The sequence below is a fragment of the Dendrobates tinctorius genome, unplaced genomic scaffold (genome assembly GCF_039654945.1).
Source record: "Dendrobates tinctorius isolate UK_male_01 unplaced genomic scaffold, ASM3965494v1 ptg000064l, whole genome shotgun sequence".
Lineage (NCBI taxonomy): Eukaryota > Metazoa > Chordata > Amphibia > Anura > Dendrobatidae > Dendrobates > Dendrobates tinctorius.
In genome coordinates, this window is record NW_027361732.1 from 27,118,172 (window position 1) to 27,262,350 (window position 144,179).

Sequence of the window (144,179 nt, forward strand, 5' to 3'; positions counted from 1 at the left end):
ACCCATCCGCTCCAGAATCCAGTACAAACTTATTACCCTCACCCACAAAGCTCTTCATTGCTCAGCACCACCCTACATCTCCTCCCTTGTTTCAGTATACCATCCTACCCGCGCCCTCCGTTCTGCTGATGACCTGAGGTTAGCATCCTCATTAAACAGAACCTCCCACTCCCGTCTTCAAGACTATACACGTGCTGCGCCAATTCTTTGGAATGCACTTCCCAGGTCAATACGATTAGTCCCCAATCCCCACAATTTTAAGCGTGCCCTGAAAATGCATTTTATTCAGACTGGCCTACCGCCTCAACACATTAACCTAATCTATACCTATGTGGCACAGCCAAAAGTTTTTTACCATAACTAGGTTCCCCGCATCATGTTCCCACATGCTTTATGCATCCATTAGCCCTCTGCATCTGTACTGTTATACACTTAACATTATGGCTGGTCCATACAATCAGGGCAACTGTTACCACCCACCTTTCGTGTCTCCCCTTTTTTCCCTCATAGATTGTAAGCTTGCGAGCAGGGCCCTCATTCCTCTTGGTATCTTTTATGATCTATGTGATTATTGTTATGCTGTAATGTATATTGTCTGTACAAGTCCCCTCTGAAATGTAAAGTGCTGCGGAATATGTCAGCGCTATAGAAATGAAATGTATTATTATTATAAATGGATGGGAAATAGTTTAAACTAAATGGGAATAGCATGGAGAAGATGCCTGCATGCCTTTCTGACTCACAGATGGTATCTGGGAATAATGTTGTCAGTCTATTCCAACGGTATTATGGATTCTTAAAAAGACCTAACAAACCAAACCAATTTTTTTTTAAAGGGGAAAATGCTAAGAAACATTTTTGCTTCATAATTTCATATGCATTCATAATTACATATGTATATTGCAAAATAAAAGCAAAAAAATAAAAAATTATAATACCCCTTTAGCATATGTTCACACTGAGCGTTTTTATTTAGTTTTTCCTTTAACATTTGTGAGGGCTCTCTCTCCTACATTTGGATGGTACTTCCCTCATGCCAAATAGTTAGCAAGAAAGTGGAATACATATTTCCAATCCCTTTACAATGCCATTTCAAACATGCCCATTTGAATTTTGGGCTTTGCCCGCCATCACCACAATGCCCTCCGTCATGTCATTATGCAGCCCTTGCTTGCAATTTGCAGAGTGCCAGCAGATGCTGTGAAACCTGAATTTTGGAAGGGCCCTCAGGTGGCCCTGTATCATACATTTGGGAGAGCTCTCACTCCTATATTTGGGAGGTCTCTTCTTCATGCCAAATTGTTAGCAAAATAGTGGAATACATATTCAACATCCCTTTACAATGACATTTCAAACATGTCCATTTGAATTTTTAGCTTCGCCCGCCACTACCACCATGTCCACCACCATGCGATTATGCGACACTCGCTTACAATTTAAAGAGTGCCAGCAGGTGCCATGACACCTGAGTTTGGGAAGGGGACTTAGGTGGCCCAGTATCATACATTTAGGAGAGCTCTCATTCCTACATTTGGGAGGTCCTTCCCTCATGCCAAATAGCAAGATCATGGAAAACATATTCCCAATCACTTTACAATGCCAGCTAAAACATGTCCATTTGAATTTTGGGCATCGCCCGCCACCACTACTACCATGTCCACTGCCATCTCATTATGGGGCCCTCGCTTCACCTTTTTAAAGGGCCTGCAGGTGCTGTGAAACCTGCATTTTGTAAGCTCAACAGTTCATTTTTGCCACTGGATCCCAAAGGAACAACTGTCATAGCGGGTGAAGCTGCTGTAAAGTGAATATAACACAGGAGTTGTATGATCAATGTCAGGAAATTTGATTCTACCAGACACCAAAAGCATTAGAATTAAATTCTGAATACAGTGTATGCAAGAAAGGGCCTCTATCGTCAGTCTGTCAGGCCTGAAACCCATAGCAGCGTTTCTGCTGATCGACTGTTTTCTACAATTTTTGGATTATTCCGTTTCATCCAGCTCAGTAAAGGATGGGTGGTGCTGGCTGAACTGGAATAAAAATTTGTAAAAAACAGTCAATCTTCTGCATCCATATGAATACAAAAGAAAAATGTAATACTTGTGCAGAAAATTAAACTACAATGGTAATACAGGTCTCATAAACAAAGAAATCTGTTAAGTAGCATGTGACTTGAATTTCTGTTTATTATCTTGGATTATCTTAGTGCCTATACTGTTCTATGCATGTCACTATTTTATTGGTTTATACATCACCCTGATATATACCTTTATTTATTTGCCTTTTAGCGATATTTGAAAAAGAACTTGATGAGGTCGAAATGTCTCCCGCTACTTAACGGATTTCTTTGCTTATCAGACCTGTATTACCATTGTGGTTTAATTTTCTCCACGAGTATTAAATATTCCTTTTGCCTTCATATGAGGGCGGCTGATTGACTGTTTTCTACAAGGCCTGAAACCCATGTCAGGAAAATGCACAAGTCTCATTTTACTTGGAAGGAGCCTCCTCGAGGGAAACAGAGAGGAGAGCCATTGACCAATTTGCACAAGCCTATGCACTTCTTCTGGAAACTACCCAACCAGGCAGCATGCATCTTTTGCATGGTTTTCAGCAACAATGGAGTAATTACAGGAAATGTCCCAGAGTGTTGAGGCCTGTGTAGTGTATTACTCAGGTGACAGGCAGTGATGCAGAGCTCATGTAAAGGCCGTAATAATAATAATAATAATAAATTTTATTTTTATAGCGCCGACATATTCCGCAGCACTTTACATTTCAGAGGGGATTTGTACAGACAATAGACATTACAGCATAACAATAATCACATACAGTAGATTATAACAAATACCAAGAGGAATGAGGGCCCTGCTCGCAAGCTTACAGTCTATGAGGAAAGAAGTAGACACGAAAGGTGGGTGGTAACAATTGCCCTGATTGTATGGACCAGCCATAATGTTAAGTGTGTAACAGTACAGACACAGAGGGCTAATGGATGCATAAAGCATGTGGGAGCATGATGCGGGAAATCTGGTTATGGTAAAACTTTTGACTGTGCCACACAGGGATAGATTAGGTTAATGTGTTGAGGCGATAGGCCAGTCTGAATAAATGCGTTTTCAGGGCACGCTTAAAATTGTGGGGATTGGCGACTAATCGTATTGACCAGGGAAGTGCATTCCAAAGAATAGGCGCGGCACGTGTAAAGTCTTGGAGACGGGAGTGGGAGGTTCTGACTATTGAGGATGCTAACCTCAGGTCATCAGCAGAACGGAGGGCGCGGGTAGGGTGGTATACTGAAACAAGGGAGGAGATGTAGGGTGGTGCTGAGCCATGGAGGGCTTTGTGGGTGAGGGTAATAAGTTTATACTGAATTCTGGAGTGGATGGGTAACCAGTGTAATGACTGGCACAAGGTAGATGCATCGGTGTAGCGATTGGTGAGGAATATGATCCTGGCTGCAGCATTCAAGACAGATTGGAGAGGGGAGAGTTTGGTAAGAGGGAGACCGATTAGAAGAGAGTTACAATAGTCCAGACGAGAATGAATAAGAGAAACAGTAAGAGTTTTTGCAGAGTCAAAAGCAAGAAAAGGGCGAATTCTAGAAATGTTTTTGAGGTGCAGATGACAAGAGCGAGCCAGTGATCGAATGTGGGGGGCAAAGGAAAGCTCAGAATCAAGTATGACCCCAAGACAGCGGGCCTGTTGCTGGGGAGTAATAGTGGAGCCACACACAGAAATAGCAATGTCGGGTATAGGTACATTAGTAGAGGGAGGAAACACCAGGAGTTCAGTCTTTGACAGGTTCAGTTTCAGAAATAGTGAGGACATGATATTAGTCACAGCGTTTAGACAATCGCCGGTGTTTTCTAGAAAGGCTGGCGTAATGTCAGGAGAAGAAGCGTATAATTGGGTGTCATCAGCATAGAGATGGTACTGGAAACCAAATCTACTGATTGTTTGACCAATAGGGGCAGTGTACAAGGAGAAGAGGAGGGGGCCTAGAACCGATCCTTGGGGGACCCCAACAGTAAGGGGAAGGTGAGAGGTGGAGGAACCGGCAAAAGATACAGTAAAGGAGTGGTCGGAGAGATAGGAGGAGAACCAGGAGAGAACGGTATCCTTGAGGCCAATGCCTTAGCATCATTGCCTTAGCTTGGCAATGACCATGTTCCAATATGTGTAAGGCTGCAGCCTGAATAGGTCTGTGTAGCGTATTAACCCAGTCTCTTAGACCTGCTTAAAATATACAGAAACTGGCCAATACGTGAAAAGACCCAAATTTAGAAAATGTAAGGGAAGCAACAGTTTAATAAAGAGACAGAAGTCTCATTTAGGATCCTGGAAAACTCAGCAATGGTCTTTTTTCAGCACAAGACAATGTAAATTGCTAACGAATATATATGCCCTATCTAACTAACAATTTGTGAACAGATATATACATGCTAACAAGGGACAACTGAACCCTGTGCTGGATCAATGAACTGGACGTGGTTGCTGACTGATGTGTCTGTGCAACTGCAGGTTGTGGACAGAAAGCATCTGAGCCTGCTTCCTGGACAGCAGATTGGGAAGCAAGTAACACAGGGGAAGGGCCAGTGGTTTTACCATCAGACACAGATTTTGTACCCAGGTGTTCTGCCCTCCTACCTGGGTGTTGCATATATGAGGAGTATATGGCATATGCTAACAGAGGTATTATGTTGAATTTTCCTTTATAAAGTGATGTGTGGGTACGATTTTCGAACTAGCAGCATATATAGCGTGTGTTTTATTACTTATGTTATTATTCTGTATAAAGCTGAAAACATGAAGGATTATGTCGAGTAATTAATGCATTCGCGTTACAAAATGTCCAAGTGCAGACCAAAAAATCAACATCAGGCTACCAGATACACATGTAAAGAGACCGTGAGAAGGGCAACACAATACAAAAATTCTAATAATAGAATATATAGAGATTGAGAGTAGAAATGTGACCATTGCACAATGTGCAAAGGTTTCAAAAAATTACCCAAGGGGTCTCTCTCAGACCAGCTGACAGACTCCATGATGGAAACATCACAATACACTTTGGAGTTATTACAAGAGGTAGAGATTGAGAGTAGAAATTTGACCGTTGCACAATATAAAAAGATTTTCAAAAATTACTCCTAGGGGTCTGTATCAGACACCCTGAAAGAGACCGTGATGGGGTCCTCATAATACATTTAGCAGTTATACAGAACCTACAAAAGACAAACTGAGAAAAACCCTGCTGCAATCTAATATATAAAGCTCAATGTATGTGTGTGTGTATGTGTGTATGTCTGGGATTGACATCTGCACCGTCATAGCTACAGCCACAAAATTTTGCACAGTCACATGTCTGGACCCAGAGAGCATCATAGGCTATGTTGTGAGGTGAAATTTTAACCCCGCGCGTTCCAATTCACCAAACAATTTTGACTATTATTCTTATCATTTCTATGGTGTTATCGTCCTTCTGTAAAGCTGGAAATAACACAATTTATTACCGTGCCAACACAGACCACCCTCTGACACAGACTGCAGGGGGAGCCCAGTATCACACAGGATAGGATTAGATACACGGCTCAGCAGTCAGTACCACACAGGATAGGATTAGATACACAGCTCAGCAGTCAGTATCACATAGGATAGGATTAGATACACAGCTGAGCAGTCAGTATCACACAAGAGAGGATTAAACACATGGCTCAGCAGTCAGTATCACACAGGATAGGATTAGATACACAGCTCAGCAGTCAGTATCACACAAGAGAGGATTAAACACATGGCTCAGCAGTCAGTATCACACAGAATAAGATTAGATACACAGCTCAGCAGTCAGTATAACATAGGATAGGATTAGATACACAGCTCAGCAGTCAGTATCACACAAGAGAAGATTAAACACATGGCTCAGCAGTCAGTATCACACAGGATAGGATTAGATACACAGCTCAGCAGTCAGTATCACACAAGAGAGGATTAAACACATGGCTCAGCAGTCAGTATCACACAGGATAATATCAGATACACAGCTCAGCAGTCAGTATCACATAGGATAGGATTAGATACACAGCTCAGCAGTCAGTATCACACAGGATAGGAATAGATACACAGCTCAGCACACAGTATCACACAGAATAGTATTAGATACACAGCTCCACAGACAGTATCACACAGAAAAGAATTAGATACATAGCTCAGCAGTCAGTATCACACAGGATAGGATTAGGTACACGGCTCAGCAGTCAGTATCACACAAAATAGTATTAGGTACACAGCTCAGCAGTCAGTATCACACAGGATAGGGTTAGATACACGGCTCAGCAGACGGTATCACACAGAATAGGATTAGATACACGGCTCAGCAGTCAGTATCGCACAGGATAGGATTAGATACATGGCTCAAGAGTCAGTATCACACAGGATAGGATTAGATACACAGCTGAGCAGTCAGTAACACACAGGATAGGGTTAGATACATGGCTCAGCAGATGGAATCACACAGCATAGGATTAGATATACAGCTCATCAGTCAGTATCACAAAGTATAGGATTAGATACACAGCTCAGCACACAGTATCACACAGAATAGTATTAGATAAATGGCTCAGCAGACAGTATCACACAGAATAGGATTAGATACACGGCTCAGCAGTCAGTATCACACAGGATAGGATTAGATACACGGCGGAGCAGTCAGTAACACATATGATAGGATTAGGTACATGGCTCAGCAGTCAGTATCACACAGGATAGGGTTAGAAACACGGCTCAGCAGACGGTATCACACAGGATAGGATTAGATACACTGCTCAGCAGTCAGTTTCACACAGGATAGGATTAGATACACGGCTCAGCAGTCAGTATCACACAGGAGAGGATTAGATACACGGCTCAGCAGTCAGTATCACACAGGAGAGGATTATACACATGGCTCAGCAGTCAGTATCACACAGGAGAGGATTAGATACACAGCTCAGCAGTCAGTATCACACAGGATAGGATTAGATAAACAGCTCAGCAGTCAGATTCACACAGGATAGGAATAGATACATGGCTCAGCAGACAGTATCACACAGGATAGGATTAGATACACAGCTCAGCACACAGTATCACACAGAATAGTTTTAGATACACGGATCAGCAGACAGTATCACACAGAATAGAATTAGATACACAGCTCTGCCATCAGTATCACACAGGATAAGATTAGATACATGGCTGAGCAGTCAGTAACACACATGATAGGATTAGATACACAGCTCAGCAGAAAGTATCATACAGGAGAGGATTAGGTACACAGCTCAGCAGACATTATCACACAGGATAGGGTTAGATACACAGATTCATATGTTGCTTATCAAAAGGCTATTGAATGAGTTGAAAATAAAATACTACCAATACTTGGGTAATCGTTTAGTTAATTTGTGTTGCAAATCTGTAGTGTTGAATATATGATGTGAAATGTTTTTATGTGCAATATAATCATTATAAATTGTTTTAACTAACCACAGTTGGTTACTATGCCTAGGCAACGCTGGGCTCTTCAGCTGGTCTAATATATAAAAAGCAAAAGTGCATTTAAGTTATACAGAGTTCTTAGTAATACTGTATTTGATCAAATATAGCATAAAAGCCATCCCACCATCAAAAAGGTGACTCTGTGGCCGGGGCGGTCCTACACTGTCTAATATTAAAAACCTCACCCTGTGTCAAGTTGACCTCAGTGTATGAATAAGGGCAGACAAAGGACCGGGTTCCAATCAGTAGACACCAGTCAGGGGAAGCCTTTAAATACAATTTCCTGCTCGAGAGGGACACCACAACCCAGTTTGCACAGGATGCAAAAATACAAAGAAAAAAACACAAAAATTGAGCGTGGTTTGAGTTGGTATACATGCAGCATATAAACGCATGTTCACATTGGCCATAAAGCATACAAAACCTACAAAAGACAAAATGAGAAAAACCCTACTGTAATTAACTAAATAAAAATCAAAAGTTCATTTAAGTAAAACAGAGTTCTTAGTAATACTGTATCTGATCAAATATAGCACAAACGCAGTCCCACCATCGACAAGGTGACTCTGTGGTCGGGGTAGTTATTATAAGAAGCAGAGCTAGGGAGTGCAAGTTTCGCCATTGCAGAATGTGCAAAGGTTTCAAAAAATTACTCAAGTGGTCTCTATCAGACCAGCTGACAGACTCTGTGATGGGGACATCACAATACACTTTGCAGTTATTACAAGTGGTAGAGATAGAGAGTTGTGCAAGTTTCACTATTGCACAATATGCAAAGGTTTCATTAAGTACAAAACATTACCCACGTGGGGTATACATAGATGAACACTATATACTTGTTGCAGAACAAGGAGGAGGAGGTGATTTCCTGAACAGAAGTTTTTGGGTGGTAGGGGAAGGATGTTAAGACAACTTCCAAAAAAAAATTTGGCCTGCCTTTTGAAAACATTGCTATCATCCATAGGGCTAAGTTAGAGGAAATTCAGCCCTTCTTCAATTTTAGAAGAGTCAGCCTGTCTGCATTTTCTGTTGACAGGAGTGTGCAGCTATCCATTATGATTGCACCTACCAAACTAAAAACCCGCTCAGACAACACACTCGCGGCAAGGCATTGCTGCATCTCCAAGCCGTACAAGGAGAGGTCGGGCTGAGTGTGCAGCTTGGACAACCAATAGTTAAAGGGCAGTGAAGAATTATGAAGGACACTGTAATTCAGAGACTGCTCTCTGCTACTCACTAAGCATTGCCAACATATGGAAGGTTGAATTCCAGCGTGTGGGCAGGTCACAAATCAGTCAATGCCAAGGCAAATTAAGGAGCTGCTGCAGCGAAGCTAGACCGGCGAAAGCCTGAGATGACTTTCAGAAATGTGCGATGATGAGGCACACTTTTTGACAAGTAGGTCAGGCAAGTCAGGGTATGGGTTTAAAAACCTCTGTACAACTAAGTTCAGCACGTGGGCCATGCATGGAATGTGTACCAGCTTGCTGAGCTTTAAAGCCGACATCAAGTTACGCCCATTATCGCACACAACTAGACCTGGTTAAAGGTTTCGTGGGGAAAGCCACTGATAGGTCTGTATGATTTCCTGCTGGAATTTTGAAAGAAAACTGCTCCTACAGCAATAGCAGAGGAATCCACCACAAGGAAAAATTGACTGTTCACATAAGGATGCTTCAAAACAGGAGCAGTAGCGAAAGGGAGGTAAGAAAATTTCTAAAACAATCCACAGGGAGGAGCTTGGAACACAACAAAATCCTCTAAACTCCATGCTCGCAAATACCAGAAGCCTGACAAGAAAGAGGGAAGAAATAGAAGCAGAAATATCTACAGGTAACTATGACATAATGGGAATAAGCAAAACATGGTTAGATGAAAGCTATGACTGGGCAGTTAACTTACAGGGTTACAGTCTGTTTAGAAAGGATGGCAAGAGGGGTTTGTCTTTAAGTAAAGTCTTGTCTAAAGTCCACTTTAAGGGAAGATATTAGCAAAGGGAATGAGGATGCCGAGTCTATATGGGTGGAAATACTTGGAGGTAAAAATAGTAACAAAGTTCTCATTGAGGTCTGTTACAAACCCCCAAATGTAACAGAAATCATGGAAAGTTTACTACTAAGGCAAATAGATGAAGCTGCAACCCATAATGAGGTCCTTGTTATGGAGACTTTAACTACCTGGATAATAACAGGGAAACAGAGACCTGCGAAACCAATAAAGGCAACAGGTCTCTGGCAATAACCAAGGAAAATTATCTTTCATAATTGGTACATAAAAATTATCTTTCACAATTGGTGCAGAATTGGTACAGAACCTAACCAGAGGAGCAGCACTTTTAGACCTAATACAATCTATTAGACCTGACAGAATAACAAATCTTCAGGTTGTCGGGCATTTAGGAAATAGCGACCACAATATTGTACAGTTTCACTTGTCTTTCGCTAGGGAGACTTGTCAGGGAGTCACAAAAACATTGAATTTTAATCTGCTTGACTGGGACAACGTCCTCAGAAATAAGAATACAGATAAAAAATGGGAAATATTTAACCCTGCTGTTCTGTTTGTTTCCACTATACACTTGTACTGCTCCAGTCATTTTTGACCGGACCTATTAAAATGCTGTTTTAGCTACTTAAAAATATTTTTTTGAATACCTGTTGCATTGCTATACTGTATGTGAACATGGTTGGTCATTCTAAAACAAAAAATACGTAAAAAATTCCATTTGTGTTTAAAAAAATTCAATTTTTGTGTTTAAAAAGGTTACAAGGGCTTATTGAATTCTGCACGGAAATTACAAATTTGAGCTTAACTAACTAACTTAAACAACTACTACTACTACTATAACAACTATAACTAACTATAACTAAAATTAACTATAGTATAAAATTTAACTGCGTGCAAAAATTTTGAAAAAAATAGTAAAAATAATAAAAAAAAATAAAATATTCAGTTTTTTTCAGAAAATCTTTACATAATTCTATTGTTTACATTCAGGACAACAATAATACACATGTCTCTTGCACATATATTTTTCGCAACGAAATCAAGTCATGCTTGATTTGTGGTCATTCGAAGGAGGGCAAAAGCAGCATCTCTTTCCTTTTAGGCTGGCAGCTTTGTACGATGTAAAGAAGTTGTCACATGTCACATTATGCCCTTTCATTCCTTGTGTCAAGTCAAGAACAACTCGCATGCCCTGATTTTTTTCAGGTCTTTCTCCATGGTTTTTTTCCTGTATAAACTTGAACATTTACAGCATAGGAACTTTTACTGTCACAAACTGTCCATATTTTTATGCCATACTTTGCTGGCTTACTCGGGATATATTGGCAGAATGGGCACCTTCCTCTGAATGCAACCAGTTGTTCATCAACCGTTATATTTGTACCAAAATTATACAATTTTGGTAGAATATCTGCACCTAAAGCAACTGTTTACTTCATAAACAATAGTAGATGCAATAAGTAGTCTCAAAAGAAATTATAACTCATTTGTTTTACTCATAAAATTGCTGAAATTATCATAAAATGCTATTCGGTCATTTTTGACCGGGAACAGTACAAGTGTATAAAAAAATGTGGCGCAAAAACTAAACCAAAAAAAAAAAAGTATCCTTAGAAAGAACCCCTCAAATTAGGAAAATAGAAGTAACCACAAGTTTCAGAACCGCATAATGAATTTTTAAAAAAATATCAAAGTTCAAAAACGGTCAGCAGGAGCATCCTAAATAGGCACTGTAAGCTATTTTATACCTTGTGGGAATAAAAGGACAAGAAATAGGAAAAACCTAATCTGGCTAAAAAAAGAAGTATGAGGGGCAATTAACAGTAAAAAGAAAGCATTTAAACTACTCAAGCAGGAAGCTCTAAAAAACTATAGGGAGAAAAATAACTTTATCAAAAAAACTATTTAAAGCTGCTAAAAAGGAAACAGAGAAGCAAGGAGAGCAAAACTAATTCCAATCTGTTCTTCAACTATATCAATAATAAAAGAATCATAAGTGAAAGTGTAGGCCCCTTAAAAAATTGTGAGGAATGAATGGCTGTTGATGATGAGGAAAAAGCTGAAAAAAAAACCTTCTTCTCCACGGTATTCACGGTGGAAAAAGAAATGCTAGGTGAAATGCGAAGAGGCAAAGAAAACCCTATATTAAGGGTCGCCAATATAACCCAAGAAGAGGTGCGAAATCGGCTAAACAGGATTAAAATAAATAAATCTCCGGGTCTGGATGGCATACACCCACGAGTACTAAGAGAACTAAGTAATGTAATTGACAAGCCATTATTTCTTACATTTAGGGACTCTATAGGGATGGGGTCTGTTCCACTGGACTGGCGCATAGCAAATGTGGTACCAATATTCAAAAAAGGCTCGAAAAGTGAACCCGGAAATTATAGGCCAGTAAGTCAAACCTCTATTGTTGGTAAAATACTTGAAGGATTTCTGAGGGATGTTATTCTGGATTGTCTCAATGAAAATAACTGTTTAAATCCAAATCAGCATGAGTAAATGAGGAATCGCTCCTGTCAAACCAATCTAATCAGTTTTTATGAAGCGGTTAGGTATAGACTGGACCAAGGTGAGTCACACAAGAGGTTGGTACTAGTGTTGAGCATTCCGATACTGCAAATATCGGGTATCGGCCGATATTCGCTGTATTGGAATTCCGATGCCGAGTACCGATATTTTTTCAATATCGGATACCGGAATCGGAAGTCCCCATAATGCAATGAGCCACTGTTGTGGCTGTGATTGGCTGCTGAAATGATGTCATCATGATGCGCGGTCTGTGTGCATCATGATGCGTGGTCTGTGCTGACTGCGGGGGGTCTGTGCTGACTGTCGGGGGTTTGTGCTGGCTGCCGATGGTCTGTATGGGCCTCTCGGGGGTCTGTACAGGTCTGTCGGGGGCCTGTGCCGGCTGCAGGTGGTCTGTACGAGCCTCTCAGGGGTCTGTACAGGCCTGTTAAGGGCATGTGCCGGCTGCCGGTGGTCTGTACGGGCCTCTCGGGGGCCTTTGCCAGCTGTTGGTGGTCTGTGCCGGCTGCCGGGGGCCTGTGCCGGCTGCCGGTGGTCTGTGCGGGCCTGCCGGGGATCTTGTGTGTGTGCAGGCATCGTGCGATGGGACTACAAGTCCCATCAGGTGATGACTGCTACAATGACAGTGATTGACACATTAGCCAATGATGGGACAGTAGTAGTCCCATCATCCGGCTAATGTGTTGAATGTGTAAAAAAAAAAATACTACATACATACTACATATATACTACATTCATACAACATACATACATACTACATACATACTTCATATATACCACATTCATACAACATACATATATACAACATACTACATACATGCGACATATATACTACATTCATACAACATACATACTACATACATGCTACATATATACTACATTTATACAACATGCATACATACTACATACATACTACATTCATACAACATACATACATACTACATATATACTACATTCATACAACATACATATATACATACTACATACATGCTACATATATACTACATTCATACAACATACATACATACTACATACATGCTACATATATACTACATTCATACAACATAAATAAATACTACATGCTACATACATGCTACATATATACTACATTCATACAACATACATACATACTACATGCATACTACATACATGCTACATTCATACAACATACATACATACTACATACTACATACATGCTACATATATACTACATTCATACAACATACATAATACATACTACATACATGCTACATATATACTACATTCATACAACATACATGCGTACTGCATACTACATACATGCTACATATATACTACATTCATACAACATACATACATACTACATACTACATACATACTACATATATGCTACATTCATACAACATACATACATACATACTACATATATACTACATTCATACAACATACATACATACTACATACTACATACATGCTACATATATACTACATTCATACAACATACTTACATACTACATATGCTACATATATACTACATTCATACAACATACGTACATACTACATACTACATACATGCTACATATATACTACATTCATACAACATACATACATACTACATACTACATACATACTACATATATGCTACATTCATACAACATACATGCATACTACATATATACTACATTCATACAACATACCTACATACTACATACATGCTACCTATATACTACATTCATACAACATACATACTACATACTGCATACATACTACATGTATACTACATTCATACAACATACATACATACTACATACTACATACATGCTACTTATTTACTACATTCATACAACAAACATACATACTACATACTACATACATACTACATGTATACTACATTCATACAACATACATACATACTACATACATGCTACATATATACTACATTCATACAACATACATACTATATACTACATACATGCTTCATACATACTATATTCATACAAAATGCATGCATAGTACATACTACATACATACTACATACATACAACATGCTACAGACATACAACACACATACATACATACTACATACTGCATGCATACTACATACATACTGAATACAATACACTCATACAATACATACATAGACATACAGTATATATAACATAGAGAACATACTCACCATCACTTGTCACTTTGATCCCCGAAGCCAGTGTCATCTATGAAAAAATATGAAAATAACAATCAAGCCATATACTCCCTGATCTGCAGAAATCCACGAGGGTCCCATGCCGATCTCCCGTGGAGAACAGCAGCATCAGCTGATGCAACCACTCTCTAGGGGCTTCAATAATCCAATGACGGGAGGTAGGTATCCTTCCGCACTGTATTCCTCCGCCACTGTAAAAAAATAGTCCCTAGTCTCACTTTTGGCATTGCTGTGTGAGAAAGTTCCCACGCAGCTTTTGCCATAAAGTGAGACCAGGGACTATTTTTTTACAGTGGCAGAGGAATACAGTGCGGAAGGATACCTACCTCCCATCACTGGATACCTGGAGCCCCGTAGAGAGCGGTCGCATCAGCTGATGCTGCTGTTCTCCATGGGAGATCGGCGTGGGACATGCGTGGATTTCTGCGGATCAGGGAGTATATTGTTTGTTTGTTATTTTCATATTTTTCCACAGATGACACTGGCTTCGGGGATCAAAGTGACAAGTGATGGTGAGTATGTACTCTATTTTATATGTACTGTATGTCTATATGTATGTATTGTATGAATGTTTGAATGTATTGTATGCACTATGTATGTAGTATGTATGCAGTATGTAGTATGTATGTTGTATGTCTGTAGCATGTTGTATGTATGTATGTAGTATGTATGTACTATGTATGTATGTTGTATGAATGTAGTATATATGAAGCATGTATGTAGTATGTATGTGTGTTGTATGAATGTAGTATATATGTAGCATGTATGTAGCATGTAGTATGTATGTATGTTTTATGAATGTAGTATACATGTAGTATGTATGTAGTATATATGTATGTTGTATGAATGTAGTATATATGTAGCGTGTATGTAGTATGTAGTATGTAGTATGTATGTATGTACTTGTAGTCCCATCGAACGATGCCTGCACACACACAAGACCCCCGGCAGGCCCGCACAGACCACGGACAGCCGGCCAGCACAGGCCCCCGAGAGGCCCGTACAGACCACCGGCAGCCAGCACAGGCCCCCGGCAGCTGGCACAGACCACCGACAGCTGGCACAGGCCCCCGAGAGGCCCGTACAGACCACCGACAGCCGGCACAGGCCACCGAGAGGCCCGTACAGACCACCGGCAGCCAGCACAGGCCCCCGGCAGCTGGCACAGACCACCGACAGCTGACACAGGCCCCCGAGAGGCCCGTACAGACCACCGGCAGCCGGCACAGGCCCCTGACAGGCCTATACAGACCCCTGAGAGGCCCGTACAGACCACCGGCAGCCGGCACAGGCCCCCGGCAGTCGGCATAGACCCCCGAAAGGCAGCTACAGACCACCGGCAGCCGGCACAGGCCCCCGACTGTCGGCACAGACCCCCAAGAGGCCCGCACAGACCCCGCCCGCACACACAGACATGCACAGTGTCTGCCCACGCACCGCCCACACACTTCCCCCCTCCCAAACAGGATGTAGAAGGCAAGAAAGGTTTTTTTTAATTCCGATATTTCTGTCCCTTTGACTTGAATGGGACTTCCGGTATCGGAATCGGCGATACCCGATACTTTTTGTGTATCGGGCCGATCCAATCCGATCCGATATTTCTGAATATCGGATGGTATCGCTCAACACTAGTTGGTACACAAAATGAGAATGATGGGTCTGGGGGGAAAATGTGTGTAAATGGATAGGTAACTGGCTTAGTGATAGAAAGCAAAGGGTTTTTATATCGAATATATAAAGCTCAATGTGGGTGTGTATGTATGTATGTATGTCCAGGATTGGCATCCGCACCGTCGCAGCTACAGCCACAAAATTTGGCACAGTCACACGTCTTGACCCCGAGAGAGTCATAATGGGGAAAAAGTGAAAGGAAAAGTGTTGGAGGCAAATTGACAGCTGCCAGATGTGAACAAGGGGGACTTAAAGAATGAGAGCGATGGCGCCAAAGAGTATATACCATAAAGTTGCTAAGGTGGGGCCCTGACATGGGATACTCACCACACACGGGGATATGAACACACACTCAAAATGCGCCACACACTACCACGTGCTTCAACACATATACCACCCTCAGCACACATTTCACCACACATACACCAACCTCGCCACATAAAAGTCGAAACACAAAAGTCGCCACTCAAAACTCGCCACGCTGTCCCAGAGCTGTTTAAAAGATGAAAAATGAGCTGTGATTGGTTGCTATCAGCAACAGTTTTCTTTGTAGACAGTTGTGGTAACTGAGGCCTATTATTCTTATCATTTCTATGGTGTTATCGTCCTTCTGTAAAGCAGGAAATAACACAATTTATTACCATGCCAACACAGACCACCCTCTGACACAGACTGCAGGGGGAGCCGAGTATCACACAGGATAGGATTAGATACACGGCTCAGCAGTCAGTATCACACAGGATAGCATTAGATACACAGCTCAGCAGTCAGTATCACACGGGATAGGAATAGATACACGGCTCAGCAGTCAGTATCACACGGGATAGGAATAGATACACGGCTCAGCAGACAGTATCACTCAGGATAAGATTAGATACGCAGCTCAGCACACAGTATCACACAGAATAGTATTAGATACACGACTCAGCAGTCAGTATCACACAGGATAGGATTAGATGCACGGTTTTTATGTGCAATATAATCATTATAATTTGTTATAACTAATCACAGATTGTTACTATGCCCAGGCAACGCCGGGCTCTTCAGCTAGTATGGTATATTCTCTAACTTGGTCGCTGTGACCAGTGGGGTACTGCAGAGGTAGGTGTTGGGACATATTCTCTTTAACATATTTATTAACGATCAGGTAGAAGGTTTACACAGTAAAATATCGATATTTACAAATGTTACAAAACTATGTAAAGCAGTCAATACAAAAGAAGATAGTATTCTGCTACAGATGGATCTGGATAAGTTGGAAACTTGGGCCGAAAGGTGGTAGATGCGGTTTAACAATAATAAATGTAAGGTTATACACATGGGAAGAAAGAATCAATATCACCATTACACACTGAACGGTAAACCACTGGGTAAATTTGACATGGAGAAGGACTTGGGGATCCTAGTTAATGATAAACTTACCTGGAGCAGCCAGTGCCAGGCAGCGGCTGTTAAGGCAAACAGGATCATGGGGTGCATTAAAAGAAGTCTGGGTCTGGATACACATGATGAGAGCATTATACTGCCTGTACAAATCCTTGGATAGACCGCACATGGTGTACTGTGCACAGTTTAGGGCACCTGTGCTCAGGAAGGATATAATGGAACTAGAGCGGGTACAAAGGAGGGCAACAAAATTAATAAAGGGGATGGGGGAACTACAATACCCAGAGAGGTTAGCAAAATTAGGATTATTTAGTCTAGAAAAAAGACAACTGTGGGGTGATCTAATAACCATGTATAAGTATATAAGGGGACAATACAAATATCTCTCTGAGGATCTGAGTATTCCAAGGAAGGTGACGGTCACAAGGGGGCAATCTCTGCATCAGGAGGAGAGAAGGTTTTTCCACCAATATAGAAGAGGATTCTTTACTGTTAGGGAAGTGAGAATCTGGAATTCTTTGCCTGAGGAGGTGGTGAAGGCGAACTCAGTCGAGGAGTTTAAGAGAGGCCTGGATGTCTTCCTGGAGTGTAACAATATTGTATCTCACAGTTATTAGGTTCTTAAGAAGGACATAGATCTGGAGATTTATTCTGATGGAATATAGGCTGAACTGGATGGGCAAATGTCTTTTTTTGGCCTTGCTAACTATAACTATGACTATCTTTCAGCCAATGACAATCGCATCCAACTGATTTGCACAGGCTATGGTGTGACCAATCTGGGAGCTGATTTAACAGAGCAGGATGGAATTGGTTGCTGACTGAATGTGGCCTGGTTTATCCAGCACTCGGTGGAAAGCAGACAGTAAGGAGGCTAGTGACTGCATCATGGGGTTATCTTGTTCCCAAAATTGTTCAGCCCAAGCCAAAAGCATCACCAGACAATAAAGAAAAAATATATTGCTTCTTTAAACCTGTCCAAAATAAAAACCAGAGGCAAAATTCAAGAAGCATGGTGCATTGATTGCCAAAACCCCGACAGGCCTTAGGATCTCCATTAATTTGTGCAGGCGTGGGTAAATGTGGAGCCATTTCCCAAGCTGGATGTTATTGAGTAGGGAGTATCAGATGTTGAGAAGCTGATGGAAAGACTGAAAGAGCCTGAGGGAGAGTGTCAATGTGGGCTGTTTGGTCTTGCCCAGCCTGGAGAAGTTCACATTCCCTGACAGCCAGTTTTGCCACAAGTCCAGGCAATTCATCCTTATCCTATGGCAACGGTGTTATTTTTTCTGCCCTTTGGGATCTATTGTCTTGTAATTCTGGTAGAGTCACAAGGTTAGATGGATCCTACAAGTCCCATGTCTGGGTGGACACATGGATCATGCACATCATCACAGCAGATAGGAGGGGCACTTGGGATACAGACAGCCAAGAAACAGGAGACCACAGGCAGGTGCGCATAGTGTGAGAGACTGCAGGCAGGCAGAGTGAAGGAAACCGCAGGAAAGAGAAGGTCGTCAAGAAACTACATTCAAGTAGAGAACATCAGAACATCAGGAAACTGCAGGCAGGTGGAGGACATCAGAAAACTGCAGGAAGGCAGACAGAGTGCAGGAAACTGCAGGCAGGCAGAGAACATCATGAAACAGCAAAAAGGCAGGTGGAGTGCAAGAAAAGTTGAGTAGTAAGCCAATGTCCCAAAACACAAAAGCCTTACTGCAATACAAAGACACACAGGTGTGTCTCAATGAACCTTATTTAGGTCTTGCTGATGCTCAATTGAGATCATGCCAGATCATCTGCAAAGGCTGCCTTCACATCAGCCTTTGCCAATGACCTGACATGATTCCATGTGAGCAGTAAATAAGTGTTATACACCTGTCCTGGTTCGGTGTCTTGCTCCCACTGCCTGGTCCGCTGGACTCTGTTGAGCTTTACTTACAGCAGAGTCCAGCAGACCAGTTAGAGTGAGCATGGCACGGGATCAGTACAGATGCGTAACACATATTTAATTGCTGTAGAGTAAATCCTCAGTTTTGTCTGAGAAATGGCTAGAGTGTGAATGTGTTCTTACACTTTGCACATATATCAGCCTTATAGTCTGGCTCATTTGTTTGATTTTATTCTAGGAGAGGAATTAACTAATAATATATCAGCCACTTATCTCCAGCCCATTCATTTACAGTGCCTTGCGAATGTATTCGGCCCCCTGGAACTTTTCAACCTTTTTCCACTTATCATGCTTCAAACATAAAGATACCAAATGTAAATTTTTGGTGAAGAATCAACAAAAAGTGGGACACAATTATGCAGGTGAGCGAACTTTATTGGTTATTTTAAATTTTTGTGGAAATTCAAAAACTGAAAAGTGGGGCGTGCAATATTATTCGGCCCCTTTAACTTAATACTTTGCTGCGCTACTTTTTGCTGCGACTACAACTGCAAGTCACTTGGGGTATGTCTCTATCAGATTTGTACATTGAGAGACTGAAATTCTTGCCCATTCTTCCTTTGCAAACAGCTCGAGCTCAGTGAGGTTTGATGGAGATCGCTTGTGAACAGCAGTTTTCAGCTCTTTCCACAGATTCTTGATTGGATTCAGGTCTGGACTTTGACTTGGCCATTCTAACACCTGGATATGTTTATTTGTGAACTATTCCATTGTAGATTTGGCTTTATGTTTGGTATCATTGTCTTGTTGGAAGACAAATCTCCGTCCCAGTCTCACGTCTTTTGCAGACTCCAACAGGTTTTCTTCAAGAATGGTCCTGTATTTGGCTCCATCCATCTTCCCATCAATTTTAACCATCTTCCCTGTCCCTACTGAAGAAAAGCAGGCCCAAACCATGATGCTGCCACCACCATGTTTGACAGTGGGATGGTGTGTTCAGGGTGATGAGCTGTGTTGCCTTTACGCCAAACATATAGTTAGGCATTGTTGCCATAAAGTTCGATTTTGGTTTCATCTGACCAGAGCACCTTCCTCCACATGTTTGGTGTGTCTCCCAGGTGGCTTGCTGCAAACTTTAAATGACACTTTTTATGGATATCTTTGAGAAATGGCTTTCTTCTTGCCACTCTTCCATAAAGGCCAGATTTGTGCAGTGTATGACTGATTGTTGTCCTATGGACACACTGTCCTACCTCAGCTGTAGATCTCTCCAGTTAATCCAGAGTGATCATGGGCCTCTTAGCTGCATCTCTGATCAGTCTTCTCCTTGTTTGAGATGAAAGTTTAGAGGGACGGCCGGGTCTTGGTTGATTTGCAGTGGTATGATACTCCTTCCATTTCAATATGATCACTTGCACATTGCTCCTTGGGATGTTTAAAGTTTTGGAAATCATTTTGTATCCAAATAAGGCTTTAAACTTTTCCACAACAGTATTACGGACCTGCCTGTTGTGTTCCTTGGTCTTCATGATGCTCTCTGTGCTTCAAACAGAACCCTGAGACTATCACAGAGCAGATGCATTTATACGGAGACTTGATTACACACAGGTGGATTATATTTATCATCATTAGTCATTTAGGACAACATTGGATCATTCAGAGATCCACAATGAACTTCTGGAGTGAGTTTGCTGCACTGAATGTAAAGGGGTTGAATAACATTGCATGCCCTACTTTTCAGTTTTTGAATTTCCCCAAAAATTTAAAATAACCAATAAATTTCGTTCAACTTCACAATTGTGTCCCACTTGTTGCTGATTCTTCACCAAAAATTTACATTTGGTATCTTTATGTTTGAAGCATGAAATGTGGCAAAAGGTTGAAAAGTTCCAGGGGGCCGAATACTTTCACAAGGTACTGTAAATACAACAGTTAACTGATCACCTCTCTCCTTCTAATAATCCCTCTTAGCTCCTGATAAGATGCTGTTTTAAGCCTTGCAAAATTACCACTGGAATCCAAGGCTTCTCCATAGCTGGTCTCCTTATCATGGTTCTCATTTAACAGCTTGTTTTTTCAAAGTACCTGTTTTCTCTATGTGTAAATATAGTAATAGCAATGTACATTCCAGAATAAATCACTGTAGATGAATGTGTTATCGTAGATCTTGTGCTGAGCTCCGTACTTCTCCCAATGTTAAACAAAGAACAAACACAGTCATAAGGTCACAATAAAACTAAAGAATTTATTGATACATAAAATACATACAGACAGACAAATGCAAGTGGCCCTTGATAAAGGCATCCCGAAACGCGCGTCGGGGCGGGTGGGACGTTGAGGAAGGCGGCTACTCTATTTACAGGTACTTGAACTCTTGTGTTTTTTTAAGCACATCTACTTGTTCTTTATGCACCTGACTTTATGGCCATATTTAGGCCTTGTTGATTCTCATTCTTGTCAGGCTCTTCTGTGCTATTATGCACATATGGTTTCTGTGCCGGTTACTTGCACTGTTTGATGATGCCTTGTACCTGTGATTTATTTTCACTTTGCCACTGTGCGTATATGATTCTTATGCCATGATATTATTATTTTTCTGCCTTCCTACCAACCTACCCTGGGCCTCACACATGCGGTTTGAATAACCCTTTCATCTTCTAGCCCCCACTTGCATTTGTCTGTCTGTATGTATTTTATGTATCAATAAATTCTTTAGTTTTATTGTGACCTTATGACTGTGTTTGTTCTTTGTTTATTATTTCAATATTACAGTTGGTCTTCCCTGTCTGCACTTATTGTGGGTGTGAAATTCTAGTATTTTCTATTTATTATTATTATATACTCACTATGATCATTGGATTTTGCTTATATTCTCCCAATGTTACAGCTCCGCTAATCATCAGAACTGTCACTGTGAAGGAGTGCGCTTTGTGCGGATGGCGGGCGCGTCAAAACGACACATCCGCATGTCCTGCATACCCAATATTAGGTAAGCAGGACGCATGCAGAAGTATATGGAAGAAGGCAGAGCTTAACTGAGAAAGTACGCAGCCCTCCACAAAGCCCCTGAACGCTAATGTGAACCCGGTCTTAAAGAAGCAGTTACAGGTCTGTGAGGGACCGAAATCTTTCATGTTTTTTAGGTGACCAAATGCTTATTTTCCACCATAATTTGCAAAATAAATCTTGCCAAACCAGACAAGGTGATTTTCTGGATTTGTTTTCTCATTTTGACTCTCATAGTTGTGGTCTACCTATGATGTCAATTACAGGCATCTCTCATCTTTTTAAGTGGGAGAATTTGCTCAATTGGTGGCTGACTAAATCCTTTTTTCCCCACTGTATGTTTGTAGATTGCTTTTACTTACTTATTTTATACCTCATTAATGTGATGTATTGTATACTGAGTCAAGAGTTTCAGTAAGTACATTTAATATGGTATTATCAATATTTCTGCTGCCAGGGCCAGTAATTAAATTAGCTGCCCTATTTGCAATGGCAAAATGCTACTCTGTTTTTTTTGTTTTTATTGTCAAATGCTGAAGATTAAGTATTGTTTAACTGTATAATGTGCTGCTAAAAAATCAAAGACAGTTGCAATACACACTATTTTCATTACAAATGTATATGGTATAACACTGGTGCTTCCTCTACAAAGAATGGAGAGGTTGGAAATTTTTATTGCATGTACACTTCAGCTGTGAGAGAATCTTAAAAAAATCCAAAAAATAACATTGTATAGTTTTTACATAATTAATTTGTATTTTATTGCATGAAATAAGTATTTGATGCCATATGGAAAAAAAAACTAATATTTGGTACAGAAATCTTTGTTTGTAATTACAGAGGTCAGACGTTTCCTGTAGTTCTTGACCAAGTTTGCACACACTGCAGCAGGGACTTTGGTCCACGTCTCCATACAGATCTTCTCCAGATGTTTCAGGTTTCAGGCTGTCCCTGAGCAAAATTGAGTTTGCTCCCTCCAAAGATTTTCTATTGGGTTCAGGTCTGGAGACTGACTAGGCCACTCCTGGAGCTTAAAATGCTTCTTATAGAGACACTCCTTAGTTGTCATGGCTATGTGTTTGTTAATTATCATGCTTGAAGACCCAGCCATGACCCATCTTCAATGCTCTTATTGAGGGAAGGATGTCATTGGCCAAAATCTTGCAATACATGACCCCATCCATCCTCCCTTCAATATGGTGCAGTTATCTTGCCCCATTTCCAGAATCCCCCCAAAGTATGATGTTTAACCCCCATGTTTCACAGCTCCTGCGCAGGCGTACTATATCTGCCCTGTTGAGGGCAGAACAGAGTACTGCAGTGTGCAGGCACCAGGAAAGGTCAGAGAGGTCCAGGAGCCGCAGCAGAAGTAAGAAGGAGGACGACATCGGTAGAAGATGGGAGGGTCCGGACCGGAGCGAGACACCCACCGCACAGAATGCTGTAGATAAGCCCCTGATGGCGGTGGCTGCATCTCATAGGGCAAAAATGACAGATTCCCTTTAATCATTCCAATAGTAAAATAAAATGATGCAAAAGAATGAAGAATTATATTGTAAGGTCATTTTAACTGCATAATAAATTTGCTGTCTATGTCAACTGAAGAATAAAAAAGATATGACTCCTGAAAGAGGGTGAAGAAAAAGAGGAAAGTGCAAACTTGAAAAATGGTCTTGTCCTGAAGGGTTTTAACATTGCTAATTTCCTTTACAGGGAATCTGTCAGTAAGATGAACCCACCTAAGCTGTCTATTTAGGCATTCTGATCATAGAGAACTGAATAAAGTGATAACTTGGTATCTTCAAACTGAAGTCTTATTGCAGAGAAATCAAATTTTTCTTATATGTAAATGAGCAGTTAAAACTATGGACTGGGCACTGATCTCGATGTGAACCTCCAGATAATACCACACTGGGGACAGTGACAAACACCAAAGGGACGAGGAGAAAACGCAGCACTTAGCTGCCAGACACGGCTGCCAAGCTCCTCACCGCAGATAGCACAGCAACAGGACTCCAAACACCAGAGAGCTGCTCCTGCAAAGGCTGGTCTCCTGAGAGAAACTCTATCACCATAGTCAGCTGATGCATCAAGTGACCAATTAAAGGATGGTGGGAGTGGTCACCACCCACATCAGCTGACCCAACAGCACTGTAGTTACACCAAATTTCCAGTGGGGGAAAACTAAAATGAACCCCCGATGGTCCTGAAAGGAAAAAAGCGACATTTAAACAAAGTGGAACCACAGCTGCCACAAATCCATAAATGGATCGTGACAATATTACAAGTTTATATAGATGTTGCAGTTTCATTGAAATCCTCTTTTATTAAACCTGTTTTATTTTTACACACCATTTTCATAAATGAATGTTTTTTCAGCTGGTAAATGTTATATGATATTTGCTGTTTTTTATCATTAGTGTCTGGCAAGCTGTTAATTAGAGAATTATATTTCAGACCTAATGATTAGCTCATAGGTCACCTCTTTTAACACTTGAAAGGTTACATCTATAGCTGGAAAGGGAAGCTTTAATTAAAGAATGAATTATTGACTACTCTATTTAATTGATGTAGCTCTATGCTATTATCTTTACCTGCTGATAGATTTTGTGTGAATTTCTAATGACAATAATACACAAAATCGGCTCTTAGTGTCTCCGCAGTGGAAGCAGAGAGGTGTTTTATGAATGCGTTCAGCCACTGAAGTTCAAGAATCACATGAAGTGCCGTCTCTATGGCAACACAACAGTAAAGGCCAGGATAAAACAAAGCAAAATTAGTCTTGATTGAGCAAAATACATTCATGGAGGAAGATAAATCATAACAAAAAAATATCTGGCAGGGATATCTCGGTTGTTGGCTGTCTTCATTGGTGATTGTCTGTTTCAAAGACAGTAATTTAGATAAACAAAACTATAAACTCTGAGCGCTTACTTATCGAGAATGTCATGTAGCGCTTGATGGCCACTGGCCATCACACATGCAGTATACATACACATATATATATATATATATACATACATATATATAATTTTGTGAAAGCCACTTGTTATAAAAAAAGACATGAAAATAATAAGTTACATCTGGACAATAAGGCCTCTAACCATACCCGGTTTTTACCTTTTGTCCCTTGACATGTAAAATAAAAGCTCTCACACATGCTGTATCTGTTTGTAAGGCACAATGGCAAAATCTAAAATTGAATGGCTTACAAGCTGAAGCATATCATTTGTAAAAATTGCCTCAGTCTGCTTTCCTTTTCAGTAGCAATTGTGCTCACTGGGTCAATAAAAGAAAACAGAACAGTTTTGATACATTTTGTTTCCATGACAATGAATTAAGCAGTGACATAGAAAGTAGTGTGCAAGTGTCTGCCCCAGTGAAATCAACTTGCATTTTTTAGCTTCTCCTTTTAATTTTGCTGTTGACACATACAAGTCTTTTAAAGTGAAATCATTTGTTCTACCAACTGAGTAATTAATTGATACTAAAAATATTTATTATGATGCCATTTAATAGAAGGAGAGAAAATGCATAAATGAAAAAAAACACCATACCAGATTGAAAGAACTGGAGAAAAATGTAACTTTCTGTCATTTACACAACACTCTATATCAGTTTTGAATAGATTACCAAAGCAGTTATTATCCCTGAGCTGCAAGTTATATGGTCAAGGCACTTTCAGCTCCGCTCTACTAGCCCCCTCCCCACACCTACTGCTGTGAGAGCTGCAAAATGTGTTTGTAATAACAGGCATCTCTGCTCTACTTTAAACAGTAGATAACATCACTCAAATCAGTGAGGAGAGCAAGGATGTGTGCCAATACATTTGTCACACAGGAAAAGATGGATTTAACACTATCTAGGTTCATGTTTTTTCACATGCATGACATCTCCTGATTATTAAGGGTCAGTATCATACAGAGCAAAAAGTACATATCCCTGGAATTTCTGCTAACGTCCCCTTGAAGTTAACATAAATTAGAATCTAAACTTCACAATTTATTTTCTCTGTATGTCCACGTTCACACTTTCAGTATTTGGTCAGTATTTTACATTGATATTTGTAAACCAAAGCAAGGAGTGGGTGAAAAATGCAGAAGTGGGGCACGTGTTCCTATTTTACTTGTCCTTTCATTATTCCACTCCTTATCTGATTTTGGCTTATAAATAGAGATGAGTGAACCAGAACGGTAAAGCTTGGGTTCAGTACCAAACTCCTAGTGTCCGTGCATGGATGCTGAACACTGACTTTTTCCTGGAAGTCCTTCATAATGTTCAGGTTTGTGGTCAAATAAAGCTTGTTAAAAGACTGCTGTTCAGCCAATCAGCAAGCTTTTAGGCTGTGGGCACTTCTGGAGTCATCACAGACATGCCAAGTACTGGCACAGCAGTGATTGGCCAGTGCACCATGTGACTCTGCCTGTATAAAAGCAGGGTAGGGTTGTTATTCTGTTCCTTGCATTCTGTCTGTATGGTTCTCAGAGGACATCGTTGATCTGCGCCTGTCAAATGTCCAACTGCAGCGCCTTCCTCAGGCATACGTAAGCACCTGGAGGATTGGCGTTATTTAGTAGGCCCCAATACCGCAGAACAAATAGTGAGACCAGTAAGTGCAGACAGGGACATTACATCTCCCTAACTGCCCACTGGGTAAAAGTAGTGGTGGCTGAGACAGAGGAGGAAGGCATTCCAGCAAATGTCCAACGATTGCAGGATATTTCTTGGTACATGTTGCCTCCTCATCCTACTCCGTTTTGTCCACCACTTCCTCATTCATTCACAGTGAGCCCTGCACCACCAATTTCAGTAAAACCAACTTCAGCAACTTTTTTGTTTGTGGGACAGATCCAACACCTCACAGAAGCTATGGACAGGGATCATACAGCAGACAAATGAGTGGTTTATGTCTGTGAACCTCAAGCCCGATCTGGTGGTTGCGATAATGAGCGAAATCTGGTAGCAGCTATGGGCCTAACTGGTTTGACTCACATCCCTTGCCAGGCACATGTGCTGAACTTGGTGATGCATAGCTTTCTGAAGAACTATCCAAATATGTCTGATTTGCTGCTGAAAGTGTGTGCAGTGTGTACACGCTTTCAGCATTCTCACCCTACTGCTGCTCACCTGTCTGCACTGCAGTGTCACTCCTGACTTTCTGCTCAGACCTCACATGTGATGTTCAACAACTTGGAACTCCACCTTCTATATTTTGGAGAGACTGTGGGAGCAGCAAGCAATAGTGGAGTTTAGGCTGCAGCACGCACCCACCAGTTGCTCATCGGAAAACCATTTCACCACAAATGAGTGGGCCTCCAAGGGGGATGTGTGTAATGCGTTGCTTTGAATATAGCACTAACATGGCCAGCGCTGATGATGTCATCATCAGGATAACTATCCAACTTCTATGTTTGCTTGAAAAACCCTTCAGGTGATGAAAGATGAGGTGGTGGCACTGGAGAAGTAAGGGCAGGAGGATGAAGCAACATTCTTCCTTTTTCAGGCCGGTAATCCACACATGGCTCCGAGGGAGGGTTACTGTACCCACAGCTGCCTGTACACAAGGGTCCAACTAAGGGATAATTGAGAGGAACAGTGTTTTCCAGCAGGGTGGGACTCCAAGCTGCTCAAAGGCATCACTTGAGCATGGCTGGGGGAATACAGAGGACCTACTGTAGATCATACACCTCCCACCAAGGACAGCTTGTCGTTGACTACAGGCACCCTGGCACACATGTGCCAATACATGCTGATATGCCTATGCAATGACCACCGAGTTCACTGTATTACCAGTTCTGATTACTGGGTTGCCACCCTGCTGGATTCCAGCTACAAGGACAAGGTACCTTACTTCCGTCCTTGCACTGGGATAGCAAAATAAAAATAAGCACATGCTGGTAGAGAAACTACTGATGGCTTTAACACTTGACAGCAGGGAGCTCAGTGCAAGAACAAGGCACAGGTGGGGGAGAAAGTTGACAAAACAGTGAGGGCACCACCAGCATCTCAGAAAGCAGAGTTAGCATGGCCAAAATGTGGAAACAATTCCTCTACATGCCACAACAGCCGACACCACCATCTGATACGGTCCATATCAGCAGGAGGCAGCACTTCCACAACAGAGTGAAGAGGACCTCTCCACACATCTACACATTATAACTGATGGGTCTGCTACATTTCACTTTTGGGTCTCCAAATTGGACACCTGGCCTTAGCTTGACCTTTTCACCTAGGAGGTGCTGGTCTGCTCTGCGGCAAGTGTACTGTCTGTACCTGTGTTTAGCATGGAAGAGGGTGTCATCACAGACAGATGCATCTGCCTGTCCGCAGTCTTTGTGGGCAATCTCACATTCATTAAATTGAACCAGGCATGGATCACAAATGACTTGTTCATACCTTTGACTGACTAGACAACTGTACTAGCCGCACACAGCCATGGTTAGACTCTATTTGCCATTCTTTTAATTTTGTGTCCTACCCCACCAAAAAAATATATATTATTTGAAAAGGTGATGGCTACCCCCTTCTCTGCCTCTGCAATGTCCACCTCCACTTCCTTCTCATCCTCCACTTGGATCTCAGCCTCCTGGTTCAAGAAAATACTTTGTTTTTGTATTTAATTGATGTTATGTTCATTAGTTCCATTAATAATATATACGTACACTGCTCAAAAAAATGAAGGGAACACTAGACACCCTTGCTGAGCAGACACATGGATGTTAGTGACCTTCCTATCACTTCTACCTGTTGTTTATTCCATTGGCACAACATCAGGAGAAATTGAATCACAATCAGTGTTGATTTCACAGAAGTGTGACTGACATAGAGTTGCATTTTGTTGTTTAAGTGTTCCCTTTATTTTTTTGAGCAGTATGTAAATATATATATATATATATGTATGTATATATATATATATATATATACATTAAAAAATGTCTAAAAAAGTGTTGGCTAGCTCCTACTTGGACAGTTATACCTACATCACAACGTGTACCTCATCCTTGACTTCGACTTCGGCATCCTGGTTCAAGATAATTGTTTGATTTTGTATTTTATTTTATGTTGTTTCAATAAACTTCAGATTTCCATGATCTTAGGCTGATTTTTTTTTACTTTTTCTGTGTGAGTATTATGAGAGTTAAATTTTAAGGGCTCCCAAAAAAAAGTTTTCATAGTCATCTAATCAAGACTGATGATAAAGTCTCAAATTCAGGTGTGGTTGCCTGCTTTGAACAGTATTTTTTTTACTATGTTTTCCTTAGATGCATTTGCAGTACACAGAACCGTAACTTAAATTGTTGAACATTTTTGGGTATCCTGACCCAAAATCTGTGGCTAAAAATTAGTGAATTCTTTTGTGGGGGTATTGCTCCCCATGCTCTGAGGCTGAACATTTTAAACATGTTCTGTGGCGGTATTGTTCTTCAAGCTCTGAGGCTGAGAATTTTTCAAATATCTTCTGTGATAATATCATGCCCATGCTGTGTGGATGAAATTTAGTAGAATCTTCTGTGGGGTTTTGTTCCCCGTGCTCTGAGGCTGGCATCTTTAAAAATCTTCTGTGGGCCTATGATGTTCCATGATATGTGGCTGAAATTTAGTTTAATCTTCTGTGTGGGTACTGTTCCCCTTGCTCTGTGGCTGAAATGTAGTGTAATCTTATATGGGGGTATTGATCCCCATCCTCTGAGGCTAAACATTTTAAACATATTCTGTTGGGGTATTGTTCCCCATTCTCTGAGGCTGACATTTTTTAAAAATCTTTTGTGGGAGTGTCATACCCCATGTCCTGTGGCTGAAATTTAGTTTAATCTTTTGTAAGAAATTGTTCCTCATGCTCTGAGGCTGAAATTAAAAAAAAAAATCTGTGGTCTGTCACTGAAATTTATTGTAATCTTCGATGAGATATTGTTCCCCATGCTCTGAGGCTGAAATAAAAAAAATCTAAAAATCTTCTATGAGGGCATCATGGTCCATGCTCTGTGGCTGAAATTTAGTGTAATCTTCTGTGAGGGTGTTGTTCCCCATGCTCTCATGATGAAATTTAAAAAAAATCTTTTGTAGTGTGTGGTATATCGGCTCACTCGGCTGCACACAGAGGTACGGGAACACTGCAGTTTTAGGAATGCACTTGGTTTATTAGCTATAGCATATACCAAACTGAAGCACAAAATAAACTTGGCCCTCTGGGCAAAACAACAAAACAGACTGGTTACACTAGGTACAGCCCATTATGTAAATTAGATTAACCCCTCACCGCACTTAGTGTGCTGGAGGAAAAACTCTGGGTTTTATATCACTAACACCATTAAGCGTAGTGAAACATATTTCCCCTCAGGCATTTTACCAGTGACTTTGTCACAGGAGGTATCTTGCCCCATGCTCTGTGATTGAAATTTAGTGTAATCTTATGTGGGGGCATTGAATTCCATGCTCTGTGGGTGAAATTTGAATCAGCTTCTGTGGGGGTGCCATGCCCCATGGTCTGGGGTTGAAGTTTCTAAGCTGCTTCTGTGGGTATACTCTCACTCATACTTTGTAGGTGATTTTTTTTTTAACTGGAGTGGTGGTAAAAATCCTCAGTTTTTATGGGGTTACTTTTAACATTTTTATATTATTCATTTATATCCTATTTTACTACGATTGCTATGGTGAAATAACCACTTTAAGTAATTTTTCCATCCACATTTGTTTTAAGGGAATTGTCCTGCTCTTACCCCATTTTGCTTTCTTTTTTGCAGCCCCTTAGCCCTTGCTTACAACCATTTTATAGCTATTCTGGAGCTCTGAAGTGCAAATCCCCATTGACTTATAAGGGATTTGGTGATCCAGATCAAGTTCGGGTCAAGTTCACGACTTTAAAAAAAAAGTCCTCCCTAACACGGACATCCACAGGTCACTCATATCTACTTAATACTGAATTTGTGAATGTGGTCTTATGGAGATAAAAAAATGAAAAGTAAAGAGTCTGAGGATGGGTCTGAGAGGAAGGAGTGCTGCAGCTGCCTCAGTGATCTGAGCCAGCTGGCACGGGAAAGGAACAGAAGGAGAGAGACATAGAACTGCAACCTAAGCTTCCATAAGAGAGAGAAGGAACAGTGCGGAATGAAGGAGTAGGAGAACAGAGAGGAGACGTGGGTTGGAAGAGGAACCCTGCCTATAGGTTCTCAGCACAAGGCCGGGGCCCGATTCCCGAGGTTGTATGGACACTTATGGTTCTGCAGCAGACACCGGTGGAGTAGTTGGCTGTAAATGCACTACTCCCAACTAAGACTCGGGGCACAACAGCAACTGATTAGAGAGCCAGGACTCCAGAGAAGGGAGTCCCCGAGAGAGGCTACAGCTGTCTGCCATACGAGTAGAATTGTTAGGAACATCTGACAGGAGGAACTCCAGAGTACCACGGTACTGGGGATCTTCGCACCTTAAGGCGCAATAGAGGAGTCGTTCAGGAAAGGTACATGTTGGCGGAGTGTTGGAGAGGAGCTTTCCATCTGGCCTTTAGGTTGGCTGAGTCTCTGACCTGGAGGACACGGCCCGGAGGCAGGCACCCTTGTGTACTGCAGACTGTGAGTAAAGCTTTGGAACTGCAAGCTCCGGTGTCCTCCATTCATTCTTGCACCAACCCACTCAGCACCACTACATCTGGGTACCATCCTTTACACTGCCTGTGCCTTTCGACAACCCTTACAACTACACTGCCTTGGGACATCAGCCCTGCCTGTGGAGGGCTATACCATCACTGCTGCACCACACCATCTGTCCCGGAGGATCTGTCTGCAGCGTTGGCTTAACACCTCCCTTACCGAGCACCACAGGTGGCGTCACAAAATATTAACTACAAATACATTCCGCCATTGACTTGGGCTCCCAGGGCCACGGACGAGGTCAGCGCTGCTGTGACACATCCCACTGACACCGGCCCGGTACCGAGTACCCCACAGCCCTGGGAGGGCAACCCACATACGCATAACACCCATGGATGTCATCCATGTGACATGCATCGGCGCAGGAGAAGAAGCGTTACAGTAAGCTTTTCCTCAGCGAGGTGCTGAACACAGCTCTCATCATTCTGCTCTTTTGAAGATCGGCGCAAGCAGAGGAGAATGATGAGAGTTACATTTAAGAAATAAAGAGACAGCAGGCAGCTGATGGGACTATTACTCCCATCGCAGAAAAAATGTATGTGAAGTCCAACAGGAACAATAGAAACTAAAATTTCAATCTTTATTTGTTGTTACCACGGCTGGTCAGGTGAGGAAAATCTTCAGGAGTGGACCCTCTGGATCATGGCACTGAGGAGCCCCGGGCGAGCTGCCAGGTGGAGCCGACCCATATTCAGGGATCGTTAGGAGCAGGCCAAGGGGTTCGGGTACCACGATAGCCGGTACTGAGAGGGGCAGCTCAGAACAGACTGGAGTAGGAGCACGAGACTGCAGTAGGTCAGACCAGAGTAGGATTGCAGGGCCGGACCATGGATAGCAGGATGAAGCAGGATCTCTGTAGACAGCGCCGGAGTAGGACTGCAGGACTGGAGCATAGACAGCAGGACAGAGCAGGAATGCGGGAGGCTGGACTGGAGTAGGACTGCAGGACTGGAGTATAGATAGCAGGATAGAGCAGGATCACTGGAGGCAGAACTGGAGTAGGACTGCAGTATTGGAGCATAGACAGTGGGAACCACGGAATACAAGACTGCAAGAGACAAGAGAGTATGCAAAGAAGCAGAGGCCCAGTGTGCTAGCAAACACGACAATCAGGCACCTCCCTCAAAGGAGGACGGCCTGATATGCCCCTGTCTGGTCTGCCATTGGTCCGATGGTGCTTCCCGGTCAGGGCATTTCCGGAGCACAAGTGAAAGGAGGGAAGCGGCGGGGCCTACGGCGCATGCACATTGCATGCAGAGACGCCGTCAGCTGCGGATCTGTCAGAAATAACCGCCGTGGCTGTTGGGCAGCGGGGGGCTGCGGCGTGGGAGCGGAGGCCGAGTAAGTATACAGTGGCGGCTTGACATTTGTCCATAAAAAAGAAGATTATCCTTATGGTTAACCATACATGGAAAAATGTTCGTTAAATTACAGCATTGTGCACATATGGCAGCGTTTTACCAACGCATTTATTTTACTGGTGATGGAGCTGAATGGGGGCTTATTTTTTGTGGGACAAGGTGACGTTTTCAGTGGTACCATCTTTTTTTATATCCGTTTTTTTGATCACGTGTCATTCCACTTTTTGTTCGGCGGTATGATGATAAAGCATTGATTTTTGCCTTTTTTATGGTGTTCACTAAAGGAGTTAGCTAGTTGGACAGTTTTATAGGTCAGGTCATTACAGACGCATCGATACCAAATATGTGTGCTTTTCTTGCTTAGATTTTTTATCATTCAAATATTTATATATATTGGTTTTTATTATTATTATTATTATTTAAATATTCTTACAATTACTTTTTTTTTTTACTTTTTTCTAACTTTTTTACTTTGTCCCACTATGGGAGAATCGTTTTTTACAGGCTGAATGCTTCTATAGCATGCAGATGAAGCAGCATCTGCATGCTATAGAAGCTGTCAGCGCTGCATTCTGTGCACACTGACCTGAAAGACTTCTTGATATGCACTGCCCATGACAGGTAGTTTCTTAGCTCTGGTGACCTTGTGTCGTCATGACAACATCGGGTTAGCATGGCAGCGATCGGGACCACACGTCATGCCGCAGGGTTTCCGGTCCAAAGGAAGAGGGTCTGTCAGCCTTTTGCCTGCTCCCGGAATAGTGTTCGATCACAGCGGTCTGTGACCACTCCTGACACCTACTGCCTGGTGTCAGCTGTGAGAATCAGCTAACACCCTGTGACGATCGGCCACGCACCCCCTGTGTGTGGCTGTGCACGATGACGTACTATACCGTCCATGGTCAGACAGGCCAGGTCACATGGATGGTATAGTACGTCGGATGGCAGAGAGGCAATATTCTTACATAAATTATTTGATGAATCCGCCCTGATAGTCTTATATTTAGTAACAATTCTCACTACTCCATATTTTACAATAGTTGTTAATAAATCATTAATTACTCAGCTGACACTTCAAAATGAGGTATCTGAGCTATAGTAATATAATACTTATCCTTGTGAATCATTTTTTATTTTCAAACTGACTTTTTTAAATTTATTTGTATTTTTTATTAATAGAAAAAGAATAAATGTTGCTATAATCATTAAAATACATTAATATTAATCCTTCAACCCACAAAGCATAGAGAGTATGAGTTCAGAGGAGAAAATAAATGTTGATAAAATATATAATTAGGCTCAAATTTAGCCAGTATTGTTAATTTTGTAGGTAGAGTGCAGTAAAGAGTTTGTAATAATTACCATTGCAATACCATTTAATAGATTGCACTGAGAAAACATTGCTGCACTTCAAAATCTCACTGGTTAGTAGAATAAAACCAAGAAAAAAACAAAAATGAGAACATACCCTATAGTAAGCAAATAAATAGTAGTAGTACAGTACTTATAAATATCACACTGTAATTAGTTGACACTTTTTTAATCAAATAAGCATAAACACCTTCCCACCATGGCAATGTGTACCCAATTAGGACCTTCCTATCTCTAGTGTTAATACATAACCGTGTCAGCCAACCTCACTATTGACATGGGCAGAGCAGGATCCAAACCTGACTGTTGAAGCACCTACCCATGGGAAGCTATAAAATGAAATGTCTATCTCAAAAAGGAGAGCCACACCCCTGTTTGCACAAAGTACAAGAAACTACAGCAAAACCAAAGAAATGAGCTGGAATATAAGATGGTAAACATTTCATGGGTTGGGGCACCTTCAGACTGTGGCTATTTCACATGTAAAACCCAAGAAAAATAATGAGTATTTACACTGTAATAAGTAAATAAGCAGATAGTAGTATTACATGTAAAAAACATAGAGTACTTAGTTAACATTATTTTGATTTAAAAAAAAATTTAAAAGCCATCCCAATGTGACAAGGTGTACCCAGTCTGAACTGTCCTATCTTTAGTATTAAAACCTCACCTTGTGTCAGCCAATATCAGTATAGATAATAGCAGAGCAGGACCTAGGTCCAACTGTTCAAACACCTGCCCTTGGGAAGCTATATAAATGAAATGTCTAACTCAAAGAGGTTTGTTTGTACATAGTACAAGAAAGTACAGCAAAACCAAATAAATGAGCTGGAACATAAGTTGGTATACAGCACATGCAATGTGTAAAAGCAAGATCACACTGTGGCTATTTCACAGACAAAACCTAAGAAGAAAAACCTAATGAGCATATATCCTGTAGTGTGTAAACAAGCAAATACTAATAGTGCATGCAAATCAAATAGGGTACGTTTGTTAACACTATTTTGATGAAAAAAGTGTAAAAGTCAACCCACTGTAACTGTCCCAATTCGGTACAACTTGTTGCGGTGAGATGGATTTTTTGTCTGCGATTCTTCTGCCTTTCAAGAAATGATGGTGTGTGATCAACCTCACTGGAAGTTACTAAGTCACCAATATTTATTACAGAAAGGGATGCCTGATCTCTGTTCTAATGTACAGGAAAACGTAAGTCACTAATCTTCACTGCACTGTTGATGTATGGAACAGCAACTATGGTCAGGAATAATGCCTAAGTTTTACAGCTCTCTGGATGAATGTTTTCAGTGACAGTGTCATGGTCACGTGTGTCAGGACGCAGATGATGCCGCAAGGCGAACCCATAACACACGTGACCCTGGATACACCGCCTCCAGTGGGGCGCATTTAAATAATAAAAACGTGCAGGTGGATACGCTGCCTCCACCTGGCGAATTTAGGTATTACACGTTATACATACAATATCTGGAAACACCGCCTCCAGTAAGGTGCATTTAAATAATAAAGGGGGGAGCCTGGGTAACTTTAACAATGGTGGGCCCTGCAATAGGGAAAAGGGAATTGGAGACCTCCTGAGCTCCCCTGAGCCAGTGTCCCTGCACTCCTAACGTTCCCTATGCCGGTTTCGCACCGGGCGCCGCACGCGTACCTCAACGCCCTAGCTCGCCCTGACCCTAAACCCTCACTAGGGAATAGGTCGGTGCGGAAACTAATCCCACCACTGCACTAATAACACACACGAGGAAAGAGATAATACAGGGGAAACACCACTTAGCTTTGCTCTGTTGCGTGCGCTCCCAGCAACAGAGCCCTCCACCTGAGTGCATCTTCTCCTCCACCTGGATCCATCACCATAACAGGATCCTTCACCTTAGTGCAGCCTTGGAGCAGAGTCCAAAACCAGTTGCAGCTGCTTAGAACCAGAGTCCCAAGGATGAGTTCAGCTGCTGACACGAAGTCGAGCATGCTTGAGTCCAGCTCAGCGGCCAAGTCCCACATGGTGAGTGCCACTCTCCATAGTCGCCACTCCACCAGCCCATGCAGACACTTCCCGCTGACACCATCACTGCGACTCCACCACGCCATGCCAGCCCTTCGTCCAGACACCATAGCTGCAACAAGTCCCCCCTGGCTAAGCTGCGCAGGACTCCTCACCAGCTCCATCCTTCCTCCAGGCTCTCCAAAAACAGAGTGAACACAAACTCACAATATCACAGGCAGTGATTGCACACCTCTAGCACACCTTTATAGGGTGTAACACCTGATACATGATTAAGTGCACAAAACCTAAAGTGCAATATCAAAACACCACCGGGGACAGTCAAGACACCTTGGAACTTTCCAAAGTAAAAAAAGTTCACCCAGTGATTTAAAACTGTCAGATCACTTCAGATCATGACAGTACCCCCTCCTTAATGAGGGGCCTCTGGACCCTCAAGACCACCCCTCATTAGGGAAACACCCACAGCGGGGACGCCCAGACCCTGAGTTCACCCCACCATTACCTGACACTTCAGGTTTATGACAAACGCACTGCTGGTATTGGCAATAAAGTTCATTTTGGAGGCACCACTCATCTCCACAGCGCCAACCTGGGGAACGAGATTATGTATGTGTATGTATGCTAAGAGCTGATCAGACTCCACAACACATTTCCAAGATGTTTTTTGGTGGGACCCATACATGCTCGTTCACACACAGGTCCGGACCTGAACGTTTATTGCACACATACATTTGTCATTTTTTTGGTGAACTCACTCTGGACTTGACAACAAAGGCGTCCCCCTGTGTCACCACACTCACACCCCCACTATTCACCAAGGGATCACCACCCTCCAACCCTCTTCACCATGAGGTCTGCGCCCCCCAGGGTTGGTTTAATGGCGAGGGTTGAGATTTGTCCCTACTCCCCCGCAGCACTCTAGGGGGTTTTAGTACCATAGCCACAGGAATATGGAGGAAAATATATATACTCGCTGGTCGCCTCCACACGACCAGGAGGGGCGGCATCGAAGATTTGGCATGAGCCCCGCGGACTATTCACCAATCTGCTCACCACAGGGATGTACCCCTTCACCTCGGGGAATACCAGGCAACTCCGTGGGGCACCATTCCTCCCACCTGCCTGGGTGCGCCCGCCTGCATGAACCAGTCCCGCTCCCCAGCAGCGACTCTAGGGGCTTTTGCCAGACCTGCAATTTGCCAAAGCCGCCATTTTTTTTTTCTCTGGTTATCTGAGCAGAGGCCCCAGACCGTGATAACTGCTGCTGCAGCGGCTCTAACACCTTGCCGCTCCCCACTCACATCAGTGAGGCCCGGCAGCAATTACTCAACGGTCTCCACATGGACAAAGCTCACCAGAAAAAAAAAACTGTAGGGCCTGTGATAATGTCATGGTCACGTGTGTCAGGACGCAGATGATACCGCAAGGCAGACCCATAACACACGTGACCCTGGATACACCGCCTCCAGTGGGGCGCATTTAAATAATAAAAACGTGCAGGTGGATACGCCGCCTCCACCTGGCGAATTTAGGTATTACACGTTATACATACAATATCTGGAAACACCGCCTCCAGTAAGGCCCATTTAAATAATAAAGGGGGGAACCTGGGTAACTTTAACAATGGTGGGCCCTGCAATAGGGAAAAGGGAATTGGAGACCTCCTGAGCTCCCCTGAGCCAGTGTCCCTGCACTCCTAACGTTCCCTATGCCGGTTTCGCACCGGGCACCGCACGCGTACCTCAACGCCCTAGCTCGCCCTGACCCTAAACCCTCACTAGGGAATAGGTCGGTGCGGAAACTATTCCCACCACTGCACTAATAACACACACGAGGAAAGAGACAATACAGGGGAAACACCACTTAGCTTTGCTCTGTTGCGTGCGCTCCCAGCAACAGAGCCCTCCACCTGAGTGCATCTTCTCCTCCACCTGGATCCATCACCATAACAGGATCCTTCACCTTAGTGCAGCCTTGGAGCAGAGTCCAACACCAGTTGCAGCTGCTTAGAACCAGAGTCCCAAGGATGAGTTCAGCTGCTGACACGAAGTCGAGCATGCTTGAGTCCAGCTCAGCGGCCAAGTCCCACATGGTGAGTGCCACTCTCCATAGTCGCCACTCCACCAGCCCATGCAGACACTTCCCGCTGACACCATCGCTGCGACTCCACCACGCCATGCCAGCCCTTCGTCCAGACACCATAGCTGCAACAAGTCCCCCCTGGCTAAGCTGCGCAGGACTCCTCACCAGCTCCATCCTTCCTCCAGGCTCTCCAAAAACAGAGTGAACACAAACTCACAATATCACAGGCAGTGATTGCACACCTCTAGCACACCTTTATAGGGTGTAACACCTGATACATGATTAAGTGCACAAAACCTAAAGTGCAATATCAAAACCACCATCGGGGACAGTCAAGACACCTTGGAACTTTCCAAAGTAAAAAAAGTTCACCCAGTGATTTAAAACTGTCAGATCACTTCAGATCATGACAGACAGAAATGCACCACCACTTCTGGGACAGGTGTTAAGGCCGCTGCTCCTTGGAGTTATGTTTGTTTCCACCACCAGCTGGTAGTTATTTGTTTCCTCCTACACCTCCTCTGAATCCTGATTAAGTGACATGACTCCATCACGAAAAGCCACATGACACATTGTTAATTCTTAAGGCCAATGATCATTTTTTTTTTCTCATGCAAGGAATAACACTTTCAAGCTGTTTTACAGCTTTAAAGACTGGGGGGGGAAGCCAAGCCATTTGGCAAACAAATTGTTGCTGTGCATCAAGCGGCAACTCAACATCTGAATGGCTTCCTCTGAACTGCAACTCAAAATTGTTTATATATGTTTGGGGGCTATCTATTCCTTTGGGGTCTGCTCTGGGGAAGTTTAGATTTCCCCTTTCTTGCTTTAGGCTTATTTAGTTCTCCGGCTGTGTCGAGGCATCTAGAATCATCATAGTTACGCTCCACGGCTACTGATAGTTGTGTGGATAGGATCAGGAGTCTGCAATCCGCTTAGTTACCAACCTCTCTGGTTTTCTGTGCCTTAGCTTGGTCTTGCTTTCCTCCTCGGTGACCCAATCATAACAGGAAGCATTTTGCCTAGTGACAGGTAACAAATTTTCTCATTAGGGAAATGCAGAATCAACTACTAATAACATTTATCCTGGAAAAAGCTCTTGCCAGCATGTATTAAAGGATGGATGTAGAGCACCAATTTGAACCTGTTGAAATATATCTTTTTGGGACCCTCAAGCTCCATGTCACATACCTCAGGATTTGGAGGAGGAAGAGGGCAATCATCAGCCACTGGATATACTGTAGAAGGTGGTCATACAGTAGATTTGCCACAGACTGGGACCAAGGCAGATAATCAAAGTAGAAAAGATGATGACAATAACGCTAGCTATGACAACTAAGTATCACAGTAGGTTAATGACAGTGAAACAATGAACATTCAGTCATGCTGCTGAGCATGGAAATCATAGTAACATAGTTTACAAGGCCGAAAAAAGACATTTGTCCATCCAGTTCAGCCTATATTCCCTCAGAATAAATCCCCAGATCTACGCCCTTCTAAAGAACCTGATAACTGTAAAATACAACATTGTTAAGCTCCAGGAAGACATCCAGGCCTCTTTTGAATCCCTCGACTGACTTCGCCATCACCACCTCCTCAGGCAATGAATTCCAGATTCTCACTGCCCTAACAGTAAAGAATCCTCTTCTATGTTGGTGGAGAAACCTTCTCTCCTCCAGATGCAGAGAATGCCCCCTTATGACCGTCACATTCCTTGGTTTAAACAGATCCTCGGAGAGATATTTGTATTGTCCCTTATATACTTATACATGGATATTAGATCGCCCCTGAGTCATCTTTTTTCTAGACTAAATAATCCTAATTTTGGTCATCTCTCTGTGTATTGTAGCTCCCCATCCTCTTTATTTATTTTGTTGCCCTCCTTGGTAATCGCTCTAGTTCCCTTATATTCTTCCTGAGCACCAGTGCCCAAAACTGTACACAGTACTCCATGTATGGTCTAACCAGGGATTCATACAGAGGCAGTATAATGCTCTCATCATGTGTATCCAGACTTCTTTTAATGCACCCCATGATCCTGTTTGCCTTGGCAGCCGCTGCTTGGCTCTGGCTGCTCCAGGTAAGTTTATCATTAATTAGGATCCCCAAGTACTTCTCCATGTCATATTTACCCAGTGGTTTCCTGTTCAGTGTGTAATGGTAATATTGATTCCTTCTTCCCATGTGTATAACCTTACATTTATCATTGTTAAACCGCATCTGCCACCTTTCGGCCCAAGTTTCCAACTTATCCAGATCCATCTGTAGCAGAATACTATCTTCTCTTGAATTGACTGCTTTACATAGTTTTGTATAATCTACAAATATGAATATTTTATTGTGAAACCCTTCTACCTCACTGGTCACGGCGACTCAGTAAGAGAATATAGCATTTATAACCACCCTCTGCTTTCTATCACTAAGCCAGTTACTTACCCATTTACACACATTTTACCCAGACCCAGCATTCTCATTTTGTGTACCAACCTCTTGTGTGGCACGGTATCAAAAGCTTTGGAAAAATCAAGATATATCACGTCCAATGACTCACCTTGGTCCAGTCTACAGCTTACCTCATCATAAAAACTGATTAGATTGGTTTGACAAGAGTTATTCCTCATAAACCCATGCTGATATGGAGTTAAACAGTTGTTCTCATTGAGATAATCCAGAATAACATCCCTCAGAAACCCTTCAAATGTTTTGCCAATAATAGAGGTTAGGCTTACTAGCCTATAATTTCCAGGTTCACTTTTAGAGCTGTTTTTGAAAATTGGTACCACATTTGCTGTGCTCCAGTCCTGTGGAACAAACCCCATTGCTACAGAGTCCCTAAATATAAGAAATAATGGTTTGTCTATTACATTACTTAGTTCTCTTAGTACTCGTGGGTGTATGCCATCCGGACCCAGAGATTTATCTATTTTAATCTTATTTAGCCGGTTTTGCACCTCTTCTTGGGTTAGATTGGTGACCCTTAATATAGAGTTTTCTTTGTCTCTCGACATTTCACCTAGCATTTCATTTTCCGTGAATAACGTGGAGAAGAAGGTGCTTAATATGCAGTATTAGCTTCTTTCTTGTCATCTACAACCATTCTTTCCTCACAATTTTTTAAGGGGCCTACACTTTCCCTTTTGATTCTTTTACTATTGATATAGCTGAACAACAGTTTGGGATTAATTTTACTCTACTTAGCAATGTGCTTATCTGTTTCCTCTTTGGCAGCTTTAATTCGTTGTTTAGATAAAGTATTTTTCTCCCTATAGTTTTTTAGAGCTTCAATGGTGCCATCCTGCTTCAGTAGTTTAAATACTTTCTTTTTACTGTTAATTGCCCCTCTTACTTCTTTGTTTAGCCACACTTGGTTTTTCCTATTTCATGTCCTTTTATTCCCACAAGGTATAAACCACTTGCAGTGTCTATTTAGGATGCTCTTAAACATTTCCCACCTGTATGCTGTAATGCTTGTGGAAGAATAAGTTTATTGTTAGCATGAAGGAAAGTGATGAGCATTGAATAGATATGCTTCTGGACCTTTGTAATAAAGCTAATTGGTGAAATAATTTTCAGCTTCTCTAAGTAAGTCTAAATGGACTTATCACCAAGAGAAGCTCTGTATCCTACTCTGCAGGTGCATGACTGATCAGCAGGTTCCTCTGTTAGTCACACAGATGCAATGTTCTCCTGCATGTACAAGCATGAGGGCTTCAAGAATTAGCCAAGGCAGCATAAATGTAAAGTATATTTGACATGATGGAAAATATGTTTTATCTGCCATTGTGACGACTTGGTGCACTTGAGCAAATACAGGTGCACTGACTGAGCAGGCAGCTTCAGTGATACATAAACAGTGTCATTTCTCAGGTAGACATCCAGTTTGCTTTGGGTGTACTGTCATGTCCAGCCCCCAGTGTCATGTCAGAGAGGGTACTCAGTTTGATGGGGGATTTGTCAGACCACAGTCAACCAGTTTATGGAAAATGTAACATTTTTCAAAATAAATCAGGCAAGGATCTATGCAGACTTTCATGTACTGATGGATGATGGCAATGATTAAATTGGCCATACCATGTGTTAGCCTGACTGTCTATTAACTGTCTTCTATAATGTTCTGCGATAACCCTTGTTGATGCACAACCCTCAAGTTGGGAATCTTTTTTTTGTTCATCATGTCAACTATATTATAACACTGCTGCTCCTGTGGTTTCCATTTCTGGACCAAAACTATGACACATCTCCTTTCCTGCCCTGTCTTAATTGTCTACCGTGGTGTTCCAGCAACAGCCACTGTACAGTCATACCAGCCACATATCTCCTGACTGCCATGAAACAGTTCACAAAATAGGGTGAGTCTTTCTGAATGCTTGGTGAAAGAAAGCCTTAGCTTCTTTACTTTGAAAACAGTACTCCTGTTTTGTTTCCCAAAAAGGGGATACTTTTTTTGATGGCTTGATAACAAGCCTTTGAAATTGCCCAATCATTTTGTGATTGGAAAACCTAGTGAGGACCCCATAATTTTTCGATCCTAGTAGATAAATAACACAGGTCAACGAAAAAAATTTTTTTTTCTGGTGTCCAAAATATTTTAATGAATTTGGGGTATTTTTGGGGTGCTGATTCTGAATATGTCATCAGTTTTGCCAGATTGGCTCAAGTTTTTGAGATTTTTGGTATCTTATTTATAGCACTTGTTGGTAAATGCGACGCATCATCTCATTAATTTCTTTGGATTAGTACTTGAACTGAGCAGTTCTCAATATAGTTTTGTGTTAATTAGTGTTCTAAAAGTTTGTTCATAGCTTGATTTTTGCACTAACTTTATGTTGTTGTCTGTTTTCCAGTGAAAAGCATGAACTCATCATGAAGAAGTTGTCTTAACGATCCAGACTCATTCTGTTACATTTGTGGTGAATATACACTGCCAAAACATAGAAGAAACATAACAGACTTCGTAAAAAAAGTGTATTTTGCCTATTTTGGGGTTATGCTTGGGGACCAAGACAAGTTTTGGGCACCACACATAGTGTGCAAAGCATGTATCGAATTATTACGAAAATGGAGCAAAGGACAAAGAAAAAGCTTCAAATTTGGTGTTCCAATGGTGTGGAGAGAGCCAAAAAATCATCATGATGACTGTTATTTCTGTGCAGTGCAAGTGCAAGGATTCAATAAGCATAAGAAACGAAAATGGGAGTAACATGGAATCTGCAAGAAGGCCTGTCCCTCATTGTGAAGATGTGCCTGTACCTGTGTTTACCATAAATAACAGTCATCATGATGATTTTTTGGCTCTCTCCACACCATTGGAACACCAAATTTGAAGCTTTTTCTTTGTCCTTTGCTCCATTTTCGTAATAATTCGATACATGCTTTGCACACTATGTGTGGTGCCCAAAACTTGTCTTGGTCCCCAAGCATAACCCCAAAATAGGCAAAATACACTTTTTTTACGAAGTCTGTTATGTTTCTTCTATGTTTTGGCAGTGTGTATTCACCACAAATGTAACAGAATGAGTCTGGATCGTTAAGACAACTTCTTCTTGATGAGTTCATGCTTTTCACTGGAAAACAGACAACAACATAAAGTTAGTGCAAAAATCAAGCTATGAACAAACTTTTAGAACACTAATTAACACAAAACTATATTGAGAACTGCCCAGTTCAAGTACTAATCCAAAGAAATTAATGAGATGATGCGTCGCATTTACCAACAAGTGCTATAAATAAGATACCAAAAATCTCAAAAACTTGAGCCAATCTGGCAAAACTGATGACATATTCAGAATCAGCACCCCAAAAATACCCTAAATTCGATGAAATATCTTTGGCACCAAAAATGCTGTTGACCAGTGTAATAATTTCTTCACTATCAAAACAATACACCTGTTTTGTCTACAAAATTAAAGAAATAATTTTCAGAAGGCTTGTTTCAAAGCTTCTTTGTTTAGTAAAGTTCAAAGCTCTTCATACTTTTCAGTGTTAACTTTTGCAGCCAACTGTGTAAAAATGACACAGCTACTTTCAATTGAACTGCTTATGTATACACAACAGCAAACTAAGCACTTGCTTAAAATTCCCTAGCCAGAGCTGTGTGCACACGCTGCGGATTTTGCTGCGGTTCCGCAGCGGTTTTGGCCGCTGCGGACCCGCAGCAGTTTTTGCTACGGTGTACAGTACCATGATTCCCTATGGGAATCAAAAACCGCAGTGCAGACGGTGCGGAATTTTCCGCGCGGATTATCTGCGGTTTTCAATCCGCAGAAAGAATTGACATGTCAATTCTTTCTGCGGATTCCCCTGCGGTTTGCCATCTCCTCCATTTGAGGAGATGGAAAACCGCAGGGCAAAACCGCAGAGCAATCCGCAGGTAAAACCGCAGGTCTTCTGACCTGCGGTTTCACCTGCGGATTTTACAAAATCCGCGCGGATGAATCCGCACCTAATCCGCAGCGTGTGCACACAGCCTAAAATGGCTTTGTTTGCATTGCAAAACTTAAAATAGGTTAAATACACTGTGTTCCAAATTATTATGCAAATGATATTTTTCTATGATTTTCCTAAATAGTCGGTACAAATGACAGTCAGTCTAATAAAACTCATCACCCGTTAGAGTATACATCAAATTTTATTGAAAAAACCTCCCAATGATAACAGTATAATCTCCAAAATGAATAAAAACTCAAATTGCACTGTTCCAAATTATTAGTCACAGTAGAATTTCTAAACATTTGATATGTTTTAAAGAACTGAAAATGTTCATTTGTGGAATTTGCAGCATTAGGAGGTCACATTCACTGAACAAAAAAGATATTTAACTCCAAAACATCCTAACAGGCCAAGTTACATGTTAACATAGGAACCCTTCTTTGATATCACCTTCACAATTCTTGCATCCATTGAACTTGTGAGTTTTTGGAGAGTTTCTGCTTGGATTTCTTTGCATGAAGTCGGAATAGCCTCCCAGAGTTGCTGTTTTGATGTGAACTGCCTCCCTCATAGATCTTTTGCTTAATGATACTCCAAAGGTTCTCTATAGGGTTGAGGTCAGGGGAAGATGGTGGCCACATCATGAGTTTATCTCCTTTTATGCCCATAGCAGCCAATGACTCAGAGGTATTCTTTGCAGCATGAGATGGTGCATTGTCATGCATGAAGAGGATTTTGCTCCTGAAGGCACATTTCTGCTTTTTATACCATGGAAGACAGCTGTCAGTCAGAAGCTCGATATACTTTGCAGAGGTCATTTTCACACCTTCAGGAACCTTAAAGAGACCTACCAGCTGTTTCCCCATGATTCCGGCACAAAACATGACTCTTCCACCTCCTTGCTGATGTCGCAGCCTTGTTGGGACATAGTGGCCATCCACCAACCATCCACTACTCCATCCATCTGGACCATCCAGGGTTGCTCGACACTCATCAGTAAACAAGACTGTATGAAAATTAGTCTTCAGGTATGTCTGGGCCCACTGCTACCATTTCTGCTTGTGAACAATGTTTAGGGGTGGCTGAATAGTAGGTTTATGCACCACAGCAAGCCTTTGAAGGATCCTACACCTTGAGGTTCGAGGGACTCCAGAGGCACCAGCAGCTTTAAATATCTGTTTGCTGGTTTGTAATGGCTTTTTAGCAGCCGCTCTCTTAATCCGATGAACTTGCCTGGCAGAAACCTTCCTCATTCTGCCTTTATCAGCACAAGCATGTCTGTGCTCAGAATCAACCACAAATCTCTTACCAGTACGATGATCACGTTTAAATTTTTGGGAAATATCTAATGTTTTCATCTCTTGACCAAGGCATTGCACTATTTGATGCTTTTCAGCAGCAGAGAGATCCTTTTTCTTTCCTAAAATCCTTGAAACCTGTGCCCTGCTTAATAATGTGGAACATCATTCTTAAGTAGTTTTCCTTTAATTGGGCTCACCTGGTAAACTAATTATCACAGGCATTTGAGATTGATTTCAGTGATCCAAAGAGCCCTGATACACAATACCATCTATGAGTTTATTTGAAAAACAAAAAATTACATCTTTATGACACTTAAATCCAATTTGCATAATAATTTGGAACACAGTGTAGACTTCAATGGGAAATTTGAGTGTTACACACATATTTTCCAGGCTATTAGAAATTTTTTATTTATCCAATTCATAGCAAATATATTTTTGGGGGTAAAATTCAGCAAAGCTGGATGATTTGTATTTCAAAAGATCAGCTCATTTCTACTGCTTAGTGCTGCTCCTAGCCAGATGACTGTTACAGGGTGAAAGATAGAAGGAATATAGCGTTACTGCATGCTTTCAAAGCTTCCTACTGCCAATTATATGGATAAAGCAAGTGTCATTTCAAGCACTGTATCTTTTTTCTGACAGTTCTCATAAATTTTAATTTTGAGATCCAAAACAGAAAGCATATCTTTCCGAGGAGAATCTTAGTGCAAGTGAAAACCACGTGGGGAAGAACTGAATGTAAAGAATTTCACTTGTCCAATTACATCCACAATACACAACACAATACATAAAAAATGAAATGTGGCCACAGGTGGTTCAAGTTCTTCTGGCAGTCTAAGCTCTGGCTCTGATATCTATACAGCTCAATATGAGACTAAATATTCAACCCTGTATATATTCTGTCCCCCTGAACACCAACCATATAGCAGGAGAAAAGGGGATTACCTACAGACAAGCACACCTGTATGATCAAACATATAATTTTACTATGCTTTTCTTGTTCTGATGGCAAAGTCTTTAGTGCTTCAAGATGCGTTGACAAAATAAAGAAAAAATGCATGTACTCTCTGTCTGGATTTGGATTTATCATATGGGATCTCAGCAGCTCAGGTTTTCCACAAATCCTCTTTATCTGTTCTTTCAATCTCAAAACAGAAAAAAAGAAAAGATTTTCTGACTCATCTGAACTGAACCAACAACTGTTTTTCCAGTGTGAACAGTGGCTGGAAGAATTATAGCCTGCGGACTGTCACTACTTCTTTTGCAAGTGGACAATCATATGACCGCCTGTTTGCTATGTCATAGTTCAGTGTCACAATTCAATCGCAATATGTGACTGCAGACTTTTGTCATGAGCGTGGAAAACTTCATTTAAAACAGTATTCTTTATCTGCCTTCTCACATTTAAAGTTATATGCCACCCTAGGTAGATGCCTAGATTTGACAGCTTTTGTCCCAGTCCTGCATATGGCAAATGTAAAATTATGCAATTTTTTTATTACAGCATATTGTGCCATTTCTCATTAGCAAAAAAATATGATTCTTGTTCCCCTTTGCCTCAAATATTGAAATATTTTATTTAGGTGTATATCATAAAATTGTTCAGTTACATTAATGTTAAACCCAAAGTTTTCATTTTGGTGTTGTGTTTAAAAATAGTGCAGAAATTAACCCCTTCACTACCAAGGGTGGTTTGCACGTTAACTCCCGGGCCAATTTTTACAATTCTGACCACTGTCCCTTTATGAGGTAATAACTCTGAAACGCTTCCATGGATCCCAGTGATTCTGACAATATTTTCTCGTGACATATTGTACATCATGATAGTGGTAAAATTTCATTCAAATAACTTGCGTTTATTTGTGAAAAAAATGGAAATTTGGCAAAAATTTTTACAATTTTGCAATTTTCCAACTTTGAATTTTCATGCCCTTAAATCACAGAGATACAGCACACAAAAAACTTAATAAATAACATTTCCCACATGTTTACTTTACATCAGCACAATTTTGGAACCAAAATTTTTTTTTGTTAGGAAGTTATAAGGGTTAAAAGTTGACCAGCGATTTCTCATTTTTGCAACACCATTTTATTTTTACGGACCACATCACATTTGAAGCCACTTTGAGGGGTCTATATGATAGAAAATACCCAAAAGTTACACCATTCTAAAAACTGCACCCCTTAAGGTGCTCAAAACCATATTCAAGAAGTTTATTAACCCTTCAGGTGCGTCACAGGAATATTTTTGAATATTTAAAAAATAATGAACATTTAACTTTTTTTCACAAAAAAAATAATTCAGGTTCAATTTTTTTTATTTTACCAAGGGTAACAGGAGAAATTGGACTGGAAAAGTTATTGTGCAAATTGTCCTGAGTACGCTGATACCTGATATATGGGGGTAACCACTGTTTCCGCGCATGGCAAAGCTCAGAATGGAAGGAGCGCCATTTGACTTTTTCAATGCAAAATTGGCTGGAATTCAGATCGGACGCCATGTCACGTTTGGAGAGCCCCTGATGTACTTAAACAGTGGAAACCCCACACAAGTGACCCCATTTTGGAAACTAGACCCCCCAAGGAACTTATCTAGATATGTGGTGAGCACTTTGAACACACAAGGGCTTCACAGAAGTTTAGAATGTACAGCGGTACAATTAAAAAAATCATATTTTTTCCACAAAAATGATCTCTTCACCCCCAATTTTTATTTTCCCAAGGGTAACAGGACCCTAAAAGCTATTGTGCAAATTGTCCTGAGTACGCTGATACCCCATATGTGGGTGTAAACGAATATTTTGGCGCATGGCAGAGCTCAGAAGGGAAGCATCGCCATTTGACATTTTTGGCTTTAATTGAGATCGGACACCATGTCGCGATTGGAAAGCCCCTGATGTACCAAAACAGTAGAAACCCCCCACAAATGACACCATTTTGGAAACTAGACCCCGCAAGGAACTTATCTAGATGTGTGGTGAGAACTTTGAACCCCCAAGGGCTTCATAGAAGTTTATAACGTACAGCCGTACAATTAAAAAATCATATTTTTTCCACAAAAATGATCTTTTCACCCTCATTTTTTATTTTCCCAAGGGTAACACGACCCTAAAAGTTATTGTGTAATTTGTCCTGAGTACGCTGATACCCCACATGTGGGGGTAAACCACTATTTGGGCGCATGATATCACAGCAAGGGTAAAAACCAGCATATTATGAAAATTAACCATAAATATGTGCTGTTTTAAAAAAAAAATGGACCATAAAGACCCATGGTTACATGCCAAAGGAAACATAATTTGTTTTGATACATTTTTGACCTGGTTGTCGTATTTTGTGTGGTTTCCACACTGTTGTTTCCTTTTATTTGGGCACATGGCAGAGCTCGGAAGGGAAGCAGCACCATTTGACGTTTTTGGCTGGAATTGAGATCGGACACCATGTCGCGTTTGGAAAGCCCCTGATGTACCAAAACAGTGAAAAACCCCCACAAATGACACCATTTTGGAAATTAGACTCCCCGAGGAACTTATCTAGATGTGTGGTGAGCACTTTGAACCCCCCAGTGCTTCACAGAAGTTTATAACGCCCGGACGTGAAAATAAAAAAATCGTATTTTTTCCACAAACATGATCTTTTAGTCACCTATTTTTTTATTTTCCCAAGGGTACCAGGAGAAATTGGACCCCAAAAGTTGTTGTCCAATTTGTCCTGAGTACGCTGATACCCCATATGTGGGAGAAAACTACTGTATGGGCACATGTCAGGGCTCAGAAGCGAAGTAGTGACGTTTTGGAATGCAGACTTTGATGGAATGGTCTGCGGGTGTCATGTTGCCTTTGGAGAACCCCTGATGTACCTAAACAGTGGAAACCCCCCACAAATGACCCCATTTTGGAAACTAGACCCCCTAAGGAACTTATCTAGATGTGTGGTGAGCACTTTGAACCCCCAAGGGCTTCACAGAAGTTTATAATGTCCGGGCATGAAAATAAAAAAATCGTATTTTTTCCACAAACATGATCTTTAGTCACCAATTTTTTTATTTTCCCAAGGGTAACAGGAGAAATTGGACCCCAAAAGTTGTTTTCCAATTTGTCCTGAGTACGCTGATACCCCATATGTGGGAGAAAACTACTGTATGGGCACACGTCGGGTCTCGGAAGGGAAGTAGTGACGTTTTGGAATGCAGACTTTGATGGAATGGTCTGCGAGTGTCATGTGCGTTTGGAGAGCCCCTGATGTACCTAAACTATTGAAACTTCCCACAAGTGACCCCATTTTGGAAACTAGACCCCCCATGGAACTTATCTAGATGTGTGCTGAGCACTTTGAACCCCCAAGTGCTTCACAGAAGTTTATAACGCCCAGGCGTGAAAATAAAAAAATCATTTTTTTCCACAAAAATGATATTTTTGCCCCCAATTTTTTATTTTCCTAAGGGTAACAGGAGAAATTGGACCCCAAAAGTTGTTTTGTAATTTGTCCTGAGTAGGCTGATACCCTATATGTGGGGGTAAAACACTGGGCGCATGGCAGAGCTTGGAAGGGAAGGAGCACCATTTGACTTTTTCAACGCAGAATTGGCTGGAATTGAGATCAGACGCCATGTTGCATTTGGAGAGCACCTGATGTGCCCAAACAGTGGAAACCCCCCAATTATAACTCCAACCCTAACCCCAACACACCCCTAACCCTAATCTCACCCCTAACTCTAGCCCTAACCCTAGCCCTAACCCTAACCCTAACCCAAATGGGAAAATGTTAATAAATACATTTTCTTTTAATTTTATTCTTTTTCCCTAACTAAGGGGGTGATAACGGGGGGTTTGATTTACTATTTATGGCGGTTTTTATTTTTGGCAGCTGTCACACGCTAAAAGACACTTTTTATTGTAAAAATAGTTTTTACATCACCACATATTGAGAGCTATAAGTTTTCCATATTTTGACCCACCGAGTCATGTGAGGTCTTATTTTTTGCTGGACGAGTTGACGTTTTTATTTGTATCATTTTTGGGCACATGACATCTTTTGATTGCTTTTTATTCCGATTTTTGGGACGCAGAATGAATAAAAACCAGCGTTTCATGAATTTCCTTTGGGGGGTGCGTTTACATCGTTGCGCGTGCGGTAAAATTGATAAAGCGGTTTTATTCATCGGGTCAGTACGGTTACAGCGATACCTCATTTAGGTCTTTTTTTATGTTTTGGCTCTTTTATGCAATGAAAACAATTTTATATAAAAAAATAATTATTTTTGCATTGCTTTATTCTGCGAGCTATAACTTTATAATTTTTTTGCTGATGATGCTGTATGGCAGCTCGTTTTTTGCGGGACATTTTCAGTGGTACCATGGATATTTATATGCGTCTTTTTGATCACGCGTTATTTCACTTTTTGTTCGGCGGTATGATAATAAATCATTATTTTTTGCTTCGTTTTTTATTTTTTAAAGGGTTCACTAAAGGGGATAACTAATGGGACAGTTTTATAGGGCGGGTCGTTACGTTCATGGCGATACCAAAGATGTGTACTTTTATTGTTTTTTTTATTTCCAAAAAATGAATTTATTAGGGAATATTTTTTTTTTCAATTTATTTAGCGATTTTTTTTAAAATTATTTTTACACTTTTTTTTAACTTTATTACATAGTCTCAGGGGGGACATAACTGTCCTGTGACAGATCGCTGATCTGTCACATCACAGATCACTGTGACAGATCAGCGATCTGTCACAGGCATAGACGCAGACTTCCTCATGCCTGCGCTTTGCAGGCACTGAGGAAGCCAGCTCCCTGCAGGCCCCTGAAGGTCCCGTCGCCATCTTGGATCTGGGGACCTGCAGGGAAAGAGCTCCCCGCAGCAGCGCTGCACATTGCGCTGCTGTGGGGGGCTCAGGGTAGCACTGAGGGAGCCCCCTCCTTGCCGATGCTTCCCTTTAACCCCCAGTACACCGCGATCATGTTTGATCGCAGTGTGCAAGGGGTTAACGTGTCGGGGTGGTCCGTGACTGCCCCTGACACATTGTGTCGGGTGTCAGCTGTGTTAATCAGCTGACACCCGACCGCGATCAGCGGCGATCACCACGTGGGCGTTGCTGATCGCTATGATGTAATATTCCGTCCATGGGACTTAGGGCCCAGGTCACATGGACGGAATATTACATCCAATGTAGGAAAGGGGTTAAAACATCTCTTTTAGGGTAAATTCACAAGATCATATTTTCGGTTATCAATCAAACCAATCTTATTCAATGGGACAGTACGGAAGAACGATTTTGTTCAAGGAACATATCTGCATCTGAAAAAATTGCTGCTTGTATCAATTTCTTTTGTGTGTCACATGAGACTCAACCATTCAGATCTATGAATTTGCAAAACAATCTGATCCATATAAAGCCATCAAAAAGCATTCTATTTTTATGGGAACATAGAAATTCTTTAACAAAGGAAATTGTATTTAGTCTTTTTTAATAATTGCTGCTGTATAAAAAACAGACTGCACACAGATTGTACACATACTGCATTCAATTTGTAAACTAATTGCATAGAGATAACAAATAAGACATTTTTTTTGTTCAGTTTTCTGGTCCATACAATAGGAACATCACAATGACCAATGCAAGTCAAAGTGGTAGTTTTAAAGCAAATGGACAAAATATGTGGTATATGGATTGCACACATATGAAAAACAGTATTTTTATTTCTGGCTGTAAAATGGACAATTTTGCATATACTGTTCCTAACATTCACAGGTTAAACTTCCATTTACACTGTATGATTATTGTGAAATAATCCTATGTATCCTAACAGACTGCCGATCACCAAATCAACACTCATCAACAATCATACACTCGTTTGTCTGGTGAAATTATGTCTTGTTCTACAGAAGAGATCATTGTTCGAGGCAATGCATCTTGTGTTAACAGGACATACACACACTGAACAGTCTACTACTGAATGTTAAATGTGCATCTGAAGTGGGTTTCGCTTGTGCAAACAGATTATTAAATGACCGCCAATCAGCATATAAATACCTGGTCATCAGTCACTAAAGCCCCCGTCACACATAGCGATCTCGCTAGCAAGATTGCTGCTGTGTCACAAGTTTTGTGACGCAACAGCGATCTCACCAGCGAGATCGCTGTGTGTGACACTGACCAGCCACCGGCCCCCCGATCGTCCTGGAATGGCCAGGACATTTTTTTGATCGCTGGTCTCCCGCTGGCCAGCTCGCATCTCTGCGTGTGACAGGCGGGAGACCAGCGATCAGTGTGCTGGTAACTAAGGTAAGCGTCGGGTCTCTAAGTGGCGTGCAGCGCTTAGAAACCCGATGTGTACCTTAGTTACCAGCACGCTGGTGCAGGGAGCTGGTAACCAAGGTACACATCGGGTTTCTAAGCGCTGCACGCTGCTTAGACACCCGATGTGTACTTTGGTTACCAGCTCTCTGCACCAGTGCGCTGGTAACTAAGGTACACAGTGGGTAACTAAGCGACGTGCATCGCCTTGTTGCCCTCCTGTCGCTGGTGCTGATCTCTGGTGAAGCTGCCTGTTTGGCAACTCACCAGCGATCATGTAGCGACAAACCAGCAATACTGGCAAGGTCATATCGTTGTCGGGATCGCTGGTGCGTCGCTATGTGTGATGGAGCCCTTAGAGCCTACGGTCGACCAGTGTAAATGGAACTTTAAATATTTTGCCTAAGTACTGCAATGTATTAACTATGCAATCAAAGGATCATGCATTAAAGTTCCGTGTGTGGCTAATAAATAATGGAAAAAAAATGTAAACCCACCAAAGAAAATCCCAATCTAGAAAAAAAGGACACATTTTACATCATCGCATATGTATCGATACTTTAGTATATATCATTACTTATACTGTTTGGTGAGTGTTGTATAAACAAATCCTATCTCACGAAAAAAACAAATAAATGAAATAAAAGGTGCTTAAAAAGCTGTATAAATCCATCAATGGTACTGATATAAAGTGCAGTTCATTATTAGAGATGAACAAATATATTCAGAATCGGTCGCGAATCTGAATTTGACATATTCTTGCCATATTGGTCCTCTATTCACGCCAAAATTATGTTTGACGATCAGTTCCAAACAGATTTGGTAATTTCTACTCCCATTGACTCCAATGACATTCAACTGTGTTTGGCGAACATTGCAAAAACACGGCTTTTATTCTATCTTTTACTGAATGTTACCGACTTTTTCCGATTTTAAGAAAAATGCTCGTGCTGCCGATCATGAATCCGATTGTACCATATTCGTGCCAAATTTATGTTTGGTGATAATTTCCAAACATAATTGCTCATCTCTCTTCCTTTCATCTTAGGTCTTGTTGGCCTCTCTCCAAATTTAACATTTATGGTTGTGGCCAAAAAGTTAAATTTTGGTCTCATCACTCCAAATTACCTTGTTCCAGAAGTTTTGAGGCTTGTCTATATGCTGTTTTGTGTATTGTAGGCGATATACTTTGTGGCATTTGTGCAGTAATGGCTTTCTTCTGGCTACTCGACCATGCTGACCATTTTTCTTCAAGTGTCTCATTATTGTGCATCTTAAAGTAGCCACACCACTAGTTTTCAGGGGGTCCAGTATTTCAGCTGATGCTATTTGTGGGTTTTTCTTTGCATCCCAAACAAATTTCCTGGCAGTTGTGGACAAAATGTTTATTCTATCTTTTAACAAATGTTAACAACTTTTTCCTAAACCACCATTGATTGTGGATACTTCACACTAGACCTTAGAAATCAATGTCCCAGAGACTGGAGAAAGAGTGGAGAGACACAATCCAAGCTGCTTGAGGTCTAGTGTGAAGTTTCCACAATCAGTGATGGTTTGGGGAGCCATGTCATCTGCTGGTGTAGGTCCACTGTGTTTTATCAAGACCAAAGTCAGTGCAGCAGTCTACCAGGAAATTTTAGAGCACTTCATGCTGCCCTCTGCTGACAAGCTTTTTGGAGATGGGCATTTAATTCTCCATCACGACTTGGCACCTGTCCACACTTCCAAAAGTACCAATACCTGGTTTAAAAACAAAAGTATCACTGTGCTTCATTGGCCAGCAAACGCACCTGACCTTAACCCCATAGAGAATCTTTGGGGTATTGTAAAGAGGAAGATGAGAGACACCAGACCCAACAATGCAGACGAGCTGAAGGCTGCTATCAAAGCAACCTGGGCTTCCATAACACCTCAGCAGTGCAACAGATGATCACCTCCATCCCACACCGCATTGATGCAGTAACTGATGCAAAAGGAGCCCCGACCAAGTATTGAGTGCATTTACTGAACATACATTCAGTTGGCCAAAATTTCAGATTTTAAAATCATTTTTTCAAGCTGGTGTTATAAAGTATTCAAATTTACTGAGATAATGACTCTTGGGTTTTTATTGGCTGTAAGCCATAGTCATCAACATAAACAGAAACAAACACTCGAAATAGATCACTGTTTGTAATGACTTTATAATATATGAGTGTCACTTTTTGTATTGAAGAACTGAAATAAATTAACTTTTTGATGATATTCCAATTATGTCAGATGCACCTGTATTAGGCTATATGTTGTACAATCAGTGTTTTATCAGCAGGAAATTATCACTACTTGACTTCATCTCACTAGCAGGCAAGTCACACTTATCTGTGTAACCCTGCCCCCACCAATGAATGGCAGCTTGCTGACATTTCACACTGTACATAGCAAGCTGCCAATCAGGCATGAGGCTGAGATTATTGACATCCCAGAAGTATTTGCTCTGCTACATCTATATCAGATAAAATAACAAGAATTCTATCAAAACTGCACCAAGAAATCCAGTAAATGATACATCCCTGGAATATGGCTCTGTCCTAATATTAGTAGCATATATATTGGTAAAAAATAACACGATTAAAACTATATTAATTTGTTGACCTATCATTCCACCAGCCATTTGACCACTGCAGCCTGTGATTAGCAGCAGTGCACAGGTAGTTTTGTGAAGTGTGTAATCATAAAACACCCAATGATGTACTTACCTGACAGCTGCAGCTAATCATAGTTCATAGTGATCTGGTGGTTAGTAAAACAGTGATAAGAGCACCACCTTTCTCTGCACAGGCCACGGAGCAGTTTGTGCTGGTTCCAGATGGGTGCTATAATTTAATCTATAAGTAGCAAGCGGCTTCCTGGCAAAAGCTGCAAGAATCAGGAGTATACTGGTACTTTTAATTACTTACTTTGTATTTGAACCATGAAGCAATTAAAAGAAACAAAATAGACTTAAACATGTGCACAGCAATGTTGCTTTTACATTGCTGTGCACTATATTTTTTTGTGGTGGATTTACATTTTTCATATGGAACTTGATTGAAAAAGAGACTGTGTGCATGTACCTTAAGTCTTCAATCAAAGCACATGGATTTTAAATGTTTTGTGGCTTTTGAAGTGCATTGGCTATGAAAACCAGGCAAACAAAATCAGTGTGAACATGCCCTGCAGGTGTATTCACACTGGATCTTTTTATGAAGTTTAAAAATGACAATTTTTTAAGGATGACAATTTTTTAAGGATAGGATGCTCGAGGAAACTTTGCTTTTCTTTGTAGCTTTGTAAACCTGAACTGTCTTTTACAAGCATTTTTTGGTTATTTTTTTATGCAGTGTTATTTTTTTCCCCCCATCATGGTTCTGGAAATTTTTGTGTAATTTCCTTTAGCAGTTATGCAGCATTTTTACGCCATCCCTTTCCCCTTGTTTTACATGATTGGGTTCATTACATACTTATTACATATTCATTTATTTTTTCTGAATTTTACAAAGTTTCACGATTTTTCTTAAATGTCATTTGCAGCATGTGATGACGTTTTTACTTATACTAGCTTTGACAGGAGGACACGCATTTGTGCAAGGCTCTTAATCCTTGTCAGCATCTGCTTTTTACTTTCATGTAAGTGCTGTTTTATTTTTGCTTACCCATGTGTTACATTTTAGTGCCATCTTGACCATTTGACATTGTTTGTGTGCCTTTGCAATGTTCAATGGTCAATGTAGGGTATGTATTGTGTGATGAACTTTATTAATTTTTTGTAATGTTTTCAGATTTTTACTACTGGGCAGAGTTTTGCATCCCTACACCTGCAATATTGTGTCTGTAAAATCACCATATCCAGAATTGTCAGGAATACATGTTACATCATCTGGCCGTATTTACAACTGATTGTGATACCTAACCAACCTCCAGAGATTTATTTCTAGGCTTTTAATAGGTGACCAATTTCCCATACTGTGTCAGTATTGTCGACAGTAATCACATACTCATGCAACCGCCACCAGCATCAGGCTCATATTTCTTTAACATACTAGTTATGTAACCACGAAGCTAGTGGCTGCTGCAGCGTACAAATTTGGGTCATCACAGTTGGTGTCAATGGCAATACTGGGGACTCCTTGACATTACTTACCTGAGAATTTTGTCACAAGGTACCATTCGACCATATGCCTCTTCATGCTCCCAATCATCTTTGAGGTGCTGCACATCCAGTCACTTATGTTGTGGTATTGGTTAAGACATTTCTCCTCTTTTATAACCTGCTGCAAAAAGAATGTTCAGCCAAATGCTTAACCAGGAATGATGATACATGGACTGCACCTTTGGGATCATGTTGCATAAGTAGAAGGTCTTTACTGATGCCATTCATTTGTATTAGGACACAGATGACCTTGTAATCAAAGCTGCCTTTGTGGATCACAAATATGTTGTTGATTTTTAGCTCCTGAAACCTACAAATGGACACCCAAACAGCTTTGGCTAACTACCGAGGAACTTGGGAGTTGGGAGCCCATCCAACTGTGCTGTACAAGTGAGAGATGCCTTCTCTAACTTCTGCATGTCTAATGAAGGTGCTGTGTACAGACAATCTCAATAAAATAGCTATGTCCAGCAGTCACTTCAGGTCTAATGGATATGTATTAATGTATATTGTAGCACAGCCGTGAAGGTGCTCAGAGGAGGTTCCTACACCGGAATAATGGTAAAATAAATCTTTGGCACTCAACTTGAAAAATGGATGAATTTTATTAGTAGAGTTGAGCGACTTTTTGTTTTTTAGGGTCGAGTTTCGTTTCGTGAAACCCGACTTTTCCAAAAGTCGGGTCGAGCAAGATCGTCCGATTATAGGGAAAAGTCGGGGTCGTCCCGAAACACGATATCCAATGTAAGTCAATGGGGAATAAAAGTCGGCAGTGAGAGGAGGACAGGAAACACACCTACAGTGCCCATTTGAATGCCAAAAGCATCAATTCTTCTTACTTAAGCTTGTCAACCTTAATTAACTTCATAATACAAGTTACGCACTGAAAAATGGGGGTTATTTGGCTAAAGTTGTGGGGGGGAGGGCTGGCTGCAGGTTTTCATGTGCCCTGGGCGAAAGAGCGCCCCTTTAACACATACCACAACTCATCTAGAGAAGAGAGAGAGAGGATTCAAAACGATTTAAATAAACTGGAGAAGTGGGCAGCAACTAACAGAATGGTTTTTAACAGGGAGAAATGCAAAGTACTACATCTGGGCAATAAAAATGAAAAAAGCATATATAGAATGGGAGGAATAGGGCTAAGTGACAGCACATGTGAAAAAGACTTGGGTATACTAATAGATCACAGACTGAATATGAGTCAACAGTGTGATGCAGCAGCAAAAAAGGCAAATGCAATTCTAGGATGTATTAACAGAAGCATACAGTCTAGATCACGTGAAGTCATTATTTCCCTCTACTCCTCTTTGGTCAGACCTCATCTGGAATATTGTGTCCAGTTTTGGGCACCACATTTTAAAAAAGACATCAACAAACTGGAGCAAGTTCAGAAAAGAGCGACCAGAATGGTGACTGGTCTGCAAACCCTGTCTTATGAGGAAAGGTTGCAGGATTTGGGAATGTTTAGTTTGCAAAAGAGAAGACTGAGAGGAGACTTAATAGCTGTCTACAAATATCTAAAGGGCTGTCACATTGTAGAAGGATCAACTTTATTCTCATTTGCACAAGGAAAGACTAGAAGCAATGGGATGAAACTGAATGGGAGGAGACACAGATTAGATATTAGAAAAAACTTTTTGACAGTTAGAGTGATCAATGAGTGGAACAGGCTGCCACGAGAAGTGGTGAGTTCTCATTCAATGGAAGTCTGCAAACAGAGGCTGGACAGACATCTGACTGGGATGATTTAGCGAATCCTGCTTTGAGCAGGGGGTTGGACCAGATGGCCCAGGAGGTCCCTTCCAACTCTACGATTCTATGATTCTATGATTCTATGATCATGCTCCGATACGGCAGAGAAATAGCGGTATAGTACAATGAAAAATACTTCACTTTTTACATCTCATGACGAGGCCCATCTATTTCTCCATACAGAATCATTGGTCCCATATAATGTTTGAAACAGTATATGATGAGCTCCACATAATGCTACAGTATATGTTGGCCCCCATGGATGAAGCTCCACTGTCTTATGGGCCCAAATAATGCTCCAAACATACTGGGCCCCATTTCTAATGCTCTAGTGTATAATGGGCCCTGTAAATACTGCTCCAGTGTCTGATGTCCACCTTTGGAATGTTCCAGTGTATGGTGGGCCCAGTGGCGGATTATAATGAGGTCATTTTGGGCAGTTGCCCCGGGCCCAGTGGGGTTAAGGGGCCCACAGCCCAGGCCAGTAAATTGCCCCATTATAATCCGCCACCGCGCAGGGCAGGATTATAGGCAGGGCAGGCGGGGCTTCAGCCCGGGGGCCCCCACCACAAGAGCTTCTAAGGGGGCCCCCACCACATTCCTGCTGGCTGCTGCAATGGCACTCCATCTTCTCCCCACCTAAAAGTGAGTGACCGTGGGGGCGGCATTATGTGCTCTGCTACCAGCAGCATCTACAAGTAGCGTGAACGCTGATGCTGCTGGTAGCATGCAAAGGCTTGTGATGAGATCACAGGAGGTAAGGTGTCAGGGCCCCCGATCATGTGACCCCTGTCTCCTCCCCTCCTGTGACCTCATCACAGGTCCTGTGCGCACAGCACAGAGCACTGAGAGCAGCCATGTATGTGGAGTGCGGCTCTGCGGATGGAGGTCGGTGCTGGAGGCCCCATTATTCTCTATGTGGAGTGCGGCTCTGCGGGTGGAGGTCGGTGCTGGAGGCTCCATTATTCTCTATGTGGAGTGCGGCTCTGCGGATGGAGGTCGGTGCTGGAGGCCCCATTATTCTCTATGTGGAGTGCGGCTCTGCGGGTGGAGGTCAGTGCTGGAGGCCCCATTATTCTCTATATGGAGTGCGGCTCTGCGGGTGGAGGTAGGTGCTGGAGGCCCCATTATTCTCTATGTAGAGTGCGGCTCTGCGGGTGGAGGTCGGTGCTGGAGGCTCCATTATTCTCTATGTGAAGTGCGGCTCTGCGGGTGGAGGTCGGTGCTGGAGGCCCCATTATTCTCTATGTGGAGTGCGGCTCTGCGGGTGGAGGTTGGTGCTGGAGGCTCCATTATTCTCTATGTAGAGTGTGGCTCTGCGGGTGGAGGTCGGTGCTGGAGGCCCCATTATTCTCTATGTAGAGTGTGGCTCTACGATTCGTGACCCCCGTCACGTGACGAGGGGGGCCCACAGAGTCTGAACTGCCCCGGGCCCTGGCTACCCTTAATCCACCCCTGGGTGGGCCCCATCTATCATTCTCCAGAGTATAGTGCTCCCCAAAAATTGCTGTCCCAACATTGAAAACAATCAAATAAGTCTCCTCGCTAGGGAATCCCTGTACTTGTCTGGACTCCTCGTCGTCCCCATCTTCCATCTCACTGCACAGTATTTCAACTTTGCAAGTGCTGTGATCCTGAGCAAGCAGGGGGGGCCCACTCGGGGCCCATTATTCTCTATGTGGAGTGCGGCTCTGCGGGTGGAGGTCGGTGCTGGAGGCCCCATTATTCTCTATGTGGAGTGTGGCTCTGCGGGTGGAGGTCGGTGCTGGAGGCCCCATTATTCTCTATGTGGAGTGCGGCTCTGCGGGTGGAGGTCGGTGCTGGAGGCCCCATTATTCTCTATGTGGAGTGTGGCTCTGCGGGTGGAGGTCGGTGCTGGAGGCCCCATTATTCTCTATGTGGAGTGCGGCTCTGCGGGTGGAGGTCGGTGCTGGAGGCCCCATTATTCTCTATATGGAGTGCGGCTCTGCGGGTGGAGGTAGGTGCTGGAGGCCCCATTATTCTCTATGTAGAGTGCGGCTCTGCGGGTGGAGGTCGGTGCTGGAGGCTCCATTATTCTCTATGTGAAGTGCGGCTCTGCGGGTGGAGGTCGGTGCTGGAGGCCCCATTATTCTCTATGTGGAGTGCGGCTCTGCGGGTGGAGGTCGGTGCTGGAGGCCCCATTATTCTCTATGTAGAGTGTGGCTCTACGATTCGTGACCCCCGTCACGTGACGAGTGGGGCCCACAGAGTCTGAACTGCCCCGGGCCCTGGCTACCCTTAATCCACCCCTGGGTGGGCCCCATCTATCATTCTCCAGAGTATAGTGCTCCCCAAAAATTGCTGTCCCAACATTGAAAACAATCAAATAAGTCTCCTCGCTAGGGAATCCCTGTACTTGTCTGGACTCCTCGTCGTCCCCATCTTCCATCTCACTGCACAGTATTTCAACTTTGCAAGTGCTGTGATCCTGAGCAAGCAGGGGGGGCCCACTCGTTGGCGATGGCACTGGCACAGGGCCCCTGATAGTACGGTGGTGTGTCTGATGGCGGGTGGGCCGAACCTGCACTTTCATCTGCAGCTTCCTCTTTGTCACCGTGTAAGATGGAACTGTATATGGGAAGGGTAACCTGAGTTTCCTCAGGGTCAGATTCAGGTCGTGTAGCGTGCGAGGGGAATGTAGTGGTCTGGGTCAATGTACCAGCAGATTCATCGAGCAGTGGCTGGGCATCAGTGCACTTGTGTCGCCCCCAGGAGTACGGTCGCCACAGTGGCATTACCTTCTTCCTAGGGAGTGTGATGTCATGCTTGGGAGCAACGAACGATCTCTCTAGCAGGTTAACTGATTGGGCGGCGTTATTCCCACGAGTCATGACCCTCCAAACAGCGTTCATGAAGGCAAAGTGTTTGTTTTACGTGGGCAGTATGGTTGCAAAGCTGAACCTTAAAGGAATGTCCAGAAGGGCACCACCAGGAGTGGAGCCTACGGTTAAATTCAACTCCACCTGGGAAACCTCAACCATGCCAGCTACAGAACAGATGCACACATTGCAAGCTTAATTCCGTTAACGAATGAGACTGCGTCATGCCCCGCGGTCCGAGTCCGGCTTACTAGAGGGACACGTGAGGCTCTGGCACATGAGATTGGCCAATAACTGGTGTGTCATGCCCTTACATGTCCGTGGCTGCATGTGCGCTACACTGAAAAGGCCAGCGTTTGTCGCTTACAGGTGCAGATAACCCGCTGAACAACGTTAGTGATGGGGATCACTGATTACAATTATTACCCGCGAACAATGATTTCCCAGTAAGTGCAGGTCAACCGCAGTTCCGGAATTAGGCCTAACCGTCATTCCTGAAAAAATGAAAAACTTACGTGTGCAAACCACAGGTGCTGTAGCTTGCTTAACAGCTCGCCAGCCGTTCTCACGCCCAGTATGGATTACACGTGATTGCACAAAGGTGAGAAAGGGTACCGTATCCCCAGATAACATGTATGGATAGCGTACACATTCAAAATATATGTCTATACATCAGGAGGCAGGCTCAGACGGTGTTAGGCCCAGTATGGATTGCACGTGATTGAACAAAGGTTAGAAAGGGTACTGTATCCCCGGATAACATGTATGGATAGCGTACACATTCAAAATATATGTCTATACATCAGGAGGCAGGCTCAGATGGTGTTAGGCCCAGTATGGATTGCACGTGATTGCACAAAGGTTAGAAAGGGTACCGTATCCCCAGATAACATGTATGGATAGCGTACACATTCAAAATATATGTCTATACATCAGGAGGCAGGCTCAGACGGTGTCAGGCACAGTAAGGATTTGACGGCCCAGACTACACAGCGGAGGAGCAGGGAGAGGTAAAGATTGCAAATGCTGGGGCCCTGCCCAAGCAAGGGGGGCCCACTCGTGGGCGTCGGTACTGGCACTGGGCCCCTCATAGTACAGCGGTGTGTCTGACGGCGGGTGTGCACCACTACCGTCAGAGACACTTGATTGCACTATGAAGGACCCTGTGCCAGTGCCCGCGCCCAAGAGTCAGCCTACCCACCTGTCCAGGGCAATGACACTCGCATGGTGTAGTGCGCTAGGTGGTGACCCCAGCCATGGGGGGGGGAGGCAGCACAGTTAGGGAGTTTTAGAAAGTGGCATATGTTGATGTTGGACATTCAGCTGATGCAAAAGGTGAAATAGGTCAAGTCCCAGGAAGAGGTGGACCAAAGCAAGCCATTTTTCTGTCACCCTATGTGTCATCAGGGGAAGGTGGGACAAAATCCTTGGAAACCCATGCGTGGTTCATTTTAATGAAGGTTAGATCATCCACATTTTGGGTTGACAGATGGGTCCTTTTTTCTGTCAGGATTGATCCAGCTGCACTGAAGACTCTTTCCGATAGCACACTTGCAGCTGGGCAAGCGAGCTCCTGTAAGGCATATTGTGCCAATTCAGGCCAGGTGTCCAGTTTAGCGGCCCAATAGTCAAAGGGGAATGACCTGTGTGGGAGAACATCGATATGGGAGGAAAAGTAGTTTGTAACCATAGTTGACAACTGCTGTCTCCTGTCACTTTCCATCGATGCAGTATTACCAGTTGTGTGAGCGGTACTTGAAAAACCAGTCCACAACATTGTCATGAAACCCCTGTCTCCAACGCCACTTCTGCTGTGTGCACCACGAACACCTCTGCCAAGCTGCCCCCGGCCCGTACGGCTCGTGTGAGAACCATCACCGCTGATGTGTGCTGGGAATGCCTCAAGCAACCGATTTACCAGAGTTGCTTGTTTATTAGCCAATATTAGGTCAAGGTTCTCCTGTGGCATGATGTTTTGTAATTTGCCTTTATAGCGTGGATCCAGGATGCTGGCCAACCAGTAGTCGTCATCGTTCATCATTTTGGCAATGCGGGGGTCCCTTTTTAGGATCTGCAAGGCATAATCTGACATGTGGGCCAATGTTCCCGGTGTCAATGATGCACTGCGAGTGCTGGTTGGAAGAGCACTTTCTGGCAAATCCACATCCCTCCAGTCACGCACAAACCCTGTACCAGACCTTGCCACGCCAACATTTTCACTTGCCCCACGAGATGCATCCTCCTCCCCTAAGTAATCATCCCCATCATCCTCCTCCTCTTCTTCCTCCACGTCGTCCAGGAGAGGTCCCTGAGCAGACAATGGCTGAATGTCATCAAGGATTCCCTCCTCCTCTTCCTCCTCATCAACATTGGCTGCAGAAGCCTGCTCCTTAAGGTGCGTCAAAGTTTGCATGAGCAGACGCATAAGTGGGATGCTCATGCTTAGGGTGGCGTCGTCTGCACTTACCAGCCGTGTGCATTCCTCAAAACACTGAAGGACTTTACAGAGGTCTTTCAGCTTCGACCACTGCACACCGGTCAACTCCATGTCTGCTCTCAAAGTGCCTGGCCGTGTATCCTCCCACAAATGCATTATGGCCTGCCTATGCTCGCACAGCCGCTCCACCATGTGCAGAGTAGAGTTCCACCTTGTTGCAATGTCGATAATGAGGCGGTAGTTGGGAAGGTGGAGCAATCGCTGCAGCTTCTGCATACGAACGGAGTGTACAGGCGACCGGCGGAGGTGCACGCACAGTCTTCGCACCTTCTGGAGCAGGGCTGTTAACTCCGGATAATTTTTGAGGAAGCACTGCACCACCAAGTTCAAGGTGTGAGCCAAGCAAGGTATGTGGCTGAGTTTTGAAAGGGCTATGGCTGCCACATATTTACGCCCGTTATCACTAACTACCTTGCCTGCCTCAAGATGTACACTGCCCAGCCATGACTCAGTTTGTCGCTGAAAGTACTCGGCCAGCACCTCGGCGGTGTGTCTGTCGCCCAAACACATCATCTGCAACACTGCCTGCTGACGCTTTCCACTAGCTGCTCGATAGGGGGACACCTCGTGTGCAACAGTGGCAGCTGCAGATGGAGTGCTCGTACGACTGCGCTCTGTGGATGAGCTTTCGCTTCTGGAGGAGGAGGAGGAGGGTCGAACGCCTACAGCCAACTATTTCCTATACCGTGGGCTAGGCAGCACTGTCCCACCACCGCTGTCCCCTGTGGACCCTGCATCCACCACATTAACCCAGTGCGCAGTGATGGACACGTAACGGCCCTGGCCATGCCGACTGGACCATGCATCAGTTGTGAGGTGCACCTTTCCGCTCACTGACTGCTTGAGTGCACGGACAATGCGCTCTTTCACATGATGGTGGAGGGCTGGGATGGCTTTGCAAGAGAAGAAGTGGCGACTGGGTAGGTCATAGCGTGGTACTGCATAGGCCATGAGTTCGCGGAAAGCTGCGCTTTCCACCAACTGAAAGGGCATCATCTCAAACGAGATTAGTTTGGCAATGTGGGCGTTCAAACCCAGTGTACGCGGATGAGAGACTGAGTACTTTCTTGACCTACTCATAGTGTCTGGGAGGGTGAGCTGGACTTGAGAGCTGCATATGGTGGAAGTAGCGGTGGACAGGGCGGACTGAGAGAGGGTTGATGATGGTGATGGAGTTGGTGTTCTTTCTGATGGCCTAGAATCAGTCTTTCGTTGATATAACAGTGGGATTCCCTGACTGCTGTGGCCTTGCAACGACACCTCAACATTTGCTGCTGTGCTAACCAGTGGGCTTACAGTGGGGAAAACAATGTAGCGTTGCTGACTACCTTCGTTGTGATCAGTTGCACATGTGGCACTTGAGGTTTGGTGTTGTGTCCATGCTTGCAAGTGCATGCTGGTTAAATGTCTAAGCATGCAACTGGTATTCAAATTTTTCAGATTTTTTCCTCGGCTAAAGGTCTTTGCGCACTTCTTACAGATAACCTTGGCCTGATCATGAGGATTTTGTTCAAAAAAGTGCCACACTGCACTCTTCCTACTTTGGCAGACATTTTGCGGCCTAGCACACTGTGATCTTTTGACCCTCTGGACAAGCTGTCCAGCAACTCTTTTGATGTTTGGAACCTGTCTTTGGAGTGCTCCGGGCCTGCCAGATAACAGCTGTTGCGATGTCGATGTCTGCTGTGGATGCTCCTCATCTGAGCTATTGGAAGCAGCACCCTCTTCCCCCAATGGATGCCAATCTGGGTCAACAACTGGGTCATCCATCACCTCCTCTTCTATGTCATGTGCACCTTCCTCTGTGTCACCGTGTATGGTGGTATAGTGTGCGGGAAGGGGCACCTGAGTCTCATCAGGGTCAGAATCTGGCTCTGTACACTGCGAGGACAATGTTGGTTTTTTCCTTTCTTTTCCCTTTTTCCTTCTCTTCTTCCCTTTTTTCTTTTCCCCTCTACCCTTCCTTTTTTCTTTTAATTTTTGTTTATTGTGGGGGAGTCGAGCAGTCCGCCCGGTCATCCTGAAGTAGCGAGGTAATGCTTTTGATGCAGGATTAACCCCTTGAGGGTTGGCTATGTCTATATGTGAGTGGATTGGGAATTTCCCTTTTGGTTTTTCATATATGTAAACAGCTTTACTTACCTCTCATTGTTAAGTACTTTATGTGCTATATTTACCTCCTTATTTGTTTGCTATTTATGGATATATACAATGGTTTATTTTGATACTGGGTCTGACTAGGGCTGGATTGCTTGATTTGCACTTTGCACTACTTGCACTTTGGTTGCCTTTGCACATGTCTTCCAGTTGTCCTTTTTGTCCTTGTCTAATAAAGATGTTTAATATGTTTATACGACGGATCTAGAGTAGCATTTTTTCTGTGGTTTCCCACATTCCTCACATTTAAGTTTTGATCGACTGATCCTTGATGGTCCGGTGTTTGCTGCACCTGTATGTCAATCCATGACATGCAGGATGCAACACTTCATCATTGCTGTTTTGTACTGCGAGGACAATGTAGTGCTCTGAGTGAATGTACCAGCAGAATCATCCATCAGCGGCTGTGCATCAGTGCACTCCATGTCAGATTCATCTTGGCCTGGGTAATTCACCATTTCACTTGATAATCCAGGCATGGTATGTGAAAACAGCTCCATGGAGTAATCAGTAGTATGGCCTGCGTCATCCTTCAATCTTGGTTGGGGTGAAGGACACAAGGAAAGGTGTGGTTCATGAACATGAGCCTCCAATGACGACTCAGTGCTTTTACTTTTTACAACTGAAGAAGAGGAGGCGATAGAGCTGGAGGCTGAGTCAGCAATGTAAGACAAAACTTTTTCCTGATGCTCTGGCTTTAAAAGCGGTTTGCCAACTCCTAGAAAACTAAGCGTTCGAGACCTTATGTAGCCAGATGATGACGCAGGCTCAACACCTCCTGCATTCGGTCCTATTTTGCTCTTGCCACTACCATCAGATCCACCACCAACACCATCATTACCAGCTGCCAACCCCCGCCCAATTCCACGGCCTCTTCCACCAGCCTTCCTCATTTTTGGTAGAAATGTAGACAAAATCCAACAAACTATATAGTAATGTAAACCAAGGTACAAGGTGTCTATAGGACAGGGGAGATTTTGAATTTCTGCAGACACTTGTGGACACTGGACACTTTTGGATTGTGTGAGGCCCACTGAATATCTGAGCGCTCTGTCACAGGCTCGATGGCACAGCTGTGACCAAAGTGACTAGAGGATAAGGGAGATTTTGAATTTCTGCAGACACTTGTGGACACTGGACACTTTTGGATTGTGTGAGGCCCACTGAATATCTGAGCGCTCTGTCACAGGCTCGATGGCACAGCTGTGACCAAAGTGACTAGAGGATAAGGGAGATTTTGAATTTCTGCACACACTTGTGGACACTGGACACTTTTGGATTGTGTGAGGCCCACTGAATATCTGAGCGCTCTGTCACAGGCTCGATGGCACAGATGTGACCAAAGTGACTAGAGGATAAGGGAGATTTTGAATTTCTGCACACACTTGTGGACACTGGACACTTTTGGATTGTGTGAGGCCCACTGAATATCTGAGCACTCTGTTACAGGCTCGATGGCACAGCTGTGACCAAAGTGACTAGAGGATAAGGGAGAATTTGAATTTCTGCAGACACTTGTGGACACTGGACACTTTTGGATTGTGTGAGGCCCACTGATATCTGAGCGCTATGTCACAGGCTCGATAGCACAGCTGTGACAAAAGTGACTAGAGGATAAGGGAGATTTTGAATTTCAGCAGACACTTGCGGACACTGGACACTTTTGGATTTTGTGAGGCCCAATGAATATCTGAGCGCTATGTGACAGGCTCGATGGCACAGCTGTGACAAAAGTGATGAGAGGATAAGTGAGATTTTGAATTTCAGCAGAAACTTGTGGACACTGGACACTTTTTTATTGTGTGAGGCCCAATGAATATCTGAGCGCTATGTGACAGGCTCGATGGCACAGCTGTGACAAAAGTGACGAGAGGATAAGGGAGATTTTGAATTTCTGCAGACACTTGTGGACACTGGACACTTTTGGATTGTGTGAGGCCCACTGATATCTGAGCGCTATATCACAGGCTCGATGGCACAGCTGTGACAAAAGTGACTAGAGGATAAGGGAGATTTTGAATTTCAGCAGACACTTGTGGACACTGTACACTTTTGGATTGTGTGAGGCCCACTGATATCTGAGCGCTCTGTCACAGGCTCGATGGCACAGCTGTGACCAAAGTGACTAGAGGATAAGGGAGATTTTGAATTTCTGCACACACTTGTGGACACTGGACACTTATGGATTGTGTGAGGCCCACTGAATTTCACAGCGCTATGTCACAGGCAGAAATTGGCTAGTGTATCACAAACTACAAGGTGTATGTAGAATTGGGCAGAATAGGAATCTCCCTAGAGTGCAGGTCTGTAAGAACGGAACATGTCCTCGTTTTATTCTCACAGAGTGACACACTGATAGCTTCACTGTGGCTGTGATAACAGCCGTTACACAGTACTTTGTGGGGAGCGTACACCGCTGTATGGTGTGAAAAAATGCACGCTCAGTACCTCAGCAGGACAAAAAAAAAAAAATTGGGATTGCTTTTAAAAAAGCAGTTTGCGGATCAGTGGGTAAACAGCAATGCAGGAATGTCAGGAAGCCTTAGAAGGCAGCCCAACAACCAACACCACTGATACACCACTATATAGCCTCCCCTTGCACTGCACACACAGTGACTGATGTGTTGTACAGGCAAAATCGCTAGCAGCAGAAGCAGTTTTTTTTTCTTCTCAGCAGGACAAAAAAAAAAATTGGGATTGCTTTTAAAAAAGCAGTTTGCGGAGCAGTGGGTAAACAGCAATGCAGGAATGTCAGGAAGCCTTAGAAGGCAGCCCAACAACCAACACCACTGATACACCACTATATAGCCTCCTCTTGCACTGCACACACAGTGACTGGTGTGTTGTGCAGGCCAAATCGCTAGCAGCAGAAGCAGTTTTTGGTGTCTTCTTCCCTGCCTAACGCTCTCCCTACAAAATCAGCAGCAGCAGCAGCTCTCCCTATTCTGAGATCAGCATGAGTAACATGGCGGTCGGCGTGCACGCCCTTTTATACCCCCTGTGACGCCCCCCAAAGCAAGCCAATCACTTGCATGCCCTTCTGAAAGATGGTGGTGACCCGTGCCTATGTCATCACGTTGCCCACAGTGTCCGTGGATCCTGATTGGCTGAAAAAGAGCGCAAAACAAACTTTTGAAACGCGACTTTGGCGCGTAAGTCGCCGACCTCGTGGCCGACCTCATCCTAGGGTCGGGTTTCGTTTCATGAAACCCGACTTTGCCAAAAGTTGGCGACTTTTGAAATTTTTCGACCCGTTTCGCTCAACTCTATTTATTAGCAGTCATGGGTAAACGTTTCGGTCAATACATATGACCTTCCCCAATACACCAACTGCTCCTGTGGTATCTGTGTGAACAACACATGGGAGATACTCATAGAAATCTGAACCCCCAAAGAATAATCTTGTGAGGTCCTATTGGGTCCTGTGGTCTATGTGTGGATCAAAAAAGGCTCAAGGTACATGTCCAATATTATATGTAGTACAGGTGTCTTTCACCTATGGAATCATTAATACATAATGTTAGCCACGAGTTACATCTGCAAACTAATAGGTCTGCGGCTGATGCGACCACGTAACATTATATGTGGTGAGGACCTAGACGGTGGACCTGGGCACAGCAACTATCGGTGGTGGATAGTGGTATCTCCTGCCAAGCAAGAACGTGGCGTCCACCGCATGTTCCAACTGTGCTGTACAAGTGAGAGATGCCTTCTCTAACTCCTGCATGTCCAATGAAGGTGCTGTGCACAGACAATCTCCAATAAAATAGCTATGTCCCGCAGTCACTTCAGGTCTAATGGATAAGTGTTATCCTCCTGTCATGTTTTTTTACATAATCTGTTTCCTTTTTCTTTGTGCACATGGACACCATGGTCTATGAAAAAGCAGCATATTTAAATTGAATGTGATTTATAAACATTACTGAGCTGTTTTATTTAACTTTTTGGCATTCAAATTGCAGCAAGTGAAACAAGTATTGAACACATCACCAATTTTCTAAGTAAATATATTTCTAATGGTGCCATTACCATGATATTCTCATCAGATGTCTGTAACAACCTATTGTGTCTGATGCACGCAGACAGATAAATCAAATTACAGATGTCCAGAAGATGGTGCCACACAAGAAACATCTCATGAATGGAAAAACCGGTGAGTTGTCTCAAGATCTTTGCAACCCTATTGTTGTAAAACAAACTGATGGTATTGGTTACAGAAGTATTTCTAAACTACTGAAGGTTTCAGTGAGCACTGTTGGGGCCATAATCAGGAAGCAAAAAGAACATAATTTCACCATAAACTCCATAAACTGAACGCGACCAATTGCTCAGAGCAAGATTTCATACAGAGGAGTGAAAATAATTATCAGAAGAGTTGTCCAAGAACCAAGAACTACCTAAGGAGAGATACAGAAAGACCTAGAATCAGCAGATACAATTTTTTAAAAGAAAACTTTAAATAGAGCATTCAACCTCCATGGCTTGTATGCACACTCACCACACAAGACTCCATTGCTGAACAAGAAGCATGTTCAACCATATTTAAATGTTTACTCAGCAACATTTAGACAAGCCTGTGAATTACTGTGAGAGTATAGACTGGTTAGATGAGACCAAAATTGGACTCTTTGGATGCCATTATACACACCATGTTTGGAGGACAAAGGCACTGCTTATCACAACAAAAATACCATACCAAGTGAAATTTTGAGGTAGCTAAATCTTGATGTGGGACTGTTTTTCAGCATATGGCACTGGCAAACTTCATGTAATTGGAGGAAGGATAAATAGACAAATGTACGGACGCATTCTTGAAAAAAATTTACTGCCATCAACCATGAAGATGAAATGAGGGTATATACATTTTAGCAAGACAATGATCCCAAAGACACAGCCAAGGAAACTTGCAATTGGTTTCAGAGAAAAATTTAAAGCTGCTAGATGGCCCAGCCAATTAAATGACCTGAATCCACAACCAAGCAGGATTTGAAAAGTATTTGTGTGGAATGATAAGTCAAAATCACTCCTGAGCAATGTATGGGACTAGATTATCCACACAGTAGTTTTCTTGAAGCTGTCACCACTAACAAAGGCTTTGGTTTCAAGTACTGAATAAATTTCAGTAAGTGGATTCAATACTTTTTCCCTGTGTTGTTTTTCATTATTACACATAACATAATTTATGAACATCTATTGTTTGATTTGTTTCCCTGTGTGGATTGGATGGGTTGTTAATGACATCTGTAAGTGGAAAAAAAAATTAGCAAAAAGTTAATTTTGCTGTTGCACATATTTAAAATTTAGCCAGCTACATTGGCACTATGCTACAAGAAGTAAAGCCCTATATATACATTTTCAGTCATGCAGTAACTCAAAATCTGTGACCTAGAGATGAGGTAATAGATTCCAAGGACACTGGTAAGTATGCCATTGATGCATGAACAGGGTCATCTAAAAGAATAATTTAAGATCATGTTAAAATAAAATGGTATCAATATATAGTGGATATAAAATACTGTATCTACTCTCCCTTGTTTAAATGCCAGTCTTTTGTCTTGCAAAAGCAACATACCGTAACTTTAAGAATCAGAGCGCTCTTTACCTTTAATCTAACTCATAATCTGTATAATTCATTTGAAATATAAAGTGAAATATTTTGGGGTGGTAAAATTAAAATAAAAAGATAAAATTATATAGTTGCATAAATATGCACATCCTTATAATGGTACTTTGCTAATGTACCCTTTAAATTTATGACGGCATTCAATCTTTTTTGGTTAGGAGTCTAATAGCGTTGCATGACTATCCTTGCCCACAGTCATGTCCCACAACTTTGGAATCATACAGTATTATATTGCATTGGATTGTTGTTGTTATACTGCTGTGCAATCAGGTTTGCCCATTTTAGAAATTTATTAAAAATACAACAGGAATTTGCGCTAATAATACCCGCATAAAAACCACTCTCTATAGGGAAAGCAAAGATGGATGCCAAAGAATATTAATATGCTTCTATGCAAAACGATAATAATGACCCCCTTACTCACGTGGGGGGGTGTGCTATAAATATGTGTCTCACTGTAAGAAGTGAGTAACAGTTTATAAAATACAACCAGTCTCACTGCCCAATAAACATGAATGAGTCTGTCACTAGGAAGAAAAAATCATACTGACCATCCAGATTACTGTTCATGTCATGGGCAATGGTAACAGTCTTGAGTTCAGAACATAGCAACTCCTCTCCTGATGGGCTTTGATGAATTCCAGTAGTGGTGTAATACTCAGTCCAAAAAAAAAAATTAGCAGGCTAGTAGTGGGTAGACTTCAAAAGAGGGGGGTCACCTCTGCTATAATCGCGGGCGATGCTCCGGCCGGTAGCAATCGCCCAATTCCCCCGATATTGCACTGCCCGTTATCAGTGGGACATGCAGCGGGAGACGCGATGAATGCCGGCAAGGTACAGGACCTTGCGTGACGTCACAGTCACGTGTTGAGTCACGTGACCGGCTTAGAATGACTGACAGGATCAACAACCAATCCTACGCGTTTCGGAGGCTTACTGCTTCCTTCCTCAGGGATGATTCCTGTCATGGAGGTGACACCTATATACCCAGCCCGTATGATGTATTAGTCCTATTTGTTGAAGGCAAAAAGTTCAATCTCACTATTCAAGCCATTTGGTCTGAGAGTGTTCATTTTAAATATCCACTCACTTTCTACTTTTGACATTTGCTCAATGAAGTTACCTTTTCTCCAGCATTTCTTAACTATTTTAATACCGGTTACCGTAATTCCCTTAATAGAACCTCCATGATGTGTAACAAAGTGATTAGAAAGAGGATGACCGGTAAATTTATTAGTAATATTGCGAAGATGTTCAGCAATTCGTACCCGCATTGGACGAATAGTTCTTCCAATGTATAGTTTACCACATGGACAGATTACCCCATAAATAACCCCTTTTGTATTACAATCAATAAAATCAATTATATTGTTCTCAATACCTTTATTGATAATCATTTTTTGTTTCTTAGTGTTTAATTTTTTACATGGTCCACATTTCTTACATGGGAAAAAAACACTAAGAAGGACTCGTTCACCATTAATTTTTCTATTTGAAACTCTTGGGATTGAAGGTGCTATCAAGTTCCCAAGATTATTTGCCTTCCGAAAAACAAATCTAGGATACGTAGGCAGTAATTCCCCAATAATTTTGTCATTTTGTAAGATATTCCAATGTCTACTAACAATATTCCTAATGATCCTGACATTGGAATTATATTGTAAAATAATCGGAATTTCATTCTTGACAAAAGAATCATTAGGAATACGTTCTTTTATAGGGTCCAATAGTTGGTCTCTTGGTATTTTTCTAACCATTTCTGTAGTTTTTTCCAATGTTTTTACATCATATCCCTTATATTTAAACTTAATGTTCATGGACTCTGCTTCTTTTTCAAAATCCTGTTGTTTAGAGCAATTTCTATGCGCTCTAATGAGCTGACTCTTAGGGACATTTAGAAGCCATTTCGGGAGGTGGCAGCTATCTAGAGAAATAAAATTTTTTGAATCCGTGGGTTTGTGATACACTTGAGTCTGAAAAAAATGTCGTCAATAAAGCGACGCCATAGTACCAAATTTGGCCGTAATTTGGTACTATGGCGTCGCTTTATTGACGACATTTTTTTCATTTGGTCAGGGGGTGATGTTTTATTAAACGAATTTTTAAGTGATCTAAATAAAAATTGTTATTTTTTAAACTTTACTGCAAATATTAGTCACAAAGAGCTAAATTTTTTAGATTTGAGGATTTTTATTGAGGAGAATACCATTCAGACTCAAGTATATCACAAACCCACGGATTCAAAAAATTTTATTTCTCTAGATAGCTGCCACCTCCCGAAATGGCTTCTAAATGTCCCTAAGAGTCAGCTCATTAGAGCGCATAGAAATTGCTCTAAACAACAGGATTTTGAAAAAGAAGCAGAGTCCATGAACATTAAGTTTAAATATAAGGGATATGATGTAAAAACATTGGAAAAAACTACAGAAATGGTTAGAAAAATACCAAGAGACCAACTATTGGACCCTATAAAAGAACGTATTCCTAATGATTCTTTTGTCAAGAATGAAATTCCGATTATTTTACAATATAATTCCAATGTCAGGATCATTAGGAATATTGTTAGTAGACATTGGAATATCTTACAAAATGACAAAATTATTGGGGAATTACTGCCTACGTATCCTAGATTTGTTTTTCGGAAGGCAAATAATCTTGGGAACTTGATAGCACCTTCAATCCCAAGAGTTTCAAATAGAAAAATTAATGGTGAACGAGTCCTTCTTAGTGGTTTTTTCCCATGTAAGAAATGTGGACCATGTAAAAAATTAAACACTAAGAAACAAAAAATGATTACAAATAAAGGTATTGAGAACAATATAATTGATTTTATTGATTGTAATACAAAAGGGGTTATTTATGGGGTAATCTGTCCATGTGGTAAACTATACATTGGAAGAACTATTCGTCCAATGCGGGTACGAATTGCTGAACATCTTCGCAATATTACTAATAAATTTACCGGTCATCCTCTTTCTAATCACTTTGTTACACATCATGGAGGTTCTATTAAGGGAATTACGGTAACCGGTATTAAAATAGTTAAGAAATGCTGGAGAAAAGGTAACTTCATTGAGCAAATGTCAAAAGTAGAAAGTGAGTGGATATTTAAAATGAACACTCTCAGACCAAATGGCTTGAATAGTGAGATTGAACTTTTTGCCTTCAACAAATAGGACTAATACATCATACGGGCTGGGTATATAGGTGTCACCTCCATGACAGGAATCATCCCTGAGGAAGGAAGCAGTAAGCCTCCGAAACGCGTAGGATTGGTTGTTGATCCTGTCAGTCATTCTAAGCCGGTCACGTGACTCAACACGTGACTGTGACGTCACGCAAGGTCCTGTACCTTGCCGGCATTCATCGCGTCTCCCGCTGCATGTCCCACTGATAACGGGCAGTGCAATATCGGGGGAATTGGGCGATTGCTACCGGCCGGAGCATCGCCCGCGATTATAGCAGAGGTGACCCCCCTCTTTTGGAGTCTACCCACTACTAGCCTGCTAATTTTTTTTTTTGGACTGAGTATTACACCACTACTGGAATTCATCAAAGCCCATCAGGAGAGGAGTTGCTATGTTCTGAACTCAAGACTGTTACCATTGCCCATGACATGAACAGTAATCTGGACGGTCAGTATGATTTTTTCTTCCTAGTGACAGACTCATTCATGTTTATTGGGCAGTGAGACTGGTTGTATTTTATAAACTGTTACTCACTTCTTACAGTGAGACACATATTTATAGCACACCCCCCCACGTGAGTAAGGGGGTCATTATTATCGTTTTGCATAGAAGCATATTAATATTCTTTGGCATCCATCTTTGCTTTCCCTATAGAGAGTGGTTTTTATACGGGTATTATTAGCGCAAATTACTGTTGTATTTTTAATGGTTTTAATATTCAGACGAATAGGTGGCGTAGTCTGCTAATTTGCAGCTGCTATACCCCTACACAGCGCCATTGGTTGTTAAAAATTATTTTTTTCATTTTAGAAATTTGTCCTCTCGCTCTCCCTGAAGCCAATCTCTGATGTAATTCTGTCTTCCTCGTGTGCCAGGGTTGTCAGCTCTATTCGTCTGAGGATAATCTCTCTACATATTTGCTTGAGAATTGTCCTTCTAACTACTGCAATTGCATAGCACAAGAGTTCAGCTTAACAATAAAATGTCCTTCAAATCTTCATACTTACCTCTGCAGTCGAGTTAAGCTATCTGACAATGTCCTTTCTGTAAGTATTGGTTCATACAGGCATCCAAAGTAACACTGTCTTAAGAGCCTCACAAACACAACTTTGTTATGGAATCAGAATACCCACTCTTCCTTGCACTAGAACTCCAAACCTGTCAAATTGCCAGGGCATCTCTTGTGAACAGTCCTATTCTGGTGAGCACAAATATTTTCAATTAGATTCTGGTCTGGGTTCTTGCTGGTGCATCCTAAAACTTTGATTTTCTTATGGTGAAAACATTATTTTGTTGATTTGAAGATGTGCTTATGGTCATTGTCATGCTGAAAGGGGAAATTCCTCTGCGCCTTAGCTTTTTACCAAAGCCCTGAAGGTTTTGCTACAAATTTGACTAATATTTGGAACTGTTCATAATTCACTCCACTTTGCATAAAGCTCAGTTCCAGCTTCTGAAAAACAGTCCGGAAATATACTGCTACTGCTTGTATTGTATTCTTTTGGTGATGCACAGTATTGGGTTTCTGCAAAACATACTTTTTGGAGACATGGACAAAATGTAATCTTGGTTACATCAGGTCATAACTTGTTTTACCACAAGCTTTTGGCAGGCTTCATTTTCATTTAGGTCTTGGCAAATAAAAGGCTTTTATCTGTCCAGCCCACCCCACAGAGTGAACATATGCAAGATATTGTTGTCACATACAGTTGGGAAAATAAGTATTTGAAAATTACATTGTTCGATTTTTACATAATTAATTTGCATTTTAGAATAGAAAATCAGAACTTAATATTTGGTACAGATACCTTTGTTTCCTGTAGTTCTTGACCAAGTTTGTGCACACTGCAGCAGGTATTTTGGCCTACTCCTTTATACAGATCTCCAGATATTTCAGCTGGGCATCATTGACTTTCAGTTACTTACAAGAAATTTCTATTGGGTTCATGTCTAGAGTCTGGCTTGGCCATTACAGGACCTTGAGATGCTTCTTGGGGAGCTACTCTTCAGTTGGCATGGCTGTGTAATTCTGGTCATTGTCACACTGGAAGACTCTATCATGACCCATCTTCAATGGTCTTACTGAGGGAATGAGGTTGTTGGCCAAAATCTCATGATACATGAACCAATCCATCTTCCCTTCAATACAGTGCAGTCGTCCTGTCCCCTTTGCAGAAAAGCACATCATGCTTCACAGTTGGAATGGTGTTCTTGGGGTTAAACTCATCCTCTTTCTTCCTCCAAACACAGCGAGTGGAGATGGAGTTCCAAAAAGTTCAATTATGGTCTCATCTGACCACATGACTTTCTCCCATGCCTCCTCTTGATCATTCAGATAGTCATTGGCAGACATCAAATGGGCATAGACATGTGCTTTCATGAGCAGAATGACTCTGCATGCCCAGCTGGATTTTAATCCATGACAGCGTAATGTGTTACTGATAGCATTGTTTGAGACTGTGGTTCCAGCTCTCTTCAGGCCATTGACTAGGTCCTCTCATGTAGTTTTTGGGCTAACTCCTGACCTTTCTCAGAATCATCCTTACTCCACAAGCACTGAGTCCCAGGCCGAGGAAGATTGGCAGTTATTTTATTCTTCCATTTTCTAATAATTGCACCAACAGTTGTTGCCTTCTCACAAAGCTGCTTGCCTATAGTTCTGTAGCCCATCCCAGCCTTTTGCATGTCTACAATTTTGTCCCTGGTGTTCTTAGACAGCTCTTTGGTCTTGGGCATGGTGGAGAGTTTGGAGTGTTATTGATTGAATGTGTGAACAGGTTTCTTTTATACAGATAATACATTCTAACAGGTGCAATTAGTATAGGTAATAAGTCCAGAGTAGGAGGGCTTCTTAAAAAAAACTTCTGTGAGAGACAGAATTTTTGCTGGCTAGTAGGTGATCAAATATCTATTTCAAGCAATAAAATGCAATGTAATTACAGTGGGGAAAAAAGAATTTAGTCTGCCACCAATTGTGCACATTCTCCCACTTAAAAAGATGAGAGAAGCCTGTAATTGACATCATAGGTAGACCCCAACTATGAGAGTCAAAATGAGAAAACAAATCGAGAAATTCACCCTGTCTGATCTGACAAGATTTATTTTGCAAATTATGGTGGAAAATAAGTGTTTTGTCATTAACAAAAGTTCATCTCAATATTTTGTTATATATCCTTTGTTGGCAATGACAGAGGTCAAACATTTTCTGTAAGTCTTCACAAGGTTGGCACACACTGTTGGTCGTATGATGGCTCATTACTGCATGCAGATCTCCTCTAGAGCAGAAATGTTTTGAGTCTGTCACTGGGCAAAATGGACTTTCAAATCCCTCCAAAGGTTTTCCATGGGGCTGAGATCTGGAGACTGGCTAGGCCACTCCAGGACCTTCATATGCTTCTTATGAAGCCACTCCTTCATTGCCCTGGCAGTGTGCTTGAGATCAGTACCATTCTGAAAGACCCATCCACATTTCATCTTCAATGCCCTTGCTGATGGAAGGAGGATTGCACTCAAAATCTCATGATACATGGCCCCATTCATTCTTTCATGTACATGAATCAGTCCTCCTTTGTCCCTTTGCAAAAAAACAGCCCCAAAGCATGATGTTGCCACCACCATGCTTCACAGCAGGTATGGTGTTCTTTGGATGCAACTTAGCATTCTGCCTCCTCCAAACATGACGAGTCTTGTTTCTACCAAACAGTTCTACTTTGGTTTCATCAGACCACATGACATTCTCCCAATACTCTTCTGGATAATCCATATGCTCTCTACGGGCCTGGACATATACTGGCTTAAACAGGGGGACACATCTGGCACTGCAGGATCTGAGTCCCTGGCGTTGTAGTATGTTACTGATGGTAGCCTTTGTTATGGTGGTCCCAGCTCTATGCAAGTCATTCGCTAGGTCCCCCCATGTGGTTCTGGAATTTTTGCTCACCATTCTCGTGATCCTTTTGACCCCACGGAGTGAGATTTTGCATGGAGCCCCAGATCGAGGGAGATTATCAGTAGTCTTGCATGACTTCTATTTTCTTATTATTGCTCCCACAGTTGATTTCATCACACCAAGCTGCTAGCTTATTGCAGATTCAGTCTTTCCAGCCTCATGCAGGACTAAAATTTTGTTTCTGGTGTCCTTCGACAGCTCTTTGGTCTTCACCATAGTGAAGTTTGGAGTGTGACTGATTGATGTTGTGGACAGGTGTCTTTTATACTGATAACAAGTTCAAACAGATGCCATTACTACAGGCAATGAGCTGAGGACAAAGGAGCCTCTTAAAGAAGAAGCTACAGGTCTGTGAGAGCAAGAAATCAGGCATGTTTTTAGGTAACCAAATACTTATTTTCCACCATAATTTGCAAAATAAATTTTGCCAAATCAGACAAGGTGATCTACCTACGATAAAAGTTACAGACCTCTCCATCCTTTGTAGGTGGGAAAACTTGCATAAATGGCAGTGTATCAGATACTGATTTTCCCCACTGTATAGTACACAGTCTGTACCATAAAAACCTGCAGGACCTTTAATGTTGCCTTAGTGTTTTGGCAGCCTCATGGATAAATTATTTTTTTGGCATTTTTTGCAGAACAAACTCTCATGATAAAATCTGACACTGAAAATCTGACCCAAAAAGACAAGCTATGAATAATCATCCATTTTTCATCTAAAAAAGATGTTTTTTCTTCCATATTATGATCTATATGCCATCTGTTTAGCGTAATACTATCTGTTTTATGCATCATTAACCCAATCATGACCCAGCCTATTTTGACCTTAATGACCAGGCCATTTTTTGCAATTCTGACCTGTGTCCCTTTATGAGGTAATAATTCAGGAACGCTTCAACGCATCCTAGTGATTCCGAGATTGCTTTTTGGTGACATATTGGGCGTCATGTTAGTGGTAAATTTAGGTCGATAATTTTTGCATTTATTGGTGAAAAAATGGAAGTTTGGCAAAAATTTTGAAAATTTCACAATTTTTAAATTTTGAATTTTTATTCTGTTAAACCAGAGAGTTATGTGACACAAAATAGTTAATAAATAACATTTCCTACATGTCTACTTTACATCAGCACAATTTTGGAAACAAAATTTTTTTGTTAGGAAGTGTGATAAAACACTCCCGGATCGCCTTTGCTGGGGTCAAAGGTCACGTGCATTCAGCATGAAACTCAGGCGCAGAGCTGGGATTCGTGTATAACTGACCCTGGGTCAGGTTTATTAACGGTGAAAGCAATGCAAAAGGAAATAAAACATAAAACAAATCCTTGCCTGTCCGGCACTAACTAAACAATGGACAACCTAACTACCAACTGGCGGGCTTCTCCCGTCCAGCCAAACCACAGTTGCATTGGGCACTGCTTCCACTCACGTGTGTCTCTCACACAGACAGGCTCTCTGTGTTCCCAGGCTGAGACACTCACACAACCACCTTGCATCCTTTTATATCCACCTCCCATTATCCATTAGTAAGCAGGTGCGATACTGACCAGACTAGGCCACATAAAAAAGGAATCTGGGCGACATATACCTGCCCTCATCCACTATTCCCACATGATTCTCACATATCCCCCCCTTCTGCTCAGACCACTCCGGTCGAGCAATGACACCCGCCAAACAGTGCACTCGGGACAGGGCATCTGCATTTCCCATCTGTACCCCTGGGCGGTGCTCCACCGTAAAAGTGTAGGCCTGCAGGGCAAGGAACCACCGGGTCACCCGGCTATTCCGTTCCTTGTTCAAGTGCATCCACTTGAGAGGGGCATGGTCAGTGATCAGCCTGAACTTTCGGCCCACCAGGTAATATTTGAGGGCCTCTAGAGCCCACTTAATGGCGAGGCACTCTTTTTCTATGACTGCATACCTTTGCTCGTGTTTATTCAGCTTCCTGCTGAGATAGAGGACTGGGTGTTCCACTCCGTCCCTCACTTGTGACAGTACGGCCCCGATACCGGTATCAGAGGCATCCGTTTGTACCACAAACTCACTGCGGAAGTCCGGAGTCACCAGTACGGGCTGAGAGCAAAGTGCCCGTTTTAGGCTATGGAAGGCTTCTTCAGCCGCTAAACTCCAGTTAATCATGACGGAGTCTTTCCCTTTTGTAAGATCCGTCAGGGGGGTAGCGATGGCTGCAAAATTGGGTATGAACCGGCGATAATAACCGGCGATCCCCAGGAAGGCTTGCACCTGCTTCTTGTTGACAGGTTGTGGCCAGTCCTGAACTGCCTGAATCTTATCAACCTGGGGTTTAACAACACCCCTCCCAATTACATACCCCAAATACCGGGCTTCTTCTAGCCCGATGTGACATTTCTTGGGGTTCGCGGTTAGACCTGCCTCCCACAGGTCGTCAATCACAGCTTGTACTTTCTGGAGATGAGTCTCCCAGTCCAAGCTGTAAATGACAATGTCATCCAAATAGGCCGAAGCATACCGCCTATGTGGCCTCAAGACTCGAACCATCAGTCTCTGGAAGTTCGCCGGTGCCCCGTGCAGTCCAAACGGCATATACACATACTGAAATAAACCTTCCGGCGTAGCAAATGCCGTCTTTTCTCTGGCAGCCTCCACCAGAGGGATCTGCCAATACCCCTTTGTTAGGTCTAGTGTCGTAATATACCGGGCTTTTCCTAACCGATCTATTAACTCGTCGACCCGGGGCATGGGGTAGGCATCAAATTTTGAGACCGCATTCAGTTTCCTGAAGTCATTGCAGAACCGGATGGTGCTGTCCGGTTTAGGAATTAGCACAATTGGGCTGGACCACGCACTGTGCGATTCCTCAATGACTCCTAACTCTAACATTGCCTTCACTTCTCGGGAAACGGCTTCACGGCGCGCTTCCGGGATTCGGTAGGGCTTTACGTGAACTGTGACACCAGGTTCCGTTACGATGTCATGTTTCATTAGCATAGTCTGCCCGGGTTTTTCTGAGAAAATCTTTTGGTTGTGAAGTAGAAACTGCCTGACTTCCGTCTTTTGCCGCTCTGAGAGAGTCTCTGCAACCCGTACCTCCGGTACGGTATGCGAGCAGACAGGACGGGCCAGCTCCGCTGACAAGGCAGACCGATCCTTCCAGGGCTTTATCAGATTTACATGATAAATCTGTTCAGGTTTCCGTTTACCTGCCTGGTATACTTTGTAGTTTACTTCACCAACTCTTTCCTTGATCTCAAAGGGGCCCTGCCACTTTGCCAGGAACTTACTGTCCACCGTGGGGACCAGGATCAACACCCTATCTCCGGGTGCAAACGTACGGATCTTGGCGCCCCTATCATAGATTCTTTTTTGGGCTCCTTGAGCCTGTATCATGTGTTCTTTGACGATAGGCATAACAGCCGCAATACGGTCCTGCATTTGTGTGACGTGATCTATCACTGTTTTAAATGGAGTGACCTGACCCTCCCAGGTTTCTTTTGCAACGTCTAACAGTCCGCGAGGACGTCGGGCGTACAATAACTCGAAAGGCGAGAATCCCGTGGAAGACTGGGGTACTTCCCTGATGGCAAAAAGCAAATACGGAAGTAAATAGTCCCAGTTCTTCCCATCCTTGTCTATCACCTTTCTCAGCATCTGCTTCAGAGTTTTATTGAACCGTTCAACCAACCCGTCTGTTTGAGGGTGATACACGGATGTGCGTAACGGTTCGATTTGTAACAATCGGCAGAGCTCCTTCATTATCCTGGACATAAAGGGGGTCCCCTGGTCGGTGAGTATCTGTTTTGGTATACCGACCCGACTAAACACATGCACCAGCTCCTTGGCAATCGTCTTGGTGGCCGTGTTACGCAAAGGGATGGCCTCCGGGTAACGAGTGGCATAATCCAAGATGACCAGGATATGTTGGTGTCCACGTACAGACCGTGGAAGGGGCCCAACTAAATCCATCCCAATCCTCTCAAACGGGACTTCAATAATAGGTAGGGGTACAAAAGGGCTACAGAACCGGGGCTTCTGTGCAGAGGCTTGGCAGTCAGGACAAGACTCGCAATATACACGAATATCATGATGCATGCCTGGCCAAACAAAACAGTGTAATATCCTTTCGGTGGTTTTCTGGACTCCCAGGTGACCTCCCATCACATGTCCGTGGGCCAGGTCCAGCACCTGCCGCCGGTAGGGTTTTGGCACGACTAATAGTTGCACCGTATCTTCCCCCTTTTTCTCTATCTGATAGAGTAAATCATTCTCCAGAACCATGTAAGGATATGCCAGCCTAGAGCCAGGTTCTACGGGTACCCCATTTATCACTTTTACATTTGTCCTAGCCTGAGAAAGGGTAGGATCCTTTATTTGCTCGCTTTGGAAGTCATCTTTCTGAACTTCTAAATCCGGCAAACGTGGAGGTGGACGGCTGTCAGCCTCCTCCTCTTCCCCGGTCTCCTCATTATCACCCGCCATGACTGAAAACGGGAACTGCAGGTCATTTCCCGCAGACTCTTCCCCCGAGTCTTCCGGGGAGACCTCTTCCAGGGGTTCGGGACCCACACGCTCCCTGGGAGAAGAATCATGTACACTATTACCCGAGGGCATCAACTGATTCTCCCACAATTGCCAGAAGTGGGGAAAATCCCGGCCCAGGATAACATCATGCAATAACGCCGGGACGAGTCCCACTTTATGTTGCACAGACCCATAGGAAGTAGTAATGCATATGACCGTGGTGAGGTACGAACAGGTGTCTCCATGCACACACGTTACAGAAAATTTGTCTGATGGTCCAGTCGGGGCTGACACCAGACTGGCCTTCACCAGAGTCACCACACTTCCCGAGTCTAACAATGCCACCACATTTTTGCCATCAACAGTTAAATCACACAAGTGTTTTTCCACATCTTTTTGACCGGCATTCACACTCACTACTCGTGCCACCATAGACATGCGGTTTTTAGAGTCTGTGACGTCGCACTGCATGGGTTCAGTAGTGACCGGACAGTTCGCAGCAATATGTCCCATCTCTTGGCAGCGGAAACACCTAACGGGCCCCTTGCTTAGACCATAGTTCGTTACTCTTGGCCTCGCAGTGCGGGCAGTCCCATTTTCCTCCCCCACTGTCTTAGGGATTTTTCCATCTCCCCTACTCCCTGGAACAGTCTTACCGGTTCCACGTGGAGATGATGAAGAACGAGGTGGGGTAGCGTCGTCTCGGAGTCCTTCCGCCATGGAGTAACGTTCAACCAGATCCACCAGTTGATCTGCCGTCGTAGGATTTCCATGGCTTACCCACTTCCTCAGGGCTGGCGGTAGAGCTCTCAGGTACTTGTCCATGACGACTCTCTGAATTATCTCTGGCGCTGTCAACACCTCGGGTTGTAGCCACTTCTTCGTCACGTGGATCAGGTCGAACATCTGTGACCGCGGTGGTTTATCCGGCTGATAAGTCCATTGATGCACTCTCTGTGCACGGACAGCGGTCGTCACTCCCAGCCGGGCCAAGATCTCGGATTTCAATTTGTCAAAGTCCTGCGCAGCTTCAGGTTCCAAGTCATAATACGCCTTTTGGGCCTCACCGGAAAGAAACGGGGCAATCAGGCCGGCCCATCGTGCCTTCGGCCATTTTTCTCGCACCGCCGTCCGTTCAAACGTGGTCCGGTATGCCTCGACGTCATCTTCGGTCGTCATCTTCTGCCAGTACCGACTCACGTGAATCACTCTCGACTCGGCTTCCAGGTTAATTTCCTGTAGGCTTGCCAGGCGCTGCGCCACCTGCTGGAGAAGCGAACGATCAGTAGCTGTCATGTCCACCAACTCCTTCAGCTGGGCCATCATCACCCGATTAGCTTCTTGCTGGACGGCGGTGGACTGTACCAGCACTTTCACCACGTCCTCCATGCTCATGCTTGCAACGTGATGCCCGCGTTCTCCACCACAATGTGATAAAACACTCCGGGATCGCCTTTGCTGGGGTCAAAGGTCACGTGCATTCAGCATGAAACTCAGGCGCAGAGCTGGGATTCGTGTATAACTGACCCTGGGTCAGGTTTATTAACGGTGAAAGCAATGCAAAAGGAAGTAAAACATAAAACAAATCCTTGCCTGTCCGGCACTAACTAAACAATGGACAACCTAACTACCAACTGGCGGGCTTCTCCCGTCCAGCCAAACCACAGTTGCAGTGGGCACTGCTTCCACTCACGTGTGTCTCTCACACAGACAGGCTCTCTGTGTTCCCAGGCTGAGACACTCACACAACCACCTTGCATCCTTTTATATCCACCTCCCATTATCCATTAGTAAGCAGGTGCGATACTGACCAGACTAGGCCACATAGGAAAGGAATCTGGGTGAGATATACCTGCCCTCATCCACTATTCCCACATGTTTCTCACAGAAGTTATAAGGGTTAAAAGTTGACGAGCGATTTCTCATTTTTACAACAAAATTTACAAAACCATTTTTTTTATGGACCACCTGACATTTGAAGTCACTTTGAGGGGTTTATATGGCATAAAATACCCAAAAGTGACACCATTCTAAAAGCTGCACTCCTCCAGCTCCTCAAAACTACATTCAAGAAGATTATTAACCCTTCAGGTGCTTCACAGGATCTAAAGCAACATGGAAGGAAAAAATGGACATTTTAATTTTTCCAACAAAAATTTTCTTTTAGCATCAATTTTTTCATTTTAACATGGGCAACCAGATAAAATTGTTCCTAAAATTTGCTGGTCAATTTCTCCTGAGTACACTGATACCTCATATGTGGTCATAAACCACTGTTTGGGTGCACAGCGGGGCTCAGAAAGGAAGGAGCGCCATTTGACTTTTTGAGTGGAAAATATGCTGGAATATTTAGCGGTTGCCATGTCGCGTTTGGAGAGACCCTGTGCGCCTAAACAATGGAGCTCCCCCACAAGTGACCCCATTTTGGAAACTAGACCCCTGAAGGAACTTATCTAGATGTGTGGTGACTGGTGAGCACTTTGAACCCCCAAGGACTTCACAGAAGTTTATAACGCAGAGCAGTGAAAATAAAAAATCATTTTTTTCCTCAAAAATGATTTTTTAGCCAACTATTTTTTATTTTCACAAGGCTAATAGGAGAAATTGGACAATAACAGTTGTTGTGCAATTTGTCCTGAGTACACCAATACCCCATATATGGGGGGAACCACTGTTTGGAAGCATGGGAGAGCTCAGAAGGGAAAGAGCGCCATTTTGGAATGCAGACTTTGATGGAATGTTCTGCGGGCTTTGCGTTTGCAGAGCCCCTGATGTACCTAAACAGTGGAAACCCCCACAAGTGACCCCATTTTGGAAACTAGACCCCGCAAGGAACTTATCTAGATGAGTAGTGAGCACTTTGAACCCCCAAGTGCTTCACAGAAGTTTATAACACAGAGCCATGAGAAAAAATTTTTTCCTCAAAAATGATTTTTTAGCCCGCTATTTTTTATTTTCCCAAGGGTAACAGGATAAATTGGACCCCAAAAGTTGTTGTCCCATGTCTCCTGAGTACTCTGGTACCCCATATGTGAGAAGAACTACTGTTTGGACGTACGGCAGGGCTCAGAAGAGAAGGAGCGTCATTTGACTTTTTGAATGGAAAATTAGCTCCAATCGTTAGCGGACACCATGTCATGTTTGAAGAGCCCCTGTGTGCCTAAACTTTGGAGCTCCCCCACAAATGACCCCATTTTGGAAACTAGACCCTCTAAGGAACTTATCTAGATGCATAGTGAGCACTTTGATCCCCCAGATGCTTCACAGAAGTTTATAACGCAGAGCCGTGAAAATAAAAATATTTTTTTATTCCTCAAAAAATTATTTATAAGCCCGCTAATTTTTATTTTCACAATGGTAACAAGAGAAATTGGACCCCGAAAGTTGTTGTCCAGTTTATCCTGAGTATGCTTGTACCCCATATGTGGGGGGACCACTGTTTGGGCACACGTCAGGGTTCGGAAGGGAAGAAGTGACGGTTTGAAATGCTGACTTTATGGAATGGTCTGCAGGCATCATGTTATGCTTGCAGAGCCCCTGATGTACCTAAACAGTGGAAACCCCCCACAAGTGACCCCATTTTGGAAACTAGACCACCCATGGAACTAATCTAGATGTGTGGTGAGCACTCTAAACCCCCAAGTGCTTCACAGAAGATTATAACGCAGAGCAGTGAAAATAAAAAATATTTTTTTTCCTCAAAAATAATCATTTTAGCCCCCAATTTTTTATTTTCCCAAGGGTAACAGGAGAAATTCGACCCCCAGAGTTGTTGTGCAATTTTTACTGAGTACGCTGATACCTCATATGTGGGGGTAAACCACTGTTTGGGCACACGTCGGGGCTCGGAATGGAGGGAGCACTGTTTGACTTTTTGAACGCAAAATTGGCTGGAATAAATGGTGGCACCATGTCACATTTGTAGACCCCGTGATGTGCCTAAACAGTGGAAACCCCTGAATTCTATCTCCAACTCTAACCCCAACACATCCCTAACCCTAATCCCAACCCTAATCATAACCCTAACCACAACCCTAACCCCAACACACTCCTAACCATAATCCCAACTCTAACCACAAGCCTATCCCTAATACCAACCCCAACCCACCCCTAACCCTAATCTTAACCCTAATTCCAACAGTAACCCTAGTTACAACCCTAACCCTAATCCCAACCCTAATCCCAACCGTAACCCTAATTCTAACCCTAACTCTAATTCTAACCCTAACTCTAATTCAAGCCCAACCCTAATTCCAACCCTAAACCTAATTCTAACCCTAACCCTATTTCTAACCCTAACCCTAATTCCAACCCTAACCCTAATGCAAAAATAAAATTATTTTCTCTATTTATTTGTCCCTACATATGGGGGTGATAAGGGGGGTGGTGATTTACTTTTTTATCACTGTGAAAGTTTACCACAGTGATCAAAATAAATGAATGAATCTGCAGCTTGCAGATTCGAGTGGGCACACTGCCCATGCACCCTCCATTTTCCAAGATGGCAGTGCCCATGATCTGGGATGGCGGGACACCTGGAGCCATAGCTGGACAAAGTAGGTACCGGGAGGGGTGAGGGGGATCGGACTGCAGGGGGAGCGGAGGGAAGGGGAGGGGGAGCAGATCATGATCGCAGCGGCCGATTGCTGCCATCAGTCTGTGGTGGGGGCCGATCGCTCCCGCCAGTCGATGTGGGGGGGTCGGGTCTCGGTCTCCAGCCATGTCCGATGCTACTGCAGCATCGGCCATGGCTGGATTGTAATTTTTCATCAAATTTCATTGATGAAATATTACTATCGCTCTGATTGGTTGTTCCACTTTTAACAGCCAATCAGGCATGTGGGGGCTAAGCCACTTCCCTTGGGGCTAACTACAAAGGCTTCTCTGTGTGTGGGTTGGATGACCTTTCAATGACTCTGGTTACCAGACCCGCAGTGGGGCAATCAATTCATGATGACACATAGGCATCATGGGTCGTATTGGCACGACTCTTCATGACACCTTTGTGGCATCAACGGTCGGGAAGGGGTTAATGAAAAAAATAATAGAAGGCCAAATAAAGCTATATTTGCAGTGAATATGTTAAAAAGGATGCCATATGAAAGGTGTTTCTATTACGTTCCTTTGTATTTTTGCAAATCTTAGAAATGTATGGATATCTCATCCAAAAAAACAGATAAGACTAGCACATGATGCCATTTTCTTTTCACACAGTCTATTGGTCATGTGTAAACACATTGCTGAGAACTAGTACATTAATTAATGTTTAGCAAGAAAAAGTATGGTTTCAACACTCAGATTACTTTCTAAAAACATTTTATTGTAGAATCATATCAAAAGTTATCGCTTTCATTACTAGTATAAACTGCAAATGCATTTCATACAAAGTCATTGCATTGACCAATGTGAACCACAAGCACCTTTTCTCTCCCACAGTCTTTCTTCTAATTAAAATGACTAAGATTTTGTTGGAAACACTTTTACGATTTATACAGATGATGGAAGCTGTGAATCTTTATATGTTTCCACAAAATAGTGTTACTAAAAGATAATCTGGATTCTATACCTTGTACTACTTGTTCATGCAACTTGCTGCAGAAGAAACCTCTGTGCATCAGATCTTCCAATTAGGTGAGCTATTCACTTTCGGTTTTTACTAGTTAATATTGGCCCACGTGCTGTCTGTTACAAATGTCTATTCATGGCAGTAGGAATCTTTACACAATTGACAGTGAATTAATTTGCTATTAATTGAATTTTAGGAAAAAAAATGTAAAATCTGGTGAAATTGAATTTCAAAATATGTGATCATCTCTAAATGTATTGAAAATTATTGACAATGGGAGTGAAAAATATTCTTTCTATTTTTATTTTATATTTGTTCTCACTCAGCTATGGATAATATTTTTTTTTAAAGAAAAGAGCACTTTGCTAAAAATTTCAAAGAATATCAATTCTCATAAAATGATGTCAACATAGCTTTAATAATCTTAAAATTACAAAGGCTACTGTCAGTTGACCTGCACATGAAAAAAATAATCATAAAAAAGGTTTCCCTTATTTTAAAGATTGTTCAAAATTAGAGAAGTATTAGAGAAGCATTGCTTCTTCCTGGATAATTGTCGCATATCAGTAGCTTTATCTTGGATTTAACCAATGCTTAACATTATGGAAGTAGGTTATATTGTCCAAGGATCATACTCAGGAAAAAAATATTTTCTTGATGCCACGTGAGTAGAGTTGAGCGACTTTGGTCGGATCGGGTTTCATGAAACAAAATTTGTTGCAGATGAAACTCGTCCGACTAGGGCAAAAAAAGTCGGAGTTTCGTCCGAAACCCGACCCCAATGCAAGTCAATGGGAAATAAAAGTCAGCATTGAGCGGACGAAACTCCGACTTTTTTTGCCCTAGTCGGACAAGTTTCATCTGAAACAAATTTTGTTTCATGAAACCCGATCCGACCAAAGTCGCTCAAATCTACACATGAGTTTTCTATAAATTCATACATTGTTGTGATTTTGGAGTTTGACAATTTTCTGTAGATAGCAAAGCACAATATAATACACTATGCCAGTGTCAGGATGTACTTTGTGGGTGGAGTTAAAGCATGTTCTATGGCCCTTGAAGGATAATATAATTGTCCAAATGGCCCTTGGCAGAAAAAATATTCCCCACTCCTGCTGTAGATCATCAAGAAATAGTCAACCTAAGGTGTCACACTCTGTTGCCCCAACATCCCATCTCATATCTGCCTATTGTGGCAGAGCTGGGCAAAATGCCATGATATACCTTTTTTGACTTTTCAACAAATATTCTTTTTATTTGGGGGGAATTTTAAAAAATTTCTGGGAAGGGGAATAAAGTTATAGTCAATGAGGTGAGTAATCAAACATAACAGAGTGATCTAAAACTTGTTCTATTAAATAAGTAAGTAAGATATATTCAAAGAAGAATCGATAGAGAGAAAAAGGTTAAAGCAAGAGGAAAAGAATGTGGAAGGAAAAGTTAGGAAAGGTAGAGGAGAAGGGAAAGGAAAGAATGGGCATAGGAGAAGGTAAGATCAGATAAATGTGGAGATTAGGGACAGGGGAAAAGATCATCCTTAGAAACAATATTTATAATAAAACCATTTTAAGTTTGCTTCGTTAAATAGGTAATTGTACTTGAACTTCTTGGCATATACTAAAGATTTAATCTAAAAGGGGGCCTTCTTACTTGAGGAAAGAAATAGGTTCCAAGATGGCCGTGGAAGAGTATTTTTTAACCCCTCAACTCCCGAAGCTTTTTCAGTTTTGCGCTTTTATTTTTCCCTTCCCTTATTCCCAGAGCCATAACTTTTTTATTTTTCTGTCAATATGGCCATGTGAGGCCTTATTGTTTGTGGGACGAGTTGTGCTTTTGAATGACATCATTGGTTTTACCATGTCATGTACTCGAACGCGGTAAAAAAATTCCAAGTGCGGTGAAATTGCAAAAAAAAAGTGCAATCCCAAATTTGTTTTTTGTTTGGCTTTTTTGCTAGGTTTACTAAATGCTAAAAATGACCTGCCATTATGATTCTCCGGGTCATTATGAGTTCATAGACACCAAACATGTCTAAGTTCTATTTATCTAAGTGGTGGAAAAAAATTCCAAAGTTTACTAAAAAAAAAAAATTTTGCACCATATTCTGATACACGTAGCGTCTCCATTTTTCATTATCTGAGGTTGGGTGAGGGCTTATTTTTTGCACCCTGAGCTGACGCTTTTAAGGATACCATTTATGTGCAGATACGATCTTTTCATCGCCCGTTATTGCATTTTAATGCAGTGTCACGACGACCAAAAAGCCGAAATTCTGGTGTTTCGATTTTTTTTTCTTGCTACACCATTTAGAGATCAGGTTAATCTTTTTATCTAATTGATAGATCAGGCAATTCTGAAAGCGATGATAAATAATATGTGTATGTGTGATTTTTTTAATGTTCTATTTTCTGTAGGGCAAAAGGGGAGTGATTGAAACTTTTATATTTTTTTATTTTTTTCATAATTTTTAAAACAATTTTTTTTTAATTTTGGCATGCTTCAATAGCCTCCATGGGAGGCTAGAAGCATCCACAACTTGATAGGCTCTGCTACATATAGGCAGATCGCCTATATGTAATAGAATTACAGCATTGCTATGAGCGCCGACCACTGGGTTGTTGATGACTCATAGCAGTGTCTCATCAACAAACATAGAGGTCTCTTTGAGACTTCACATTGTTATGGCAACACTTTGCTGACCCCTGATCATGTGACAGGGGTCAGCAATGCCCTCATTTCCGGTCCGGTGGCCTGAAGCGCCGGTTAAACTTATTTAATTATTTAATAGGCACGGTTGTATCACGATTCCACCCGCGCCTATTGCGGGCACATGTCAGCTGTTTAAAACAACTGACATGTCCCAGCTTTGATGCAGGCTCACCGCCGGAGCCCTCATCAAAGCGGGCATCTGCCATTTGATGTACTATTGGCAGAAAGAGGTTAAAGAATTGTTTCTTAGAGCATAAGAATGTTCAAAAGAATCACGGGTAGACATTCTTTTCATTATTTCTGAAATGGAGGGAACATCAAATGATTTCAACATAGATGCTATAAGTATTTTTGTGACAGCAAATAGATGAATTGCGAGAATATTTAATTTTGGGGGGAAGTCGATTTGAATCAAGCGAGCTTTTGTGACTTTTCAAAACAATTTACACCAGAGTCCTGGCATAATCTCTTGGAGGATTCTAGACCGAAGTGTATATTTTATGAGTAATGTTAATCATTTAGCCAAAAATCAAACTACAGTATATTTAAAGCAAAACTTGAAGTGACAAATGTGCACATTTTACTCCAAACATGTTATCAATGAATCATTATGAAAGAGGTAACGCAAAGATAATTTATATTCATGAACTCTATCAAATTCTAATGCACTTTTCACTGACAACAATAAATGATAAAATGCTTCTCGGGAATTTTATCATCTATACATCTTATTGTACACAACTCTGATAGATTAGACATAAAGATACACGATGAAGCAATTAAATCATATATATATAATCTGTGCATTTATACACCCATTTAAGAGTATCTAATATGTACTAAACCAAGAATCAAAGTCAGTCAGCTTTGTAACAAGAAAATTATACTGTATGTTATATACAATAGGCAGTCACTAATCATACATTATTCAATGGGATTCATTTATTAAATTGAAAATGGAAATTAATCTGTGAACATGTTTTAATTGTTTCTGGTGCAAATGTAATTAGAAATACCATAGATAGCATGTTCCTACCAATTGAACTCCCACATTACTTTTGAATTTATCATGATTCATATTTTATATTATTTTAAATAAATAAAAATATAAATATTTTTGTCTCTGATGTTCTATGTACAGGACAAGCTGAGCTAACATTTAGCAACAATAAAAATCTACTTTCAGTTGGTACCAAGGGAAGGCATTAGAACTGCGCAGAATAAATATTGGAAAATAATCATATATGTTAGGGCGCTTTAGCACAGACCACACATTTGATGTCACTTTTCTGTTTTTAAGGCAAGTGCAATTTTGTGAAAAATGAGGCACTGATTTACAATTAGTTGCTTTACATTGAACCATGCGACCTAATATTATCCAAAGAAAAACATTGATTTGTTGACCATAGCAACCAAAAATTGGTTAGATTTCATTTTACTGCTCTGTGGTGCGTTTCCACAGATTCATTACACCCTTTATCATAGCACTTTAATGAGGTACACTAGATTAAACATGGTGTTTGCCGAAATAACTCTGGACAATGCCAGGGCTCACAGATCTTCGACCACAGCAGTTTTGATAACTGTCAATACTTGTCAAATTGAGGTTGGGATAGTCTAAATGTCCATTTTTTTCTCTGCTATCCCGAGCCTAAACCCAAGTAGAGATGGTTTCAGCTCTGTCTAGGGTACTTTTCAGAATACAGTTTGTGCAAAACTAACAGTTTATTCCCTCCTAGTTAGGAAACTGAGCTAGAGGGACAAACGAATCTATATGCTATTTATGGAAATGTATGGCCATTCATTAGATGAGGGTATTGAAAGTAATGGGGAAGGCATTATCAGAACACAGTGAAAGTATGGGGATGGGAAAAGACAGCAAAAACTTGCTGAATATAGTACTCTTATTAGATTACAGAAAAATAAGTCATTAAAAAGTGAATGCAAAAATTAAAATTCAAATAGAGCACAGCAGAAATCAGTCTTGTTGGTGAAATACCTTCCTAATCATTCAGTATGTTTAAGAACAAATATATTGTTTCAATCTATGAAGGGTTTCGCAAAAATCTTGCTCCATAAATAAAATGAATACTTGCTTCAATACCAAAGACTCAGTAACTATCTGATAAAGAGCCAGTGAGGTACAAAATCTTGTCATTTGAAATTATATGTTAGTGCAATCAAATGTCACACCATCTATCTTATATCCTTACTGTTACATCTGACTACATCTTTCATTTACCATTTGAAAGGCATATTCTGTTTAATCCCTTGAAATTCCATTTACGGTAATGACTAAGATTAGAAAAAATGGGAAGAAGAGCTTTAAACAGGTCTGCTATATGTAAAAAAAGCAAAGTATAAAGGAGTCCAAATATGACATCGAGAGTTGTTACAAATAAACTACAGCCCAAAAAAGGTGATTGTTCATACATACAAAGACTGGAACCATGCCACCATTACAGATTACTTAGTTTCATTTTGAGGAAAATAGGCCATTGAATATCCTAGATATCATTTTATCTTTAGATTATTCCACCAGTTATCCACTGCTGTGTTTGTTTGTTTTTTTACAAATAGTCCCATTGTTTTCTTAAAATACAAAGAAAAATGCTATTGATTCCTTCACAATGCTGGCAGTGGCTGGAGCAGTGACTTGACCTCCCTCATCGGAAGAAAGAATAGACTCAAAGGGGGTTTCAAGTGACTATTGCAAACAATCAGTAGCCACTGATTTTCTGCAGTGGTGTTGTAGGCTGTTATCCATGTATTCCTCAGGCGTTTGCTTTAATATGATCAAATTGGGCAGGTGGAATTAATCTTATATAACAAAAAATAAATTATTCCAGTAAATTAACAAAATTAACTGTGCAGGTCTGTTTCCCAGATTTGATTAATTATCAAAATGGAAACCCATACATTCCACACTGATGTTGTGTAATTATTAGCCTTTTTGGCCATCATGTGAACTCTGCCTAGCATTTCTGTTTGATTCATTACTTTTCCAGGGTTGGCTAGATGAAGTAAAACATTTTTATGGAAACAAATTAAGTATTATACTTGTGTGCAAAATGTATTAAACCTAATTTTTGCACTGGCAATGGACCTGATAGCTTGAAAGAAAAAAAATCTAAACATGAGGGAGCCGCTGGAAGCACCAGAACTACCAGCATTTGTGGCAGCAACTGCCTCAGCAGTAGTGGTAGTACCAAAATTCAGGTAAGGCCACATGCACACATTCAGTATTTGGTGAATTTGTAACCCCAGTATTTGAAAGCCAAAGCCAGGAGTGGAACGGTCAGAGGAAAAGCATAATAGAAACATTTGCCCCCTTCTGCATTTATCACCCACTCCTGGTTTTGGCTTACAAATACTGGGGTAAAACATTCACCAAATACTGAATGTGTGCATGTGGCTCAACAATTGGTTTACTATGACACCGGCAAGAATATGGGTGTGGATGTAACTGAAGGTGTAATGGAAATTATGCCACATGATTAATCTCAGTCACAGCAGGATGTTGTATCCTCAGACAGTGACACCATCAGCTTGAGTCAGTGTTCTGCTCAGTACCATGACATTTAATGTTGTATGTGGTGCCCCTGAGGCTCAGTTGCCACAGAGGTACTGCACCTCCTCCTGAGGTGTGGTGCCCCACCATCCAGGTAAGGTGGAAGCACCTGACCACACTCCAACATCTGCACCCCACACCACAAAGTAGTGTAGCAAAGCACCTTTGGCGGCTCCCTGCTTGGAGTATAGCAAAGCACCCCTTGGTGGCTTCCTGCTTGGAACATGAAACGTGCTGGGATGTGGGTGGAGTTTAGTTTGCACCAAAAGAGCGGGAAGAGTTGAGTCAGTCAGTCAGTCTTTCATTCAGTGAGTGAGTGAAGATGTAGAAGGACAGAGTGTGAGACAGAGAAGATCCCCGGGAGAGGGATGGTAGAGGGAAATGCTGCAGCAGGCCACAGTGATCTGGGTCTGCTGGCACAGGAAAGAGACAGAGGAAGGAAGCTTGATTTTCCATTGGAAAGAAGAATTAGCATGGAACGTGAGGAGAATAAGAGAACAAGGACCAGGGTTGGAGGAGAACCCTTTTCAAGTTCTAAGAGCAAGGCCGGGGTCCGGTCCCCGAGGTTGTACGGATACTAATGGTCCTGCAGCAGACACCGGAGGAATAGAAGTAGTGACCAATTTATTCCCACCCAAGACTTGGGGGCACAACAGCAACATATTAGTGAGCCGGGACTTAATAGCATGGAGTCCCCGAAGCAGGCTACAGCTGTCTGCCGTACAAGTAGAGTTCATAGGAACATCTGACAGGAGGAACTCCAGTGTAACTCAGTACTAGGAGTACTTCACTCAAAGGCGCTATAAGAGGAGACGTTCAGAAAAGGCACATATGTTGGCGGAGTGTTGGAAGGGAGTATTCCATCTGGCCAGGAAGTTGACTGAGTCCCTGACCCGGAGGACACGGCATGGAAGCGGGCACCTGTATGCACAACAGACTGTGAGTAAAGCTTTGGAACTACATGCCCTGGTGTCCTCCACTTATTTCTGCGCCAACCTGCCCAGCACCGCTACATCCCTCACGCCTGACACTACATCATCTAAGTGTCACTTCACCTACACTGCACTGGGACTACAACCCTGCCTTTGGAGGGCTATAACATCACTGCTGCATCACACCATCTGTCCCAGAGGATCTGTCTGCAGCGTCGGCTTACATCTCTATTGCCGAATACCACAAGTGGCGTCACAAATCACTTATAAACTTTCACTACCATCAGCACACTGAAACAACTCTTTTTACAATGGGCGCCCAGGGCCACGGGCCGGGTCCCAGCTGCCGTGACATCTCCCATTGAAGCTCATCGGGCCCGGTACCGAGTACCCCACCGCCCTGGGTGTGAGGGTGACCCATTGTACACAGTGGAATTTTCATTCCATCAATGATACCTGTTTCTTTTCTGCCCCATAGACCTCTAACTCACAGCACTTCAGGTGTTAAAGAACATACTACACCAGAGTAACTTCTTCCAGTTTATTCAGCTGAAGAGATCTAAAGTCAGTCTTTGTACTTGAATTACATGAGGCCAAAGAAGATGGAGGACACAATTCTGTTGCTAAGCTGTGTTGTTTCGTCAGTGAACTGTGGTGCTGGGCATTAGCAATGGTGATAGAACTCTAAGCTAGGGCAAACCTCCATGTGACAATCAGATGATGGGCCAGGAACTAAGGCCCTTTTACACACAAAAGTAACTGTCACCTGAATCAGTGATGATGATGATGTTGGTGGTCCAAACCTAGTAACCATATCTGGGTGCCAAGAAGATGATTTTATTAGAAAAGAAGAATGTAGGCTTCAGTGGTATGCAGCACAGGTAATGTGCCACTAAAAGATCCTCTGGGGCAAAATCTTCTTGGCCTGTGGATAATCCTGGAGCTGGTGATGCTGCATGTATAGGAGGCTCCTATTTTGTAAGGAACTCAATAGTGCCAGAACGAAATCGTGGGGTCAAGGTAGTGGTAATTTCTATGTGTGGGCATCTCAGATGTGGAAATTCTTTTCCAAATTGCTGGAGGACCAATCTATCGTAGTAAACCTTTTATATTGTTGGAAAATAAGCATTGTATATCCTGGCACACATTAACTAAGAATTACTATTGTGCTCAAAAGTTTACATACTCCGGCAGAATTTTTGCTTTCTTTGCCTTTTTTTCAGATAATATGCATGATAACACCAAAACTTTTTCTCCACTCATGGTTAGTGGTTGGATGAAGCCATTTACTTTCAAACTACTGTGTTTTCTCTTTTTAAATCATAATGACAACCCAAAACATCCAAATGACCATGATCAAAAGTCGACATACCCTGGTGATTTTGGCCTGATAACATGCACAGAAGTTGACACAAATGGGTTTGAATGGCTAATAAAGTTAACATCCTCACCTATGACCTGTGAAATTGCCAGGAAAATCAGCTGAAATGCTAGACTCTCTGAAAACTAGCGGTGTGGCTGTTTCAAGATGCACAATAAGGAGGCACTTGAAGAAAAATGGGCTGATCACAGCTGAGCGCTCACGCTGCCTTTTGACAGCGTGGATCCGTGGCTCTCTGACCGGCAGGGATGATTTCACAGCTGATCAGAAGCAGTGTTGTCATGATCCAGGTTGGATTATGACAGATAAATGCACAAGTAACCTTTTTTTTTCCTTAAGCTGTGTGCTTAAAGGTAGTTTTGCCCCCGGTGGCCATTAGGGTCATTGCACTGTGGTGATTTCAGTTCTATTTTTGCCCCCGGCGTCCATTAGGGTCATTGCACTCTGGTTACTTTAGTTTAGTGCACGTGATTATCACTAACAGGTGTGATTGCTCTGGTTTAACTCTATAGGAGTGTCTTGTTCTCTCACTCACTGTTGATGATATTGGTCATTTCAACCATCCTTGGAGGAGGAAGGAGCTAGAGAGAGTTCCTTGCAGCTCAGTCAGCGTCCTGGTGTGAAGGAGCCACAGAGAGGAGTTCCTTGCAGCTCTGACAAAGCTTGGTGAAGCAGCAGCTATTCAGGAGGAAAGCTGCATTCTGGTGCTGGACTCTGTTGCTGGGAGCAAGAGCAACAGAGCAAAGCTAAGTGGTGTTATCCCTGTTTGTACCTTTCCTTTTGTGTGTTTTAGTGCAGTGGTTGGATTAGTTTCTGCCCCGTCCATTTCCCTAGAAAGGGTTAGGTGCAGGGCGATCTAGAGTTTTTAGGTGTCCTGCTCGGGACCAGGTGCGGAACGTGCATAGGGACTGTCAGGAGTGTAGAGACACTGACTCAGGGGAGTGCAGGAGGTCTCCATGTTCCCGCTCCCTATCGCAGGGCCCTCCATTGTATCAGTTTCCCTGGTGTTTCCCTTTATTATTTAAATTCGCCCTGCTGGAGGCGGTGTATCCAGATACACGTGTAATTCTGAAATTCGCCTGCTGGAGGTGGTGTATCCGGCTGCACGTTATATTATTTAAATTCACCCTACTGGAGGAGTTGTATCCAGGGTCATGTGTGTCAGAGAAATTTGCAGTGCTGGAGGCGATGTGTCCAGTCACACGTAACCATCACACGTATTTGCTGTGCTGTCATGTACATGACAGGGTGACAAACACCTGGTGTTCAGGCAGCCGAACCTGAACAGTAACATGGACTTCCTGGTGAAGTCCATGTTTGGTGTCCATGCCCAAACAGTAGGTGTTCAGTACGGACACCAAACTTTACTGTTCAGGTTCGCCCATCTCTATTCCCGAACCTCTTCCCTAGCTGTTAGTGATAGCTGTTATCACTGAACTGTCACTGCATGTTTTCATGCACTGACAGTTTAAAGTCATGACAGGCGTAGCACATCAAAGTGTGGTAACTGACATATGCTTGTGACTAGAGATGAGCAAATATTTCATTGTTCGATTCAGATTACTTTCACCGAATTTGCAATATTCACCGATTAATCTGTCGAATATTCACTGAACATAACTGAACACAATTATAGTCAATGGGAAGCAAAGAACAATGCGTGCACAACACCTTAGAATGGCCCAAATGCTACCAAAACACATCAAATGAGGGACAGACACCAGGAAAGTGGTCTCGATTCACCCACAGTACAAATTGCAGCATGGAACTGCAGCAATAAGCCAGGCATGAGGTATCGAGTCTGGGACAGTATTTACAGTTTTACAATGAACATCCGTGTAAGACAAGGTGTGTGATAGATCAGTGTAGGGCTCTTTTTCTGGGAGCCCTGAAAACACATGCAACACTTCTACCTGCTTTCATGCTGAGCCACACTCAAGTGGCACAAATATCAGTTTTGTAGTCTACTATTGTCAGCAAAATTTAAGGATAGTAACATGGGTAGTTGAGTGCAAGGAAGTGGAGGCCTGATGGTCTCGGAGGCCTACTGTTAAAGGCAACGCACATGAAGGAGTCCTAACTAGGAGTGTTCACATTTCCAAAAAAATTTGGCAGACACCACGAAAGTGGCATCAAATTTACCACAGTATAATAGGGACTGAAAGGTCTTTCTCTACACTCAATTGTAAAGTTTCCAGATGTTCCTTGGAGCCTGTTTGCCCTCGTCCAAGATGAAGTCTGGTACTTCGTCCTGCCCTTGAACTTCCTGTCTGTCCTGTTATTTAAGTCCAGGTTGGGAAACACTCCTTGCCTGAGTATTTTATTTGCAGCTGGCTTCTGAGCTTCCTCCTGGCTTGCTTCCTACTGCTGCTCGTTACTCGGTACTCTGCCTCATTACTTCCAGCTGCCTTCAGTCATCTTTGCTGCTTCCTGATCCTTGCTGTGGTTACCTTTTGTTTGGACCTCTAAGTTAGGAGCTATACATTTCTGGAGTTGCTGTGTCTGTAAGAACCTTTGACATTAATATTATCAGTGTACTAGTTCTTGAACTGTGTCTGTGCGAGCTGTGGTGCTGGACTTAGCGAGACTTTTTCAGCCCTAAAGTATAACACTGGAAATCCTCCTTTTTGCTGACATCACCTGCATATTTCTGAACTCCATGAAATTTGCTGGACATTTTCATTACTTATAAGTGCCGATCGCGCTCTGCTTCATATGACATAGTTGCTGGAGATTTTCGTATCGTATAAGTGCCAGTCGCACTCCGATTCATATAGCAAAATTGCCGGACATTTTTGTTACGTATAAGTGCAAGTCACAACAAGCTTCATTTAACTTAGTTGCTGGACATTTTTGTTTTGTGCTGTTTGCTGTTCGCTGTAAATTCAGTATAATCTCTGTTAGCTTATGTTGTACACCTTGCTTATTAATAGTTTACTTTGTCACAACTTCAGTCTCAGATTCATTCTTATCTTATGCAATCAGATTCCATAGTATCTTCATAATTGTTACACCAATAAAGCAGATGGACACCCTACGAGAAATGGTCTCATTTCCAAAATTATTGCAAGAAATGTTCTCATTTCCAAAAATTATTGGCATCCACCACCAAAGTGGCATCAATTTCACCACAGTAGAACTAGTAGAATAGGGATCCACAGGTCTTTCTCACACCCCAATCCAACAGATGAACACCACCCTACATGGTGTGTTCACATTTAAAGAAATAAGAGCCTTACACCACAGAATTGGCATCAATTTCACCACAGTAGAAATAGTTTAATAGGGACCAACAGGTCTTTCTCTACACCCAATCTAGCAGATGGACACTCAGCAAGGAGTGTTCACATTTCCAAGAATTATTGGCATACACCACCAAAGTGGCATAAATTTCACCAGAGTAGAAAGAGTAGAATAGGGACCGACAGGTCTTTCTCTACACCCAGTACAGCAGATGAAGACCCTGCAAGGTGTGTTCACATTTAAAGAAATGAGGACCTTACACCACAGAAGTGGCAGCTAGTGATGGGTGAGCACTAAAATGCTCGGGTGCTCGTTGCTCGAGTTGAGCACAGTGGAATGCTCCGGTGCTCGACCCAAGTAACGAGCCCAATGTAAGTCTAGGGGAAATGCAAGCATTTTTCCGGCGACCCCCCCGGCGGTCTGCATAGGGACTAAAAATTGCAGAAATTGATGGGAACAGTGCTCATTTGACATTGGTACAACATGGGGAAGACCCCTGGAAGCATTTCTGAGTCCCAGGTCTCTGCTGTGAACAATGATGTCAGAGTCTTATGCCAATTTTACAGACTCAACGATAAAACATACAGAACTGAGACCAAAATGGATTTTCCTGGGAAAATGGTAAGGAACATCCTTTCCAGGGTAATGACTTGTATAGAAGGCAAAATATATAAGCAAAAACAAAAATACTTCTCCACACCTTGGGCTATGCTCACACGTAGCGTTTTTGATGCATTTTTGAACTTTAGCATTGCTTTCAACCAAGACAAAGGCATTCATTGGGAAATATAATTTTAACATTTTACAACCTTATCTGACCATGAGGTGTGTGACACATCATCAGACACAACTTGCTTCATTTATGAAGGAGGGACACTGAAAGTCAAAAAGCCTATATTTATAAGGCCATCAGGTGGCCTTTACTATTCTTTAAGGGTCAGCAGTCAGCCCTCACTATTCTTAAATTGCCATCAGCCGGCTATGCTTTGTTGTTCCCATTATTAAACAGTGCGTTTCCTATACAGTTATTGCATATGCAGTGAGTGGCAGGGCTGCCAAAAATTTGGAGGCATTCCAATGCCCTTTTGAAGAGACATAGAGGAAGGACTCAAGAAAAAATGTTCCCAATATTAGGAAGTTGGTCTCCCATACTGTTTGCCTATGCAGTGAATGCAAGGGCTGCCAAATATTTGGAGGCACTCCAATGCCCCTTTGAAGAGACATAGAGGATAGACTCATGAAAAAATGTTCCCATTATTTGGAAGTGGGTCTCCCATAGTGTTTACTTACCTATGCAGTGAATGCAAGGGCTGCCAAAATTTTGGAGGCACTCCAATGCCCCTTTGAAGAGACATAGAGGACGGACTCATGAAAAAATGTTCCCATTATTTGGAAGTGGGTCTCCCATAGTGTTTACTTATCTATGCAGTGAATGCAAGGACTGCCACAAATTTTGAGGCACTCCAATGCCCCTTGGAAAGGACATGATGGAGGGCCTCATAAAAAAATGCTTCCATTAGGAAGAAGCGGGTCTCCTAGACTTGTAATTCCCATGCACTAAGTAAATTGGCTGACAAACATTTACCCCTGGGGGGTACACATGAATACACTGTATACAAATTTTTATGGGCATCATAAACACCCTTTAAAAAATTATGTGGGTGTTGCATCACGGACCACGATCACCCTGGTGATATGGTGGTGGAGGATGAGAATGAGGAGGAGGACAACAGCAAATAACCAAAGTCAGGAAGCATATACCTATGTGTGGGTGTGAAGAGGTGCAAGGAAATAGACTTCCCCAACAATACACTGGATTTGAGTTTATGTTATCATTTGGTGGTGTTGTGAAGTCTGGCCCAATCCAGCCCTTGTTCATTTTTATAAGAGTCAGCATTTTCAGTTGACAGGTGGATGCACTTATTAGTTATAAGTCCACCAGCGGCACGAAAATCCCGCTCTGACAAAATGCTAGTAGCAGGGCAGACCAGGACCTCCAAGGCGTAGAGAACCAGTTTGTCACGGTGTGACTCGACACCAACGGGTGGTCGGTCAACGGACAGCGCAACTCACACACAACGGGATGGAAAAGGTGAAAGGAAGACCCTAGCTATAGGAAATGAGGGATGGTCAACACCTGAGCTCAACCTGAGCCTGTCCCTGCACTCCCCAAACACCCTATGCAGGTCTTTCTCTCAGCCGCCATCAGGAACATAATCCCTAGTGTTATCTATCTCAGCCCTGGCTAATGCACTGTCCAGCAAGGAGCACTAGCCTTGCCACTGCAGATAGTAAACACAAGGGAAAGTGACAAACACCAAAAGGGACTAGGAGAAAAAACACCACGGTTAGCTTATATGCACCGCTGCAAAAGCTCCACACCGCAGATATCAACAGCAACAGGACTCTTAGCACCAAATGTGGCAGGCACCAGAGAGCTGCTTCTGCTAGGCTGGTCTCCAGAAAGGACATGTATAACCAATAGTCAGCTGATGCATCAGGTGACTCTATAAAGGATGTTGGGAGGGGTCACTACCTACATCAGCTGACCAGCAGCACTGCAGTAACACCAGGTTGCCAGCCAGGAAAGACTGACATTAACCCCTGATGGTCCGAAAGGAAAAAAGTTTAAACTGAGTGGAACCAGAGCTGCCACAAATCCAAAAATGGATCATGACACGTGTCATGCTTGGATACCCAATAATTATAAGGCACAGAGGAATCACGGAGAACATTGGTATGGTCAGCAAGGTACTCCCTCAGCATGTTCCCAAACTTTCCACTTCTTGTGAGAGTTCTCAGGACCTGTACAATGTGAGAGTCAGAGAAAACTCTCCCAGCACTTTGACAGTGTTCCCCTGCCTCTGCAGGTTTGGAGTTGTGTCTCTCTCGCCTGTACTCCTTGGTTGTCCAACGAACTGTGACCTCTGATACCAGCATTTTCAGATGGGAATTTTTTTAAATAATTTCACAAGGGCCTTCTGGTACTGCCCCATTTTAGTAGACCTGTCCGCCTTGGGAATATGAGAAAGTTCTCGTATTGTGGGTCTAGAAGTGTTACCAACCAGTAATAACTGTCACCCAAAATTTTGAGAATGCGAGGGTCACATGAAAGGCAGCATAACATAAACTCAGCCATTCGTGCCAGACTGCTAACAGGCAAGACTTCTGTGTCCTGACCAAGAGGACGACTGCCCATGCACTCCTCCTCCTCCCTGTCCTCAGACCATCCACACTGAACAGATGGTATGACAGTAGTGTTGTAGTACTGTCTATAGCGCATGAAACTAGCTCCTGTTCTTCCTCCTCTTCCTCATTGTCACCCAATCCATGTTGGCATGACATGAGGCTGGGCTGTGTGTAATCACCTTGTATGGTTCCTTCCGCTATCTTATCGTACTCCGCCTGCAGTGCAACCTCTTTCATTGTGAGCAGAGAGCGTTTCAGAACACAGAGAAGTGGGATGGTGATGCTAATTATGGAGTCATTGCCGTTCACCATCTTGGTGGAGTCCTCAGAGTTTTGGAGGATGGGAGGATGGTACATTTATCTGACATCCAGATCCACTCTGAGCCCTGAGGTCTTATGTGTGGAGTCTGAACTAAATACTGACTGCCTTGCTGATGCTGGTAGTCAACAACTGCCCTCTGCTGCTCACAAATCCTTTCCAAAATCTGTAGTGTAGAGCTCCAATGCGTGGGGACATCACACAACAGTCAGTGAGCCAGAAGCTGCAAATGCTGCTGAAGCACTGCAAAGGCGGCGGAAGCTGTAGCTGACTTTCTAAAATGGGCACATAGGCGGTGCACTTTGGCAAGCAGATTTGGCAGCTCCAGGAAGGTTTTGAGAAACTACTGAACCATGAGGTTAAGCTCATGGGCTAGGCATAGTACATGTGTGAGTTTGCCTCACCTCAGAGCCACCACCAGGTTCTGGCCATTGTCACACATGACCATGCCTGTCTGTAGGTTCAGCGGTGTCAGCCACAGATCTGCCTGCTCTTTCAGAGCTGTCCACAACTCTTCAGCATTGTACAGTTTGTCACCTAAGCATATTAGCTTCAGCACAGCCTGTTGCCACTTGGCTGAGGCAGTGCTGCAGTTCTTCCAGCTTGTGACTGATGTGGTGATTTTGGAGATGGAGGCTGAAGAAGAGAAGGAGGAGGAGGTGCGCACCCTGGTCCTCCTCTTGAATTTTTTGGCAAATGTGTCTCATCATCGTTGACCTCTTGTGACACTTTTCCACCATCGCTTTTGTGTGATCATGGCTGCTCAAAAAATTTTGGGCATCGCTACATGCGATCTCCTCTTGCCCCACTTCAAGCGGACTGGGCTAGAGGTACGAATCTCCAAATGGAAACCTGAACAGCTCTTTGGAGTGTCCGAGTGTGGGATCAGCTGTCTCAGGGCACTCAGCATGGTGGGAGGAAGGAGAATCAGGGTAAGGAATATGCGGTCCAGATTCACGGCTAATGTGACTTGACCATGTTGAAGACAGGGTGCTGATGGTGGTGGATAAGTGACTGGAAGTATTATCCGCTATCCAACCAACAACCTTTTCACACTGGGCTTTAATAGTGCTGTCTTGATGCGGTCCCCTAGAACTTCGGACACTAAGGACCAGTGAAAAGATGTGGGTGTTTTTGGTGGGCCAATTTTAGCTTGCCCATAGCCTCAGCCTGCACCATCACCATCACATCCACTTCCCCATCCCTTGCCACGCGCCTTGCCCATTGTGAATGGACTAGAATATTATACATATTCACTACAAAAGGGTGACTTGGGAGGCAACTTGTATGTGATATGTGTGCTTGAAATTCACACTTTTACCTATCTGGAGTTTAGGTAAAAATGTTTTTTACCTTATCAGATTTAATAAGTTTGTTAACAGACTGCAAAAAAATACAATGTTTTGGCCTAAACTGAGCAAACTTTGAGAAAGCACAGATAGCTGGCAATACCACTGCAATAAACATGTGCCCTTTTTTTTTAATTTTTGGGCTAACTAGTGTTGTATATCACTACTGTGACACCCAGGCCAAAAATATGAAAACCAGCCTAAACTGGCCAAGCTTTGAGCATGCACAGATATTAGCTGCCACAGGATACCACTACGACAAATGTGTGTCCTGTTTTTTTTTTAGTCTAACTAGTGCTGTATCTAAGTACTGTGACACCCAGGACAAAAAAGGAAAACTGGCCTAAACTGGCCAAACTTTGAGCATGCACAGATATCAGCTGACACGGCGATACCACTTTGACAAATGTGTGCCCTGTTTTTTGGGGGGCTAACTAGTGCTGTATCTAGGAACTGTGACACCCAGGACAAAAAAAGAAAACTGTCGTAAACTGGCCAAACTTTGAGCACGCACAGATATCAGCTGACACGGCGATACCACTATGACAAATGTGTGTCCTTTTTTTTATTTTTTGGCTAGCTAGTGCTGTATATCATTACTGTGACACCTAGGACGAAAAAAAGAAAGCTGCCGTATACTGGCCAATCTTTGAGCACGCACAGATAGTAGCTGGCACAGAGATACCACTACGACAAATGTTTACCCTGTTTTTTTTTATTTTTGGGCTAACTAGTGCTGTATATAAGTACAGTGACACCCAGGACAAAAAAGGAAACCCGGTCTAAAATGGTCAAACTTTGAGCATTAACAGATATCAGCTAGCATGGTGATACCACTACGACAAATGTATGCCCTGTTTTTTTTATTTTTGGGCTAACTAGTGCTGTATATCAGTACTGATACATTCAGGACAAAAAAATTAAACCGGCCAATCTTTGAGCATGCACAGATATTAGTTGGCACGGAGATACCAGACCGAAAAATGTGTGAATCATAGAATCATAGAATCGTAGAGTTGGAAGGGACCTCCTGGGCCATCTGGTCCAACCCCTTGCTGAAAGCAGGATTCGCTAAATCATCCCAGACAGATGTCTGTTCAGCCTCTGTTTGAAGACTTCTATTGAAGGAGAACTCACCACCTCTCGTGGCAGCCTGTTCCACTCATTGATCACTCTAACTGTCAAAAAGTTTTTTCTAATATCTAATCTGTGTCTCCTCCCATTCAGTTTCATCCCATTGCTTCTAGTCTTTCCTTGTGCAAATGAGAATAAAGATGATCCTTCTACAATGTGACAGCCCTTGAGATATTTGTAGACAGCTATTAAGTCTCCTCTCAGTCTTCTCTTCTGCAAGCTAAACATTCCCAAATCCTGCAACCTTTCCTCATACAACAGGGTTTGCAGACAGGTCACCATTCTGGTCGCTCTTTTCTGAACTTGCTCCAGTTTGTTGTTGTCTTTTTTAAAATCTGGCTCCCAAAACTGGACACAGTATTCCAGATGAGGTCTGACCAAAGAGGAGTAGAGGGCAATAATGACTTCATGTGATCTAGACTGTATACTTCTGTTTACACATCCTAGAATTGCATTTGCCTTTTTTGCTGCTGCATCACACTGTTGACTCATATTCAGTCTGTGATCAACTAGTATACCCAAGTCTTTTTCACATGTGTTGTTGCTTAGCCCTATTCCTCCATTTTGTGTATGCTTTTTTCATTTTTATTGCCAAGATGTAGTACTTTGCATTTTTCCCTGTTAAAAACCATTCTGTTAGTTGCTGCCCACTGCTCCAGTTTATATATAGCTTTTTGAATCCTCTCTCTCTTCTCTAGTATTAGCTATCCCTCCTAGCTTTGTGTCATCATCAGCAAACTTAATCAGTTTACCCTCAATTCCTTCATCTAAATCATTGATAAAGATGTTGAACAATACAGGGCCCAGGACAGAGCCCTGTGGTACCCCACTTGAGACATTCTTCCAACTGGATGTGCAGCCATTTACGACCACTCTTTAGGTCCGATCACTAAGCCAGTTATGAATCCACCTAACAGTTGCCTTGTCCATTCTATACTTAGCCATTTTTCCAATAAGGATTGTGTGAGATACTTTGTCAAATGCTTTGTCAAATCTGTATGCCAATTATACCTGGGGCTAGGTATATACGGCCAATATATCCTACAGAGAGCAGCAGTACCAGAACACAGGAAGGGAATGGACCCTCTTGATGTATGCAATGATCTATAGACACACATACAGTGCCTGAAGGCCTTGCACTGATGTGTATACTGCGATGTACACTACCCTGCATACCTAACACTGGAACCTATATACTCTAGAATTAGTCCTTTGAAGGACTGTTAGTTTAGCTGGATTTGAGTAGTTTACGATGGTAGACCCCATAATAACTAATAAATCCCCAATTCTGACCCTATCTCGGCAGCAGCTCTCCCTACACTAAATCCGGAGCTGAATGCACCGAGCAGATCGGCGTCCGGTCTCTTATTCCCCTGATGATGCTGTGTGGTCAGCCAATAACTGCACAACCACAACAAAGATGGCTGTGGCGTTTCATTGCCTAGCAGACAATCCCTGCATTGTGATTGGGTCTCTAAAGTCTGCCAAGAAAGCTGGGTGGAGACCCAAGTTCCCGCCGAGTAATCCCGGAAATGCTTGGTGCTCGCCGAGTACACCGAGTACCTTGATACTTGGGCGAGTAACAAGTAGTGGCTAGCACGTTTGCTCATCACTAATAACAACACAAAACATCCAAATGACCCTGATCAAAACTTTACATACCCCATTTCTTAATACCGTGCATTGCACCCTTTAACATCAATGACAGTTTGAAATCTTTTGTGGTAGTTGTGACTGAGGTTCTTTGTTTTCTCAGCTGGTAAAGCTGCCCACTCTTCTTGGCAAAAAGCCTCTAGTTCTTGTAAATTCCTGGGCTGTCTAGCGTGAACTGCGTGCATGAGATCTTCCTAGAGTGTCTCAATGATATTGAGGTCAGGAGAATGAGATGGCACTCCAGAACCTTCACTTTGTTCTACTGTATCCTATGACAGGTCGACTTGGTCTGTGTTTTGGATCATTGTCATGTTGAACATCCAAGTATGTCCCATGCACAGCTTCCGGGCTGATGATTGCAAATTTGCCTCCTGTATTTGCTGATAATGTGCTGCATTCATCTTTCCTTCAACTTTGACCAAATCTCATGTGCCATTGTAGCTCACACATCCCCAAAACATCAGCGATCCACCTCCATGCTTTACAGTAGGAATGCTGTTCCTTTCATCATAGGTCTTGTTGACCTCTTTTCAAATGTAACATTTATGGTTGTGGCCAAACAGTTTAATTTTGGTTTCATCACTCCAAATTGCCTTGTTCCAGAAGTTTTGAGGAGTGTCTCTGTGCTGTTTTGCGTATTATAGGTGAGATACTTTGTGGCATTTGCACAGTAATGGCTTTTATTTTGGCGACTCAACCATGCAGCCCATTTTTTTCATGTGCCTCCTTATTGTGCATCTTTAAAAAGCCACATCGCTAGTTTTCAGAGCGTCTTATATTTCAGCTGATGTTATTTGTGGGTTTTTCTTTGCATCCCAAACTATTTTCCTGGCAGTTGTGGACAAAATTTTTGCTGGTCTACCTTACCATGGTTTTGTTTTTACAGAGCCCCTGATTATCCATTTGTTAATCATAGTTTAAATGCTGCTGACTGGCATTATCAATTCAGAAACGTCAGTGGCTAGATGAAACATGCAGAGTCAGTCAGGATCCCAGAAACTCACTCAACTTTTATGCAAACACACTGATTACACAGAAACAGGTCACAGGTGAGGATGTTACCTTTTGTAGACATTCAAACCCATTTTTGTCAACTTCTGTGCATGTTATCAGGCCAAAATCACCAAGGTATGTGAACTTTTGATCAGGATCATTTGGATGTTTTGGGTTGTCATTATCATTTAAAAAGAGAAAGCACAGTAGTTTGACAATAATTGGCTTCACCAAACCACTAACAATGAGTGGAGAAAAAGTTTTGGTGTTATCATTCATATTCTCTGAAAAAAGGCCAAGAAAGCAAAAATTCTGCCTGGGTATATGAACGGGTTGAAACCCAGCAGGAATCTGATCTGGGAAATATAACCAGTGTGAGGCAGGACATACAGTAAGTCCATATTCCCCTTATGAAATCATAGCTGAGGCAATAAAGCAGTTAGACTGCATGGTTTGTATCCACATGACAAGCAAGCCCCCTCCCCCTACTCTGAACTGACTCAAGGTGTGAGTTCTATCACTCATAGGCTTGGAGGCTTGACTCCCCTGCTGAGCTAGCGGCATACATAAGTGAGTCTTATAATCCCATACCACATAGGACACAAATGATTGGCATGAAATTATATATCCAATCTTCTTAACAATGGAAAAATGAAAAAGCAGCACAAATAAAATGAGAAAAAAAGAGGGGCACGCTCCCAGGCATATACCAAACCTTTAAAGTATCCATCAAAAATTGAAAGCAGCACGCCTTGAAAAATTCAGTATAATGATGTTTAATTCAGCCCATTAGGCTATGTGCCCATACAGTGCGACGTTTCGGTCCAGAAAGGGTGCGGACCTTTCTCAAGCTTGAGAAAGGTCGGCACCCTTTCTGGACTGAAACGTCGCACTGTATGGGCACATAGCCTAATGGGCTGAATTAAACATCATTATACTCAATCTTCTTAACAAATACATTTTATGTATGACCCTTACAAAAATCTAGAGCACAATGCTGTAGTTTTAATTTGAATTTCATTTAAATGCAAGCCAGCCAATATGACATATGCATATACATAGGATACATGCAAATTATTTATTTTACATATGTCTGATATATTAGTTGTTAATATCTGGTTTACATGTTAAACATACAGTATAGCACATGAAATAAAAACGCCTCATAATTTGGCAAACATTGTTTCCATTAGAGAAATATTAAGTTAAAAAAATATCTTAAGGTCATAGCACATGCATTGTGTATATTAGTCATGGATTTTGCCTTTTTTATTTCACAAATGAACTTACTTTTACTTTAAACCATTTTTGTGAATTGCAACTTGCTACATAATGTGTATATTTTTCCTGTCTAAAAAGATTACATCAAAACACATTGCGTTCGTCTGTATTTAAAATCACTGTCGCCTTGACTACGCTTTTTCTTGAATGACTTTTCCATTCTTACAGTGTGCCCCATCAATTTATACACTCCTTATATATTTGTCTGAAGTCAGTCAACTCTGGAGTTGCTCCTACTGGTAAAGAGGATTTAAATGTCCCACATTTCCTATTATTTGTTTGAACATGGAACAATGTGCTCAAAGTGAAATGTTTCTTCCAACTTCTATCTGCATTTTTAGATAGCATACCTGTGGGCAGGGTTCTTTTGCATTCTGTATCAGTCTGTCATTCATTATGTTGTCATGTAAAACTCACTTCCTATTAAAAGTATATGACATAAAGGAAAATTGCTCAGCATAGAGTGTAACAAAGTCACTGGTAAATTCAGAAATGGAGATATGTTTCACTGTCTTAATGGTGTCAGTGATGTGAAACCCAGAGATTTTCCTCTAGCACATTAAAGGTACTGTCACACTTAGCGATGCACCAGTGATCCCGACCAGCGATATGATGCGGTCAGGATCGTTGGTACATCGCTAAGTGGTCGCTAGTGAGCTGCCACAAAGGCAGATCTCACCAGCGACATAGCAGGTGTCGGTGGTCGCTATTTACCTGTCAGACGCGGCGATCCTGACGCCCTCCCGCCCGCGTCCACGCGTCGCTCGTCGTCACAGCAGGAAGCTGACGACGAGAAATGGTCCAGGACGTTCTCGCGCGATCAGCGATAACCAGCGGGGGAGCGGTCAGAGGTAAGTATCAGACATAGCGATATCGCTAGCGATATCGCTATAACGTCACAAAAACCAGTGACGTTATAGCGATATTGCTAGCGATATCGCTTAGTGTGACAGGCCCTTAAGGGGTTAACAGCTAATTTACATAATGGTCTGGGGCTTAAATAGCTGGACTCCACAGGTAATTTTGGGTTAGTTGGGTTGGAGAGAGGATTTCCAGTGGTCTGAGAGCGGAGGAGGAAAGACTGAACCTGTGTTACTCCAGAGCGGGCAGCTCCCTGCAAATGTATGGATTGTGTTGGAGTATTTTGTTCTTGTTTTTCCTGTTTTGCCAAAGGGCTGTGTTTATTTTTCACTTCATGTTGGTTTATACTATCTGTCTAAAAAACCAACAGAAGATTTAAAGAGATAATGTTCTTGTTTTCTATCTCCATGTTCCGCTGAGTGAGCTGTACTACAACAGTAGTAATGTGTTTTGCTCCCCACATAATCACTCATAAATAGTGATGTATGAAAACATTCAGCACAATTCATTACTCTCACGAATAGTACACTACTGTATTTGGGCTATTCATTACTCCGTGAGTAATTTGGTATTTGCCTCGGTATATTGGAGTGACCCACCAAGCATGTTTATTGCTTTATTTGCAGCCAATGAACATGCTGGGCTGGCTTGCCAATCACATTAATTCCGGTGCCATCTTTTGTGTGGCATTACTGTGATTGGCTGGATTACAGCGGGATATTTAATGGCTGCCATCTTGTGCACATTGTAGCTGGAAAAAGCATAGGGGAGCTTAGTTTGAGCATAGGGAGAGTGATAGGATCAAATAGTGAAAGTTATTCATTCCAACAAGCTCTTTTAAGAGATGAAGATTGTGACGATTAGTTCTTTGTTAGGTGGAGATAGCATAGGGAGAGGTGTAATAGGAGGGAAAGTAAAACACACGAACCTAGGTGTTATCATCAGTGCAAGTACATGCTGCAGATCTCTGCTATTTTCCATTGTATTGTATAGCTTAGTATTAGGAACAGACTGTAAGATTAGGGTGAAATAGGAAAGGTTTCATCTACTGCCATAAAATACAAATCAGCTCTTTTTTAAGGCAGATAAAATTAGGGGGAAACCATCATAAACAAGAACAATTTTTTGGGGGGCTATATAATATTCCTGTGTAGCAGCCTATAAAGAAATATTTTTTTGCAGCTAAATAAGACTCCTCAGTGCCAGGATATGGTACCATCCATTGTAAAAGCGAATTGCTAAATAATATTCATCGTTTATTCCATAGATAGCTTAAATAGCTAATATTTATCTAGCAGTTGTGAGACTGGCGCAAGCCGTTGAGTCTACACATTGTTGACGTTTCCTGCGCTCTGAATAACTAGACGCAATGTGCACACATAAAGTTAGAAAAAATTTTTTTACAAGCACGCCGCTCCTCCCCATCATACTCTCATCAAACATGTGCCCCACACTTATAATACATCATCTCTATCCTAACCAAAGTGCTCAAAATACTTTAGTGGCAATGCCCCACACTTTTACTGATTCTAACCGATTTTATGAAATATGCTTGTGTTTCCGATCGCGAATCCAAATGTGCCATATTTGTGCCAATTTTTTGTTTGGCAATTGGTGTTTTGATGACCCTCCTTATTATTTTCAGTTTGGCATTGCACTGTGTGCAGAGGATTTTTCTGAGTAGAAGTATTACAACTACAGTTTTTTAATATTTAAATAAAGCACTACAGTTAGTGCCTTCAAAGGTGTATGGCTGACCCTGCTTTTAATTTTTGTCTGGCCTATGAGTGTAGGAGTGCCAAAAATGCACTTTGTTCACAATATTTGGATGAGGCCATCCAGTTTTCACCGTCAAGGGTGTATTTTTGGAAGACTTTTCACTTAGTGCATAGCCTTTATGAGTCCAGGAGTACCACTACATGACAATTTGAACAGAACATGTATGAGGCCCTCCTTTATGTCTAATTCAGGGTGGATTTGAGTCCCTCTTCAATCAAATTTTTGGCAGCTCTTGCTTCCTTCATAAATTATACAGAAATTAACAATTTTTTAATAAAAATTTCAATTTTGTTTTACTTTAATTATAAATAATTTTTTAAAACTTTTTTTTAAAATGTAGCCTTATATACCAGTGATTATACAGGAAAGAATGTTTGGTAACATTTTTTCCTGTAAACTCTAATTTCTCATTGATTTTGAATGTTTTATTGTAAGTTTTTAAATTGGAATAAAAGTGTGACACCATTGTTCTCAGCAGTGATCTGGGAGTCAGAGATGCTTCCCTATGCTGTTCTCCATCCATTCAGCACTTTTTTCATCCATTTCAACATTTTGATTGCCAAATCCCTCCTTGTAGGGTCTGCCATAAAAATGCTCAGATTTCCCATTGACAAACATTACACTTGTTATTCGAAAAGAGCATCCGAGCATTAGGAATTGCTTGGTTTGCGTAACAAGCATCCAAGTATTTTAGTTCTCTTTCACCACTAGTAAAAACAAAACCAAAGAAATCATGGTAGAACTGATTTTTTTTTACCTTTTGATATTATTTGCTTTATTTCTCATAGAAAAATGGACGTTGTCAGTCAAAATTACAACTCATACTGCAAAAAACAAACTTACATGGCTTTTTCCAATGAAAAATAAAAAAGTTATGACTATAGATAAATTGAAAAAAAAAAGCAAAATCGTGAAAATGAAAATTAGCTGAGGCAGAAAAAGGGTTGTTCAGACAAAGCACAAAAGTCTGTAGGCAATCTATGAGATGACAAACTGCTGAATCGTGACAGTGTGTTATGTCACGATTCCCCGGTATTGTCGATGTGAGCAGATGGCCATGTGATTGCTTGCATGCAATTGATCTACTAACATTCCTGCACCAAACAAGAGAAGTTGAACACATAATGGCAAATATGCATATCGCTTGCATTGGCAATACTAGTGAGTCATCATGATTCAGCAGTTTGTAGTTACATAGATTGCATGCAGACTTTTATCCCAAGCTTTGACAACCACGATAATAAAAATAAAGTTTATTTCTAGTAAATCTAATTTTTTGCATGTGAGTTACACTTTAATTACATATATTCCTGGGATATTCTGGTCTTCTTCCACATTCAAACTTACACTCTCTAGCATAGAATTCAGCTGTGAGTCTCAGGCTGCAGAAATCTTAATCTGCGCATGCGCAGCCTCTAGCAGCCATTTTTCTGGAGGCCACAGCATTGAGGCAATAGAAGTGTGGGGGGCTCTGGGCTTTCAGAAAAAATCGCCGGAGCCCCGAGCACCGCCGCACCAGAAGAATCGCCCGACTCCTGCTGCCACCAGCGCTGCCAATCTCCCCGGGTAAGCTGAATTCAGGACTGTAAGATGGACCTCCTTTTGACACATTAACTTTTTCCTCATTTTTCTTTTGAAAATTTGGGTGTGTCTTATGGTCCGGTGCATCTTATAGTCCAAAAAATACGGTACTTTATTTTCCTGCTGTACAGTCATGTTAGCCAAACTGGTGACACTTGCCCTGTAGATTCAGCTGGTAAAAATAAATGTCTACTCCCATACACTACAGGAAAAGTATATGTACCGTAATCATAGGCAGAGTAATCACAGAATCAAAACCAGAAGAATCTTAGGTTAGGCAGAAAAATATAAAAGCTGTGGAACATAAAACGTTAGTCATGCTTCGTTCAAAATCAAAAAGTTAGCAGGATCTCATTCCAGAACTGAGATTGGCAGGACCAATCCTTTAGGTTTTAAACTATATACACAACTTAGATATTGTTCACTAAGGGTCGTGCAACCTTACTGGCACGGTGCACAACTAAAGTTGTAGGACCTTCCTCTAAGGACGCTGTCAATAGAATGCTACTAAGATACGTGACATGATATGATCTGTACCTGTCGCTTTATACAATTCCTAGTCAGCAGTATTTTGCATGGACTATTACAAAATAGTATGCTTCATATCTCTCTGGATTTGCCACTGCATGGATACATGAGCAAAAAATTATTGTTTCACATTTATGATGAGAGGATGGAAGGTTTTTGGCATTTGACATTGTTTTACAAAAGAAAGCACTTTATCTAAAATTACATGTATACAGGAAATATATTAGTACATCATTTGCTATGCCTGATGAAGAGACCTGAGTACTCTTGAAAGTTTGCTGTGTAATCATCTTTTCAGATAGCCATTAAAAGGTATCGTACACTAAGGACTCTTCAATTTTTACTATTTGTATATGTTGTAGGGATTCAGTTAGGAAGGTGTTAGGTAGCGTTCACATGGATATGCAGTTTCTTTGTCCAAGCAGGCAGATTTATTAAAGTTCCTAAATCCTTTGCAGAAAAAGATAAATGGCCTTCTGGCATACAGTTATATAGGGCTCATCCCTTCATGATTGTGAAGGGGTCACCCCTTCATAATATTTTCCAGATTCTCCCACAGAGAGCAGGTCTTAGAAATGTCTCCACCTCTACACACAGACAGTTATGAGTAGGTAAGCTGCCCTTTTAACCCACCTGCATCTGATGGATTGAAGGATGGGAAGGACCGGTCCAGCCCACCACTTACCAGTCATTCCTGACAGTTGTCATATCTTGCTATCTGTCTACAATGTATATAGTAATGCCAAATAAAATAAATATTATATTGTGAAATATGTCTGCAATTTGGAATAAAAATAAATTAAATGCAATGTGAATGTTCAGAATGACTGTCTGCAAATTCTATTTTTTTAATAACTTCAATTAGTTTTTGGTAGGAAAGAACTGGAGATAGCAAGCAGCAGGCTTCAGTTTTTGTATTAGTGAATCATATGAACAATAGAAGGCAGGAAACAGGACACAGATGACGTGTTTTAAAGCTTTGAAACTGTTGTTTTTATTCCACAATGCTGTCTTTAAGAAGAAAAATATATTCAGTAAAAACAATGACATACCGAGAAAAAAAATAATCTGAACAAGAACAGCAACTTTCACCAACAGCAGACGATGCCTCTAGCTTACCTGATTACTTGATTTTTTTTGTGCTAGATTTTTTATAGAATGAGTCTGATTCAATATCTGCCCCTACATGTTCTGTGTTTTGTATAATCTATTTTGACATATAAATTCATAAAGAATGAAAGGAGGTGAACTTTATTTTCTGAAGCACAATGTCTAAAAATAATAAAATGCGTTAGCTGTGACTACTACGTTAAAGGAATGGAAAATGGCTGGCCTCCCCTAAAGACTTTGCTTTTATGACTCAAAGGGGACCTGACACCAGGTAAAAAGTGGCCAGTTCTTGCTTTAATTTTCTTCCCACTGCTCCTTTGAGTAATCTGTTTTGTTGTTTTTTTCCAAATCCACTATACGTTTCCAGAGGTATAGACCTTTTTTATTACTGATAATTTCCATGATCTTTAACAAGGATTGCCTAGGGGCATATGTTTAGGCTACCCTGCAAAATGACCCTGTAAGCACCACATCCTGGTAAATCGCATAAAAGGAATCACTAGACAGACATAAAGACCAATATATCAGAAACCGTATGTCTGATTTTAAAAAAAATAAATAAAAACAAATTAGTCAAGGGAGCTGCAGTAAAAAAGTGCCAAAAGTGCCAAAATGAGCCACTTTTGATTTGATAACAGGCCTCTTTAAGCCATTCCAAATATCCACACCACGTGTGCGGAGTACATTTGGAGATAGTATATGAATCAAGCTTACAGGCTGAACTCACGCCACACATTGCAGATAATGGCTGCATGTCACACAAAGCAACTGCTTGTAACTGCGATGGATAGAGTGGAGCAGAGTTGTCAACCATCCAGAAATTCTAGGATAGTCTGTAAGTCTGTACAGTAATAGGCTGAAGACACACTTAACGTATGAAAAATCGGTCCGAGTCTCCCTGCCAAGAGTCACAGGAGTGTAATGCAAGTGTCATACAAGCGTCATGCGAGTGCAATCCAATTTCTCACACCTATATGGTATATATGGTCACCCTCACCCCCCTTTCCTGATATACATGGTCCCCCTCCCCCCATTGCTGGTATGCATGGTCCCCCTCCCCCCATTGCTGGTATGCATGGTTCCCCTCCCCCCGTTGCTGGTATGCATGGTCCCCCTCCCCCCATTGCTGGTATGCATGGTCCCCCTCCCCCCATTGCTGGTATGCATGGCCCCCCTCCCCCCATTGCTGGTATGCATGGTCCCCCTCCCCCCATTGCTGGTATGCATGGTCCCCCTCACCCTCCATTGGTGGTATGCACTGTCACCCTCACCCCCTTTCCTGGTATGCATGGTCCCCCTCCCTCCCCCCCATTGCTGGTATGCATGGTCCCCCTCCCCCCATTGCTGGTATGCATGGTCCCCCTCACCCCCCATTGCTGGTATGCATGGTCCCCCTCACCCCCCATTGCTGGTATGTATGGTCCCCCTCACCCCCCTTTGCTGCTGATATGCATGGTCACCCTCACCCCCCTTTCCTGGTATGCATGGTCCCCCTCCCTCCCCCCATTGCTGGTATGCATGGTCCCCCTCACCCCCCTTTGCTGGTAAGCATGGTCCCCCTCACCCCCTTTCCTGGTATGCGTGGTCTCTGTTAAAAAAAAAATAGTTATATACTCACCTTCTGACAGCCTCCGATCTTTCCATGTGCCCAGCCTCGCGGTCCCATTAATGCATTGCGCGAAACACCGCTGATGACGGTATTACTGGGACAGAGAGGCCGGGAGCGTGGAAAGAAGATCGGAGGCCGTCGGAAGGTGAGAATAACTTTTTTTTTTTAATTCTCTTTTTTACAGATCAAGGCCTGCCGCCCCATTGAGCGCTGCTCCCGGCTGTGCCCGCCAATCAGCGGCATATGCAGCTTACCGTTACAAACAGCTGCAAACCGCGATTTTGGTTACAGACAGACATGATAAGGCGTTTATATATAGATATATATACTGCTCAAAAAAATAACATATATATTTGATAGAAAGATAGATAGATAGATAGATAGATAGAATAAAAGCTGGCAATTCATCTGCCACATAGAGTATAATCACAGCATGACAGGTTGGAATAGAATAGATTGAATAGCTATATACATATATAGATATATTAATTGAATATACACTGTATATCAGTAAGTGTGTTTAATACTTTTTCTACTCACTGTGCTCTCCCCTCTGCTCCTCTCAGTCATAGGTCTTCATGCTGAACTCCCTCTTGCAGTATTCAAACCATGATTGCATCCTCTTCTTGCTGAGAATGTCTGCCTGGTTATTGGGTGGTGCAGCCAGACACTGCAGGAATTTAATCCGTGTGTTCTGCAGAGTTAAACTTTCCTGGCCTATCCCCTGCCAGCCACGGATTTATTAGGCAGCTCTGCCCTCCACATCGTGCCATGCCTCAGCTTAGGTTCATTGTACATTTCATATCCTAGTATCCCGTCTATATGCATGTTTGTATTAGCTCTTTTGTTACCAACCCAGCTTGCATACCCATTCTGTCTGACCTCTCCGCTCCTGAACTTGGCTTTGTATTTTGAACCTGTGGTGACTGCACCGACCTTACACTACCTGATCACATCTCTGTCTATGACTTTGTGGCTTTTATCCCTGCCTTGACCATCCCTGCTTCATTGGCTGTGTATCCCTCCCTGCATTGCCAGCTACTGCAGGCCTGAGCACTGCCTTGGACAAGCACCTGGTAACTACCCTAATGACCCAAGCCTATCTTCATCATCTGACCAGGTAGCTAGTTAGTCATTCCTCTCCAGTGTAAATACAGAGTCCACTTACATCATTTAACTAACAAATCATACTGGCACTACTGCTGTCACCCCTTTCCCTATTTTTCTCTCCCCTTATCAATTGAGTTTCTTAATTATGTGTAAACTACTGCTCTCATCTTCCTCACTATTGCAGTTATTCATCATATTAAATGCTGAAGCGTTTGTCAAATGTTTAAGGGCTTTAACTTCCTGCCTGTATTGCTGACCTTTGTATTTTGATGAATTCTCACTATCCTAAAATCTCTTTAAATTGGCTTCTACATTCCTTGCAAAGGCTTTTATACAGACTATGATTGACAGTGATATATCATGTGATTTGATAACTGTAAGGCATTATGAGGAAACCTTCCCCATATTGCCTGAGATGTAAGTCTTCTGTGACTGATACATTCTTCGTCAATATGTAATTTTTTGGCGATCTGCGCTAATCAAAAATTGTTTAAATTTGCCTGGACATGTAAATTTGGTAAATTTCTACTTGAATGCGTCTTTTTTCATAGTGGTGGTACGAAGGACTTGTAGCATCTAGGTTGGATTGGCAAATTACATTTGAGGGACATAAATATTATAAACTCCAGCAAGAAAATTTGACTTTTGTTTTGCCTCAAGTAAATATATTAAGGCAGAAATCACATATCTTGATTCATGAATAAGTTTTTCGTCCATTTCACAAATTTTATATAGCATAAAATAAAAACACAGATGAAGGATTGCGAAAAGGAAAACCGATTTCAACAAATCTACTAGACTATATTGTAGTTTCTGTTTATTCTTTATTAGAGTAAAACTCAGGGTAATGGAAAAATGCCATACTTATCTATTACAGGACACACAGATGTCCAAGTGACTGTCCACAATATTATTCAGAAGGCAGTTGAAATGCACTGTGCAACTTTATATTCCATCTCTCCCTTTGCTCCTGCACAACTGATGCTTAGTAAGGCTTCAAGTGAGGTAATTTCAGTACATGTCAGCATGTTGTTCTTCTAATGCGCGCCTGTTGGGATAATTGTATATCATTTTTGTGCATTCTAGACTTTATTTTGAGACTAAATCTAACCGGGATAGCAAAAGTATTTGGATAGATGTTTTCTTTCCAAATATACAGTTATAAACAATATGCGTACAAGATACTAAAGGCAGCATCTTTCTAAAAATTGAAAATTGCGATTTTTCATTGGCAAAAATTAAGCTTTACTAACTTATCAGTAGAGATGAGCGAACTTGTTCGGGAAACATTTGCCAGTCTCAAATTCGGCATCAATGTAGCACATTCGGATTTGTCTTCGCTTTAACAAGCATTTTTACTCAAAGTAGGCGTAATTCAGTCACAGTTTGATAAATCATCGCATTTCCTCTAATGCTTTTGTTATTACTTTGGCTAGGAAAGTGGTGTTGTCTGATGAGCGGAGGGGATGGGGGACATGTTTGATGAGGGGATGTGGAGAGGTTACAGGATCGGCGCGCTCTTTTTTTTTTTCAGGGCTCAAAAACCATTTGCAACTTCATGTCACAAGGTCTTCTGTGATTGACTGCTGAAGTCACATGTCCCTGGCCATATAAAAAGCAGACATATTGCTTTGCTGACACAATTTTCTCTGTGTCACAGTGGAGAGAAGTTGCTCCTGCGCTATTGATGCTGGTGAAAGTGAACTTGTCAGATAACTAAATAGGATCCTGTCCTGTGTGAAATCGATCTTCCAGCATAGAAGTAGATTGTGCAAAAACTGTGTGGCAGTCTCCGGAGGTCCTATTTGCTACTCCAAATCGTTTATGATAAAGATGCGTTTCAGTGGCAAATCAGAAGGACAGTTTTCCACTGAAATATCATTAGGCTTAATATTGGGGTGCAGCCACGAGGCTCAATTAGCTACTCCAAATCATTTTTTATAAAACTAAGTTTAAGAGACAAATCAGAAGGCCAGATTTCCACTTAAAAAGCATTGCCTGATATTGGAGTGCAGCCACAAGGCCCAATTAGCTACTCCAAATCATTTGTGATAAAACTGCGTTTCAGTGGCAAATTAAAATGCCAAATTTCTACTTAAAATTCAAGAGCTTTAATATAGTGGTGCAGCCACGAGGCACAATTAGCTACTCCAAATCGCTTGTGACAAAACTGTGTTTCAGTGGCAAATCAGAAGGCCAGATTTTCACTTAAAAATCGTTAGGCTTTATATTGAGGGTAAATCCTAGAAGGCCAATTAATTAATCTATATCGTTTGTGATAACACTGTGGTTCAGAGGCAAATCAGAAAGCCATATTTCCACATAAAAATCATCAGGCCTACTAAAGTGGGGTGCAGCCTGAAGGCCCAATTAACTAACTCAAATTGTTTGTGATAAAACTGTGTTTCAGTGGAAAATCAAAAGGCCAGATATCTATTTAAAAATCGTTAGGTATAAAGGCCCCGTCACACACAGCGATTTTGCCAGTGAGATCGCTGATTTTGTGACGTCACAGCGATCTCGCCAGCGATATCACTGTGTGTGACATGGATCAGCGACCAGCGCCCCTGCCGGGTATTGCTGATCGCGCTAGAACGTCCTGGGCCTTTTTTTGATTGTTGGTCTCCCGCTGGCCAGCACGCATTGCTGCGTGTGGCAGCGAGAGACCAGTGATCAGCGACGCTGTTAGATACCCGCTGTTTACATTGGAAACCAGCTTGCTTGCTGGTCCTGATCACTGGAGGGGCTGTCTATGTGACAGCTCACCAGCAATCAGCCTAACGATGTCCCAGCAATCCCATCCATGTCGGATCGTTGGTGGGATCGCTGGGACATTGTTATGTGTAACAGGGCCTTAACAGTGTTGTTCAGACACACTATCTAAGAAAATAAATAGTGATTGTTCATTTAGTGACAGGTGACTGACAGCTGAGGGCCTAAAGTTGTGAAAAATCAGGTTACAAAACGGGAAGGCTATTAGAAGCATGACTTGCAAAAAGGAGGAACGCAGCACTCTATAGAGACAAATATACAGCTCTGGCAAACATTAAGAGACCACCACATCAAAACCCAGTCATGGGCAGCCCATTCTCCAGACCTGAACCCCATTGAAAACCTCTAGAATGTAATCAAAAGGAAGATGGATAGTCACAAGCCATCAAACAACGAAGAACTGCTTAAATTTTTGTGCCAGAAGCAGTGTGAAAGACTGGTGGGAAGCATGCCAAGACGCATGAAAGCTGTGATTAAAAATCATGGTTATTCCACAAAATATTGATTTCTGAACTCTTCCCAAGTTAAAATATTAGTACTGTTGCTTCTAAATGATTATGAACTTGTTTTTTTGCATTATTTGAGGTCTGAAAGCACTATTTTTATTTTGACCATTTCTCCTTTTCAGAAAAAAAGACTAAATTTATTTCTTGGAAATTCAGAGACATGTTGTCAGAAGTTTATAGACTAAAAGAACAATTTACGTTTTACTGAAAAATCAACCTATAAAGAGAAAAATCAGACAAACTGAACATTTGGAAGTGGTCTCTTAATTTTTGCCAGAGCTGTATATGCAAACAAAAAATCTATCATAATTAGTGAGTAAACTGTAATAAAAAGTTAAATTTTTTAAAAAAAAATTACTTACAAAAGTGAAGGTTCTTAGTGTTTAAATTGGCCAATTTATGTGAGCCCATGAACCGCAACAAGGTGACACTTCTCTGATGGGTCCTATCATCTAAAACATGCCTCTCTTGTCCTATAAGTCTACAGTGTGAATGGGCAAACATGCCTCTCCTGGGTTACAAACCTGCACATTAAAGTAAGCTGGTAGGATCCAGAGTTGATTATAAAAACCCTTAGATTGATGGGTTAGGTGCAGAGTCAGAAAGGGGGCTGTAACATCCTCCAATGGATAACTGCATAGAACAAAAAACCTGACCAGCACCTCCATATAGTGTGAACCGGTGCCTACTGCAATGAATGCATTACTTGCAAAAAGGAGGAACGAAACACCACTCTGTAGAGACCAATATATATGCGAACACAAAATCTATCATAATTGCTGAGTAAACTGTAATAAAAAGTTTAAACAATGTAAAAAAATTACTTACAAAAGTAAAAATTCTTAGTGCATAAATTGACCAATTCATGTGAGCCCATCATCCATGGCAAGGTTACACTTCTCTGATGGGTCCTATCAGCTAAAACATGCCTCTCTTGTACTATAAGTCTACAGTGTCAATGGGCATGCCTCTCATGGGTTACAAACTTGCACATTAAAGTAAGCTGGTAGGAGCCAAAGTTGATTATAAGCACCCTTGGGCTGATGGGTGGTGTGCAGAGTCAGAAAGGAGGCAGTAACAACCTACAATGCAGTAGGCACCTGTTCACACTATATGGAGATGCTGGTCAGGTTTTTTGTGTTTGCAACATGAGTGGGAAAAAGTGAGGTTGTAGTGAAAGGCGGAATAGGCTTGGTGTTCGACATAAATATTGATTAGGTGTTAATGTTAATGAAAGATCAACTGAACAAACACCGTCTTCTCCTATCCAAAGACCACTGACATCATCTGTAACTGGACGGGCTACTCGATTCTCTTTCTTTGGCAGCCGCTCAGCGGTTCACCTTGTAGATGAGGCTCAGAAAAAGCATGTGCTATATTGAAAGGGAAGTGCTGCATCAAGTGCCCTCTAATCCTTTTCCTCCACTTTCACATCACACAAAGTAAAATCATCAAAGGTGGCACCCCAATCACACTTGCTTCCCGCAAAATTTCCAAGTGCCCTAATGACTTTGGGGAACCACAGATGGGCCATTCTGTAGAGCTGTTTGCATATTCTACTCCATGGGCATCAGAGTACTGCTCCAAAGAATCAAAGAATCCAGAGGAAAAAAACATCTGCACTGATGCCCAAAATTTTTTCATAGTTTATCCGGGGCCGAGCGAACTAGGGTAGGAGCAGAATCCAGGCCCTCATCACTAGACATTAACAGCCAAGGGTGGAGGTGATACTGATGAGACTCAGATGCCAGAGATGCACAGACTGTACTGTTGTGTCAAAGCAGGAACAAGAGGAGGGTTACTTTAAGGGTGAGGAGTGTGAGAACAGAGTGGATGATGATGATGTTGTAGATCTGACTTGGTGTGAACTCAGAGGTACACAGCTGAGTAGCTCAGCAGAAGATGAGGAAGAGGAGGAAAATGCGGAGGTTACGTTGCTGCTTCCCACACAGAAACGAAGTGATGCAATCACAAGCACTGCATCCTCAGCCACAACTGTGGCTGTGACCAGCATCGGTTGCAAATGAGCAGTTTGCTTGGCGGCAAGTGTTGTCTAACCTCAACATTTTTTGAGACCACAAAGGATGAACCAAAACACGTTATCTGTCAAGTTAGCAAAAAAACTCAGTAGAGGCAAAAATTACAATTATTTGAAAACTACATGCATGAACCAGCACATGCACGATCAGCATGCCTTAGTGTGGGAATCTCACTGCTCTAATATGCAGACTAATGGCCTTGCCAACCACCGGCCATCCCATCAAGGCCTCCGGCTGAAGAAACTACATTTGTTTTCCCTCTACTCTCAGGGTGAATAAGAGCCCATCAATCCATCATAATCTCTACGCCCGCACCTCAGTAACAGTCCAGCAGTTTGTCCTGTTCTCCATACTCCAACCTCTCTTAGCACAGCAGCTAGTCCTCGGTCCCGCAGTTGTGGTCACGTAAAAGAATGTTTCCTCCTACACATGCTAGCGCTAAGAGCTTGAACTCCAGCATCTCCAATCTGTTGGCCACGGAAATGCTGCCTTTCTTCCTGGTGGATACAGATGATTTCATAAGGTTGATGGTCATTGCAGTCCCCCAGTATCAGTTGCCCAGTCACCATTACTTCTCTAATAATGCTGTGCCTGCGCTACACTAGCATGTCGCCAACAGCATCACATGTTCCCTGAAAAAATATATGTCTGCCAGGATGCATTTCACCACTGACACCTGGATAAGCAAACATGGGCAGGGGTATTGCATCTCACTACTGGGCACTGGGTGAATCTAGTGGCTGTGGGGGGCAGGCAGTCAAGGGGCTGCTCCACAAGTCTTTGAATGCCCAAGGCTTGTGGGGCAAACCTCTGTATCTAATATTTCCTCCACTGCTTCTGGCTCCTCCACCTCCTCTATTGCCTCCACCTGTGCCCTCAACCTCTCCCTTAATTCGACTTATGGTCCAACAGTGCAAATTGAATCCCTTCTGCCTCCATACTGCACAGCCATGGTTCATGGCAATCAGTCAGTGTTCAAATTAATATGCTTATGGGATTGCCATCACACAGCTCAAGTGTTGTGGATAGCTATCCAGGCAGAGTTAGAGCAATGGCTGTTTTCACTGAACCTGGTGCCAGGGAAGGCCATGAGCGATAACGGTGCAAACCTGGTGGTGGCCCTACACTGGGGCAACTTCACACATGTGCCTTGTGGTACAGCAATTTCCCCAAAACTATTACGGCCTAGATGTGCTGCTACAGAAAGCACATTCACTGTGTGCTTACTTCTGATGACTTTGCCCTGCAGGTCATCGCCTTGCATCGCTACAGAGATCTTTCAGCCTACTGGTTAACCCTTTTATTTGTGATGTTCTGGCACAGTGGAATTCTGCTCTGCACATGTTGCAGCGTCTGGGGCAGCATAGAGCTCTTTTGCTCTATATTCTTTTGCATAGCCTGAGACAGCGCAGTCTGAATGAGGTGCAAATCACGCTTGTGGAGTGAGCACATATGAAGGACCTCTGTACTCTTCTAAACAGTTTTGAAATAGCTACTAAGATGGTTAGTGCTGACAATGTCATCACTAGCATTACTATTCTGATCATCTACACTTTCAATAGTAAGCGGGAGGAGGGGGTCTTAGAGCTATTGTGGGGGGTTCATGATATCAGACAAACTGTTAGTGAAGGTGCAGTAGTCAAGGAGCAAATGGAGGAGGACAAGGTGAAGGATGTACAACAGTCCGGAGATGAAGATAATGATAATGATCCCCTCTTTGTTGCCTGAGGTTGGCGGGAGGGGACAGAGGAATCAACCTTGAGTGTTACCCCACCTTCTACACACCATGGACTTCGACCTTATGGAAGCACTCAACACATGAGCGCTTTCTTGTTGAACTACAGGCGCTTCTCACAAATTTAGAATATCATCAAAACGTTAATTTATTTTAGTTCTTCAAAACAAAAAGTGAATCTTATATATTACAGTATATAGAGTCATTACAAACAGAGTGATCTATTTCAAGTGTTTATTTCTGTTAATGTTGATGATCATGGCTTACAGCCAATGAAAACCCAAAACTCATTATCTCAGTAAATAAGAATTTAGTATTTAGTCAGCCAACAATTGTGCAAGTTCACCTACTTAAAAAGATGAGCGAGGCTTGTAATTGACATCATAGGTAGACCACAATTATGAGAGACAAAATTAAGAAAACAAATCCAGAAAATCACTTTGTCTAATTTGGCAAGATTTATTTTGCAAATTATGGTAGAAAATAAATATTTGGTCATTAACAAAAGTTCATCTCAATATTTTGTTATATATCCTTTGTTGGCAATGACAGAGGTCAAACGTTTTCTGTAGGTCTTCACAAGGTTGGCAAACACTGTTGGTGGTATATTGGCCCATTCCTCTATGCAGATCTCCTCTAGAGCAGTGATGTTTTGGGCCTGTCGCCGGGCAACACAGACTTTCAACTCCCTCCAATGGTTTTCTATGGGGTTGAGATCTGGAGAATGGCTAGGCCACTCCAGGACCTTCATATGCTTCTTATGAAGCCACTCTTTAGTTGCCTTGGCAGTGTGCTTGTGATCATTATCATGTTGAAATTCCCATTCATGTTTCATCTTCTATGCCCTTGCTGATGGAAGGAGGTTTGCACTCAAAATCTCACGATACATGGCCCCATTCATTCTTTCATGTACACAGATCAGTCGTCCTGGTCACTTTGCAGAGAAACAGCCCAAAAGCATGATGTTGCCACCCCCATGCTTCACAGTAGGTATGGTGTTCTTGGGATGCAACTCAGCACTCTGTCTCCTAAAAACATGAAGAGTTTTGCTTCTACCAAACAGTTCTACTTTGGTTTCATCAGACCATATGACATTCTCCCAATACTCTTCTGGATTATCCAAATTGTCTCTAGCAAACTTCACACGGGCCCAGACACGTACAGGCTTAAGCAGGAGGACACATCTGGCACTGCAGAATCTGAGTCCCTGGCGGCGTAGTGTGTTACTGATGGTAGCCTTTGTTATGGTGGTCCCAGCTCTATGCTGGTAATTCATTAGTCCCCTCTGTGTGGTTCTGGGAATTTTTGCTCACCGTTCTTGTGATCATCTTGACCCCATGGGTGAAATCTTGCTTGGAGCCCCAGATGGAGGGAGATTATCAGTGGTCTTGTATGTCTTCCATTTCCTCATTATTCCTCCCACAGTTGATTTCATCACACCAAGCTGCTTGCCTATGGCAGATTTTGTCTTCCCAGCCTGGTGCAGGGCTATAATTTTGTTTCTGGTGTCCTTCAACAGCTCTTTGGTCTTCACCATAGTGGAGTTTGGAGTGTGACTGTTTGAGGTTGTGGACAGGCGTCTTTTATACTGATAACAGGTTCAAACAGGTGCTATTACTACCAGTAATGAGTGGAAGACAGAGGTGCCTCTTAAAGAAGAAGTTACAGGTCTCTGAGAGCCAGAAATCTTGAATGCTTTTAGGTGACCAAATACTTAATTTCCATCGTAATTTGCAAAAAACATCTTGACTAATCTTACTGTACAAGGTAATTTTCTGGATTTGTTTTCTCAATTTTGATTCTCATAGTTGTGATCTACCAGTGATGTCAATTAAAGGCCTCTCTCATCTTTTTAAGTGGAAGAACTTGCACAATTGGTGGCTGACTAAACACTTTTTTTCTCACTGTATATTGTTGTATAATTGTGTTTGAGCACACAACAGAGTATAGAAGGCAATAAGCACTATTTGGCTTTTGGAATGCAGATTTTGCTTGAACAGATTATGGATGTCATTAGTAAAGACAATGAGGTGTTATAACACTAGCCTCTAAAACATTAAGCCTTTTTGACATCAGACATAATATTCCGTCCAAGTGACCTGGGCCAATTTGACCATGGATGGAATATTAGATAGGCCAATTCTGGTGCATTGCCTGGCTCTACCCACTTGCCCTGTAGCGGTGGCAAGTGAGGTAATATTTGTTTGGTTGATGTCACCTTTGTATTGTCCGGTGACATCAAGCACAAGGCTTAGTAGTGGAGAGGCATTTATAAGACACCCATCAATTACTAATCCTATAGTTGCAATGTAAATAAAGACACAGCCAGAATATAGTCTTTTATTTGAAAAAAATGACACAGACTCCTTTATTAATCTCAATTAAACAATACTTACAACCTCACTTAATTCCACCAAAGCCATCGATCTCCTGTAATAAAAGTAAAATAATAAAACAACAATATACCGTACCTGTTCCTCATGTCCCACACAGTAATACATGTCTGGGGATAATTAGTTTTCAACTTGGATGGTACCAAGATGTGACCTTCCTGGCTGAAAACCACTGGTGAATGAGCTGCTGGGAATGCAGCGTCACTGACCGGGGGTGACATCATAGAGGTTACCTTTGGTCAAAGAGCTTCATTCCCAGCCATGCTGAGCTGCGATCAGATCTCTGCTCACGGAGCTAGCGGGGATCTCACTGAAGTCACCGCAGCTCAGCCCGGCTGGGAACGGAGCCCGGTGACCGGAGGTTACTTCTATGGCATTACCCTCGGTTACTGACGTTACAGCCGGGCTGAGCTGCGGTGACTTTGGGGGACCCCAAGCCATTTTTTAAAATTATTTATTTAAATAAAAGAACAGCATGGGGACCCCTCTATTCTTGATAACCAACCTTGTTGAAGCTGACAGCTGAGAGTAGCATCCCCTAGCTGTGAGTTTTGTCTGGCTTGTTATCAAAAATAGGGGGGAACTCACAACGTTTTTTTATGACCGTATTTATTTACAGTGCAGGAGCAGAATATGAATACTCCCATCCGCTGCTCCTGATGTCACTGTTATTAGTAGCAGCAGGCGTAGGCTGATGGGACTTATAGTCCCATCATCCACCCCCTGCTATCTCTTTTATTACTTAAATATAGCTCTCATCATTCTACCCTGCTCACGCTGATTGCCGGCGTAGCAGAGGAGAATGATGAAAGCCATGTTCAGCACCCAGCACCGGGGAACAGCGCTACTGTAATGCTTCTTACCTGGCGCCGATGCAAGTCTCATGGGTGACATCAATGTGTGTTATGTGTATGCATGTGTGCCATACGTTTTATGGCCCGTGCTGACATTAAATAACGGACATGTCAGCGTGTTTTGCCCAGGGACACACGGTTCACAAAAACACACTGACATGTGGACAGACCCATTCACTTGAATACGGAAATAGCGCTCTGTTCCTTCTGAGTCTGTCCGCATGGCTAAGTAGCACTGTACAGCCACATATGGGGTTTTGCCACATTCAGTAGAAATTTTGGGACAAATTTTGGTGCCATTTTTACCCACTTCTTGTGTGAAAATGTAAAATATTTGGCTAAAACAAAATTTTGATGATAAAAATGTAATTATTTTATCCTCACCGTCCAATGGTGTAAAGTTCTGTTACACACCCATGGTGTTAATATGATCACTGCACCCCTAGATGAATTCATAGAGAGGTGTAGCTCGTAAAATGGGGTCATTTATTGGGTGTTCTGCTGTTTTGGCACCTCATGGGCTCTCCCAGTGGGTCATGGCACCTGCAAACCATAACAGTATAATTTGGCGCTCCTTCCCTTCTGAGCTCTGCCAAGTGCCCAAACAGGGCCAATTTATACAATAACTATTAGTGTCCAATTTCTTTTGTTACCCTTGGGAAAATAAAAAATTTGGGGCGAAAAGATCATTTTTGTGGAAAAAAATATGATTTTTTATTTTTACGGCTCTACATTATAAACTTCTGTGAAGCACTAGGGGGTTCAAAGTGCTCACCACACATCTAGATAAGTTCCTTAGGGGGTCTAGTTTCCAAAATGGTTTCACTTGTGGGGGATTTCCACTGTTTAGGCACATCAGGAGCTCTCCAAACGTGATATGGCGTCATATCGTAATTCCAGCCAGATTTGCGTTGAAAAAGTAAAACGGCGCTCCTTCCCTTCTGAGCTGTTCCATGTGCCCAAACAGTATTTTTCCCCCTCATATGGAGTATCAGCATATTCAGGACAAATTGCACAACAAATCTTGGGGTCCAATTTCTCCTTTTACCCTTAGGAAAATAAAAAATTTGGGGGTGAAAATGTAATTTTTGTGAAAAAAATATGATTTTTTTATTTTGATGGCTCTACGTTATAACCTTCTGTGAAGCACTTGGGGGTTCAAAGTGCTCACCACACATCTTGATAAGTTCCTTAAGGGGTTTAGTTTCCAAAATGGTGTCAATTGTAGGGGGTTTCACTGTTTAGGCACATTAGGGGCTCTCCAAACGTGACATGGTGTCTGATCTTAATTCCAGCCAATTTTGCTTTGAAAAGTCAAACAGCACTCCTTCTCTTCCGAGCTCTGCCATGCGCCCAGTGATTTACTTACACATATCAGGTGCCAGCGTCTTCAAGACAAATTTCACAACAACTTTTGGGGTCCAATTTCTCCTGCTACCCTTGGTAAAATAAAAAAATTGGATCTGAAATAAATCTTTTGTGAAAAAAAAGGTAAATGTTAATTTTTTTAAACATTTCAAAAATTCCTGTGAAGCACCTAAAGGGTTAATAAACTTCTTGAATGTGGTTTTGACCATCTTCATAGGTGCAGTTTTTCGAATGGTGTCACTTTTGGGTATTTTCTATCATATAGACCCCTCAAAGTGACTTCAAATATGATGCGGTCCCTTAAAAGAAATGGTATTGTAAAAATGAGAAATCGTTGTTTCACTTGAAACCCTTATAACATCCTAACAAAAAAAAATTCTGGTTCCAAAATTATGCTGATATAAAGTAATACTTATTAAGTATTTTGTGTGACATATCTCTGTGATTTAATGGCATGAAAATTCAAAGTTGGAAAATTGTGAAATTTTAAAATTTTTTGCCAAATTTATTTAATTTATTTCACAAATAAACACAAGTCATATCAAATAAATTTTACCACTATCATGAAATACACTATGTAATAAGAAAACATTCTCAGAGTCACCGGGATCCATGGAAGCGTTCCAGAGTTATTACCTCATAAAGGTCCAAAGGTTAGAATTGTAAAAGTTTCCCGGACATTAACATGCAAACCACCCTCAGGGGTAAATGGGTTAAACTCCATTTTAGAAACTGCTCAAGGTATATATCTAGGCATATAAGTATTTTCATCACACTGGTGACTCACAGAATTTTATAACATTGGGCGGTGAAGATAAAAAAAAATATAACACTAAAATGATATATTAGCTGCACATTTTTCATTTTCACAAGGGGAATTAGGCGACAATGGACTATATTTTATCCCATATGTGATACCTCATATGGCATTGTAAATTATAGTTTGTACTGATGGCAGGGCTCAGAAGGAAGGAGCTCTATTTGTTTTTTGAAATGCAGATTTTGCTGAAATAGGTTGTGGTCACTATTAGCAGAGCCCCTGAGGTACCAACATAGCATAAACTACCTCCAAAATGATCTCATTTTGGAAACTTAACCTCTTAATTAACTAACCTATGTAATGACGATTTTGGCCTCACTAATTACCTCTCACCAGTCCAGCACTGCTCTTCAGCATCTTGTTGGTAAGTACACCAATGATGACATTGCCGATCAGAGTTTCATGTTTCCATTACAATCAGAGTTAAGCCTTGCAGCATAATTAAAGCTAATCATTTTCTTCAACAATTACTTTAACAGAACATTGTTTTTCTTTAGTGGTATGTAGAAAGCACAGTAACTTATGTAGGTTATTCTTCATCTTGAATTTCAAATTAGTTTTGTAAAAATGGTATTAAAAACTTCAATGTACATTTTTCAGCATATTTCTTCCTTATGAAAATTACCTTATTAGTGAATGTTTTCAAGTTGACTAAATCTAATAACCATTGATCTATATGAAAGCATACATATATTTTAAATGTCTGTTTAATTAAAAAAAATCTCAAATGGTTTAGCGCTTTCATGACATAATTAAAATATGGACATAGACAGAAATAATTCTATTAGATATTATTAAAAGTAAAGGTCAACAAGTAAATTAAATTGGAACTGCAAAGAAATGCCTTCAGTAAGACCTAAATCTAAACCTTTATAAACAATTAATACATTGATTTCTGCACAATAATGAGTGCCTGTACAATGAGTGGAAATAATTATTTGATCCCTTGCTGGTTTTGTAAGTTTGCCCACTGACAAACACATGAACAGTCTATAATTTTAAGGGTAGATTAATTTTAACATTGAGAGACAGAATATAAAAAATAAAATCCAGAAAATCACATTGTATAAATTATATAAATTTATTTGCATTCTTCAGTGAGAAATAAGTATTTGATCCCTCTGGCAAACAAGACTTAATACCTGGTGGCAAAACCCTTGTTGGCAAGCACAGCAGTCAGATGGTTTTTGTAGCTGATGATGAGGATTGCGCACATGTCAGGAGGAATTTTGGTCCACTCTGCTTAGCAGATCATTTCTAAATCATTAAGATTTTGAGGCTGTCGCTTGGCAACTCAGAGCTTAATCTCCCTCCATAAGTTTCCTCCTTTGTTGCCTTGGCTGTATGTTTTGGGTCATTGTCTTGCTGGAAGATCTAACCATGAGCCATTTTTAATATCCTGTATAAGGGAAGGATGTTGTCACTCAGGATTTTATGATACATGGCCCCATCCATTCTCCTATTGATGCGGTGAAGTAGTCCTGTGCCCTTAGCAGAGAAACAACCCCAAAACATGATGTTTCTACCTCCATGCTTGACAATGGGGATGGTGTTCTTCAAGCCATAGGCAGCATTTATTTTCTTCCAAATATGGCAAGATAATGCCAAAGAGCTCAATTTTTGTCTCAACTGATCACAGCACCTTCTTCCAATCACTCACAGAATCATCCAGGTGTTCATTGTCAAACTTCAGACCGATCTGCACATGTGCCTTCTTGAGCAGGGGGACCTTTCGGACACTGCAGGATTTTAAACCTTTATGGTGTAATGTGTTACCAATGGTTTTGTTGGTGACTGTGGTTCCAGCTGCATTGAGATCATTAACTAGTTCCCCCCGTGTAGTTTTAGGCTGATCTCTCACCTTCCTCATGATAAAGGATAGCCCATGAGGTGAAGTTTTGCATGGTGCACCAGATCGATGTCAATTGACAGTCATTTTGTATTTCTTCCATTTTCTTACTATTGCACCAACAGTTGTCTCCTTCTCACTCAGCGCCTTACTTATGGTTTTGTAGCCCATTCCAGCTTTGTCCAGGTCGGTGATCTTGTCTCTGATATCCTTATAAAGCTCTTTGGTCTTGCCCATGCTGTAGAGGTTAGAGTATGACTGAATAACTGAGTCTGTGCACAGGTGTCTTTTATAAAGAAGACTACAGTTGTGGCCAAAAGTATTGACACCCCTGCAATTTTGTCAGATAATACTCAGTTTCTTCCTGAAAATTATTGCAAACACAAATTTTTTGTTATTATTATCTTCATTTAATTTGTCTTAAATGAAAAAACACAAAAAGAATTGTTCTAAAGCCAAATTGGATATAATTCCACACCAAACATAAAAAAGAGGGTGGACATTGGCACTGTTCGAAAAATCATGTGATGCTTCTCTAATTTGTGTAAATAACAGCACCTGTAACTTACCTGTGGCACCTAACAGGTGTTGGCTATAACTAAATCACACTTGCAGCCAGTTGACATGGATTAAAGTTGACTCAACCTCTGTCCTGTGTCCCTGTGTGTACCACATTGAGCATGGAGAAAAGAAAGAAGACCAAAGAACTGTCTGAGGACTTGAGAAGCCAAATTGTGAGGAAGCATGAGCAATCTCAAGGCTACAAGTCCATCTCCAAAGACCTGAATGTTCCTGTGTCTACCGTGCGCAGTGTCATCAAGAAGTTTAAAGCCCATGGCACTGTGGCTAACCTCCCTAGATGTGGACGGAAAAGAAAAATTGACAAGAGATTTCAACGCAAGATTGTGCAGATGTTGGATAAAGAACCTCGACTAACATCCAAACAAGTTCAAGCTGCCCTGCAGTCCGAGGGTACAACAGTGTCAACCTACACTATCCATCAGCGCCTGAATGAAAAGGGACTGTATGGTAGGAGACCCAGGAAGACCCCACTTCTTACCCCGAGACATAAAAAAGCCAGGCTGGAGTTGGCCAAAACTTACCTGAAAAAGCCTAAAACGTTTTGGAAGAATGTTCTCTGGTCAGATGAGACAAAAGTAGAGCTTTTTGGGCAAAAGCATCAACATGGAGTTTACAGGAGAAAAAAAGAGGCATTCAAAAAAAAGAACACTGTCCCTACATTCAAACATGGCGGAGGTTCCCTGATGTTTTGGGGTTGCTTTGCTGCCTCTGGCACTGGACTGTTTGACCGTGTGCATGGCATTATGAAGTCAGAAGACTACCAACAAATGTTGCAGCATAATGTAGGGGCCAGTGTGAGAAAGCTGGGTCTCCCTCAGAGGTCATGGGTCTTCCAGCAGGACAATGACCCAAAACACACTTCAAAAAGCACTAGAAAATGGTTTGAGAGAAAGCACTGGAGACTTCTAAGGTGGCCAGCAATGAGTCCAGACCTGAATCCCATAGAACACCTGTGGAGAGATCTAAAAATGGCAGTTTGGAGAAGGCACCCTTCAAATATCAGGGACCTGGAGCAGTTTGCCAAAGAAGAATGGTCTAAAATTCCAGCAGAGCATTGTAAGAAACTCATTGATGGTTACCAGAAGCGGTTGGTCGCAGTTATTTTGGCTAAAGGTTGTGCAACCAAGTATTAGGCTGAGGGTGCCAATACTTTTGTCTGGCCCATTTTTGGAGTTTTGTATGAAATGATCAATGTTTTGCTTTTTGCTTCATTCTCTTTTGTGTTTTTTCATTTATGACAAATTAAATGAAGATAATAATACCAAAGAATTTGTGTTTGCAATCATTTTCAGGAAGAAACTGAGAATTATCTGACAGAATTGCAGGGGTGTCAATACTTTTGACCACAACTGTATGTAAGACAGCTGTCTTTAATGTAGGTAATGGGTTGATTAGGAGCTTCTAACTGGTCTGTAGGTGCTAGAACTCTTAATGGTTGCTAGGGGATCAAATACTTATTTCTCATTGCAAAATGAAAATACATTTATATAATACTAGCAGAAGAGCCCGGCGCTGCCCGGGCATAGTAACTAACTGTGGTTAGTTATAGCAAATTATAATTATCCTCCATCCCATAGTCCCGTGCCCATATACCCATCATACATATCCTCCATCCCATAGTCAAGTGCCCATATACCCATCACACATCCTCCATCCCATAGTCCCATGCCCATATACCCATCATACATATTCTCCATCCCATAGTCCCATGCCCATATACCCATCATAAATATTCTCATCTCATAGTCCCATGCCCATATACCCATCATACATATTCGCCATCCCATAGTCGAGTGCCCATATACCCATCACACATCCTTCATCTCATAGTCCCATGCCCATATACCCATCATACATATCCTCCATCACATAGTCCCGTGCCCATATGCCCATCATACATATCCGCCATCTCATAGTCCCGTGCCCATATACCCATCATACATATCCTCCATCCCATAGTCCAGTGCCCATATACCCATCACACATTCTCCATCCCATAGTCCCCTGCCCATATACATATCCGCCATCCCATAGTCCCGTGCCCATATACCCGTCAAACATATGCTCCATCCCATAGTCCAGTGCCCATATACCCATCACACATCCTAGATCTCATAGTCCCGTGCCCATATACATATCTGCCATCCCATAGTCCCATGCCCATATACCCATCATACATATCCTCCATCCCATAGTCCCGTGCCCATATACCTGTCATACATATCCTCCAATCCATAGTCAACCATTATGACATCATAATGAGCGGCGGCAGGGCTTGCAACCTATGATGACATCAGCGTCGCCATGGCAACCATTGTGACATCATAATGAGGGGCGGGGCTTGATACGCACACACTGCTTCCCCAGTATGCAAATAGGGGCATTGTTACATCATAATGAGGGGCGGGGCTTCACGTGCACACACTTTTTCCCCAGTATGTAGACAGGGGCAAAATTGTTTGGTGAATTGTAACGCGCGGGGTTGAAATTTCGCCTCACAACATAGCTTAGGACGCTCTCGGGGTCCAGACGTGCGACTGTGCCAAATTTTGTGGCTGTAGCTGCGACGGTGCGGATGCCTATCCCGGACATACACACATACACACACACACACACATACATACATACATACACACATACATACACACTTTGAGCTTTATATATTAGATATATAATGTGACTTTCTGGATTTTATTTTTGACATTCTATCTCTCAATGCTAAAATTGACCTACCCTTAAAATTATAGACTGCTCATGCCTTTGTCTGTGGGCAAACTAACAAAATCAGCAAGGGATCAAATAATTATTTCCTTGACTGTATGTAAAAAAATCCTAATATAATGCTATTTTTTTCCTTTCAGGGCTAACTAAAGACAAGTACCATTGCATGCTCTTTTACATTTATGCTAGTTTGCTAGGCAATATTTTGCATTTGTATGTGTAAGCATAAGTCTAGTGTCACACGACCGTAGATTCTCTCATCTGATTAAATTGTATCCATTATACAAATGACTAGAGATGTGTGACTTTGCCTTTTTTCGGGTCGAGTCGGGTTTCATGAAACCCGACTTTCGCAAAAGTCGGGTCAAACGAAATCGGCCGATTATCGTGAAAAGTCGAAGGCTGAAACACGAAACCCAATGCAAGTCAATGGGGAAGCAAAGTCGGCAGGTAGTGGAGGACAGGAAACACACCTACAGTGCCCTTTTGAATGCCAAAAACATCAATTCTGATTACTGAAGCTTTTCAACCTTAATTTACTTCATAATACTAGTTACGCACTGAAAAATGGGTGTTATTTGGCTAAATTTGTGGGGGGGTAGGGCTGGCTCCAGGTTTTCATGTGCCCTGGGCCAAAGAGCTTCCCCTTTAACACTTACCACAACTCATGATGCTCCAATACAGCAGAGAAATAGCAGCATAGTACAATGAAAAATACTTCACTTTTTACATCTCATGACTGATATCCATTTTTAATAGCTCCAAAAACGGACAGTATATTGCTCCATACAGTATTATGGCCACCGCATAGTGGGCTATACAGAGTAATGAGGCCCATATATTTCTCAATACAGAATCATTGGTCCCATATAATGTTTGAAACAGTATATGATGAGCTCCACATAATGCTATAGTATATGTTGGTCCCCATGGATGAAGCTGCACTGTTTTATGGGCCCAAATAATGCTCCATACATAATGAGCACCATTTCTAATGCTCTAGTGTATAATGTGCCCTGGAGATGCTGCTCCAGTGTCTGATGTCCACCTTTGGAATGCTCCAGTGTATGGTGGGCCCCATATATCATTCTCCAGAGTATAGTGCTCCCCAAAAATTGCTGTCCCAACATTGAAAACAATTAAATAAGTCTGCTCGCTATGGAATCCCTGTACTCGTCTGGACTCCTCGTCATCCCTATCGTCCATCTCACTGCACTTGGCGGTTTAGACAGAGGGCGTACAGACGTGATGTCATTGCACTCTCTGATCAGGCTATCACTGTCAGGAAACGCGGAAGACGTCATGGCGGTGGAGCAGGGAGAGGTAAGTATTTCAACTTTGCAAGTGCTGTGATCCTGAGCAAGCAGGGGAACCCACTCGTTGGCGACGGCACTGGCACAGGGCCCCTCACAGTACGGCGGTATGTCTGACGGCGGGTGGAGGGCCCTCCCACTGGCAGAAACACTTTTGTGTACTATGAGGGGCCCTGTGTCAGTGCCGTCGCCCATGAGTATGCCCCCCCACCAGATCAAGGAACCTGCACTTTGATCTGCACCTTCCTCTTTGTCACCATGTAAGGTGGTATAGTATGCGGGAAGGGGAACCTGAGTTTCCTCTGGGTCAGATTCTGGCTGTGTAAAGTGTGAGGGGAATGTAGTGGTCTGGGTCAATGTACCAGCAGAATCATCTAGCAGTGGATGGGCATCAGTGCACTTGTGGCGTCCCCAGGAGTACGGTCGCCACAGTGGCATTACCTTCCTCCTATGGAGTGTGATGTCATGCTTGGGAGCAACGAAGGATCTCTCTAGCAGTTAAACCAACACACAACACATTTCCCACTCCACGCCAGCAGGGAGACCTCTGAACATGACTGCTGCGGAGCTGCTCTCTGTGGTCGGGAGGAGGTAAGTTAGGCCATTCTGTGCAGGGGAGGGGAAGTGTGTGGATGTGGGAAGGGGAGCTGGAGGATGAGCAGAGTTAAGTCTCTCTCCTAGCTGGAGCGCATGGTCCGGATTCCGGTCTCCGAGTTTGTAGGGACACTGACGTTCCTGCAGCAGAATCCGGAGGAAGTAGCAGCTGTAAATGCTCTGTACCCAACTGAGGCTCGGAGGCCCCAGCATCGACGTGTGTGAGCCAGAAGGAAAAGGCTACGGCTGCCAGCCATACGAGAAAGTTCCAAAAGAGAGTCAACAGGGGGAACTTCATTGAACTCAGCACTGTGAGTACCTCAGATAAGCGCTAGAACGTAGGCCACAATACCTATCTGAAGAGAGAGAAATCCAAATTGGCTTCCAGGCTGACCGACTCCTTCTCCATCTATACTCTGGGTCCTGGACAGCACCTACCAAGTACAGGTAAAGGAACTGCACGACTGTGCCTGTCATCTTTCTCCTGTGCCTGGCGCACGGCTCAGCTACATCATGCACTGCACACCATCTCCCAACTCTTTCATCTGCCCTGCAACTGCTGCCCTACCTGTGCAGGTCTTCTACATCTTTGCTGCACCACAACATCTGTCCCACAGAAGCGACACTGCAGCACTGGTCAATCTAATCAGAAACCAGAGGTGTCATCACGTATCATTCACCTATAAACGTAATTCACCCCTTTACATGGATGCCCAGGGCCACGGAACGGGTCACCACCACCATGACACATCCCAGTGAGACACCGGCCCAGTTCTGATTAACCCCACTGCCCTGGCTGGCCACCCACACTCCATGTCAGATTCATCTTGGACTGGGGAATTCACGACTTGACTTGATAACCAAGGCATGGTATGATAGAAAGAGCTACATGGACTAATGTGAAGTGTGGCCTGCTGCCTCATTCAGTTTGGGTGGGGGTGCAGGACACAAGGAAAGGGGTACTTCCTGACCAGGAGCCAGCACTTGAACACTCAGTGCTTGCATTTTTTGAAACTTCAGAAGAGGCGGGCATATTTGATGGAGTCTGTTTCGGCAATGTAAGCCAAAACCAGTTCCTCATGCTCCGCCTTTAAAAGCGGTTAACCTACTCCCAGAAAAGGTATCATTCCAGGCGTTCCGGAGCCAGACCATGACGCAGGCTCAACACCTCCTGCCTTAGCTGCTATTGTGCTTTTGCCACTACCAGCAGATGCACCACCACCATCATCACCAGCTACCCCCCCGCGCCCATGTCCTCTTCCACCAAACTTCAAAATTTTGCACAAAATAGACACAAAATAACATCAGATATATGGCACTGTATCAGAAATGTACAGCTCTATTCCGTCAAAGGATAATTTTCAATCTCCATATATATTCCATCAGTCACACAGAGACACTCACAGGCTCAGTATGGATTAGACAAGAATATAAAAAGTAGACAACGTGTACAGTATCATCAGATAGCAGGCATATATAGCATAGTTTAAACATTAACAATGTACATTTATATATCAGGAGTAGTGTTGAGCCACCACGCTAGTGTTTTGGTTCGTCACACAGGAGGCAAGTTCGTCGAATGTTCGTCGAACCCCATTGAAAACAATGGCAGGCAAACACAAACACATACAAACACATAGAAAACAATTACAAAGCACCTTAAAAGGTGTCCCAAAGCAGAGAAAATGCTCAGAAGGCAAAAATTACATATGGAAAAGGGCAACTACATTTAGAAAAGAGGTGGAGGAGTAAAAGGAGGAGGTGGAGGAGACACAGATATAGGCTTGTCATTCCCTTATGAAGTCAAGAAAGGCTGGAATAAAAATGTAAAATACCAACCAAAAAAAAAAATTCTGAAATCGAACACGATCATATACCGTTGGACTTCCCACCAATAAATTATGCCAACTGGCGATCGGGCGGCGTTATTCCCAAGAACCTCCAAACAGCGTCCATGAAGGCAAAGTGTTTGCTTTCTGGGGGCAGTATGATAGCAAAGCTGAACCTTAAAGGAATGTCCAAAAGGGCACCACCAGGAGTGGAGCCTGCGGCTTAATTGGACCCCACCCGGGAAACCACAACCATGCCACCTCAAGAAAAGATGCACATATTGAAAGCTTTGTCGATTGTGTGTGTGGTGTGGTATGTCCGTTTGTAGTTGTGCTAGCAATTTGTCAGCTTTATTCCGTTAACGAACGAGGCTCCGGCATGCCCCCGCGGTACGCGTCATGCTTACTAGAGTGATACGCGAGGCTCTGGCACTATCATGGTCTATCATGGCGTTACATGTCCGGGGCTGCATGCGCGCTACACTGAAAGGACCAGCTTTTGTCGCTTACAGGTGCAGATAACCAGCAGAACACCGTTATTGATGGGGATCTGTGATTCCAATTATTCCCCACGAACGATGATTTCCCAGTAAGTGCAGGTCAACCGCAATTCCTGAATTAGGCCTAACCGGCATTCCTGAAAAAAATGCAAAAATTACATGTCCAAACCACAGTTGCTGTAGCTTGCTTAACAGCTTGACAGCCGTTCTCAGGCCTAGTATGGATTCGACAAGATTCTAGAAAGTTGATTAAGGGTACAGTTTCACCGGGTAACACGTATATATGTAGCATAGTTTACACATTAAAAACCTATGTCTATATATCAGGAGGCTCAGACTGTCTCAGGCCCAGTATGGATTAGACGTGATTGGACAAAGGTGAGAAAGGGTACTGTATCACCGGATTACAGGTATGTATAGCATAGTTTACACATTAAAAACCTATGTCTATAGATCATGAGGCAGCCTCAGACGGTCTCAGGCCCAGTATGGATTTGACCAGCTTGTACAAAGTTGAGAAATGGTACATTATCACTGGATAGCAGGTATATATAGCATAGTTTAAATATTTAAAATCTCCATGTTCTCAGTATGGATTAGACAACAATCTAAAAAGTAGAAAAAAGGAAATGTATTTGAAGCATACACCAGTATTCACTTTTGGTGGTATTTTTAAATCTTCATATATATTTCTGTCTCAGTAAGACAGTCCAGACTCTCCGCAATAGGAAATGAGATGCATACAATTACTGACATAAATTCTAGTGATTGCAGAATTCTAGGAATTCCTATTCACAGGATAAACTTCCATCACAATTCTCAGAGGCGATGCAGACCCTCAATTAATTAGTGTGTAGAGACAGCGAAAACCTTTCTTTGTGAAGAAAGTGTTGCTGTTTCGCAGTACCGTTGATCCTATCGCCAATACTCATATCCATATAATTTTGATCACAGGGAGAGATGTAAACATGGTGCTCACTGCCTATCATGCTCTGTCACTTAACTTTGGAGTGCAAAAGACAGAAGCCACAGGCCGTAGGCTATTCATTTGGATTGGCATGAGAGGGCACATTTAAAAATGTGCGCTGGATTGTCACACGTCTGTGGGTAGGAAAACTGTGAAAGCTGATGAGAAACCACCACTGCATCTCATTGTAAGTCGACATCCATAAGAAATGGAAGCCATTGATCATCTGAAGCTAAATCCCGGCCAGCGGGACAGGGCATAGCTACGTCTTAACCATGATCTTCTATCAGTTCACCAAATTTGTAGTGGCAGTCCCAGTGAAGGATTTGACAGCCCAGTCTACACAGCGGAGGAGCAGGGAGAGGTAAACATTGCAAATGCTGGGGCCCTGCCCAAGCAAGGGGGGCCCACTCGTGGGCGTCGGTACTGGCACTGGGCTCCTCATAATACGGCGGTGTGTCTGATGGTGGGTGTGCACCCCCACCATCAGAGACACTTGATTGCACTATGAGGGACAATGTGCCAGTGCTTGCTCCCAAGAGTCGGCCCACCCACCTGTCCAGGGCAACGGCACTCGCACGGTTGTGTGCGCTAGGTGGTGATCCCGGCCATGGTGGGAGGAGGCAGCCCAGTTAGGGAGGTTTACAAAATGGCATATGTTGATGTGGGACATTGACCTGTTGCTAAAGGTGAAATTGGTCAAGTCCCAGGATGAGGGGGACCAAAGAAATCCATTTTTCTGTCAACCTATGTGTCATCAGAGTAAGGTGTGAGAAAATCCTTGGAAACCCATGCATGGTTCATTTTAATGAAGGTTAGATCATCCACATTTTGGGTCGAGAGACGGGTCCTTTTCTCTGTCAGGATTGATCCAGCAGCACTGAAGAATCTTTCCGATAGCACACTTGCAGCTGGGCAAGCGAGCTCCTGTAAGGCATATTGTGCCAATTCAGGCCAAGTGTCCAGTTTAGCTGCCCAATAGTCAAATGGGAATGACCTGTGAGGGAGAACATCGATATGGGAGGAAAAGT